The sequence below is a fragment of the Quercus suber genome, unplaced genomic scaffold (assembly GCF_002906115.3).
Source record: "Quercus suber isolate HL8 unplaced genomic scaffold, Cork oak 2.0 scaffold_3A:, whole genome shotgun sequence".
Classification (NCBI taxonomy): domain Eukaryota; kingdom Viridiplantae; phylum Streptophyta; class Magnoliopsida; order Fagales; family Fagaceae; genus Quercus; species Quercus suber.
Window position 1 is genome coordinate 219054 of NW_027071808.1, and position 119001 is coordinate 338054.

Here is a 119001-nt window from a genome sequence, read left to right on the forward strand (position 1 = left end):
TTCCATTACAGTTTGTCTTTGCGCGTGCAACATGAGAACTACAAATCATTCTTGAATATGAAGGCACTGTGAAGTTTCAAAATGCGTGTAATGAATTTGTTAGTGATTGAGAAGAGTTCATAAAGTCATGATTTATCATACGGCTACAGTTCTTGGCAAGCAGGTTGATAATGATATGATTGGATGATCATTGGAGACTTTCCTCACATAATGATAAAATTTATTGCCAAATGATAAATTTGTGCGCATGGCAAAGTTGACTAGAAGAGATTTGCCAAGTTGACTTGTTTGCAAGTAGTTGGAAAGAAGGTGCATGGCAATTCACCAAGGAAACATAAAATAAAATCAGTAAGTTGTCAGGTAATTTCATTAAAACCTATGTACACCAAGATAACATAATATTCTTTATGAGTTTTTTCTAGTAGCCTGGAGTTCAAGTTAAATAAACATTGACCAGTTTATCTATAGGGGAAAAAAATATAGGAGAAAAAATCTATTTGGGCAACCCTGACTTTTTCTCCTGTTACAATCTGATCCAGTTGGCCTCTTGGCACATAGTATAGAAGTAGAACCAAAGACGCAACTTTATGATTGAATAGTTATATTATATAAGAACTGCAGCTCAACATTCAGAAAGAAACCTCATCTCCAATTAGCCTTATTTACCACCAAAGGAAAAAAAATCAGATAGAAATTTCATATCCAATTAGCCTTGTTTGAGAAAGAAAAAGCCAGTCTTGATTTTTGGAGTAAGAACAGGTACTCAAAACTCACAGAAAGATCATTTCCATTCAGCCTTGTTTTCAACCAAAGAAAAAAGTAATCCTTGTTTCTTTGGAGTAACACACACAATGGCTGAAATTGTGGTAAATTTTGTAATGGACAAGTTGACCACCTTAATTCAAGAAGAGGTGCAACAGTTGAGGGGGGTGAAGGAAGAAGCTGTGTTGATCAAAGACAAACTGGAGCACATCAACGCCGTACTAACAGCTGCAGATGAAATGGAAGACGGGAGTCCTGGACTTGTGTGGATTAAGCAACTAAGAGATGTGGCTTATGATATTGAAGATGCTCTTGATGAATTCAGGCTTCTCACGCATCATCCTGACCATGAATCTCATGCTTTTCCCACAAGAAAATTTTCCATAATAAAGATTTTTATAGCTCGCCATCGGTTGGCTGGAGAAATGCAACGCATCAATTCCAGAATCCAAAGTATCTTAGATGGACACGAGAGATTCCAGAGCAAAACTATCATTGCCCTGAATTCTGCTGAGACATGGAATGACCATCGACAGAATGCCCTTCTGATAGAAGAAGCTGATCTAGTGGGCATCGAAAATCCCAAAAAACAGCTGGTCAGCTGGCTAATCCAGGATGATACTGGACGAGAAGTGGTTTCCGTGGTTGGAATGGGGGGGTCAGGCAAGACCACCTTGGTAAAGAAAGTCTATGATGATGCACAAGTGAAGCTACAATTCAAATACCGTGCTTGGATAACTGTTTCTCAATCTTTTAAGATGGAAGAGCTACTAAAACACATGCTTCAGCAACTCTACCGGGTGAAGAGGAAACCAGTTCCTCAAGAACTGGACAACATGACCAACGATCAACTAAGGACAAAAATCAACAGCTTTTTGCAGCATAAAAGGTACCTGATTGTATTAGATGACTTGTGGCATATAGATGAGTGGGATGCAGTCAAATATGCATTGCCAAGCAGCAACAGCAGCCGAGTAATGCTCACAACTCGCCATTCTGACATAGCCTCTGCCTCTGTCAACGAATTCCATGGTAACATCTATTCTTTGAACCCTTTACCTTTTGAAGAGTCTCGGACCTTATTTTGCAGGAAGACTTTCGGCGAAAACTCTTGCCCCCCTTATTTGAATAATCTCACAGAAAGTATCCTCAAAAGATGTGAAGGATTGCCACTTGCAATTGTGGCAATCAGTGGTGTTTTGGCGACCAAGGACAGGGTAGATGAATGGGATATGATTAAACGTAGTCTTGGTGATGAACTTAAGGAAAATCCTAAACTCAGTAGTATGGACAAGATATTATCACTCAGTTATAATGATTTACCTTACCATCTCAAGTCTTGTTTTCTGTACTTCAGCATCTTTCCTAAAAATCATGTCATTGACCAAATGAGGCTAATACGATTATGGATAGCAGAAGGATTTGTGAGAACAAAAATAGGCATGACTTTGGAAGAAGTTGCAGAAGGCTACCTCTATGAGCTCTTGAACAGAAGCCTGATCCAAGTGGCTGAAACAACTAGTGAAGGGAGGATCAAAACATGCCGAGTCCATGACTTGCTACGTGAAATAATCATTTCCAAGGTAAGAGAACAAAACTTTGTAACAATAGCTCGGGGACAAAACACAGAGTGGCCTGAAAAAGTTCGTCGTTTGTCAATACATAAAACCATGCCAGATGTACTACAAAGCCAGAGCATCTCTCATCTTCGTTCTTTGCACATATTTTGGAGGGTAGATTCACTGTCTGAGTCTTTGAAATCCCTTTCATTTCCCCTTGAGTTTAAGCTTCTTAATGTCTTAGATTTGCAAGGTGCACCTCTAGAGGTATTTCCAAAAGAGATCATCAAGTTGTTCCTTTTGAAATATCTAAGCTTGAGGAGCACAATGATAAAAATAATTCCACCCACAATTGGGAATCTTCGGTACCTAGAGACATTGGATCTTAAACACACATGCATCACTGCATTGCCTGTTGAGATCTTGAAGCTTCAGAAACTTCGCCACCTACTGCTGTATCGGTATGAAATACAATCTTATGCACAAATAAATTCCAGAAATGGCTTCAAGGCCATGACACAAATAGGATGTCTCCATTCCTTGCAAAAGCTCTGCCATATAGATGCTGATCATAACAGCAATGTTATATTGAGAGAACTTGGAAAGCTGGATCAACTGCGGAGGCTGGGCATTGTAAAATTCAGAAGAGAACATGGGATTGCTCTGTGCACTTCCATTGAAATGCTAAAAAGGCTCCGTGCTTTGTCTATAACTTCGATAGAAGAGAACGAGGTCCTCGATCTTGAAAGCCTATCTTGCCCCCCACCATTTCTTCAGCGGCTATTCTTGTCAGGACGTTTGGAGAAGTTACCGCACTGGATGTCTTCTCTTCATTGTCTGGCCAAGATATCCTTAAAGTGGAGTCAGTTAAGGGATGATCCGCTTGAATTTCTTCAAGATTTGCCCAATCTGGTACATCTTGAATTTCTACAGGTTTATGAGGGAGAGACGTTGCATTTTAAGGCCGGTGGATTTCAGAGGCTTAAGGTTTTAAGTCTTGATAAATTGGACGGACTGAAGACGGTAATAGTTGACAATGGAGCAATGCCTTTCCTTGAAAAACTAGTCCTCCAGCGCTGTGAATTGTTGCACAGCCTGCCATCAGGTATCGAACACCTAAGCAAGCTGAAATCGCTAGAGTTTTACGACATGCCTAATGAGTTAATCACGACATTACGTCCAGACATCGATGGCGATGGTGGGGATTATTGGAAGGTTAAACATGTTCCCGAAATTAACTCTACCTATTGGAACGATGACGGTTATTGGGATGTCTTCTCATTATACACATCAATAGAGGGAGAGGGTTCAACCTCAGCACCCACAAGAAGCTTTGGACTTCCTCCTTATTGGAAATAGTAATTTTTGCTTGCTTGGCCTAATTATCATGAACGAGCTTCTGCTCGTTGTTTTCCTTCTTGAATAATTGTAATGTGTCCCAGTGACCTGAGAATGTATTAATAAGTGTTGCTAATTCAACTTCTTGTTTGCAACGACTATTGAAGTTGCAATCACAATCAAGTTAGTTGTGTGACACTGAGTTGAATAATTGTAATGTGTCCCAGTGATCAACCGATCTCTGTACTTGTTTTTTCAAATTATATCAGACTAGCATATTCTGGTCAAAAGAAATCTGCTTATAAACTTAAAAATTGGCAGATATAAATACAAATTGATTGGCTTGAATTGGGTGTTAAGGAAGAGCTATGAATGTGAAATTTTTGTATTTAACAGCAAGAAGAAACACCTAGTCTGGGTGTGAACAGTTAGGACGTGTGGATTTTTAATTGATGTGTTTAGTTTTGATGACAACCAAGTAAGTAAAAATTGTAGGGATTGCAGATGATATGCTCCCATAAATATACGTTACTTTTTTTGGCAATCAGATGGTGGCTTTTGTTCAAGCAGTATAACAGACTTTGGTGACTGAGATTCCAAATTTGTTTTGGTTGTTGAGAGGGGCGGGTAACGCAGTAAGGGCAACACTTTTACAACACTTTTACGCTGTACCTATCAAATACATGTAACATCTTTCTCCGTGTGTGGGTAGGAGTGATGCTTCTATATGCATCTAAAGCATTAGCATCCAAGATGGTAAAAAAATTGTTTTTTTATCATCTAAAAAGTTATTTTATGGATTATACCATCTTACTTTACAGTACATTTAACATCCAAAGCTCTATTTTTTTTCCCACTTTATTTATTTATTTATTTATTATTTATTTATTTATTTTTGAGGAAAGGGGTATTTTTTATTTACTATTTCTTTATTCTTTTTTTCTTTTTACTATTTCTCTCTCTCTGAGAGAGAGAGAGAGAGAGAGGGAGAGAGAGAGAGAGAGAGGATGTTGCAACCACCACCCTGCAACCAAACTTCCAACTCAACAACCACCGCCAACCCCACCCCCCATCACAGTTGCACCCCACCAAACGCCACTGCTATGCCAACCACCAAAACCTGTTAAAAAAACCCACCAAATAAACACAACACACTGCCACCACCACTCACATCCTAGCAAAAAAAATGGCACAATGAACCCACATCAGTCACCACAACCACAATAGCCACCACACAACCACGCCACCACTACACACCAATCTCAACACCACAACCCACACATCCCACGCAAATCTCCATGCAAAACGGCACAAACCGAGCTTTGGTCTGAAAGAGAAGGAGAGAGAGAGAGAGAGAGAAAAAAAAAGGATCAGAGAAGTAAAGGATGAGAGGGATAGTGGGAGACAGAGAGAGTGTGAGGCCTGATGAAGGAGAGAGAGAGAGAGACAGAGACAGAGACAGAGACAGAGAAGAGAAGGTTGAGAGGGAGAGTGGGAGATAGAGAGAGTGTGAATTAAGGAGAAAGGATAAAAGCAAGAGACAAAAGAAATTAATTTAAAATTATACAACTTGCTATATAGTAAGGTTGTAAAAGTAGAACCTTAGAGCATTAGTAGCCAAAGTTGTAAAACTCCTAAAATCCTATCTTATACCATCAAACCACAAAAACTAAGCATTATCTGGAGGGCTATTCCTAAAATATTTTTACAACTCAGCTGCAGTAAACTCTTATTTATAGAGTTTACTATAGCATGGTTGTAAACTTATTTTAATAGTCTCTCTCTCTCTCTCTCTCTCTCTCTCTCTCTCTCTCTCTCTCTCTCTCTCTCTATGTGTTTCACTCCCTCTCCATTGCCCCTCTCAGTTTTATCTCTTAGACCATATGGAGGTTGCGTGGCTCAAGTGGTTGTAGCGACGTGGGTCTGGTAGTGTGGGCAAGTGGTTGCGACGGGGTCTAGTGGTGTCGGCAGTTGGTTGCAATAGCGTGGGTTTGGTGGCTTGGGCAGGTGGTTGCGAGGGCGTGGGTCTAGTGGGTTATAGGTTTTATGGTGTGGGTTATTGCTAGGTTGTGGCATGGTCTGGTGATAGAGGCATAATGGTGGTGTGGTCAAACTCGATTATGGGTTTTGGCTCTGGTGTTCGTTGTGGTAGTAACTATGGTGGTGGTGTGGAAGAGAGAACTTATGGTGGTTTGGGTTTTGTTTGGGTTTGAATCCATGGCTATGGTGGTGGGTGGTTGTAAGAGAGATGAAGAGGAAAAGATAGAGGAAAATAAAATCTGAGTTTTTTTTTTTTTTTTTTTGTTTGGTAATAACTAAAATTTGGAATGTTAAATGTATTGTAAAGTGAGATAATATAATAGATAAAATAACTTTTTAGATGATAAAATAAATTTTTTTTTTTTTTTTTTTGCAATCCTAGATGCTAATGCTCTTACTGTAACTTGATTGTAAAAATTTTTAGATAAATAACTTTTTAGATGATAAAATAAATTTTTTTTTTTTTTTTTTTGCAATCCTAGATGCTAATGCTCTTACTGTAACTTGATTGTAAAAATTTTTAGAACTACCATCCTAGATAATGCCCACTTTTTATCGTTTGATGCTATAAACTAGCAATTTGGGAGATTTTACAACCCCTAATGCTACATAAGATGCCACTTCTATATGAGAATAGGAATTTCATTAGAAACTCAAAGCCAGTCCAGGACATGAAAAGAAAGAGGACAGCAACAGAAAAAATTTTGTAGGTGAACAAGAAACGAGTGCCAAAAGAAAAAGATGATTGTCATCCCTAAAACACAAATTCTTCACGAGTGGATCAACCTAGATGTCATTTCCCAACTTTACATCATCGTTCTCACTGTGGAATGGTGAAATTTGCAGAAGTTATGACACACTGTATCATTTGCTCCCATCTCATCCCAAACCCCAGTAGATCTACTTCACAGTTCACAATCTCATCCCAAATATTCTTTCTGCATTCTGTATGCGGGTTTCTTCGTTACAATTTTATCCACTAGACTACATTTTCTTCTATTATTACTAGCTTGTTTATATTCTCTCCATAGACATTATTCTTATTCCAAAGAGAGTGCAAGACATTCTTCATTGCTTGAATGCAGGTAGAGGTTAACTAGCTAATTTCTTTAAGAAAGTACTTCATACCAAACAGATGTATAAAAATAAATAAATAAATAAATTTTGCAAAACACCCACACTTCCAAAGCCAATCAACTCAACCAAACTTCTGGCATTGTAATACTTTATATGTCAAAGTTGTACAGTAGATTTGCTACACGAGGGAGAATAATAGGTACAGACGACCATTAAAAGCTAAGGCAGAGGAAAACTTCTTTGCATTGTCAAAACTTGGGACCTGTATATCACATCATCTTCATGATAGACTGTCAAGGGCATCCAAAATTTTCTGGCTTAAGCCTTTAGGTAAGCTAAGGGGGCTACTCAAAACTTTCAAGATAAAAGAAAATATGGGTAAAATGAGTTTATGGCTACCTTCATCTTTGGAGACTTCTGGCGGCTATTCTTACATCACTACCGCTGATATGGACAATCTAAATAAGCTTTTGAAATCTTTTAGGATATGTTATGTCCTAAGTATGTGAACACCCTTTTCCTGAATACTCTAGCTAAGTTCACAATTTCAGATTCCCTCATCAGCCTAGTTATGCAGTCAGAATGCCCATGTTTTTGATATTCCCAAGACAACCTAGTAGCAATGTCAATGGTCAGGCTCGCCATATCTCTGCTATTTGTCAACACCCACAAGACAGTAACAGAATATGCAGGGTTGGACACAAGTCTGTTAAGTAATATAAGCGCCTCTCGTATGAGCAATGTCCTACATAAAAGAACCTCAAGGTAAGATCAACAAATAAATTAAACACAGGAAAAAGAAGAAAGGCAAATATTAACAATGCAACTCCATCTGTGTCTGTGCTTAGTGTCATTATGTTCACAGCAAAAAGGAGAGCTAAAGTAGATAAAGTAGGTTGATGGGTAGCAAAAAGGAGAGATAAAGTAGATAAAGTAGGTTGATGGGTAGCGCAAAATTATTATTATTATTATTATTCAGCAGTGCTTGACAATATCTGAAGTCCAGAAAAACTCCCATATTATAGTGAATAAGATGGTGTCACTTGGTAATGTAAATGTTGTATTGTAAAAATGTAGAAGTTTTTAACAATGTAAGTTGACCAGCCATGGACCAAGTCAAGTTAAAGTTTTTCAATTCAAAATAAACTAATTGACATGTACAGTCATACCCATAATAACCAATATTATTTTGTAAATACAAAATTGCATTTCAATGTTAAAATATAAAACTTAAGCCAATGAACTTTAGCTCAAAAGACATCTCCTCCCCTCATAAGAACAAGGGAGTATAAGGTCTTGAACCCACTAGGTGTGCGTGTAATTACCCAAAAAAGAAAGATAAAGGGGAGAGGGGGCCTTAGAAAGTCATATCCCCACAAACCTGCATTCACCTTATCTTCAAAAAATGTTCCATAAGATTCACATTGACACACCTTGTATGCAACAAAAGCATAAATAAGTAAAGCAAAATCTACATCTTAGAAGCAACATGTGACTCAACACATGTTTGGAAATCGCCATTGACAAGGGAAAACTTACCTCTCTTTGAAAATCTCTGGGGACTCAACACAAACTGCTGTTTCTTCTATGTCAATCTCTGACACAAGTACTTGCAAAATCAACATAAGAAAGTTTGCCTCTCTGTAAAGCTTGGAACGAACAAAAATTTCAAAGCCAGGTTTTCCAGATGAGGCTAAGAAAGCTAGCACGGTAATGGCATTTCTACGAAGTGTCAACTCCTGATGTACAATTGTTTAAAATCGAAGATTATCAGTTCAGGTGACTCAATTGTACAATAATATCATTTCAGTATTTATTTTAAATTGAATCCATAAGTAAGCATTCTAAAGTCTACACTTAAGTGCAGGCCCTTGAGCCTAGGCATAAAGAACCAGCATACGCCTGATTGAAATAAAACTCTTATTTTTCAAATATAGTGTATACACACCTCTAATAAAGAGATTCATAATTTAAAAAAAGGTTAATAAACTCATAATAGTGATATAATTTAACTATTAGATCAAATGGATAGTCCAATTGCACAAAGCTTGTAAGCTCAAATTTTACATTAAGTTATTTCAAGTTCAAAAAACATAGTAAATTTGAAAATGATTATCAATGATGATAATCTAGTAATCTAAAGTTTAAATATAACCTTTTGATATAGGTATAGCTTGATTAAAAAGTGTTGCTACCTATCCTTAATAGACAAGGAGTATACAAAGGAACACCCAAAAAAGAAAAGGAAAAGGAAAAATGCATTGGATTAAGAAGAGATTACACATACCATCTTATATAATTCTCTTCTGCTTCATAAAAAAATATATAAATGCAATAACCATGATCGAAATGAAGTATAGGGTTCAATCAAAACGTATCCAAAGCAACAACCAAAAGGCACAAGAATAGTAAATTATCCTTTTTCATTTCCTTTGATATGTAACAAAAATTGTTTGTGTGATATAAACACCTTAAGAATAATGTTCATATAATAAATCAATGGCCCATGTCATTTCCTTCAAGATCTTGATTAATTGTAACAATTCGTATAATTTGTTGGCAAAGAATAAAAAAACATGCCCAGGTGCGTTTTGTACTTCTTCAAAAAGCATAAAAATAAATAAATAAATAAGCACACCCAAGGCGCACTTCATTTAACAAGCTTCACTTTAGCCAAGAAAAATGCTTAGACCTTTAGCTTTATGCGTGCTTTCAAAAACATTAATTCTAAAAGAAATCACAAAAAACTAATCACTCTCTCCATCTTAATTTAAGTTTGTAGGTTTGAAATGGAATGATGTTTAATGGAAGAAAAAATTGTTAACTACCAAAGATGGCAAATCGTTTAATGAGTGTCTTGATTGGTTTTTAAATAAGTGACAGTAATATGGGAAGATAAAGATTTCATGTTTTGACATTTTAAAAGTGAACACTCGTTCTAGAACATCCCAAAAAGGAAAGGAAGTCATTAATTAAAGCAGAGTAGCCCATCCCTCTTTTGTTTGTTACTCCTGTACCAATTTAATAATAATAATAATAAATTAAGAAAAGGAGTGAGAGAGAGAGAGAGAGAGAATTTTTGGAAAATATTTTAGAAGCACCATCACTACAAAGAGGTAAACAGAGTCCCCTAACACACTCTCTTTCAAGAAAACAGTGAAGTAACGTGATACAATGATTTTTCAAATGTTTTGCACATTTACCACCACTCACACTAAAATCTTCATTGGCCCTTTGTCTTGTTGTGCAGTGATAGTATTCCTCTTGGTGAAGTTATCAATTGTAATGTTTTGATGCACAGTCAACAAGAAAAAACCTTACGTGGTACATGTAGATATTAACTCTCCTAAGGGAAATTCTTAATTCCCTGTTTACTCCCTATACACTTCACTTTGAGCATCTTGTTACAAGTATACCTCAATTTTTCCATATAGGTTACCTCCATTCCACAGTGCCCTCCTCTACCCCTCTTACTTTTCACCTACATAACAAATCAAATAAATACTGTCCCACTTCTTGTCACCTACTCCTCTCAAAAGTGAAAGTACCTTGTCAATGCAATTACTTTTACTACACAATGATATGGTGAGTCTTATAGAAGTTCCCTCCAGGAACAATATCAAATATCCACAAGCAGAGGATATATATCATGCTTACCTGTATACCATTTCCAGAGCAAGCTACACAATCTGCCAAGCCTTGAAGAACCTTAATGAATTTCTGAGGTCTGGCATCATCATCAACAGGAACAGCAGCAGTCACTCCCTCATTACTACCAGAGCAGAACATCACCAATAGTTTTGGACCTTTATTTGAACAAAGAACCAAAGCTGTAAGGTAAGGTAAAATAGGTTCAAGTACACAGAATATCAAACTATAGAACTAGGGGTGCAAAGAAGCTGAGATGAGACAAGTAGTAGCTATTAAGTTCAATTCTGATGAGATACTATGTCCAGTCTTGTCAAACTACAATCAAGCCAGGTCTCTCTAGTTCTATCTCAGCAATAAAGGGAACCACTCAACCACATCGTTAATTCCAAGTATAAGATTAAATAGAGTATCATAGAAGTGAAGAAAGAACATTGTAAAATATATTACAACATGCCTATGCTAAACTAAAGTCAATCTAGTTTGCAAAGTCTTGAAGCTTCAATGAGAATTTCATACTCATGAGTAGGAAATAGACAAAGAAGAGCAGGTTTTTCTAATAAATTCAGGATATATTAATAAAAATAAGCAGAAACTGCAAGTTCATATGATCCCCTTCTTTTTCTGTATCAAAAAAAAAAAAAAAAAAAAAAAAGAAGGAAATGGAAAAGGCAAAACATGTGAACTTACAGTTTAGCAATAGGTATAGAAGATGCACGGCATGCCTTTGCACCCGCAAGCCAGCTTCCTTTCTAAGCAATTGTGAAAGACTTTCAAACACAGTTGCCTTGCCAAACCTGTCTCAAGAAAAATTTTAGTCAGGAGATGAAAGAAAGTCACGTATAATGGTAGAAGAGTCAACAGAATGCTCAAAACATACTTTTCCCTCTCCATATAAGCATTACTTCTCATTAGAATCACAATCATAACTGAGACTGCCTCTAATCTCACACATTCTTCAGTGTTCCTCACTATAATTTGATGCATCGCTTCAAATAGAGAAACCCAGTCCACACAAGAAACTGAAATAGCAATATCACGATTGCAGGGTCCCTCCATGCATGGAATTTCTGCATTAGGTAATCTAATCCCAAGTGGTGTATAGCCTGCATAATTTTTTTCATTTCTGCTCGCACAGGAAAGGACTCTATCAAGTCCATTAAAATCCACAATGTAGCTCCCACAGAGAAGTCCTCCAACTGTGACATTGTCCCTGAGTAGATTCACTGGAAAGATCAAATCAAAGTTCATAAGCACACAAACATAACCCAAAAGAAGAAAAAAAGACTTCATTACAAAGCAAACAACCCCCCCCCCCCCCAAAAAAAAAAAAAACCTCCTTTTTTTCAATTTCCCTCCAACCCAATGAGGAAAGAATAAAAGAACTCAACCAAAGGTTCTCCTGCCAAAGAATAATACAAAGAATTTAATAAAATAAAAAGGACTGAAAATAGAAACAGCAAACAGGTTCATCATCGTAGCCAGAAGCTACTGACATCATAAGCACCACCAACCACAACTCTGCCATCATCATTGCTGCCACCATTGAGTATTACAATGCCAGTCATGGGTCACCAAGAACCTTATCTCTAGTACTGGCAAAAAGAAATCTATCACAGATACCACTGAATTTCCATCAACCACTGCAATCACCCAACAGCCAAAACATGCCTTCTTCATGGCCACTGTTCCACCAGTCTCCATTATCACCCAACTACAACATATCCCCATTTCACTGTTACATTCCCTCTATTCTTTCACAGCTACTCTCAGACAAATTTTAGGGGGGGGTGTTGGTAACTAAGAGCAATAAGGTATATCTGACATACATAATGAAGCATTTTTGTCCAAAAACACCATTTTTCAGAGGAACCCTAATGTATTAAACTTTTCCATTCATGGTTTCGTTTAAGCATGGTATTTTCCAAAAGTACTCTATAGACTTTCAATTTGACCTTTAAGGGCACTCTGCACAGTCGACCAAGCAATTATAAGGAACTTTTGTCCACTGGACACTCACATAACAAGATATTACATTTTTTCTGACCAAAAAGTTTACGATATTTTGGTTAATAATTAAGTGACATAGGTTCCAATAAAGAGCCATAAAAATTGTGAGAAAATGTGCACACATGAAAATGTTGGATGTCAAGCTTTTCCGTGTTAATATCACAAGTTACCTTTTGCATCAATCCAAAACAAAGACAATAACAAAAAACAACATGTAAAATCATTTAAAAAAAAAAAATTAAATTCTATTAAATGGCAATTAGAAGAGGTTATCAAGATGCTTAATTTATTTAGTGTGTTGATACATACACAAGACCAGTAAATTGCTATACCTTAACCCAACTCAAACCTAATACTTTCAGTTCTCCAACCCAAGCAAGACCTCATGAACAAAGCTCATGCTATAAGAAAAGATTTTACTTCAAATGTCCATTGAATCCTAAGTTTCTTTGTTTTTTTATTAGTGATTACACACATTGGATCTTGAACCTGCGACCTAACCCTCCACCTTGCTAGGAGGTGTGATTTGAACTACATTTAAACTTGAGCTCATTGGCTATTAAGGGTAAACAAAGGAAACCCTCTTCTAGAAAGCTAAAATAAGCGAAATCATATAGTTCTTGAGAGGGTGTTTAAATCGGGTGAAAACTGAGTTATATAAGTCAGCTTTCATCACCCATAACCAAAACAAGTGGGACCCACGAAGGAAATGTTGTTTGGCTCAATTTTTTAGTCTTGTTCTCATCACTCAAAACTCAAAAAATTGAGTTTGAGTGATGAAAACCGGAAACACATTTTTGTTGTTTCCGGATTATGGGAATAAAGATACAATGGCAATGTAGTAATTCTGCTCAACTATTGGGTCCCACCCACATGTAAAGTCACCATCAATGGCAGCTCACCGATGACTACAATACTGTTCACTTACCAGCTTTTTTTTCCCTCATTTCTCTCAAACTTTCACTTTCCCTTATCTATTTTTTCAGCTTCCATTGTTCTCTGTTTCCAAAAAGGTGAGCTGATGCTCTGAAATCTCCAAGATCCTGTGTAGTGAAAACTGATCTCCCTCTTCTTCTTCTACAGATCTTGGCCTTGCTACCCACTTTCTTTGGTGAAAGCTCTTGGGTATCCGTTTCTCTTGTGAAGCCGTGGGTCTCTCCACTGCAAGCTACTCTCAAGCCATGGTCGTCCTCAAACTCTCAGTATCACGTCTTGGTTATAATTTTTAATTTCTATTGTTGGAGAACATTGTTGGTGCATCTAATAGAGCACGTAACAAAGCTGGGCTTATCCCTTTGTAACAGTAGTTTGTATTTGTATATATCTTATCGTTTGATAGCTATTTGATTTGCACATATCTTATATATTTGATTTGTAAATAAAGACAACAAAATGATATGTCAGAATCTTATAAATTTGATAGATTTTAATTTCTATCTGATTTGTATATAATTTGTTGTGTACAGACCTCTATATAAGGCTGTCTCTATAATTGGAAACATCATCCAAGCTTTCTCATTTTGTTGTGTCTTTATTTTCTTTAGCATCAGTCGGAATAATTTTTACTTTGGGTTAATCAGTTGGAATAATATAGAGGATGTCGATAGTGGCAGTTTGGAGCTGAGAAAGAACATTGAAGTGGAGAAAGTGTCCTACGCAGGTACATACAGTTGCCATTCTGTGCAAATTTGCTGAGTATTAATTTTCGTAGGTCCCACAGCTTCACATAAAGTTGACTTATTGAATATAAATACTCACTGAGAAATTCCAGCCAAACACAAAATGAGTAGAGTTATGAGAAATTTTGAGTTAGAGAAATGAGAATTGGGTAATGAGTTTGAGAAATGAGATTTGAGTGTTGAGATATGAAAATTGAGTTAGCACCAAACCAAACAGACTCTGAAGGACCTAGAAAATCCAAAGGCAATATTGTTGATAATTAAAAGTCAAGTTGCATAACCTACCAAAAAATTCAAACTGTCTACCAAAGTTGTCATAACCTCTACTTACAAGAGGATTGAACCCTAAAACCCTAGTAACACTAAATCATAACCCTTAATTAGAAAATAATCCTAGCCGCATATAATTTTTTTTTTTTTTTAAATGTCTTTATTTTATTTTTATTTTTTTCTTCTTTAAATCACTCAAATACCCTCAAATTACCTAACATAAGCTAGGCCATGATAATAGCATAAACAGCACCACTATGGTATCTGTCAATGGTACTGCTAAAGGGGATGACATAGCCCTTAACAAAAGACACAGCAAGCATCATGCAAAGAATTCCCATCCCCAAGCACACCATTAGTAGGCACAATTTCATGTCCATATTTGTTTGTAAGGTCAAAACTTACACAGCATATTTTGCATAAGTATTTGGTTCTATTCACAATAACGTTACAAATATCTTATAAATAATAATACTTTAACTACTGACTTGATAAATGGTGTGAGAATATTCAGAAAATAAACTTAAAATAGCCGCACAAATCCAAGTTGCACTACAATGTTCTATAGTAGAACTATCTAAAAAGTATCTTTGCTCAAAATAAATCAAAGCTGAATCTTTATTTACTATACAAACATACGCCCTATCATTTGTTTAATACAGTAAATTGACCAGAATTTGGTTCTGCTTTTTTTTTCCCTTTGGTAAGTGTTAGGAGTATAAAGCTAGGGGCAGAAGAGTAAACTCAATGTATACCTATATATATATATATATCAATAATACGTTGTGTTAGGGTTAATTTTAATAACCCAATAATGTTTTCTCCAAAAAATGGTATCAGAGCAAGGTTAGCCACTCTCTACCGTTAACCACAAAACCACCCCCCACCCACCCACTTTCCGCTGCCAACAACCACCAACCAGTTCTAGTCTTCTTCCTCCAGTGACCCACTTGCACAATTTTTCGCCACCAGCCGTAGCTCCAACTTTGCGCCGCCACCGGAATTCCAGCCTTGGGTACCTGTCATATTTTCTACTCGCTGGCCTCTCTATGTTCTTTGTTGGGTAGCCTTGGGTTGGTTTGCAGTGCTGAGTTTAAATATTTCATATTGCTATGGAATTGTTTGTGTGGCTGTGGTGACCAGAGGAATGTTGATTCAACTTTTGTTTCGGGCTTATATGTTTTGATCTTCTATTTGGGTAATCTTTGCTGGCACTTTATTTGTGGTTTGATCCACTCCCAGTGTTGGTTTGATGTTGTTTGTGTTTCCAAGGAGATATTTGTTGGATTTGTTGGAGTGCCTGTGGTGAATGGCCTTTGGACTTGCTGATTATTGGAATTTTTCGGTGTTGAATTTGCTATTTGTTTAGTTGTAGTTAGATGTCTTTGGGTCCACTAGTTTCTTATTTATTTTAAGTTTGTTGATCAGATGGCTGCTATGGAAACCAAAGGTCAGCCCACTAATTATTTATTGTCTCCTAATATGTCATCAATTACTTCCATTTGTCTTAATGGAAGTAATTATGCTCAATGGGCTTAGGCAGTTAAGTGTTTCTTCTTGGTAGAAATAAGTTTGATTATGTGATTAGTGACTCCCCTGTATCTACAGATTCTAAATATGCTGATTGGAGAGCTGAAGATGCACAAATTAGGAGTTGCCTGTGGAATAGCATGAAGTCTAAGATGAGTTGTAGTTTGGCTTTCATACCAACTATTAAACTTGTTTGGGAACAAGCCAAGGAGCTTTACTCTGGTGTTAAAAATTTGAAGCGAATTTATAATCTTCATCAAAAAAATTTCACCTTACGTCTCGGTGATTTGTCATTGGAAAACTACTTTAACAAGTTTAAGGGTATATGTGAAGAACTCAATATTTATCAGCCCATCTCCTCTGATGTTTAAACAATGAAGAAACAATGAGATTCTATGAATGTAGCTCACTTCCTATGGATCCTAATGACAAATTCTATGAAGATCAAGGGGAGTAGTTACCTAATCTTGAGAGATATCATCGTCTTGTAGGTAAACTAAACTATCTCACCATTACTCCCCCAAATATATCATTTGCAGTCAATGTTTTGAGCCAGTATATGAAAGATCCTCACCTTCCACATTGGGAGGCAGTTATTCAGATTATGAGGTATCTAAAAGCACATCCAAACCGTGATCTTTTGTATAAAGCTAATGGTCACCTACGGGTAAAAGCCTTTCTGATGCTGATTGGGCAGGATCACCGTCAGATAGAAAATCCACAACTGAGCATTGCACTTTTTCAGGAGGAAACTTGATTACTTGAAAAAGTAAGAAACAAACCGTTGTTGCTAGATCTAGTGTAGAGGCCAAGTATAGAGCCATGGCACACACATCATGTGACCTTATGTGGATTAAGCATTTACTTGAGGAATTAAAATTTGTTATGAAGTTTCCTATGACTATGCATTGTGATAATCAAGTAGCAATTCACATTGCCTCCAATCTTGTGTTCCATGAGTAAACCAAGCATATAGAAGTTGATTGTCACATTACTCAGGAGAAAGTAGAAGATAGTATAATTGCTACTCCATATGTTTCTACAAGAGTCCAAATTGCTAATATGTTTACCAAAGCTTTATGTAAGACTCCTTTGGGTTTATTATGTAACAAGCTAGGATTGTATGATATATACTCTCCAGCTTGAGGGGGAGTGTTGTGAGTATAAAGCTAGGGGCAAAAGAGTAAACTCAATGTATACCTATATATATCAATAATATGTTGTGTTAGGATTAATTTTAATAACCCGATACTTATGTTTTCTCCAAAACAGTAAGCAAATATCAGGTCCTCCTAATTATATCAGTATATATAGGCTATTTAGAAATATTTTCTCTTGTCCATTTGATAATTGTTAACTAGAGTTTCTTAGGAACCATTTCAACATAAAATGTAAACAAAAAGAGTATGGCAATTGGCAGATACGAGAATTGAAGAATATTGTGTCATATCTATATTTCTCATGGAACTAACAGGATACTTAACCAGCATGAGCATTCAAACCCTCTCAAACCAATAACAACACCACTAGATCTTGTTTTAGTGTTTATAAAATAAATTAATTATAAAACAAAAAAAAAAAAAAAAAAAAAAAGAGAGAGATGAGACACTTTTGCAGCTTCTGGAGTATGAAAAGAGTGCAGGTGCGATGTTAAAGCTACGTCAGACAAACTTCCGTCTTTGAGAGAGTCCATTGTCCTTTTTGGAACACTAACGCTCATCCACGCAAAAAGGACATGAAATCTGTCTGACAAGTCACAAGCAACTTATTAATCAGATTTCTTCCTAGCTTTTGGTCTCTTGGAGAGCCCCAGATGGCTAGCAACTTCTCGGTGAGAGCTTGACAAGCAGCTGGATCAACATCCATGGTTACTTGGCCAGGATCACCAGCCTTCTCAGTTTGAATTCCAATGGCCTTATAGGCTGGCATAGCTAGCATACAACAAAAGACAAATTACAGGATGTCAAAAGAATTATCAAAGAGCATATTAGGTGAAAAGACAATGATGACCGGCTATTACTCACCTCTATCAATCTGAGAGCCAGCCTGATTATTCAAAGATATTGCATTTTGAAATTTTCGACGAACCCTATGATGATTTAGAGCTCCATATTCCCTGCCATTGTGGCAACTGGCAACAATTATTCACAACTTTTTATTCTGGCTTATACACATGAACTATAGATAATACAAAATATTTCACAATCTTCAATATATATATATATATAAATTATAAGTGATGCAATCTTTATTGATATCAAAAACAGAGTTGCCCCATACACAGGAAATATACAACAGGGGACTATACAATCATTCACTCAAATAACATGCATCTAATAAGTCAAGAACAAAACATAAAGAATGACTAGGATGAGTGACATCCAGTCCAAAAAAGTTATATGAAAAATAATTTAAGGTCAAGCATAGTCCCCTTTATGTTCTCCAAATTCCTATTGTTTCTCTCCCTCCAAATACCCCACATCAGGCAATGCAGGGCAGCCATCCATAAATGTCCGTTCCAATGATGGTGAAAGTGACCTGACCAACAACTTAATAGCTCCACAACTGTCTTTGGCATCACCCAACAAACTCCAAATAATTCCAAGACCATAGACCATAAATCAGTGGCAAAAGGACCATGCAATAAGTGGTGATTAACTGATTCCCCATTGCATTTACTCATAATCGACTGTGATTCCCCATTCCGTATACTCACAATCGATTACCCCTTATAGACAACACCAAAATGCTATAATCTCTTGACAATAGTAAACTTTAGACACTAAACAATAAAAGGCAAAGGGATGAGGAGCCCTTGGAAGTTGAAGCCTAATGGGGATCTTGACATCCAGTTGTTTTATAACAAGTTGCAAGGTTCTCCCTCTATTGTCTTTCCTTGAAAAGGTATTTGGAGAGTTAAGGCTACTTGGCATGTTTCCTTTTTCATTTGGTTTGTTGCTTGGAATAGAATCCTTCCGGGTGATAACCTAAGACTTAGGGGCTTTGATTTTGTGGACTGGTGCATTATGTGTCATCATTGTGGGGAGACAATGGATCACTTACTATTTCATTGTGAGAAGGCTCATCGGTTGTGAAGTTTTGTTTTTACATCCCTTGGGATTTCGTGTGTCATACCTAGAACGATTCCAGATCTACTTTTTGGCTAGAGGAATCAGTTGGGAAAGCACTCGTCTAACATCTGGAATCTACTTTCATTGTGCTTACTATGGTGTCTTTGGAAGGAGCAAAATCAGCAAACTTTTGAGGACTTGGATAGTTCCGAAGATCAGATGCTTGCTTCTTTTAGTAGAACTCTACTCAACTGGTCTCGGGCTTGGGGACTTATGACTAGTGATTCTCTCCCTTCTTTTATTAGTTCTTTGCTCTTTTGTACTTAGTCAGTTGCTAGGTTTTCTTCTGTTTCTTTTCTCTTTTTTCCTTTTCTTGTAATTGTTGGTTTGCTCTGTGCTTTTATTACATGGAACAGCCTTTTGTATTCATATCATTCTTACTTCTCAAAATATATATATATATATATATATATATATCATTCTTACTTATCATAAAAAAAAAAATAAAAAATAAAAAAATATAGCAAGCCCAACAGCAGAATTAATGTGCACGGTGCAGAATGTTGAGGATGAGTAAAAAATAAGACAGTACTCAATTGTCGCTTTGGGTCACAAGAAAAATCAAAGCTTTTAAGAAATCAGTGGGCACTTCTTTGGATGGTCGTGAGGAGCAGGTTACGGGATAATTTCTAGCTCTAAAGGCTAGGAAAAAATAGCAACTGGTTAAAGAGAGTGCTCAGAAGAAATTGTCAAAGGTGGGTATGAAAGGGAAGCAGGAGTTGAAGAATTTATTGAATTCTCGAATCATATGGATGGATCAACCAAGACAAGGAGTGTTAGTAAGGACAGGGACCTTGTGGCGCATCAATGAATCTTAGAATTATTTCATGGAATGTGAGGGGACTGAATGATAATGAGTAGCGGCTTTAGGTCAGAAATATCATTAAGACATGGAATGCAGATATTGTTTGCTTGCAGGAAACAAAATTGTAATTAATCACAAGAAGGGTGATACATAATGTGCGTTTGGGTTAGGATTAAAAATTAAAATTATTTCACTATTCAGCTTATTTTGCTATTATTCATGGCCTCACTGCACTTTTTGGCACTATTCATGGACTCCACTATACTATTTCAACTAACTTTTACCTTTATCTACAATACTTTCAACAATAATTTTTCAATTTCAGAAAAATAATCGATATCCAAACACACCCATAGTATACGGGATGAGTTGGTTGGGATTAGAATTTGGTGGAATGTGCCTTGGTGTGTGTGAGGTGATTTTAATCTGATGAGGTTCCCGTCAGAGTGCCTTGTGTTGTGGCATCGAGATCTAGGATTGATAGGTTCCTTTTGTTGCCTGATTAGGAGGATAAGTTCCCCTCTGTTCAGCGTAGAATGGCTAGACTGGTCTAGAATCATTTTCCAATTCTGTTGGAAGGGGAAATTTTCAGAAGGGAAAAAAGCCGTTAAGATTTGAGAATATATGGTTGAAGGTAGAAGGTTTGTTGAGAAAGTGCATGCTTGGTAGGACTCCTATAATTTTCAGGGATCTCCCGGTACTACAGAATTGCTAAAAAACTGAGAGCTTTGAAGGTTGATTTGAAAAAATGGAATGAGGAAGATTTTGGTCATGTGGAGGAGAAAAATAACAGGTTATGGATGAGTCTTAATGATTTGGACTCTTTGGAGGAATCTCATCCCCTGTCTAATGTTGAGAAATTGGAAAGGAACACCTCACAAGCGAGTTGGAAAAGACAAATCTTTTGGAGGAAATTTGTTTGAGGCAAAAATCTCAAATTCTGTCTTAAAGAGGGTGATAGAAATACAAGATTCTTCCATCGAATTGCCAATTTGCACAGAAGGTTCAACACCATATATTCTTTAATGGTGAATGGAGAACTGACTTCTGGTCCTAGTTCCATTTCAGAATGTATTTCCCACTTTTATAAGCAGTAATATTCAGAGACCAGGGGACTAAGACCAGTGTTGAATGACTTGGAATTCTCTAGGATGTTAGAGGAGGAAGCAGCCCGGTTGGATAGGCCATTTAGTGAGGATAAAGTGGAGTGATTCAAGAATTTAAAGGTGATAAGGCTCCAGGTCCGGATGGTTTCTCTATGGCCTTCTTTCAGTCTTGCTGGCATATTTTAAAACCAAAAATTATGGAGTTGTTTCAAAACTTCCATGACCAAGCAATTTTCGAGAAGAGTCTTAATGTTTCTTTCCTCGCTCTCATTCCAAAAAAAGTGCATGCTATGGAGGTAAGGTAGTTTCGCCCTATTTGTCTGGTAGGTGGAGTTTATAAAATTCTTTCTAAGGTTTTGGCTAAAAGGCTTAGAAAAGTGATGCATGGTATTATTTCGAAGTTCTAGAATGCTTTTGTACTTGATAGGCAGATTTTGGATTCGGTTTTAATTGCAAATGAATGTCTAGATAGTCGATTAAAGGCAGGGATTCCAAGAGTTTTGCGTAAGTTGGATGTGGAAAAAGCTTTTGATCACATATCATGGGACTTTCTTATGTATATGCTTCAAAGGTGTGTGTTTTCTAAAAGATGGAAGAAGTGGATTTTGTTTTGTATTTCTACGGTACGTTTTTCCATTCTAATAAATGATAGCCCCACTAATTTTTTTGGGGAGTTCTAGGGGTCTTTGTCAAAGTGACCCTCTTTCTCCGATGTTATTTGGTGAGGGAGGCTTTGAGTCGTTTGTTGGTTATAACAGTAAACGAAGGGCTTCTATCAAGCTTCTCAGTAAGTACCACAACTATGCCTTCGATGGTGTCTCATCTTTTTTTTGTGGATGATACCTTAATTTTTTGTGATGCTGATTTGTGTCAAATAGAAAATTGTGGGATATTCTCTTGCAATTTGAGTCTGTTTCAGGGTTGAAGATTAATTTAGAGAAATCTGAGTTGGTACCTGTTGGGGAAGTGAGCAACATGAGGGATTTAGTGGCTGTGTTGGGATGTAAACAGTCTACGCTTCCACTAAAACACTTGGGAAGGAGAGGACAATCTGGAACCTTATTCTTGAGAAGTTAGAAAGAAGATTAGCGGGTTGGAAGAGCCTTTATTTATCTAAGGGGAGAAGCTCACTCTAACTAAAAGCACACTCTTAAGTTTGCCGACTTATTTCCTCTCTCTTTTCCCTAGGCAAAGGTGGCCAATCACATTGAAAATACAGAGATTTTTTATGGAGAGGGATTGGTGAGGGACGAAAATCTCATTTAGCTAAATGGGCTACTATTTGTAATCCAATTTGTAATGGAGGGTTAGGTATAAGGAACCTGAGAAGATTTAATCAAGCTTTGTTAGGAAAATGGCTTTGGAAATACGGGACGAAGAGGGAGTCTTTATGAAAAGGGTTATAGAGATGAATATGGGAATGAATGGGGAGAACAATGCACCAAGGCTATTTCAAGTCCATATGGTGCGAGTCTTTGGAGATCAATAAGACAAAAATGGGAGACCTTTTCCAAAACCTTCAATTTAAGGTGGGTAATGGCACTAGAGTGAAGTTCTGGCATGACATTTGGTGCGGCGATTATCCTCTCAAGGTGACTTTTTCGAAGTTATTTAGCTTCAGTAGTGTCAAAGACTCCTCAATTGCTGATGTTTTACACCTTTCTAATGGGGTGCCCCATTGGGATGTTCACTTTTCTAGACCAGTCCAAGATTGGGAGTTGGAGTCTAGTATCTTTTATGGATCTTATCTATTCCAAGTTTGTTAAGGGTGAGGGAATGGATAGACTTTGCTGGAAACCTGTCAAGAGTTGGGCATTTGAGGTGCGTGGTTACTACTATTCACCATCCTCAATTGATGGCATGCCGTTCCTGTGAAGATGGTGTGGTGCTCGAAGGTCCCATCTAGGGTAGCTTTCTTCTCTTGGACCGCTCCTCTAGGGAAGATCTTAAGTATATATAATCTTTGGAAGAAATGTATGTTGATCTTGGATCGGTGCTGCATGTGCAAAAAAGTGGGGAGATTGTGGATCACCTGCTCCTTCATTGTCCTATAACTTTGGAGCTTTGGTCTATAGTAAACTGTTTATTCGGCCTCCGTTGGGTTATGCCAATGACAGTCGTCGATATGTTTGCAACTTGGTAGGGGTCTTTCAGATAGCATAGAAACATTGTTTATTGGAAGGTTGTGCCAAATTGCATTATGTGGTATCTTTGGCAAGAACGAAATTTCAGGAGTTTTGAGGGATATGAACAGAATATCCTAGAAATTAAAGCCTTCTTCTTCNAAAAAAAAAAAAAAAAAAAGAGTAAAAGAACAAAAACTCTCTCCATGGGACAACAGAAGGTGTGCAGATCAAGCCAAGACATGGACCATCCAGCATACATATTTATATGTTATCCATTTTTTGTAGAACCAAACTGAAATTAAAACAATAACAAGTAAGCCAGAGGTGCTAGCCTAAAACATACCTTCTTTCAGATTTCCTTTCCAAACTCAAGAGGTCCGTCAAAAAAACACGCAGTATACATAGAGATCTATGAACAATGACAACCTGAAACAAAAAGGGCAAATTCATGATTAAGAGACATGACAGAAAAATAAAAGAGAATGAAAAATCCACCAATGGTAAAGTGAAGCCAAGAAAAGCAACCAAGTAGAATAATCAGACATAAGGAAATAAATCTTATAATGCTAAGTATACAATAATATGCACAATTCAGTAGTTCTCAACCAAAACCACTGAATCCAACAAAAGTATCTTATAGCCGGTAAAAGAGGCAGTTGAATGAACTTAAACCAAGTAGCAAATGATGTCTACTAAAAGAATGCCAGCAATTTTTTTAAGAATCACATACATGTTTTCTTTTTTTCTTTTGGGGAGAAACTGAGGACGGGGGTTGCCAATGTATTGTAGATGAAATGAAGGGTATGAAAAAATGATACACGAGGAGTTCTAAGTATGATATTGATTGTCACCACAAAATGAAAATGTCAATAATAATAATTTTAGGTTAATAAAACAATTTATTTTCAAATTCTGAAGGCATGTCTAACTGTCTATTGCAATCCTCTGCCCATACTACATAACAAAAGTTTCATCCGTACAATGTGATCTTGCTCTATTTTCTTTTTCTTTTTCTTTTTTTTGATAGGTAATATAAGAATTATTATTGATGAAAATGGAAAAAGAAACATACAATGTGTTCATGAGAATGAACACAGAAAAGCACAAAACAGAACACCACAGAAAAACAATCAAGAGACTAAACTAAGAGAAAAAAAAAACTGAACGATAGAAGAAGATCTTGCTCTATTTTCTTTCCTTTTTTTTTTTTTTTTTTTGCAAAAGAATAAAATAATTCCTCACCCCTCCCCCAACATCTCCCCCCCCCCCCCCCCAAAAAGAAAGAAAAACTTCGCCCGTCTAGTAAGCACACCCCAACATGTTTTGAAATTCCAATTTCATCAAACCAAGTCCTCCGAGAGCCCATAAGAATCTTCAAATAACTGAATGACAATGTCAACAAACCACATTCACAACATAAACTACATCAAGAAAATATTATCAATCAAAACCAAAAATTTTATTGGCAGTTGGCACCCATCAATATTGAGAAGGTTTCCATCCTGTGAGCTGACAGTCAAGGCTGCTGCTGCTTTTTAGCCCACTCTAAAGAGTTTATCCAGCTCCTTTTATAAAGTAAAGATGAAGGATACTTCATCTAGGGTTAAAAGTTATGATTCCACATATTCAATCCCATATAAAAGCACTGAATTGTTCATTAAAATTTTGAAATTTATATTAGAAAAACAACTTCTATGAGACTCCCTTTGTTGTACAAAGCCCCAAAAGAAAAGAAAAAAGGAATTTGTTCACCAACTCACATTTTTGAGAATACAGAGGTCAAGCAATGGCTCAAACAAAGCCTCCAACTGTACCATCCCGATACTTATCTGAAATAAGAATCAGTCATGAGAGAATAAAGCAAGTTTTTTTTTCAATGTAAGAAATATGAACCAAATCAAATACTTCTAATGCAAGTCAGTTTCAAAAGAAGTAAAACATGTCAATGGTACTATTTAAATAAGTATGCATGTAATAAAGAAAATAAGAGAAAGCTGATCTTGAACTAAAGTCAAAGGTAAGAAATAAACTCAATTACCATAAGGCCCATGAATAGTTTCAATGATAGTATAAAATGTAATTTCACAATGGAAAAGAAAGATATTTGAAAGAAATCTTCACTATAAAAGTCGGTTTTAATAAAAAATAATTACAAGGATACACACAATAAAATGACCCCAGCTATTGGAAGCAACCCACAAAACCTGATTTGTAACAAGGATGAAAAACAAAAATGCAAATCTAAGGTCCTAAACCTCTAAAAACCAATGACCACAACTTGACAGTTTGGTCGAAGAATCATCAGCCCCAAGTCCCCAACACAATGTGGCATGATACTGGGAATAAATACTAAGTGGCTTACATTTGTATATTTATTTGTGACTCTCTTTTACCATTTATACTCTCTGTTTAACTTTTTGAATTAATAAGCCAATAAGTTGACATGTCTGGATGTCCCCATAACCTAACTTCTAAACGCCTATACTGAAAATGCAAATAAAGCAAAATGTCTTAACCCCATGTCACGAACCTAAGTATTTATCTCCCTTTTTTTTTTTTTTTGGGGGGGGGGGGGGGAAGGTGGGGGTGGGGGGGACGGCACAAAAGTTAAATTACTACCATTATTTAGCAAAGTTTATAAATTGTTGATATTGGCACTACCTTTGTGAGCAAAAGGCAATACATTTATAGCCCACAGCTATCTCCTGTTTATTACTGGCAAATGCAATCATAAATTGAAAGTACCTTTGTCAATACAGAGTAGAGATGAGACACTTTTGCAGCTTCTGGAGTATGAAAAGAGTGCAGGTGCGATGTTAAAGCTACGTCAGACAAACTTCCGTCTTTGAGAGAGTCCATTGTCCTTTTTGGAACACTAACGCTCATCCACGCAAAAAGGACATGGAAATCTGTCTGACAAGTCACAAGCAACTTATTAATCAGATTTCTTCCTAGCTTTTGGTCTCTTGGAGAGCCCCAGATGGCTAGCAACTTCTCGGTGAGAGCTTGACAAGCAGCTGGATCAACATCCATGGTTACTTGGCCAGGATCACCAGCCTTCTCAGTTTGAATTCCAATGGCCTTATAGGCTGGCATAGCTAGCATACAACAAAAGACAAATTACAGGATGTCAAAAGAATTATCAAAGAGCATATTAGGTGAAAAGACAATGATGACCGGCTATTACTCACCTCTATCAATCTGAGAGCCAGCCTGATTATTCAAAGATATTGCATTTTGAAATTTTCGACGAACCCTATGATGATTTAGAGCTCCATATTCCCTGCCATTGTGGCAACTGGCAACAATTATTCACAACTTTTTATTCTGGCTTATACACATGAACTATAGATAATACAAAATATTTCACAATCTTCAATATATATATATATATAAATTATAAGTGATGCAATCTTTATTGATATCAAAAACAGAGTTGCCCCATACACAGGAAATATACAACAGGGGACTATACAATCATTCACTCAAATAACATGCATCTAATAAGTCAAGAACAAAACATAAAGAATGACTAGGATGAGTGACATCCAGTCCAAAAAAGTTATATGAAAAATAATTTAAGGTCAAGCATAGTCCCCTTTATGTTCTCCAAATTCCTATTGTTTCTCTCCTCCAAATACCCCACATCAGGCAATGCAGGGCAGCCATCCATAAATGTCCGTTCCAATGATGGTGAAAGTGACCTGACCAACAACTTAATAGCTCCACAACTGTCTTTGGCATCACCCAACAAACTCCAAATAATTCCAAGACCATAGACCATAAATCAGTGGCAAAAGGACCATGCAATAAGTGGTGATTAACTGATTCCCCATTGCATTTACTCATAATCGACTGTGATTCCCCATTCCGTATACTCACAATCGATTACCCCTTATAGACAACACCAAAATGCTATAATCTCTTGACAATAGTAAACTTTAGACACTAAACAATAAAAGGCAAAGGGATGAGGAGCCCTTGGAAGTTGAAGCCTAATGGGGATCTTGACATCCAGTTGTTTTATAACAAGTTGCAAGGTTCTCCCTCTATTGTCTTTCCTTGAAAAGGTATTTGGAGAGTTAAGGCTACTTGGCATGTTTCCTTTTTCATTTGGTTTGTTGCTTGGAATAGAATCCTTCCGGGTGATAACCTAAGACTTAGGGGCTTTGATTTTGTGGACTGGTGCATTATGTGTCATCATTGTGGGGAGACAATGGATCACTTACTATTTCATTGTGAGAAGGCTCATCGGTTGTGAAGTTTTGTTTTTACATCCCTTGGGATTTCGTGTGTCATACCTAGAACGATTCCAGATCTACTTTTTGGCTAGAGGAATCAGTTGGGAAAGCACTCGTCTAACATCTGGAATCTACTTTCATTGTGCTTACTATGGTGTCTTTGGAAGGAGCAAAATCAGCAAACTTTTGAGGACTTGGATAGTTCCGAAGATCAGATGCTTGCTTCTTTTAGTAGAACTCTACTCAACTGGTCTCGGGCTTGGGGACTTATGACTAGTGATTCTCTCCCTTCTTTTATTAGTTCTTTGCTCTTTTGTACTTAGTCAGTTGCTAGGTTTTCTTCTGTTTCTTTTCTCTTTTTTCCTTTTCTTGTAATTGTTGGTTTGCTCTGTGCTTTTATTACATGGAACAGCCTTTTGTATTCATATCATTCTTACTTCTCAAAATATATATATATATATATATATATATATATCATTCTTACTTATCATAAAAAAAAAATAAAAAATAAAAAAAATAATAGCAAGCCCAACAGCAGAATTAATGTGCACGGTGCAGAATGTTGAGGATGAGTAAAAAATAAGACAGTACTCAATTGTCGCTTTGGGTCACAAGAAAAATCAAAGCTTTTAAGAAATCAGTGGGCACTTCTTTGGATGGTCGTGAGGAGCAGGTTACGGGATAATTTCTAGCTCTAAAGTCTTCTATACTTTGTTGGGTTGGAGTGCTACTTCTCTCTCTCTCTCTCTCTCTCTCTCTCTCTCTCTCTCTCTCTCTCTCTCTCTCTCTTGCACTTGTTTGATCATTGTTTTTGAATTGATTGTACTTCTCTTTTAGAACACCGCTGGTGTACTAGGTTTGCTTTTTTCTAATATAATTTTTGTTACTTATCAAAGAAAAAACACAATAAAAGGTAAAGGTGTTGTGGCTCCCTTACGACTCTCTAAGAGTCAAGTTAGGAGAAAGAGGAAAATGATGACTCAACCAAATACAAAAGATCCCACGAAAATAAAATTTTTGAAGCTATAGCTCAAATAGCACCTCTGCATCCTATAAGAGCAAAGTGAAGGGTCTAAGGCGCTAGACTCAAGTTCTACTTATCAAAAAAAAAAAAAAATAGAGCGACGGGTGAGATTATGGGTTCAATACCCACTAAGGGTGTGCATGTGTGCAATGTTGAAATATTGGCTAATTCTTTGGGTTGTTTTTGCATTCTTCCTATGACCTATTTTGTCAACCCTTCATGCAAGGCAACAACTTTTTGAATTGTTATAGTGCAAAGATGGGAAAACATGCTTGCCCTACGAAAGAGGCAATGCTTATCTAAACATGGGGGGCATTATCAAAGTGTGAAACAGTGGATCATTTTCTTCTCCAATTTGGAGCTGCTCAATATGGATTTTCCTTGGTAGGGCATGTCTTTGTTTAATAATGCCAAAAAAATGGAAGTGGGTGAGATATTGTTTTTTTTTTTTTTTTGATAAGTAAGAATGTTATATATACGAATGGCTACTCTATTGTGTAGATGGACAGAGATGAGATCAAAGATTTTTCTTGTTTTAATATGTAGATAGGATTTGCCAAGAGCCTTGTAGCTCAATGGCATAATCTACTCTCCTTTACTAAGAGAAATAGGGTTCAAATCCCCCTTCCCCCATTACTATAACTATCAAATAAGTAGATAGGATGTAAAGCAAGGGGTGGCACTGCTTGGATGATGGTCTCTTCATGTTAGATTTGGTACATATGAACTGAATGCTATACCCAAGCCTACCATATAAAGACAATATACCACATGACAAAATCAGAATTCTTACTCACAAGGTAGTACTCTTTGTAGAGCGAGCATCTACATCTTTTACTTCATTCTTGGAAAATATTTGAAGCTGCTCCTCTTTCTTGCCCCTTTCCTTCCTTAGTTCAAGGCACTCTTGTTCCTGAATGAAAATAATAATTTTCTTTTAGAAAGTGAAAATTATTAATAATAAAAAAGAAGAAAGAGGAACAGCCAAAGAGAATGGCAAGTATACAAATGGTTCCAAAAATAAACATTAAAAAAAAAAAAACCTTTTGCGCATGCACACTCAGAAATTGTGAAGACTAGAATACTAAACAGATGTTAGACTACATGCAATAATGTGGGTCTATTAGAAACTAACATAGGAACATCGCGCAAACAAAAGCATAAAAATATAATATCCTATCCACAGCCGTAAGTAAATCACTTCATATTGTAATATAATAATAACATTTCAAAAGAATCATAAAATTTACATTTCTGCAAGTGCCAAAATTTCTAGATAAATAAATAAAATACTATAGGCAAGGGCTGGGTGCTGCACTCCTATCTGCGCATCCTCAGTGTGTTGAGAGAGAAAAAAATATAAAATATGCCTACAAAAATAAATTAAAAATATATATCCCAAAAACTATATTAATTCAATTAATGAATTTTTGTATCCCCACTTTGTCATGTCCTAATTTTTCAAAAATTACCAATTCACGTGAAAATGTCCAAGTCCATGCTTCTTAGGGGTTTTGCTTTTGTAGAAAAATAATATTAATTTATAATTATTAAAAATAGTGCAGTAGGGAAATGATTTTGGAAAATAGCTTCTCTTTGAAAATTTTGTTTTGCAAACACGATTTTAAGCATTGAAATTTGAAATTTCAATCCCTAAAATCGTGTTTTCAAAACACAATTTTCAAAGACAGACTATTCTCTTAAAACCTAAATAATTTAACCACAGAGTGATTTTTAATAATTAATAATATAATAATATTATTTTCAAAACCCAAAAAAAAAAAAAAGGCCTAGTTCTTAATTTGCAACATACAACAAGAGGAAAAACACAATTAACCTAGTAGAGACAGAGACAGTGATAGTAAAAAAAAAAAAAAAGAGGAAAAATTGCAAACAGTACCAGGTCCGTGAGTTGCTTCGACACATGTCCGAGCTCCCTCTGTAATTTCATTTCAATCACAAATTTAGATTTAGATTTAGATTTAGATAAATCATAGTAAAGTAAACAACAATGTATGGATCAAATTATAAAAATAAGAAGAATTGCAAACCTTTAACATATCGATTTCGAGTTGTTTATCGTCGAAAGAGACCCTTTGAGAGAGCTGTCGCGGAGGAGAGTAACTCATCATTGTATTTGTAGGGTTGTTAATGTTATGGTGAGTTTGAGAAGAAGAAGAATAAGAAGTTGTTGTACGCAGCGGTTGTTGTTGTTTTGTAGAGGTTAGTGCGAGTTCCTCTACGTGTATGAGTTGATCCAAGAAATCTGCGTCCCATTCTTCGAACCCCTCTTCACTCATCGTCTCCATCCAACTCTCTCTCTCTATCTCGCAGAAATTTGTGTTTTGAATTTCAAAAGTGTCTATAAAAAAAGTGTCTTTTAGTAAGTTTTTTTTTTTTTTTTTTCCTTTAACATGAAATTTGTTTTCCTTCCCTAAATTTTAAAACGTATTTTTCGTTTTTACATTTTTTTTTTAATTTTAAGGGCATGTTTAGAGTTTAATACATCATTTTAAAAATATATTTTCAGTTTTTAAATAATATTAATATCAAAAAAAATTTAAATAATATTACATGTATTTTCATACACTTTTTTTCCTCACATATTTTTCAAAAAAAAAATTATTATTTAAACACACATACCAAACGGACCCTAAATCATCTCAAAAAAATTTATTTATGTCCCTAAATCATTGAAAATTAGCTCTTTACATCAAGCATTCCTTATCAAAAAAAAAAAAAAAAGCCCTATCAAAAAAATAAAAAATGCCAAGTCAAAAAATTATTTTGTCTATTTTAACACGAGTAATACTGTTACAGACTATTTTGCAACATTTTTACAAATTATTAATTTGACTTTATTATTTTTCAAATAATTATTGGTCAGTAAAAATATGATGTTAGTAGTGGGTTTAGATTATAATTAATAAGAATTTACCATATCAATAGTTTTAAAAATATGCATTGCTCTTTTAATACATCACTTTACAATAAAGTCAACATTACATGTTTTATTTTAAAATTACAATACATTATAATATCTTAATAATAACCCATATAGTATTAAAACAAAAAAACAAAAACAAAAACACAACAACCCAACCACAAGCTACAAATAAAAACCCTAAAAACCACAAGCTACAACACAACACACAACTGCAATACACCAAACCCACCAACTGCAACCTAGCACCCATAGCCCAACAATCACTGAGTCAAGAAAAAGTGAGAGAAAACAAAAGAGGAGAGAGATCGAAACCCACCACCACATGCCAAAACCACCAAACCCATTGAAACCAACAACAAAAACCCAAAAATCATAACTAACCAAAACTACAATTAAAAGAAGAATACAAAAAGAAACAACCTAATAGTGGTTGTTGAGTCACGATGGTTGTCAGTATAACGAAGGCTTCGTCATCAGTGGGGTGTGTAGTGAAGAGATGAGGGAGAACGAGAGTGAGTGAGAGAGACGACCAAATGAGATGAGAGATAATTGAGAAGATAATGCTATTTTATTAAGCGAAATGTTAACCAATGTCCTTAGGGCATTAGTTTATAAACTATTTTTAGAAATATTTTATTGAGAGAATGATAAAACAATAAATATTGTTGACAATTTTTTTATATTTCTCATGAAAGTGGTATTAAAACTTTCCTATTATAGTTTATTAACAATTACCCTAAAAGCATCCGTTAACACGAACCTTTTATTAAAAGTAGCTAGAGAAATTTGAATACTAAATAGCCAAATATTATAGGACATTTGGTCATTTCAATCTAAAGTTAGAACATTACTATAGCTATAGGTGTTAGTAGTGCGATTTTAGACAATTTTTAGCACCGTACTTTGAAATGCAATTTGATCAACACCATCTCTACACTGCACCTTAATTTTGCAGTCACATCTGAGGTTTGGTGTGATGTACAAGGTGTGGTTTAGTTGGTTTGGGTAGATATATTATAGAGATGGGATGCCAATCAACCTTTATTGCCCTTATTTAATTGAGTTAAGCTTGGAATGAAAGGATAAGTGCTAAGAATAAGTATGAGACAAGGAAATTAATTGATAATAATCTCGAATTGTTTGTATTATGTTCCTCAGGTTTCATCCAAGATACAGATTTACACTTGTTCTTAGATTACAATGATGTTCCTTTCTTTTTCTCTTTGTTCTAATTTTTCATCCCCTTTTCACAAAGGCCTCTCTGCCTTATATAGTCACCCAAATTGCATCTTGGCCTTCCATTTGGAGGGCTAAGGTTCATTTCTCTGGATACTTGTCCCATCAAGACCTTACTAGAAGGTTTCTACACCAGGGTATAAACTGTGATGACACTATTCAGTGGTCATTTCCTCATTAATGCTGTCAGCTAAGTGAGTTCAGAGCATTGAATGCAGAGGTGATGGGTGTTTTATTTGCATTCTTCCTTTTCTTCCTTGACGACAAATCTTCCCTCTTTTCCTCGGTTTGTGCCCAATGGTCTTCAGAATTGGGCCTCGGCCCTTCCAAGGACATGTCAATATCCTCGGGGTCCTCGAGTATTCTGGTCTCCTTGGGCTTGTGGTTGAGTTGTTATATTTGCCCCGAGGACTTGTTGACAGTACTTTTCGAGGTCTGTTCTTCTAACATTGACCTCCTTTCATTTATCTCTATCCTCGGCTTCTCATCCTCCCCCCCCCCCCCCACACACACACATATATATAAGACAAAAAAAATCATGACAAATTGACAATAAACTAAAATCCCACAAATATATACAAAACAAAAAATATTCCACGACAATAAACCATTAACAATTATACATGTTAAACAAATATAACATATAACACAAAAATGCTTAACAAGCAACAACCATATGTTCCATAATAGTGTACCATATACACAGCTAATCATGCCCACTAGTTTCAAGTTTCAATTATCACAACCATAATGGAAACAAGTCTAAAGCAAGCATGAAATGAATTACAAACCCAACAATGAATTGTTTAAATAAATATGAACGCAACAAAAAAGGTCCAACAATCCAATGCTATGATGAATGGGTGAGACTTAAGAGAGACTGAGAGTGAAAGGATATCAAGAGAGAAGAGTGAGAGTATGAGATGGATACATAAATAAGGTTTTGAACTTTTGATTTTGTATTTAACCAAAATGAAATTGTTTTGAACGTGAAACTAGAACGCACTAATATTATGTTGGTCACTTTACTTACTTTATATAATATTAAATTATTAATAGATATTTAATATAAAATGAATATTTATGGTTGCAGAGATTACTCCATTTTGTAGTTGATTTGGTCGATTTTGTTGCAGTCATGCGGTTTGAGCAATTTGGTGAATTTCAAAATGCCTAGCCATAGCCTTAACTCACCCATAGCATACCCCGAGATACATGGACAGTGCCTCCTGCTCATTGCTTCAAAATCAATTTTGATGGTGTTGTGTTTAATGATAAAGATAAAGCTACTATTGGGGTTGTTATTAGGGGGATGGCAATTGCTTCAATATCCCAAAATATAACTATACCTCACTTAGCGGTGGAGTTAGAAGCTTTTGCAACAATGAGGGCACTAGAAATCAATATTGCTTTAGCTATTTTGGAAGCTATTTTCCAGATAGCAATTAGTGCTCTTCAGGATGAGTCTTTTTCGGTGGCTTCGTTTGGTTTTTTTTATTCAAATTGCAAAATTTATTGCAAACTTTTTTCACGCTACTAGTTTTCTCATGTACATCGAAACGGAAACTTAGCTCATAATTTTGCTAGACATGCAAGTTATGTTACAAGTTTTCTTCCATGAATGTAATATGTCTCAACACACATCTAGTTTGTATTTCAAGTCGACTTGACTCATGTTTCTCAACTTCCTTCTTAAAAAAAAAAAAAAAAAGAATATCAACCAAACTTTAGGTATTAAAATAATATTTTAACACACACACACACACATATATATATATTATTTGGGGGGGGGGGGGTGTGACTTGATTCAAGGCCAAAACCCAAATGCTCAAAAGTTCATGCTTGAGGAAATGGGCCAAGCCCATCTCATTTTTGTAATCTCTAAACTTTTTTTTTTTAACTTCTTGGGAGCTTGTCAAGTAGGATTTGCAATTTTCCATATCAACAATATTTAAAAAATAAATAAATAGTGTTGACAATAGTGCTATCTCTTTTGATAGTTCTTTTGATGGTAGTGATTTTAAATAGCCGTGTGTATGTTTTGTGGTTTATAACTTTAATTTACATTTAGTTTTTTGTTTTGTTTATTTGAACACACATAAATAAATATATATTGTGGTTTTACTAGTTTATACTTATATGTCAGTTTATGATATATTTATATTTTTTAATAGTTTATGTGTGGACGAGGATCCTAATCTCATTTAAGTGAATTGCTAAGATGATTTCCGAGGATGCACCTCGGACCTCAGGGACGAGCACTAGATAATCATGAGACGAGCACTCATTGACCTTGGGGATGAGCAGTAACCATAGGAGGATTATAAAGTTAAAATATCACAGAGGGACTAAAGTGAACTTGGCACGGGTTACAAGGAGGGTGAAAGGAGAAGGGTGTGGAAGCTATCTCCTCCGCATTAAATGCAAGACAACTACTCTTCTGAACACATTAATGAGAAAATGACCATGAATAGTGATGACACAACTTAAATTGCAAGGCAGAAGCTTAGTAGTATGTTATGGATGAGACAGAAGTATTGGGAATGCAATCTCAGCCCCCTCCAAATGTAGGATTAAGATAATCTAAGTGTAAATATAAAAGGAAAATGAAGATCCTTATACAGGGGATCCAGAAAAAGAGAGAGAGGAGGAATTTTTGAAAGAAGAAGAAAAATACTTGTGAAAAAGAGAAAGCAAGACTCATATATAAAAGATATTCCTCGGGTTGGACCGAGGATCCCTTTTTCTTCATAATTGTGTGATCTTAGTCATTTATTTAGCATTTATTCTTATTGTAATTAACTCTAACTTATTAAGTAGTTAATATCCTACCCATTCTCTAACAAATATATTGTGGTGGGCTCATTGGGCCGCTGTCTGGTCATTCTTGGGCCATAGGTTTATTTGTGCCCTTACAATTTACTTATCTATTCATTTTATTGAAGTAATAATTATAAATATTTTTGAAGAGAGTTTTTTATTAGATACAATAATATTTCAAATTTATTAGGCTATAAGGTCCGCTCCATGATGAATTTATTGGGGCAAAACTAGATTATGAGATAAAACATTTTTTAGATATAATTTTTAGTTTTTTGTTATATTTAACTTGGTCCTCCATAAGAAAAATTCCTGACTCTACGGCTGAACATATATTTGGCTAAAGTCTTTGGAGAGAAGACCGAGGCTTCATTGAAATTAAAAGGCCATGATAAAAAACCTCTTCAGCTAACACTTGAATGAGACCAAGTTAGTTTGATAAAAATAATTTTTATATATTAATTTAAATTCATTTATATGAATTTGCGACTATATATATATATATACACTAGCCTCTGAGCATGCGCTCACACGTGTGCTCGAAGGCTCTTCTATTTTTCTGAGTAAAAGTTAATAGTTTGCATTTATTATAATATAGAAATATATATTTTTATTTTTCAAACAAATAAAAAGGATAAACTTTACATATAAGCAGTAGCTGTAATTTCTTTTTTGAACGTGAAGGGAAAAAAATTTCTAAATTTTAGGAGTTCTCTTTTTGAATTCAAAGTGAAATTTGTTATTTGACATTTATAACCCTATTTTCAAATGAAGTTACCCTTTATTAATAAAGGTGTTTTTGAACCATATAAAAGTCCAATTGAAAGAGGAGAATCATCTTTTATATATATATATATATATATATTTGTTTTTAGCATGGTCTCACATTGCTAACGCCTAACCTAACCCATTATGTTTTCTATTCCAACTTTTTCAGAATTTATATTACAACTTCTTTATTTGTTTGTATTGGCTGAAAAATTCTAAATTTTTATTGCTCTCTTTATTTGTTTAGGTTGGTTGAAAAATTCTAATTATAAACAAAATTCTCTTCATGTTCTTATTTATTTTTGTAGTGTTGTTTAATTTGGTTTTATTTGAAATTTTGTGGAGCTTAAAACCCTATATTTATGTAAGATTGTCTATGCACAGTTTGGTTTGCCATTAGAGTCTTGGTGTGAAATAATTAATTCCTAACAACCAAAATCTTTGGGATGGTTGCTTTCAGTTTCTAGAGTTTCGATCAAGACCGGTTTTGGTGTGTGCTATCCATGAAGGCATAAATGTGTATAACCAATAGGTCACTACTTGAAATGCTAGGGGCGTAAATATGTCTAAAATAATTTGTTTACAATTTTACAATATTTGAATAAGCAGTGAGATTGTCTCTGTACAGTTTAATTCTCAGTTTATGCTTTGTTTGTATTAATATGAGACATTTTTTTCATTTGTTTGTGTTTGGATTTAAGGGAAAATTACAATAAACCCACCTGTGGTATGACCCATTTTCACTTTACTTACATGTGGTTTAAAACATAACACTTTGCCTACCTGAACTTCAATCCATTACCCATTTGTTACCCACCTCACCCTCAGATGTTAGAAAAACACCATTTTATTAAAAATCAGAACATAACAGGAATCAAAACACGAATCACTGAATCTTTTCCTTACAAGCCCTAGAAACACGTAAATCCCTTGTATTGAGCTAGGGTTTTGATTTTTCTTATCGTGCTTTCATGTGAGGGTGAGTTTCTAACTTTGGGTTGTCTTGAGGTATTGAATATTCGAAGATATATCATCACTAGGTATAACATTTCTGCTTTATGTAGGTTGGGGTTTCAAGTTTTGATAGTAGCTTTGATTCACGGGAAATTTGATTCACAAGAAGTTGATAAGCGATGTCTTCTTCGAGTGAAAATTACTCAGGTTCAAATGGGCATATGTGTACATATGAGATTTGTGTGCCCAGAACAAGTCTGACAGTGGATAATTTTAGGACAAGGTTTCTGGGTTGTAGCCAATATAAGGTAAGTATAGTTTTTCCTTAATCTAGTTGATTCAAGTCTGATTGAAATGTGATGTGCTCGATTCAATTTATGAATAGGTTGATCTCAAGTGCCATTTCTTTAAATGGATTGATAATCCCACTTGTATGCGTGGGAATGAAGTTGCTCATTTGGTGCAATAAAATCTGGATTGACTGTGGAGTGAGCTGTAACTAGCATATGAAAGGAAAAGAGCAACTACCCCGACAGCATCAGAAGCTACCAAATGGCAGAAATTGCTCAAGACAGGGCAGCAAAAGCCACTGAGAGGGAGAGAAAGTTTCAAGCTTCCTCTGTTCAAGCCAATGAGATAGCAATGAAAGTTTTAGGGCAAGAGAGAAAGTGCAGAATTGCACTAATTCTATCATGATTTTTTTTTTTTTTGGTTATGTTATTTTCATGTTTTGACTCAAGTGAGAATGTTGGAATGATGAGATTGAGTTTGCCTAGTGAGTTGTAATGTATAAGCTGGTTCTCAATTATATTGTAATAGAACTATGTAAGATGGTAGATACTGTTGGCTTGAAGTCATTTAATAATATAAGCATTTTTAAGATAAAGTATTATTTATGTTAGATGCTGTTGGTATTTTTGTTTAAAGTGAATTGGCTACTTGTGAGCTATGAGCTGTTAGTGTGTTGTTGGATGTTGTGAGTTGTGTTGGTTTATGCATAAAGTGCATTGTGTGAAGATAATTGTGTTGAAAGTGAATTGTTTAAATTAAGTGCATGACAACTATTTGTTAACTTGCAAGAAAAGACAACAAATGCACACATAAATCTGCTATTCAACACATATACCTATTGTATTGAAAACCGACTGCTATATTCAATACGTACACACATAAACAAACTCATATATGTTCAACTCCAATAATCAAAATAATAATTCTGAACACCAGTTGGGAAATTGTATACATATTTAAGATGACATTGAATTGTCTTTCATCAACTAGTAGTAAATATATGGCATTTGGTACAACAACAACCAAAACAGTTGCACCTTCCCTTGTTTACAAAACTTACAAAAATATAAATAAATTCCAACAGTGTTTAAATAACATATATAAAAAACAATTGTCTGCCCTGCCATTGTCTACAAAAACAATTGCATGTCTTGCTATTGTCTACAAATTACATATAACCCTAACACTACATAACCTTAATACACAACAACAAAAGTGTCTTAACATAGTTTTCATTTACTACCCCTGCCCCTGCCCTTATCTCTCTTACCACAACTGGCCTTTCCACTTCTTGTTTTATATTTCTGAGTTCTAGCTGCATTACCCCTTTCTCTCAAAACAGCTCCTTTAGTAGCAAGTGGTCTTATAGGCTACAAAGTACAAGAATTCACATGTTAACTACTAGTATCACAGTTTTATGAATAAAACATCAAACCTAAAACTACAGTACCTGTGATGATGGTGCTCCAGTGTCCCATGTTTCTGTAGGGGTGTGTGGTGCTGGCTGGCTTAAAGAGAACCAAGGAGCTTCTTTAACTGTGTACCTGAAGTTTGAAGAGTACCATTGACTTGGTTGTTGTGACCATGGAGTCTGATCTGGTGGCTGTGACCCTGCTGCCTGGTTGGATAAGGACATAGTGTAAGGCTGATGTGTTGGTGGGGGCTGAGATGATACTAAGGGTTGAGATGAGGATGGGGCTTAAGAAGCAGATTGGGCCTGAGATGAGGATTGGGCCTATGATGAATATGGGGCTTGGGATCTTTGTCTGTATGTAAAAGGTCTTCCACTTGCTTGCAACAAAAAATAAGCATGTTTACGTTGTCAATTATTGGCATTTTGCATTTAATAAAAAAAAATTTGTAAAAAACTTATAGATTTTTCTTTCTGCAATCTCTTCCTCTTCTCCCATGGTGTCTCACCAATGACATTGATCTTGCATCCCCTTGCATTGTACCATTCCTTTTGGTACCTTTCACACCTCACTGGCTTATTTGCTCTAGACACCTTATAAGGGTTCCTTGGCTCATCAGCATATGTACATAAATCTTCTTCTTCTTATTCAACTTTCATTTGATATCAATGTGATGTTGAATCACATACTCACTCAAAACCTTTCTAAACACCTTAGAGTTTGGAAACTTCATCCCTACCACCAACCTAACATTTGTCATATCAGTCCTCTCATTGAATTCTGGGTTGTCAGGCCTCTGCTTATCATCAGAACCATCCACACTTGCAATATCATCCTCTAAAACTAGTTCAGCCACTCTTCATCTAAATCTATGTTTAGAGGAGGAACATTGCTTGGGCCAAGTGTATCTGTGTTTGGTTGAGGTGTATTAGTGTTTGGATGAGGTGTATCAGTGGTTGATTGAGGTGTATCAATGGTTGGAACAATGTTAGAGTCAGATAGAACTGTGTGAGGTGGAGAAGACTTGCCAAAAATGTTATCAGCAAAGTCTTCTCCTTCCAAACCTTCATTCAACCAATCGAACTCCTCATCTACCCCCACACTAGCATCCCCCTTGTAGTAGCTCCTGCACCACCCCCTGCACTAACCCCTGCACTAACCCTTGCACCCTCTATAGCAGCCCTTGCACCACCCCCTGCACCAACCCCTGCACCATCAGGAACTTCAACTGCAAGTGGAGCATGACCACTCTCCATATACAGTATGATGGTATCTCTTGGCCCTCCATCATTAAGCTTGCACATGAGCATCGCATCTTTATCATCTTGTATGAGTCTTAAGTCTTACTCCAAGTTGCCCCTAGGACTTAAATAATGAACCCTACATGGTTCATCAATCCCCAATTCCTTACACATACCTTCTATTTCAAAATAACTAAGCTTATCAGGATCCATATACACTATTTCAACTTTCACACCTAAGTATTCTAAACTAGGGCTCCACAAAAAAGTACCCCCATAATGAACCTCGAATTTCACTTACTCATCATCCATCTGCAATAACAAATTACCATTTGACACGTACACAATTAACAATTAAAGAATTGTAAACAATAGACACAAAAGAGTAAACATTTGCATGTTTCTGTTTTGCTTTTAGGATGCAACACACACATCAGAGGGACCACATTTTCTGCTTTGCTTTTGTTTCTGTTTTCCAAATAAACACATGCAAACACTAAAATTTAAACCCAACAAAAACTTGGGTCCACTGTGAGACACAATGACCACGACAAATAAAATGCCCATAAACAAACACAAATCCAAACAACAGGTGGTCACATTTTTTATAAACATCAACAAACACAACAAATATTCTCATTCCATTACACGTAACATTAACCATTGACTGATTACTCAAAAAACTATAAAACAACCACAAGCCCAAATTAAAAACCCAAACAGTGACTAATTTCTTACCAAGATTTTAGTCCCTCAAACAACTCGTTGCTCGTTTAGGTTGAACCCGAATCTAACCAAAAATCATGCTCGTGTCACATAGGTTGGGATCGATAAATCTTATACTTGCAACACTATTTCAATATCAGATGCAGAATGGGGTTTCTACCAAGATTTTCGTGTTTCTAGGGCTCGTGAGGAAAAGATTCAGTGGTTTGTGTTTTTGATTCATGTTATGTTATAATTTTCAATAAAAGGGTGTTTTTGTAACATTTGAGGGTGAGGTGGGTAACGAATGGGTAACAGATTGAAATTCAGATGGGCAAAATGTTAAGTTTTAAACCACGGGTAAGTAAAGTGAAAACGAGTCATACCACATGTGGGTTTACTATAATTTCCCCTTTTTAAGCTTATGGGTTGTGGTTTTGTTTTTGGATGGGTTAACATATTTGCTATTGTTGTGGTTCATCTTGAATTGGCAATTAAAGAGTCTAATTTGGTTTTTGTTTAGTAGCTACATGCAGTAAGTTTCAATCCCCGTCTTTTAGTTTATTAGAAAAAATATTGATTAATTTGTTTTTTAAATTTGTCTTTCATACATTTTATTGAATAATTGAGAATATTAAGGATTGGAATCCTAATTTTAATTTCAATTTAAGTTTGATTAGTATTTTTCATTTAGTAATTTAATGTTTCATATCAAGGATAGAAATTTTTGAGATTGAAATCCTAATGTACAATTTAAAGAGGAAAAAACAAAAAAATTATTTGAATCTTCATATACAATAACTTTTCTATGCATCGTATGAGTTAGTGATTAGTAGAAAATAAATATAACTTGTTTCATTTAAAGAAATAATAAAAAGAAAGATATGTTTTTTAGATTACTATTATATCCCTCTTATGGGTCTCACTATACTATTTTAACTATCTTTTAACTTTATCTACCGTACTTTTAACAAAAAGTTATCAAAAAAAAATTTTTTTTTGGTAGAAAAGGGAGATGACAAACAAAACTAAACAGAAAGCAAAGGAACAGGGCACAGCCTGTTCACACACAAACCACGACAATCAACATCCATAGAAGTGCCTAATTTAGCCAGATAATCTGCGCATCTATTGGCTTCTCTGTAGACATGTCTAAATATCGCATTTATTGAGATATAAAAGTTTTCAATTTTAACTAAATAAGTTATTCCCAAACAGACACCTTTCTTAAAAAAAAAATCCTAGTTGTCTAAAATTTTATACAATTTTTGTGTGTCATCATTATTCATTAAAATTATTTTATTTTTTTCTTCGGCCGGTGGGGTAAGCCCAGTGGACACAACTCCTGCATTTTGTGACACCTCTCTCCCTCTAAAGTGAAAAGTCACAGTCTTTGCTAGGTGCTTACCTCTTTTTATATAACCAACTGGCAAGAAAGATTCTTGTGGCTTACCTTGTAATTTATTAATTAATGGAGTATTATTAATTAATTAAATTTGGATGGATTTTATATTTGGTTTAATAAAAAAATATTTGCTAGGTAGATGGTGTTCCTACTTCACCGTCCTTTGCTTCTCATTCACAGCTTTTATTACACTGTTTGACTCATCCAATAAATTTACTGCAAACAACAGACACAAAGAATCCAAACAAACAAAAACCCATCACGCCAAGCAAACAAACCCACTGCCTTATGCACTTTTTTTTTCCTACTCTCTCTCTCTCTCTCTCTCTCTAGTCTACAAAGAGAAACAGAGAGAGTGGTTTTTTATTATTTTATAGGAAAAATTAATAATAAAATAATAATAGTATAGAACACCCTTTTGTATGAATGACTCTTTGGAAAGTCCATGCATTCTAGAGAGAGAGAGAGAGAGAGAGAGAGAGATATATATATATATATATATATAAAACAAAGCCAAGATGAGAGAGAGAGAGAGAGAGAGATATATATATATATATATATAAAACAAAGCCAAGATCAGAGGACCCTTTTGTGTGAATTTATTAGTTTCTGAGTAAAAAAGCAAAAATGGTTGGAATTTTCTCAAGGTTTTCTGCCAGCAGGGCTGGCCATCGAAGAACACAAAGTGCACTTGTAAGACTAACACCACACTCTATCTCTTTTAATGTTTATTTTGCAATCCTATATAATCTTGTGTTTCTTTGGTAGAAGATTTTATTGTTGACGTTGGACTCGAGTTGACCATTAAAACATTTTAGTGGGTCCTATGATTTTTGTGCAGTTGGGTTGGAATTAATCTTTAAAGTTTGAAGATTTTTTTATCAGGATCTGACGATTGTATTTGATTCTGAAAATTGTTATTTGGCTTCTACTTTTTTTGGGTTTGCATTTTTTTAACTTTCTATGGATATGACTATTTAATTCTGGATTGGATTTTGCAAGAACAATTAGTATGATGAATGTGCTATTGTGCTAGTAGTTAATTAACTATTGGCTATAGCTTAGATCAGGTGGTTGGATTTGAGCAGTTTCTCTGTTGGGGACCTTGTATTCGTCTGCTAGAATTGAAGACGGTGGCTTCCTTTTATTAAATTGTATATTTTACCCATCAATTTTATATGTGGAGAAATTATTATGTCTTGTTATCTTTTGTTAAACACCTTATATTGCTCTTGGTATACCATGTTTCTTTTCTTTCCATCTAAGTTTTGTGTAAACTCAGTTTTCTTTATTTATCTTCATTGGTGCTGTTTTTCTTTATTCACACGTTTGATTTCATCTTTGTTTTAGTAAATATGTTTGTATAATGATTTGCTATTATCTAGTGCAGGATGAGAGGGAAGTTTTGCCTCCAAATTCAGAGGTTACAGGTGCAGCTACTGCTGTCACTGCTGCTTCTCATGGGATTGAAGTAGCAGTGGAGTTTAAGCCAGTTGAGCATCCGAGTGAACCTCTTGACACTGATAAACCAATTCAATGTCCATTACCTGAACCTTCAATTCTTAATGTAAGCTCAAAACTTGGTGTGCCTTCTAGAATGTTCTGTTATACATTGCAAAGGGTGCAGGCAGATGTGTGTGTGTGTGTGTGTGTGTCTGTGGCACTTTGTTGGTTTGGTTTGCTCTGGATAGACTAGTTTGGATAGTTAATATTAGAAAAGTTTTTTTATTTGCGTCTCAATTTAACATTTTTGTCATCTGTATTAGCAGAGGAAGTATTCTCTAGTGGAAATCTAACCAAAAGATTGTCAAGAAAACTAAAAACAGCATGCATAATTACTTATTGTTTTCTGCATCATCAGAGTTTTGTAGAAAGCATTTTTTCCTTCGGCATTAAAATTTGCTGTGGATCCAAGAACACAGTACAGGTATTTTAAGGTATTAGAAGAATTTGCTAAGAAGCCTCTTGGGCATGAGGATAAACTACTTAGCCCATCAGGGGTGAAAAGCCCCTAGATTACGCAGTAAATGGTTCTGGCGGGTGGGGTCAATTGCCCGTAGGAGTTTAATTAATAGTAAAGATACTTTGCGACGTGCAACTAATCTAAATGAAGTTCTCCTATGCCATAAAAAAAAAAATATTTTGCTAAGAAAATCAACTTTTACATTGCTAATGCATTACATAATGTAATATATTGACTATAATAATCCCAAAAGACTAGAAATATAGTTCATGAAAAGCTTATAACAAAATTTATATTCCAAAAATTCATCATATTTTTTTATCCTAAGACTTACTTTTGCAACTACTGGTCATTTTTCTTCCTGTTTATGTGGTTCTTAAAAATATACTGCTGGCAATTAATAAACTTCACCACGAAACAATTAATAATTTATAAACATCACCACGAAACAATTAATAATTTTAGATGACTTGTCCATTCTGTTTTGTTTGAAGTTCTTGTATGGTAAACATATTCTTGAACATTTTATGAAAGAAAGTACATGAATAAAGATGGTAAAACAAATTTCCAAATATAGATGCATTTGTGTGAGTCTTTGTGCGTGTGTGTAATGCATTGTAGTTGTCAAATATAGAATCATACTGGGAATCAATTATTATTATTATAATTTTTTTTTGGTATTGTGCATCATAATGTGCAGACAATATGAAAATTTATAAACTACTATAATTCATATAATAATTATACATATATAATAAAACTAAAGCATTTATGCTGATTCACCTCTTACTCATTATTTGTAGTGTCTTTTACATTCTTTTTTGTAGCTTCATATTTGAATCCATAATTTTTGTTGTCAATTATTCTATAACTAGCTTGTAACCCTATGCATATGTATGGAGTTGTGGATACACTTAAAAATATACAATAAGATGCATAATATAATTCCTATACATATAATTTAAATACTATTGATAGACATTTTTATATTTTATTAACTCTTTAAAAAATTTTGTAAGGATATTATTAAGTATAAAATGTAAATTGTCCATTTTTTAAAATTATTGTGAAGCATTTTTTTTTTTTTTTACGATTTATTTATTCTAGACTCTTTAGTTTTTGTACTTAATAACTTACATGGATGAATATTTATAATGTGGTCCTACATTTGATTTTAAAATTAAGAAATAAAACTCTTTAAGAATAAATAATTTAGGACACATGGCGCAAAATTGGAATTCTAATTTGGAATTCTAATTTGAGTTTTTCTCAGTTTCACCTATTATTATATATATAGATTCATTAAAAGAAAATCTAGAATTTTATATATATATATATATATATATTTTTTTTTTTGTGTCTATGAAATAACATAAACACTCTTAAACTGGTGTTAACTGCTGTCTACTAATTGGAACAATAACATTTGCTCTTTTAAATTTTTTTTTTTATCTATATTTTTAATTTTACTATTCACAACATTGTTAACATGGTGTTGCCTGAATTGTCCTTTTCTTTAGTTCTCAATCATTTTTATCCATATAATAAAATAGTATAATAATTTTAATAACTGTATGTACAACTAACAATGAACATTCTAATGCCCCAATTATAATATATATTTTTTCCAAGATACGATTTAAAAGAAATTATTAAAAAAAAAAAAAGAGGAAGTACAAATGATGTAAATCAACCACATTGAGCATATCTCCTGGCACTTTTTGTATTGGCAATCTAGGTTATTGACCAGTATTAACACGTTCTTAAGAACAATAGACCAGTGTTTTTTAAGTGGCAATTAGACAGAAACTCACTATGTGGAGAAATGCTTGTGTAATTGTTGGATAGACATCTTCTAATGTGTTTGCTAAAGAAGTTTCAATTTTTCTTTTTTCCAAAAGAACTTAAAACAGCCTAGGAAAAAGGATGATGTTTGGTTTCTTAATCAGTGTGAAATTTGAAATATTGAATATAGTATTTCCAAAACTTATTTAGCAGTGCTTCTTGTGTATATCTGATCATTACACACATTTCATATTTTATGGTATGTTTTTTTATTGATATTGTAAGACATTTCTAGGAAGTGATATTGTTGGATTTAGTATAGTGTTGATATCTCAGATCAAGTTTTCATTGATGCTCACTGATATTTGAATAGACATTCTCTTTAATGCAATCAGTAAGTAAAATTCAAAAGGAACAAGAGGAAATTTGATGAGACCATTTCTTCTTTTTTGTATGCTTAAGAAAGGTATAGTTTCTAATATTAATTAGATTGGTTCCTAATTTATTACAATTTTGAACGAAGTATATGAGAAGAGCTACAAAATTTTGTGCTAGTTACTTCCAGGAAGTGTTGAGTTGAAGGACCTGAACTTCTTGAAGTCATTTGGCAGGTCCTTCCTACCCAGACAAAGCGTGATAGGTACGATTCTGCCAAGTAGAGTTGGACACGCTTTGGGCTCTACATTGGCTTTAGTTGGTGTAGCTTTTAACAAATTCTTAAGAAAATGTCTGATTGTCGGAGTCATTGTCTCTTTGTTCATGAATTAAGGATAAATAAATTATTGTTGGGTCTCGCTTAAATTAATTGAAAATAAGTGTATATTTTTATGTAAGGAAAAATTTGGGCTCAATGATCAGCAGTGAAAATAATAAGATTTCAGGGTAATTTTTGAGATTGAATTGTGATTAAGTTCACACAATAGAATCTGGAGTTCATTGATCATTTAATATACTGAAGGTACTTCTAGAGGCAACCTTAGGCACATATCCAATTAACAAAAGGTACCTCTGGAGATAACCTTAGGTACCACTCATTAGTATGGTATCACTGTAACTTCTCATTCCAAGACAGAGAAGTTTCCTCCAAAAAACATTTTAGGTACATTTCCAATAAATTGGGAATACCACTGGACTTGACTGTAGGTATCCCCTGATAAACAGATGGTATCAATCCCATCTTCTCTTATCTAATACAAAGAAAGTTCTGTTTAATTAAACTTTAGGTAGATATCCAATATAATGCGTGTACTACTAGAGACAGCCTTGGATACTGCTCCTAATAGATAGATGGTACTGCTCCAACTTCTCATGTCCAATAATTGAAGGTACCACTAGAGGTAACTGTAGTTACCACTCTAATAAACAGGTGATATCTTTTTTGCTCAGTAATAAACAGATGATATCACTCCATCTTCTGATTCCAACATAAAGAATGTACATTTAATGAAACTTTATATACGCATTCAACAAACTTAAAATACTATTAGAGAAAACCTTAGGTACCATTCTAAAATAAACAAAAAGTTACTATTCTTGGATTATTGGTTTAGGTTGATGGTCACTTAACTAAGTATTTTCATTTTTTTAGTTATTTGACTCAAAATTCATATGCTTAAAGGTTAGTTAACTACCATTTAACTTTGGAAGGTATGATTATTTTCACTCCTAGTCACTAGGCCCTAGTTTCCCTTTGTGAGAGATGTGTAGCAGATATCTCCCTTTCTTATTTTGAAGTGGTTATTGCAACAATGTTGAAGTTGGTTGTGTGAATGTGACAAGCTGTCAAAGTATGTCATATTTGATTGGTGGAAAGATCATCATTTTGCAAAGTTGCAATCGTTTAAGCTACTCATAGATTGGCCTTTTGGATATTTTCTCACATTTCTTTCAATTCTTCTACCCAATTCCCTTGCCAGTTATCTCAAACCTCTTCCCTTGGTTTAGCCATCTTCACAAGAATCTAATAAATACACTCTCCACCTGGGGCCAAGTCCAATCTCAGTTATAAAAAGTTCTGTGGTATCTATTTCTATAGACCTAAAACTTAGACAAAGCCCATTTGTAACCATGCAATGAAGGAAACGTATATATCTTTCTCTTTCTTATTCTCTTGCCTAATGAGCCATTATTGCTTTGAAATTGTGGATTCCAATTGTTATTATGCATAAAATGAGAACAATGGAGCTGTTCTTACCTTGCCTTTAAGATGTGTGTTTGTGTCTATCAACTAGGAGGAGATTAAGGGATACCATGTTGAGGATTAGGTTGATAGCTCTAAATTGTAAATTGTAACCTAAAATTTGAATCTCTCTATTATTTTTTTTTTTCTTATTTTTTTAAAAATGTTCATGGTTTCATGATGTACATGAGGCATCGTGTATACATGGCAAATGAAGGGCATAAGGAAGCACTTGCCACGTCTAAACTATACCCCGAAAGGACTATTCAATTTACAATTAGATCTCTTTGCAATTGCTTGTATAGTCTAGAACTAACTAGTACATTTCCAAAGTGGGACTCAGCAAAACCCCATGCAACACACATGCAATTTAATTAAATCTGATCCACACAATCTAGGGAATCATAATCTGGGGTCATAATCTTCCCTACTTAAAATTTTTACGTCTTCATCAAGGCTCATGTTGCATTGTATTGCCCTTGAGCATGCCGTTACTTAATTGGCTTCAATACCATTTGCCATGACCTGAGAAAAGCACTAGATCAAATTGATTTGGTACCATTTGGGAGGTCATCTTGGTGCTGCATACACACAGTAAAATTAGGATCTGAAAAGGCATAATGGGCATAGCTGTCATTAAGAAGATGAGAAAAGGCTAATATATAATTCATCCTGTTTCCCTCATACTTCTGTTATTATATTAAATTGTTGTACTCATGAGTAGTTTGCATTGATCAGGCAATATTGCTTCTTAAAACCAAGACAGTTTTGGAGTTAGTATAGAACTATGACATGATGGTTGAATCGAATCAATGGAGTAGGTTTTGCATGCAGTTTGTGGGTGGGTTGACTTGGTAAATAAAACTTATCAATGAAAACAGTTGCATTCTAAATTCTAAGATTCTGAAATTTACTTTCATGGTTATCAGGATGGAAGAATTTGGAAGGAGCGAGTATCTGCAAGTGTACGAAGGAGAGCTGACTTGCCAGTGATGAAGGAAGGTGTTGCTCTTGAAACTGAAGCAGCTGGGACAAAACAAAGGTCAACTCAGTCCAATCGCTTGATCCTACCATCTCTTAGTGCTCCCGAACATAATCTTCTTAACTTACTTGAAGAGTGTAATCCATCTGGGATTTAAAACATGGTTTTGTTTCTTGATTGTAATTGTCAATTCCATTTAGTCATATACAATTTCAAATGCGTTCTTTGACTTCTTTCTTCTTTCTTTTTCTTTTTTTTTTCTTTTCTTTTCTTTTTTTACTTGTAATATCTTATTTCCCCTTTTTTATATTATTGCTTAAATATATGTATTTCTAAAGGTGTCATAGCCAAGTCACACTTTGTATATGTCTATTAATGAATTATATTAAAGTGTCAATATACACATGATTCTAATAGGGGTTATTTAGATGAGTATTTACCCATCTGCCTCTCAATTTTTTCCCCTTTCAATGTCAATGCTAATGTTGATTTCAATTGCTCTTTAATTGAAGCAATTGAAAGTTTGGGATACGTTGTAATTTACTTATATATTAGTAGTTTATCGTGCATCACTGTGAATTGTTAGGTATGAAAGAAATAGAATAGTATGGGCTTTTACCTCAGGATCTAGTACGAAGAAATGGTAGACAGTGAATGTCAAAAGAAATTTAGCTCTTGAAATTAAGAAAGAAAAATTGATTATTGGCATGGTATGTGATTTAAAAAAAGGGGGGCGCAATATTATGGGAGGAATGTAATTACTCAATCCTTTAGATAGAAATAATAGACTTTCTTAATGATGCATGTCATACAAAAAACAATCAAACATGGGAGGAATGTAGTCACTCAATCCTTTAGATAGAAATAATAGACTTTCTTAATGATGCATGTCATACAAAAAACAATCAAACATAGACTTGAGATTGGATTTGATAAATATAAGGTATTACTAGAAATTTGTTAATAAATCATGGATATTGTAAGGACGCAATTGAGGCTCAAGCCCAAATGATCAATGAACTTAGGCCCAAAAAGCCCAATACAATGAATTTGTAGAGAGTGGGTAGGAAAATTGGGCCTTAGTGAACTAGATAACAAGTAAAGTGGATTCAAATGACAAGCAAATGAAGACAGACTTGTTTGTTCTAAGTAAAATTGTTTTCGGCACAATCATAAGAGATCAATTCTTATATTGATTCTCAAATTAGGTTACAAGTTCAGTTCTTAATTGCTACAATGTTTCTCCTTCTATTTTTCGATCCTCCTTTCGTCAGGGGGCTTTTACATTATATATTTCCCTTTGAATGACATTGGCTCTCCACTCGTTGATCATTTAGGCCACTACTTGAGTGTTTGTTCCATTGGACACCATTTCTGACCCTCTGTGAGTTGGGGTAGCCAAGGTAGCATTGTTCAAGAGTCTTCTCCACATAAATGCAGTTAGAAAGTTAGCTGCAAGACATTTAATGCGGTGACAACAGATTTTCCTTAGATATTCCCTAGCTCTCATCCTCCTTGTACGTTCATGATGTATGTCTTTATCAATAAAACCTCTTGGAATGTCACCCTGGATGGTAGGAGATACATCTTGATCTTCGTTGCATTTAGTTGAGGGGATATTCCTCCTCGGACAACCTCTCCCACCCTTTATAGTTACAATTTGCTTGTAAAGTTCGAAGTATTACGTTTTCCTTATTATTGATCTATTTTCGGACTATGGGGCCTCCTCGAACAAGGTCTAAGGCCCAATATATATATTTGGGCTTGTGTCCTCACAGATATTATTCTATTCGTGAAAGCACATTCAAATTCATGTATCTGTTCTTCTAAAAAAATAATAATAAAAGGGTTCATGTATCTCTTTATTTATTTTCATCTTTGGATTGCCCCTATCAGATTCTGAAAAATCCATGTGTTTGTAACTTGTAACCCTGCCAATGCATATAATTAATATCTTATTATGCAATTTCACAATCATTCTTTTGTTAATCTATATTCCTTTTTCTCTCAATATAAATTAGTATTACTCTTGAATCTTTACCATCCTTGATCCAATTCTCTCTCTCTCTACAAACACATAATAGAGCAGACAATTTAAAAAAAAAAAAAATCCACCTGTACCAATAATAACTTACAATTTCACAAACAAGTAGTTGAACATATTAATCATTACAAGATATTTTTATAATGACAAACACAATTAACATAAAGTATTGAAACTAATTTCATTGCAATAAAAAAATAAAAATAAAAATAAACTAAACTGGGAAGTCGCGTGCTTGAAATGGATGCTGGACTGTTGGGTTGACAAGGTGCTTCCGGGGGCCACGAAAGCTTCCATGATTCATCCACAGCTTCCTTTGCCATGATGATGGAGATGTTGTTCCTTTGACATGATGCAGGTGATCAACTGCAACAACTTCAAGGGCAGATGAATTGCTCAGTGTAATGAAACTGAGGAGGAGGGAAAGAATAAAGGCTGCGGATAAGGTTCTCATCAGCTGCACCATTTTTTTTTTATAAAAAAAAAATTATAGGGAGATCGAATGAGCTCAGCTAAAATAAATAAAGGGTCTTGTTTAAAGAATAACTTTGCTTTGCTAGGAAGTCATAGGGAAATCATTTATTTTTAACCTCCCACTCCATAAATTGATGGCTGGGCCTATGGTTTTAGGTTGGGTTATAGTGGTGGGTGGGTTAGCTGGTGTTTGTCGTTGTTGTTATGATTTTATTTGACGACTAAGCCAATAGGATAAAATACATGCATAGCTAAAATAATTAAAGCCTTATTAATCAAGGATTTTCAAGTATCATTAATTATTATGATTATGATTATGAAGCCTAATACTTTTTTTACTTTCAGGGTACCGGTACCACCATTACTCATTGTTGGAGGCAATTGCCCAAACTAGCAGAGCCTGTGATAGTGAGATTCACCTATAGGACTTAACCAATTTTTGCCCATTTAAAGAACCAAATTGCCAACCCTAGACCCATGGCCCATTGCCCATGGAAAAAAAAAAAGCCTTAAAATCGGTCATGAAACAAAGCCCACAACCTGTGCCGTGAGCTTCACCCGTGTGGGTGTGGCTGATCAAGTCTCACAATAAGCTCTCAATTAAGACCAAAAGGTCAACATGGCCCATGGAATTAGCAAAACTAGCAAGTGTAGTGTGGGCACTTAATTAAATAGATGGCCCTAAAGCCATCAGCATTGGCGCTATGCCAACACACATAATAAGATGAGAACATTGAGAAGCAAGAACAACGAAAATTTTAAGTGTCAAAGCAATAAGGACACACTTGCTGAAATTGATTTGCGAAGGCCCAGGCCCACAACAACAAATTAGCCGGATACCTCTGATTGAAACAAGCATTAATTATGTGAACCAAGCTAACTAATTAAGGAAGAGGCAAACAGCCAGGGGAAAAAGAAGGGCAAACATGCATGGGTCATTCTACTACGTCAATTTGGATCCACTCGTCAAAGTCTAACTAACAAGAGATCTTTGAACACTTTGGGACCATTGAACTCGTGTTAATTAATGTCATGTATAAACAAAGAACTCATAAAAACAAACAAAGCTCTACTTCTTGTGCAATTTGGTTCCACCCTACACCATCATTTCTCCCTTAAATCAAAGATCAAATAGCAATTAATGAGGGGCTATTGGAGCCAACAAATTTCAGTGATATATGGAAGTGGCTTTAAGGCATTTAGGTCAGCCATGTTCACGGGTAAAACAACAACATTGACTCCTATTTCCCCCCACCCCATTCAGCAAGTTTTAAATTGATTCTAACATCACTATAGTATAAATGCAAGAAGACCCGGAATCATGAGGGCAGAATGCAATTATCTCCATAATAGAATCTTCAACTTGAAGCCCCTTAATTTTCCATGCATCTTGGAACACTTGATTACATTCAATAGGTGTATATAACATGCTAGAGTTCTTAGAGTACACAAATATAGATACTCTCCTTCAACTCAATACTCTCTATTTTTCTAATTTATTGGAGCTAACATCTAACTCTCTCAAGTTGTGGGAGCTATTTTTGCAAACTTTTTTAGTTGCTGACATTTCATACTTGCTAGTGCAAATTTTCAAACTTAAACTCCTCGCATGTGGCTCACGTTTATTACAGTCAAGATAGAAATATGGGTTGCTTGCAACTAAGATAAATTTCTAGGTACCATCGCCTACCTTTGGTTCAATGATTACTCTATAAGTATAAGTGCTTGTGAAGTGTGGGGGTAAGGGTTGGGGTTCAAGTCTCTAGGATGAAGTTTTATATACATATACACTTAAATTAAGTTAGAGTAGAATTTCTATCTTGTATTTTTTTTTTATTTAAAAGTTTCTACTTATCTAGCTCTCTCTATATATTGCTACCACATTTAATGTTGCTTAATACATTTATTGACATGGGTTTAATGTTTTTAATTTTTATTTTTTGAGATAGCTACAATGTTTTCTAACCCTGTAGCTCGAACTCTTTTTCCCTCTACAAGGTGATATTAACTTGGGTATTGACAAATATATACTTATTAAATCTTGCTAAATATATATATGTTTAAACTTGCTAATGCATTGCATGTTCAATTATTAAAGTGAAAACATAAAAAATAATTAAAACTAATTTATTCTAGTGCTCAGTTCATTTCAATGAAGAATGTTTTTAAGAAAATAAATCATTTTTCTAAATGCATTATTTAGAAAATTGATATCTAACTGTTAGATTGTATGCTCCTATTATATCATTCATGCTTGCAAAATTTTAAGAAGATTAAAAATCAATTGATTAGTCATCAAACATCAAACAAATGTTAAATTTTTAAGTTTTTGTGATCGAAAATTATGTATAAAAAATAAGTTTATTGATCAAATAATAATTAACATCCAATTTGAACAAAATTTGATATGCATGTTAAGAACATAAGGAATATGAAATTTAACAATTAGGGCATATTTGGTATACGTGTTTAAACACATATTTTTAGTTTTTAAACAACATTACACATGTTTGAAAAATACAAATAACGTTACTAAAATAATATTACCGAACGGGCTTTTAAAATTTTAAAATCCACATAAAAAAAGAGTTAATGACAAGTATGTAGATACAGGAGTGAAAAGAGAGGTTACTGTTGCGACTTGAGAGAGCATTTTTTCTTTTCTTTTTTTAGTGATGTGACAATTAATACTATATAATTAAAAAATTTATCCTACACAATATGTTTACACCAAGCCTTTTTTTTTTCTTCATGTGACACGTTATAGGTCTGTTAAATTATTTAAGATGTGTTATTTAAGTGAAAGTGTGAATGAGTCCCTATCAAAAAAAGAAAAAGAAAAAGAAAGTGCAAATGACTTGGGTTGGAGAGTTTTTTTAACCCAACCTAACCCATCACAATACAGGTTTTCAATCCAACCCACGTGAGTCAAGTTGGGTCGGATTGGATCTATGGGTTGGACAACTTTTTTTTTTTTAAATTACTATTATTATTATTATTATTATTATTATTATTAAATTCAGCATTAGAACAACACCATCACAAATAAGAGAAATTTATAACTAGATAATCATGAGCATAATACCAAACAATCACAAACTATATGAGGAGAACTTAGGATTTGGGTTTTATTTAGGAAGAGGGATAAAAAAAAGTAAATAACAAAATTGTATAATATATTTTTAATTTTAAATATATATTAAATATAAGTAGGTCAGGTCGGGTGAGGCAGATTTGTAAATTGCATGGCTCGAACCCAACTTGACCTACTGTTAAAAAAAAAAAAAAAAAAATCATAACCTAACCCAACTCACCAATCCTTAAAATCCGACCCAACTTGCTGAGTTGGGTTCGATTGAGTCGGTTTTGGTGAGTTTGCTACACACCCCTAGTAGCCATTACATTCTCTGAACTTTTATTTTAGCTATTTTACTTCTTAAACTTTACAAATGTGCCAAATTAGTACTTCAGTTGGTTTGCTGTTAATAAATTAACAAAATACTCATGTGAGACACACCTGAGCATCAAAATCACCACCAAATTCAATTGTTTGATACCTATGTAGAGAAGAGAGAGAAAATAGTTTTCAAAGAGAGGGAAAATTATAAGAGAAAGACGATTTGAACAGTCAAGTATCAATTGGAAGTCATGGATGTTTTGGAACCTAGCTAGGAGAGAGAGACAATCATGGTCCCACTAATGACCTTGTCGTTTAGTTTTGAGAGAGAGGGAAACCTAAATTTGAGATGTGAAGGTTAGATTTGGGTTTGATTTTGAAAAGCTAGAGTTGGAGAGTTTCAACTATAGAGGCTAAGGTTTGGCCAAAGAGAGAAAATGGCAAGAGAGAGAGAAATCACCGGAGATAGGTAAGAGAAGAGATTTGGAGGTCTTGAGTCATTTGGTTTGGAGAAAGAAGTTGTAAACGAGGAGTTTTACTTTGTCCGAAGAAACTGAGATGAGATTGAAAATTATTTTGGCTTTTCTAACTATATTTTGAGAGCTTGTACATGTATTTATAATTGTAGTACAAATTACAATTTATTTGAATATATAGATAACAATTTATTTAAATTTTAGATAGCAAAAATAACTAACTTGGCTTGTAGATATCTTCTATAGTGTTTGAATTGATTTTGTATACTCTTGTTCTTTAGCTTTATTTGTTAAGGGATGAGATTGTCTTCATTAGGGATGGACTTAGAATTTTAAGTATGGGGGGGGGGGGGGGGTAAAAAAAAAATGGTTACTAAGTAGTTCATTTTTTCATGATCTACAAATCAAATAAGAATTACATATATTATCTCTCACAAAAGGACTAATTGTATTAATTATAAATTTAATAATTTTCAATTTGTAGATTTACTAGTTTTCAATTATAAATTTATCTCATTTAAAATTGTTAGTTATAGTTTGAGTTAGCAATGTGGGCTAGTGATATTTTTATTTTATTATGTATTTTTCTTTGTCTCTTTATCTCCATCTTTTTCTTTTCATTTTTTTTCTTCTTGAATTTGGTTTGTAACCGTAGGTTAAAACTTAAAATGGGTAATGGGTCTTAATTTTTTTTTGGGTTGGGCTGGGCCATATAAGCTAATATCTTAGGGGAGGGGGGGCCCAATTATTAAAAAAAAAAAAAAACCCAAAATATATCTAATAATATATATTTTTTATTTGGACCAGGGGGCCCGGGCTCCCTTGGGCCCCCTTGGGTCCGTCCCTAGTCTTGATAATGTCCTGGTTTCTTAACAGGGAGATTAACATATGGTTTTATTTGGCACGTGTGAAGTTTAAGAAGTAAATTGGTTAAAATTAAAATTTAGAGGGTGTAATGGTCACTACTGCAAAATTTAGGGGTTTTCTTGGCATTTTACCTAAGAATTTACTCCGAGTAAAATTTTATTACCAATAGCTTTTAAAATTTTAAAATAAATTTTGTTATTTATTTTATATTAATTTAATAATTTATGTTCTTTATTTTTTTACCATCTATTCTATTATTAGTGTAAACTTTTAGGTAAGATTACAAAATATTATGAACTGTAGTAAGGGAAAAACAAAGGATGTGTATATTAAGTTGTTTTTTAAAATTTTATTTTAGAAACGTGTATATTAAGTTTTATTTTTTTTAGAAGAAGTTTGGTGCTTATTATTAAGGGAGTGTATCCTTCATTCAAACTGACAAAGGGTGGAATTCAAAACTCTCCTTGCAATTACAATGGCTACATATAAACATGAGAGAATTTTAAAGCTGTAAAATGTTGAGCCAAGTATTGAATGTCTTTCGCGTATGATATGTCCTAAGTGGGCCAAGGAATTGGAGTTTGTCTGCAAAATATCAAGTAAATATCGATTTGAGAGTCTCCCTCCAAAACAATTCTGTCAACATTGCTCTCGAAAGTTAAATCTAGTGCCCTCTTTGCTGCCAGGGCCACTACTTCAATGGCTGTGAATACAATGATGCCATGACCAAGCCAACATTTGACTACCCTAAACCCGCATAATTTTCTTGTTCGAAATTTATTTTATACAAGGAAGGTGGAAGGATCAAGGGTGGACCTAGGAAGCACGGGTGCGTTTCAGGACTCGGGTGCGGGTGTGGGACTCGGCAATTTTTGAAAAAGATGTGTACGGGTGCGGCAGGACTCGGCGATTAAAAAATTATTAAAAATATTTTTATTTATATTTTTAATATATTACTAAGCATACTTTTTCACATTATATAAATATATACCAAATTTAAAAGTAATAGTAGTACAAAGCAGTTTAAAACAGTCAAACATTGTCACCAATCCACAATTAAAATTACAACCTGCAACTACAAAACCCTTTTAACTCCCACAAGAACCAAAAAACAAGCACACAAACACAACAAACACAGCAAACACAACATAGAAAAGAGAGAGTGTTTGGACGAAATCGGTTTTTAACAAGCACACAAACACAGCTAACACAACACAGAGAAGAGAGAAATCATAGAAAATAGAGACTAAAAGGGAGGCAAAGAGAAGAGAGAGCATAGCACACCTGAAGCAGAGCACACCGCAGAGAGGGAGAGGCCAAAGGCGGAGAGCGCAGAGAAGAGAGATGAGGGACGGAGTGAGAGAGAGTCTTTTGGAGGAAGTGAGAGTTTGAGGGGTTTAGGTTAGGTTCAAACGGTGCGTTTCGTACCTTTTTTTTTTTTTTTTTTTTGAATTTCGACCTGACTCGGCCGTTTCGTCCTAAACCGGCCATTTTGGGTTTCTGCCGATACGGCCCGAGTCGGCCCAATTCGCGCCGCGTCGGTGCAAGTCGGGGAGGCCACGTGGCAGGACGCGGCCCGACGTGGCACGGACTCACGATCAGCGGCGTCCTTGCCGTGTCGCCGCGTCCCGCCGAGTCCGACTCGGGTACGGCTCCTCCGAAGCCGCGTCGGTGCTTTCTAGGGTGGACCAAACTGTTGTCGAGCTTGATGAGCGTCCAGGGTTTAGCAGTACAATAAGGAGATGAAAATTCCAGTCATTGCTCTTTCATCTATTCAAGAAGCTGGCCAAGTGGACATATCTGTTTATCCAGTTGAAGATTATTCCTCTGGTTCCAAGAGAAGAGCTTAGGGTAGGATACACCCCCATTAGATCGATGAAGGATGTGCTCTACTGCTGAAAGCTACTGTTCCATAGTCTGGCTTGATTCCAAATATCCTCAAGTTTTGGGCATTGATAAAGAGCATGTATCAGTATCGATCACATACTCCTATTGGTCTTGGCATAAGTCATAAACACCATTTGTAATCACTTGACGCTTTTTAAGTTAAGTGCTTTGATTCTTTCTCAGAAGAAAAAAAAAAAAAAAAAGGTTAAGTGCTTGATTAAAAAAAATGTTTTTTTTTTTTTTAATTATAATTATTATATGAATAAAATAAGCACCTCTTATATTAACCAAAATAACAAGCTAGTTCAAAACAAACATAGTATTGCCAACTTGAGACCAAACCAAACAAACCTAGGCCTCAAAACAACAAAGTCACCTCTAAGTCTTACACGATTGGGTTGGATTTTCATTTTTATACACCAGTCGTAGATAGTTTAGTAGGGATGAAACCACCTGCTCATGATCATTCAATATACTCCTCATATCACCAGATGATCTTCTGAAATCACAAAACATGCATATGGTTCCTTAATCTCCATGTTAGAGATATATTAAACATATTAGTCCAATGTAATAGGCCTAAACCTATTTCTACTTGTACTAGTAGTTTAGGATTTAATCGCCTATATATACTCATATTAGAATTTATTGTAAGACCAGTTATTGTACTACATTCTTATACAATAAAGATGTAACCCTTAAGAGTTTTCTCCGTGGACGTAGGCCAACAAGGCTGAATCACGTAACCCTCGTGTTCTCAGTGTTCCTTTTCTATACTTAATTTTTCACATCCACTCTAGCATATACAACATGGTATAACACATCGCGTTGCTAATATATTTAACATGGTGTAGGTTCTTTTTTTGGATAGTACCCAGGCCCAAGTAGAAACAAGGATCTTGGGCCTTATACTTGTTGTTTGGTGGACTGGGCTTGGTTCACTGCAACTATATTGGACTAATTACAAACTAAATTGTGCACAAAACATGGATCCTACAATACATACACAATTATACATACAAAATATATACGTATTGCACAGTAGGGAACAGTAAAGAATGATATAAGTAAAAGGAAAGTGAATAAAATGTTAGGGGTCCTCAAAGTAATAAATAATACTTCATTATTTCTTGAGTTTCTTATACATTATGTCCTTTTTGCACTGGGATATGTTATAAGGTCCAAATAAGTTCAAAAGTTACAGACTTAGATAGTTCTTTCAGGCTTCTAAGATTTGTGAGGTTTGAATCTCTTTAAATCTAAATGTATTCTCTAGTGTCTGTCTCAGGATTCTGAATGTTGTTTTTCCCCATTTTCTCCCTTTTTGAATCTTAAGGAATTTTTTCAAAGGTTTTTTAGACTCCGATCAGTTATTGTTAAATGGTTTTTGCTGATGGCTTCTCCCTCTTTTATAGCACATTTCTAGGGTTTTTGGTGTACCATTAATTCCCTCCACTTGCTGCTCTAGGTACTAGAACCAATGTTGTGTCAGCAACATTGTTGGCTGGTTCATTTCTTATGTTCTCACTATTTTCCCCTTTTGAGGTTTCCCTTGAAAAAGTCCTCAGCTGACCTTCCCCTTTTAGGGATCCTAGGAATTGACTTTTAATCTCTTTTTCCAAGGTTTCTAGAGAGGCTTTTCAGAACCTCTCTTTTGGCTATCTTATCCTTTGTCTTTTTTCTCTAAATAGGCAGATTCCCCCCTGTCAGGCTGAAAGATCCACAGCCACCTTCTTTAATGGTTCACCTTGCTGCTCTTCTTGAGGTACCAGACTTCCCTTCATAGGTGCTGGTTCCTAAGTCATTATATGTATCCAAAGCCTTTTTTTTGGATTGTAGGCAGTTGATGGGACATGTCTTTCTTTGTTGCTTATGCCCATAAGCATGCTTCTCTGAGCTTTCCATCTCCTAGCTAATTCTTTCTTGCATTTCCTGAGAATCCCTTCCTTGGTTCTGGCAGCTCCTCAGTATCCTGGTCCAGTCTTTTTCTAGGCTTCTTGAGGGCTATTCTCACAGAGGCTGGGCCAAACTTCCTCTACTTTTTTCTTCCTTCTCTAAGGCCCAAGGCTTGCCCATTCATGAGCTTGGGCTTCTTTTTATCTATTTTATATGGGTCTTGGCTTATGGATTGAGACTTTCTATCCTTAAGGGTTCATTAGTTTTGAATTTCAATACTTGTAATATTTTGGACCTCAACACATGGTATCAGAGTCAAGATTCATTCTTGGCATTAAATGACTATCTCTAGATAGTAAAGAAATTTCTCATGTGCACAACACAGATCCACCATAATGCCATTGCTTGCCCACAGATCTAGACTCCAAGGCTTCACACAGCTCCCACGGAACTACCGTTGCTATCTTGCCGCCATGTGTCTGATCTCTCAAGCATGCCGTCCCTCTCCTTTCAGATCTATGCAAATCAAACCTTTGTTTGATGAAACCAACCACACAAATGTGATCCTCGGCTTACCTCAACCAAAACCCATGAAACTCGTCCCCATTGGCAGCCGTATGCACCTCCACGCGCCAACATAGGCTTCAGCCCTCCTTACACACATCGCCAAGGATTCTTAATTCCCTGATCCGATTCTGGTCACACGCGCTGCCATGTAGGTCTTATTGTTCGCTAATCTATGAAGCACGAGAATCTAGCCTTTATCTAATGTTGCATGGGCCCACACGCGCCTCTTGGAGTTCTTGTCACGTGACATCACGTCCTTCCATGCGTTGAAAAACAACTTCATCTGACGTCTTCCATGATGTGTCACCTGATGATGTCATTAGGTGACACGTCAGCCCTAGTCGACGTTACCATCCAATCAGCCCTAGCCAGGTCATTATCCACGTAAGCTTGCCACGTTAGCATTGTCGCCTTGTTAGCACCACATCGCCTAGCTAACTGTTGACCTGGATTGACCTACCCTAGACATTCAGATCTAACCCGCGGACCCGTTGACTTTGATCTAACCCGTTAACTTTAACTTTTGTGTTGACCTTTGACCAAAAGTTAAAATTTTTGAAAGGGCTTATCTTGCTTAGTTTTTTGTGTAGATTCCAATTTTGGACTTTGTTTCTTCATTTGAAACTCTGAAATTGGTCAATTGGCACATTCTTCATTGTGGTTTCTTCAAAGGCATTCTTCAAGGTATCTTCAAGAGATCTTCTTATGCTTATCTAACCTTAAGCCTTCATCAGGCCTCCATTTTGAGTTTGAGGGAAGGTATTAGAGATATATTAGACATATTAGCCCAATGTAATAGGTTTAAGCCTATTCCTATTTATACTAGTAGTCTAGGGTTTAGTTGCCTATATATACTCATGTTAGGGTTCATTGTAACACAGGTTATTATACTACACTCTTATATAATAAAGATGTAGCCTTTAAGGGTTTCCTCCGTAGACGTAGGCCGACAAGGCTAAACCACGTAATCCTTGTGTTCTAAGTGTTCATATTTTATACTTTCCATTATGTATCCACTCTAGCATATACAACATTTTTTTTAGAGAGTTTCAACCTTTGACGTTCGCTTTTGATGATAGCTCTTTATCATTATACCAACACACCAATCAGTTTTTGGTGTAGGTAGGGATTAAACCCCAGATCTCTTACACAACCATTAGAGACTTTATCAATTGAACTAATTGGAACCCACTAGCATATACAACATGGTATAATAAATTGCGTTGCTAATATATTTAACACTCCATAAATGATTAACTGTTGCTACAACCACAACTCTCCTCATTCTATCCACAAATTAAGGTTTTTCTCCATAGTAGCAAGTTTTTCCAATAACAAGGAACAAGCTTACCGAGGCAACACCAACCCATACCCTTAGATAGAAAAAGCAGTAAAAAAACACGTACTCTCTAACCTATTTCCATAGAAGACACACAGTAAACATCCCTGCAAGCGCCATGTGATCAATTTACTTCCACCAATTTACTTAACTATGCACTTCTAGCTCTAAGTACCAGGAAGAGCTACAAGAGAAGATGTCATTCGTAGAAAGAATCCAATTCACCTTATCACACTCATGGAGGAGCAACTTACAACAATCTTTTTGAATTGATCTCACTGTATATGTTCAATGAGGTCTCCAATGCACGCTACTATGCATTAATTAAAACAGTCAACACTTTAGTTTGAGAGCCAATCAAAATTCCTTGGATGTCAATTATCAACCACATTGGCATATGACTATCATCACCAATGAGCCATTTGAAGAAAGGCCTAACTCCATGTTTAACTTTGAGAATTTACCTCCAGTCCCGGGAAGAATTTCGAGGGATTGACTTCCTAAAACTTCATTCCCTTACGGACATACCTATGAAGTATTAACCCAAGTAATCCATATTGAACTAGTTTAAGCAAAGACACTCTAAACATGTTTAGCAATAGCAGCCTTATTCCAGTCTTTAATTATTTTAAACTCTAATCCCTTCAGCTTTAGTAACATAAATAAATATGCTTTGAACTTTGTTAATAGTAAACAAAGTTTTTTTTTTTTTTTTTTTGAAAAACAAACACACACAAGGGAGAGCGAAACACACACACACAAAAGGGAGAGAGAAATGGGTTTTAACACAAAAGCACACCACAACTCCATTGATCAAAAGCCATGGTAATAGTAAACAAAGTTATTTGTTAAAAAATAGTAATTATTTTTAAAAAGTGTTAATTATTCAAAATATTTCACATATTCAATCTATCTTCTACGTAGATTTGTCTCTTGGTTTTGCTCTCCAATAAAATTATATAGCCAAACAAACCAATGGTCTCCAATTGCTTTTAAGCTTATTTTATCTTCTATCTCTTAGTCTCGCTCTACTGTTGCCTATAACACCTAATAAATTTAAGGCAAAAACATGTTTCTACATTTTAGGGTCACAATCAATTTGGTCATCATTATTTTCAACTTGCAATCAATTTGGTTCTTATTGTTAACTCACTAACGGAAAATGTCACTGTGGCAAACAGTTTGCATTGTTGGCATGTTTAATGTTAAAAGTTTAAATGAGATGCTTACATGTCAAAATTTTAGTGGCCATGTCAAAATTTTTCCATTCCTTTTTTTTTTTTTTTTTCCTTTTAATTTTCTTACAATTTCTTTAACCAATTAGAATTTCATTTAAAAAACTCATTCACTGTTTGTCTTCCCCAAACCCAGATTCAGTAATTTAACCAAATCTAAACCAAATATCAATATTTTAAACGGCATCAAGGGATCAAAGTGAGCCCGAAACTAAAAGCGACAATCTTGCTCATCTATTCAAAATCATTCCAAGACCCATTGCTATCTTTATGAAGGCGTTAGATCTAGTTGTTTTTCTTTGTTATTTTTGGTTTTTGTTTCTTAAATCATCAACGACCGTGAAACTTGTAGATCTAGAGGATTCAGATTCGTCACTTTTAGCAACAAGAAGTCGATGGGACAGTGAAGTTTAAACAAAAATATGATTTTGTGTCGACTTTAAGTTTAATCCCAACAAAGGGATTTGAAAACGTATGAAGGTTGTCTTCTTCTTCAAGGGTCGATTGTGATTTGGTTTTCGCAAAAGTTGAGTTTGGATGATGGATTGGTTGGAAAAGAGAGAGAAGGAGGAGGTGCTTGAATATTCAAACAAGGTAGTGGGAAATTGAGCATGAGATAGAGAGTGATATTCTTGGGTTTCATTATGATGGTGAAGTGTGGGACTTTTGTGGTGTGGAGATGATGTTAAACTACTAAATCTGGGTTTACGAAAAAAGAACGGTGAAATTTTAATTGGTTAAAGAAATTTTAAGAAAATTAAAATAAAGAAAAGAAATTTTTTGGTAAAGAAATAAAAAAAATAAATAAATAAAAGCTGATGTTGCTTTTTTTTGGCCATCTAAGCGCTAACGTGGCCATTAAAATTTAGGCACATTATCATTTCATTTAATATTTTAACATTAAACATGCCAGTAATGTAATTCGTTTGCCATGTAGGTATTTTCTGTTAGAAGTTAATGGTAGGGATCAAATTAACTGCAAACTGAAAATAATAGGGACTAAATTGAATAGTGCAAAAATGCAGGGACCAAATTGACTGCAACCCTAAAATGTATGGACCAAATTGATGTTTTCACCTAAATTTAATTAACGTCGGTATCTCATTATTGATCTTCATAACTTTTTTAGACAAAACTCGATAGATTAATGTGTTTATTTATAAATGAAAAACCTCTATTTGTAGACAAAAATCATAGGAAAATTGATGGGTTGAATTTTTCAATGACAAAGCTCTATATGTATACAAAAATCATGCAAAATGTACAATTGCATATAAAAGTTATGACCTAGGAATTAGTATAACTATTATGACCATCAACTTCTAAAGAAATCATCTCTAGAATATAACTAAAAAAAAGGCTAACATAATGTGATTAAATAAAGTCACATAAATATAAGATGGTGCTCAGATTTGACCACAAGCTACTGATCCAAAGCTTCCATTAAATTTTAGGTTTAATTAAAGAAAAAAAATATTATCTAGGATTTATTAGGTAAATATTGTATTATTAACAACATTATTATTTTAATTTTTACTAATAAAATTATAAATTTTAAAGTGACATATTAGTAGTAGTAAAAAAAAAGAAGAAGATAAAAACTGTTCCTTTTAAAAAATTGTTAATAAACTAAAATATTTTCCGCTTCCTAGTAGTATTACACTATTCTTTTCTTTACGCTAAAGAAATCTTGGATTCTTTTTATATATAAAAAAATAAATATATAACAAAAACCAACACACACAGACCGAGCTTCTCCGATTGCTTTTTAATATTTTCTCTCTCTCTCTCTCTCTCTCTCTCTCTCTCTCAGTTCAGAGTTCCAGACATGGCTGCGCCGCTGCAATACCTGGAGACACTGCGCAACGCTCACCCAGAGCTGGGCGAGTGGTACGCTTCTCTTGCAGATCTGTACCAGAGGAAGCTCTGGCACCAGCTCACTGCCAAGCTCGAGCAGTTTGTCGCTCTCACCGTCTTCCAGGTCTCTGCCTTTTCTTCCTCTTTCAATTTCTTAGGGTTTCTGAATCTCAACAATTTTTTCATTTCTTGCGCCGGAATTTGCTTATTTTTTACAATTAGGGTTTTTATGAACAAGAATATTGGGGAATTGGGTTTTTATTTTTTAGTTAGCTTGATTATTGGCATTGAAGAAAGTAATTTTTGTTGTTGTTGTTGTTGTTGCTTTTATAGTTTCTGATTGGTTACTGAGAATTTGAGGGAAGGAAATAGTTTTAGCTCAAGGTTAAAGTTAGTAGATCTTATAAAGGATGGAACTTAATTTGTTTTGGAAAAAAACTTTATTTCTTTTGATTTCTTCCAGTCTTGTGTTATATTGAAATTTGACTGCAATGGAGATTATAAGGACATTTAGGCTTTTTTAATTATGAAAAAGAATATTGGGCAATTAGGGTTTGTGTTGAAATCAGGGTTTTTTATTTTTTATTTTATGATTACTGAGAATTTGGGAGAAGATGCGAGTGAGTATTGTAAATTTCAACTAAGGAAATAGTTTTAGCTCAAGGTAGATCTCATAAAGGATGGAACTTGATTTGTTTGCAACTTTGTTTTGGAGAAAATATTTATTTCTTTTGATTTCTTAGTGGCAATTTCAGTCGTTTTATACTGAGACTTTAGTGTAATGGATATTATAAGGAGACATTTAGACTTGTTTTTTATTATTATTGGTAAGTTACATCTACACATGGCAGCTATCTGATCCACAACCTCACATTCCACCTTGATCTTACATGGGATGGATGGTGTTATTTGAGCTACTGCTCATTGGCTCTATAAGAATATTTAGGCTGTTTAAAGGTTTGGTAATGCTGTAGCTATTTCTTAGGAAGAGTGGAAGCTAGAAATAATGAAAGTTTAGGTTTCCAATGTTTGGGAATTTAATTGGGGTTATATTGGAGGTCATGTACCAAAGTTGCTGGGAGTTTAAAAATGGGATAAATATTTCTACTGCACTTTGGAGAGCCAAGGGCCAAAACTGACATCTTTGACTAGAATTAGACCTGAAACTTTAATTAGACCATAAGCTTTTCAATTTGGTGGTCTTCTTATTAGAAGTACTTTGCTCAAATGTCTGTTTGTAGAACTTATTATGCTCATACTCCTACCATGTGCCATTGGTTAGGATTTTAGGGTTTGTGGTCTTGATATTTTTGTATCATTTTCTTTCTCCCTCCTGTCACAGTGAAACCCAACCCAACCCAACCCAACCTACTTATCAATTTAAAAAAAAAAAAAAGAATAAAATAAACCGAACCAAATCTGTTTAGGTTGGTTTAGTCCAATAACTCTGTCAGGTTTGGGTTTAATATCTCAAACCCGACCCTTTTTGTTTGGATTCTGGGTTGACAAAACTCCTACCCCACTAAACCCAATTGGATTGTATAACTGAGCAAATTGTTGACTGTCTTTTCCTTACCCTAATTTCACGTGATAACCCTGCTTATGCTTTCCCTCGAAAAACCTAGCCAATTCAAAATCACCGAGTTTCATCCGGTTCTAACTAAATCCAACTGCCAACCCTAGTATTTTCTTCAATTGGTTGCCTGATTCTTTTCAGTGTCAGGTGCTAATTTCTGAACACAACAGTCAAATCAGATGATGGGTTTATCTAGAACTCAACTGTACCTGACCTGTTCAGTTCCATCCCTGTCAAACCCCCACCCAAAATTAATCTGTTTACCATGAATTTTTCATGCCTAATTGAAATATAGGTGCAATTGTCACACACAAACAAAAAGTCACTCTTTAGATTAAAATAAAAGATGGGATTCTGGCTTTAAGTAATTAACAAATTGATTGTTTACCGACCTGACCTACCTTGTGTTCTTGATTTGGATTGCATGCTATACTTGTTGATGAATAACCCACAGACCTTACTACTATGGGCTGGAACCAGTCATTTTCTAGATATCCATTCATATGCAGAATATAAAAAATTACCCAAGTTCATTGCATTGTCCAAGAGTTCTACAATGATTTAGTGCTACTAAATCTTGTTTTATCATTGGTTATGGTACTCTGTATATTGTTTGTGATTTTTTTCCCCTTGTCACACTTGTTTTCCTACTTGTAATCTACTGTCTGTTTGTTTTCTTTATAATTGCATCTGACACTTATGTTTGTTGGTTAAATTGATTTCAGGCTGGTGATGCTCTGATTCAGTTGTATCACAATTTCATCACTGACTTTGAGACTAAAATCAATCTTCTCAAGCTTGCACATTTTGCTGTCATAGTTTCTAGGCAATATTCAGAGAAAGAAGCTGCTATTAAATATCTAGAAGGAGTGATTGAGAAACTTCAAGCAACTAGAGAGCAGCGAATTGAAGAACCAATCCTTTACATTAAGATGCAAATAGCCATATTTAAACTTGAGCAGGGTGACCAAAAAGAGTGCAAGAAGCTTCTAGAAGATGGGAAGAGTACCCTTGACAGCATGACGGATATTGATCCGTCTGTCTATGCTAGCTATTACTGGGTTTCATCTCAGTACTACAAATTCCGACAAGAATTTGCTGAGTTCTATAAAAGTGCTCTTCTTTATCTGGCATACACATCAGTGGAGTCTCTCTCAGATTCATTTAAGCTGGTACGTGATTATATTTATGTTCTTTATCTGGTTTACATGTAAGTGGTTGTCTGGAATTATTCATGGCTTGTTCTCTCATTAAGGTAATTTTGGCATGTCATCTTGATGGAAGGCTTGAAATGTGTGCTTTTGACCCTATATATATATATAATTTTTCTTATTTGTTGTGATTTTGGGGATTTATTTGTCGAATTTTTTTTTGTCTCGGAGTGGTACCAGTTTGAGAATAAAATGCGTTATGCTCTCTGACCAAATCTGTGGCTTCAAATTCTCCAAGTAGGCTAATAGAGATTTTTAGGATGTTGCCAGGTTGAATTGGGTATAGTTTGATGGTGATTGCATCCTAGGCTTGCAATCAAGTTTTCAAAGGAGTCCAAAAACCATCTTCACCTTGTAACCATAAATGGAATGGAGTCAGACAGCTCAGGAAACGTGTGGACAGTACTGGGTGGTATATAATATAAGTAAAGTTTAACTCGAGCATAAAATTTATTTGTTTTAATTAGCTGTGGATCAGGATGTTGTGAGGCTTATTGACCATTTGAAGTCGTTGCTAATCTAGACTTTGTTTGATTGGTCTGGGGCTTGGGGTTTTACACATTGTACTTCCATTTTTGAATTCCAGCACTCTGTTAGATTTTCTATTTGATTTGCTTGTAATTGTTTTAGGTACTCTGTGTTCATCATTGTGAACATATAGTACATTTTCAACTGAATAAAATATTTATTACTTATAAAATAATTCTTAAAATTCTTTATCGTACTAGTTTGGCATTGTTTTGAAACTAGTTGTATGCTTAGGCTAGTAGCTTACTTGGTCCATAATTGTCAATTTGACGTAATTTATGGAAAGAATTATGAGGATGATTTAACTAGATATAACTCAAATGTTCATAGTATGTTTGCTCTGCAATCATTTTGAATGCTGGTAGTCCTTTGTTGGATTAATGGCAATTAGGGCACAAACAATAGTCATCAATTGACTGTGCAGTTTTGATCAAGGATTGCCATAAAATTCATTTGATTATATGGTCCACTTATTTTGACTGCTAATTGACCATATGGACCTTCTGTTTTCTGCTACTTTATCATGTGATTGTAACCTATGGATTTTTAATTTATGTTTTAGGATTTGGCATTTGATTTGTCCCTTTCTGCATTACTGGGAGATAACATCTACAACTTTGGAGAGCTGCTTGCCCATCCCATTGTAAGTGCACTGTCACCAAGGTTCTTATTTTTCTATTTTTGTGTTAGTTTTATTTCTATACATTTGTACTTTCATTTGTTAGAGTGTCATCTTGTGATCATTAGTTAGAGTGTCATCTTGCGAACAATAGGCTTTGAATGCATAACCTCACCCACTACCTAGAACTTGTATGGAGAGGATGTGCCAGTTCAGCTTTTTGTAAGTGCACTGTCACCAAGGTTCTTATTTTTCTATTTTTGTGTTAGTTTTATTTCTATACATTTGTACTTTCATTTGTTAGTGTCATCTTGTGATCATTAGTTAGAGTGTCATCTTGCGAACAATAGGCTTTGAATGCATAACCTCACCCACTACCTAGAACTTGTATGGAGAGGATGTGCCAGTTCAGCCTTTTGTCCTTAAAATATGGTGTGTGTGTGTGTGTGTGTGTGTATTCTATTTTTCATCCCTAAAATTTAAAATGTCACCCATTTTGTCCTTTTGTTCGCTTTCGTTAACTTTTTTTTATTAGCATGTGTAGCAGAATACAAATTTGAGGAACAAAAATAGAACCTAAACTATATTTTAGGGACAAAAAGGATGTAGTTCAAGTTCTATTTTTTTTTCATTCTTTTTCTTCAGTCCATGGTTTCATGGACTTTTTGTACTTTATGCACTTGATTTGTTTTTGTCCTTGATGTATACTTCTTGTATACTTAGGTGACTCCCCTCTTCTTTTTAATATATCTTTATTACTTACAAAAAAAAAGTTTAAGTTCTATTTTTATGCATGAAATATCAATCAGGTTTTATTTTTCCCCTGAACTTAACAAGAGTGGATGGAAGGACAAAATGTTGAACATTTTAAATTGTCAAGGATGGAAATAATACTCCTTAAAATTATAAGGATGAAAATACAACTTGTACTATATTTTAAGTATGAAAAAATATTTTAACCTTTTTCTTCATTGATTGTTATTGCTCAAAATGTGTAGGCTCTTTAATTTACTGGCAAAGCAAACATATTAGTCCAGATCTTAGCATTATCAAGAAAATTGTTCGGTAAGTAATATCATTTAAGTATTGATAGTGCAGATTTTAGCATTATCAATACTTAATGATATTACTTACCGAAAATTTTTCTTAGAAATAAGAGTACATTTTGACAAAATTTATTACATGTGAAGCTTGAATTAATGTTTGGAGCAGTATGTATTTCATCTTTAAAATGTATAGGATTTTTTGGTACTAAATTCGTATATATATATGTGTGTGTGTGTGTGTGTGTGTGTGTGTGTATACACATATATCTATGTATGTATGTATGCATGTATATGCTTCAGTTTAGCTGCCTGCTACGTTGGATAATGACATCTTTGAACAACTTCTGCAGATTAAGAGTCTTCTGGGGACAAAGGTTGAGTGGCTCTACTATATCCTTCAGGCATTCAACTCTGGTGATTTGGTTCGTTATCAGGAACTATGCCATGTGCACAATGCTGCTTTGAGTGCTCAACCAGCATTAGTAGAGAATGAGAAGAAGCTTTTGGAAAAGATAAACATTCTCTGCTTGATGGAAATTATATTCAGGTTTAGCATTTATTTTTTCAACTTTTGATTTGTGCCAGGGCCCAGGGGAGATGACTTTTTCTTCTAATACAATATGTAATAATTATTATTGTACTGTACTTAACTGATGTATGCTGCCTTGCAGCCGGCCATCTGAAGATCGAACCATACCTTTGAGTATCATTGCGGAGCGCACAAAACTTTCCATAGAGGATGTGGAGCATCTTCTTATGAAGAGCCTTTCTGTAAGTCCCATGTGTCCTGGAAATAGTAATGAAGAGTACTAATGCCCACCATTAAGATTGGTCAATTTGCACCTTCAAAGAATGAACCATGGTTGATCGCATTCATTTATGGTTGATTATTAATATTATTATTATTATTTTTGTTCCCATGGACATGCTTTCCATGCTTAATATACTGCGAGATTTTTATTGCAGGTTCATCTGATTGAGGGTATAATTGATCAAGTTGAGGGCACAGTGCATGTATCCTGGGTGCAGCCAAGAGTTTTGGGTGTTCCACAGATCAAATCCTTGCGTGACCGTCTGGACAACTGGTTGGATAAAGTGCACACTGCCTTGTTATCCGTTGAGGCTGAAACACCTGATCTTGTTGCATCATGATTCGTGTTTATTGATTTGCTTTCTGCCCATTGTAATGATTCCTTAACAAAAAAAAAAGGGGATAAAATTGCAAAGGCGACAAAAAGAGATACTCAGACTAAGTGTAAGTTGCTTGGGCAGTAGGGCCAGCTTTGTATGCTTCCTTTCTTATTGCCTGTTTCATCATTTTTCTGGAAGGAGCATCCTCTTGTACTTCACTTCGGAGTCATTGGTACTATAGTGGCATGCCTAGAGACATGGTGCATCAAAATGAAAAACGGCTGTTTTTAGACTTTAGAGTGATTATTAAACTATTTATTTTGAAATTTTCTTGGATACGATTACATATGATCTCTTTCTGCTTATTAAGTGCATTTCCTTTAATGGTTATTATTTAATTTGTTTCACACGTATTGCAATATCTGAATAAGCTTACTTTTGTAGTTTCACCTATATTTCAGAAACAGTATCTTCTCCCTCCTGCCTCATCCTTTATGTGCTTCGATCATGTGTGCATATTTTCATACAAATGTTCAGCTAAAAATATTTTCTGAGAAGTATTTTATATTTTAGGGTTTAGTTGTGTTCTTGGTGTTTATGTGACTCGGAATGAATAAAAAAACTATGTAAAGAAAAAACAAATAAAACACAGTTGGCGATGTAAATAACGACCAAATCAGCTAGTATATACTTGATGTAGGACTTGGAAGAACACATCCAGACAACACACTCGAAACACTTAAATCCTTAATGTCTTTGTCAGAACCCATTTTTGGGATGGTTTCTTTGATCTCACGTGAGGTAAGCGGGCACCATATGGTTCTGGCATGAGGTTACAAGGCCACCCAATCTTTTAGAGAGTTTACTAGACCATGTGATTCTTGGCAATTTTAGTTTGAGCATAACTTAAATACAATACCTTAGGTACCGTTTCTTGGTTTCAATTTTAATTACTGTCAAATGTTTAAAATAAACATCTCAGCAAATGAATGATAAAATTATTAACAGTTTTTTTTTTTTAATTTCTTTTTCTGTCTTATCTTTTTCCCTCAATGGTGAAAGCCATGCCTTATTTCTCCAACTGGCTTCAATTTTCCTTGTTTTCCCTTCATTTTCTTGAGAACCAAACAAAATTTCAAACCCCATAAATTGAAAGACAAAGATAGCATGAATTTCAAACCCCATAAATTAAAAGTCTCTATCATGCTCATTCACCAGCTGCTCCTTCAAACACTTGAAAAGGGAAGGCAATAGAGCACCACATGCTTTTAGCAGGAGAAGCCAAGCTCTCGGGACAGACTCAGATTTGGAAGGGTGTCACTCCCCCTCCACTCCAGCAGATTCTAAGGGATGATTTGTTATAATTTTTTATGTTGCTGTTCTTTAGTTTGTCCCAGCGCTATGTTGTATTTCAATTTCATGTTGGAATGTCAGTTATTCCAAGTTTCCCATCACCCAAAAAGAAAAAAAGATCACATGACCTCAAAATTACCAATGCATATATGAATTTTAGAGAGAGTGTGCGGATTGATGTTGCTGGTTTAGTTGTAGAGTGAAGAGAGGAGAGTATTTGAAGAAGCCAAAGAAATATTATAAAAGAAACCTGAATAGTAGTTTTTAGTGGTAGAAGAGGAGGAGACCCCAACGCTAGAGAGAGGAAAAGCTACAACAATCTTCACGAAAACTCCCCTAAGTCTGTTTATTTCGTTTCTATTTTTAGGTCTCTCCCACCGTTATTCAACCAATTTAGTCGGAACTGGGGCAGATCTGAACTCTAAAATTGAAATAATCTGGTTCTCTCTTGCAAACCATGAAAAAGAAAAACCTAAAAAGAAAAAAAAAAAAAGAGAGCAAAGAATCAAGTGCTTTAATGCCATTTATTAAGTTGTTTCTTTTATACACATGGCTGAAATTTAAAAAGGGAACCAGTACTAATTTTTTTTTCTGCATCTAAGTTTTTCCCTGTTATTTTTCATGACATACTTTAGAGTTTAGACCATGTTATCACACTCATACTGACGTTCAGCTGAAAATGAACCTCTCATTTCAAAGCCAAACGTCGAGTACGCAAATGCTATTAGTATTAAGAGTAATGAGTGAATATCATATGCCACCTCATTATCATGGCCAACACATTGAAATTTAACTTTGCATTCAATTGACATTATTGTAATCTAGCATATGTCACTTCTAAAGCATCATTCATCATCAATAAATAGCGCCAAGAGCCTTGTAGCTCAATTAACACCTCTTTCATATTTCCATCGAATATATCAAGGTTCAAATGCCCCCACTCCTAACCATCAAAAATCACCAACATACAAATAACATCAATCAACACCTACCACAGACAATGAGAAAAACCAACTACCGCAATTTCAACTTGGAGCAGCTCCACACCAATATCATTAAAATTGATGATTAAAAAAAAGAAAAACACAGATAACCTTTACTTGGATGAGCAGATAACAGTGAACATATTACATTTTTCCCTTCTCCAAGTTATCTATAAAGCAAATACTAAGATATCTCAAGCAAATCACTCTTGCCTGACAAAAGGCGAGGAGCTCACATCTGTACTATAAAATGAATCCTCTGCTCCACCATAGTAGTTCTCATCCTTCTCTTCCTCCCACTTGAGAACCTCTCTTATATACTTGAATGCCTCATCAATGGTCACTCGGTCCCTTGCCCTGGCTTGCCACACAAAAAGCTTTCGACCGGTCATGGAAGCATAAAGGTCTTTGAACTTCATTGCAACATAGAAATATGCCTGATGGGCCAATGACTGGTTGTTGTGGTGGGTACGCACCGGACTAAAATCATTGAACCACTCACAAGCACTTAAAGACAACCGATTGACCTTGTCCTCAAAGAGATCATACTTGTTTAATACTAATACAAATGGGGTATCCTTAAAGCACGGGTGCCTGACCATACACTCAAACAGCTCCTTGCTTTGCATCATTTTGTTCTGAATTAAGGCTCCACTGCCACTACATTCTGAGACAAGTCCAATCTGATCAAAATCACTAAGGGCAACACAGAAGACTACCACACGAACATCTTCGAACATTTCCACCCATTTACATCCCTCGTTCATCCCCTTGGCATTGACCCTAATAAGTTGGTATCTGTAAAAACAATGAAAGTACAGAATTCTTAGAAGCCAATGGTGGAAAGAATAGTTGGTTAAACTCACACTATGAAAAGTATCATATTTATTCCTATCTTGAATATATATATATATATATATTGGTATCTGTAAAAACAATGAAAGTACAGAATTCTTAGATGCCAATGGTGGAAAGAATAGTTGGTTAAACTCACACTATGAAAAGTATCATATCTATTCCTCTCTTGAATATATAAATATATATATATATATCATGTAGGTCCTAGGCTAGGTGGTAAAAGGTGGCCAATTGGGATGGTATTCTAGCATTTTAGAATGATAATTGCAATTTTAATCGTATTAACAAATTAAAAGGGCCTTAGTAGGTGTACCACAGTTGCATGTAGTCAGAGATCTATGCATGAGATTGCTTTCTACAATACAAATGAATATCACTAATTGTCATTCCTCAGAATCACATAGAATAGTGAGTAGTAATATAAAATTACTTGGTCAAAGGAGGAGGTGGAGCCTCCAGATTGTCTGTATAGGTTTCAGACATTGGACTACGATCATCAAGCGAGAATTCTATGAAAGCCAAACCGTTTCCTTGAGTAACTCCTTCTGCATATAGTATGTCTCTCTCCGAAGGTTCATATTCATTGCTAGATACCTCAACAGCCTGAAAGAAAAAAAAGATTAATTTAGCCATTCCAGATGAGTAATGCTTATCCACTTTTCTTTTTTAATTTTGTTTTTATAGGTAAGTTACACACAGATCTCAGCCCCTCCACCAAACACTTGCAAGGGGAGGGGGTGCCAATTGAGCTAGAGCTCATAGGCAATAATGCTTATCCACTTTATCTTAATCAGGAAGGTGGTTGAGTAAAAAAAAATCAATCTTTTTCAAATCAATCTAGCAACCACTGCAAAAGGCCCCAGAGTGACCCACATTAATAGAGGATCAGGCATAGATGTCATTGTACAAAATATAGCCTCACTCTACACATGTGCATTATATTAAGTTAATATTTATGAGAAGAATAGTAGAATTGTAGGTAACAATATAACTTCCTTTAGACTTTAGATGAGTATACTGGAAATTACATAACCTACTAACCTACAACAAAACATTCATGTCCTATATTGAGTGGATTGGATTAATCCCAGAGAAAGTCATGCAATGTGTTTCTTGCATTAGTCATCAGGACAACTGTAATGCTAAAATTTCCCAAGGAAAAAAACCAAGGACTTCTATTGACACAAGACATTTAAATCATATATTTTGTATCAAGCCAATTAAGATGAGATATCAGTGAGGGTGTTGATAATATACCCTGCTCAAGAAGTACTCTGCAACGTCTGGAAGGAAGTGAAGCTCATCTTTTCTTTTATACGTTTCCTGTATAGCAGGATCCTTCCACACCTCTTCAACTAATGGAGCATATTCCCGAGTTGCTGCAGGGAAGAATGCATCCAAATCTCCCGTGGCTATAATATCCAGGAGCCAGTCAGAGAAATGCTTCAACCTTGGGTTGATGGAATAGACACATTGACTAGTTTCGTTAGGGTCAACCTCTCCATCTGAAACAAGATTGAAAATTTACATATTTGAAGCCCTGTAATGCACTTAATAATACCTTTATTCACTTTGCAAACAGTTTGACCTACGTTACTGCTATATCGACATTTAGAATGAATACAGTTGCCCTTAACAAGTTCAAGGGGCTTATTACAGAAGTCTTACACTCCATATCACATACACACATCCTCTCTCTACAAGATGAAATGGCGAAATTAATTAGTTAATATATAATGTAAACTTCTCATAGAGCACTTTGATGCAGCACTAAGTTCTTAAAGAAAATTACAGGGAAATCAATAGAGCGGGGCACATGCACATTTAAAAAGAGAAAGGGGAGAGATTGAGTTAGGAATCAGAACCAAGCAGGAAAAAGAAAATAAAACTTAGGAATCAACACCTAGGGTTGCTGGAATCGCACCAAGCCATAAGAGACAATTCCAAAAGCCAAGCACAACATTACTAACTTTTAGGGCCTTTAAATAGGGTCCCCAAGTTACATCAAGGAATGTAAAATGAAACAAATTCTAGACCAAGGAAAGGAAATAAATTTAACCAACTACATTAACGGAAATAATAATTAAATCCTAGAAATTAAATAAGATTTTATAAATATTAATTGCGCCCAATTAGCAACGTGCCTCCATCAGCTAGCCATGTGATCAGGGCTTGGATCTGTTGTTCGTACCACACTTCCTTTAATTTTAGAAGTGAGTCTAGTGGTAAGAGTTGAAATTGAAAAATTTACACCCCCGTTGATGCCTTGACAGCTGTGCTATCACAGCATAGGCTTGTCATTGAACATCTAACTCTAACTGAACTTAGTCTAAGAAAAAATATGCCTGTTTACTGCCTTTTTATATCCAAAATTTACCAAAAAGAATTGTGGCTTATGTGAATCCCCATCACAGGAACTGCTCCCAACTGACAACGCATTAATAATACACAAAGACAATTTAGTTTTCCTGAACCTACCAAGACTCAACAAAAGAGTTCTAGAGCAACTCACTATTGCAATGAATTTTTAACCTCAGAGACATGCAACATGTCCAACAAGCATAGATGGATAGGTAGCCAGAGCAGGCAATATAACCTCATAGCAAAGTTTGCATAAAAGATGCTAGTTGGCAATAAAAGATTTCAACTAATAGAATATATGCATATTCCAGTTCCCCTGTTACTAATATTAATGATTTGAAATTTCTGGACTTCAACTGAAGACATTCACAAAGAATGGTACTGAGCAGTGGAGACTATACCACTATGCAAGTACAAGAACTGCCAAGTGATGACATAAACTGAACCTCAACTACTTAATATAAGATATAAAACTAATTATTTTTGCACACAATACCTGCTTCAGTGGTTTGATAATCAGAACCTAGTGCTCTTATTCTGGACATGGCCTCCTCCTCAAAGCGCTCCCGCCCATCAAGCAAAATGCTGAGATATCTGTACATGTTACTCTGGATCATCAGCTTTATATCCTGCATTTCTTCTGTGGTAAATCTGTTCCCGTACAAAAATTTGGCCTGCTCAATCATTGATAAAGTACAGGGAGAAGAATAAGCCTTTATGAAGGGGAAAAATGCAGAGCCATGGAAATGAGACAGCATCAGTAGGCCTTCATGGAACCACAGTAGATAAGGCATTCCGCAAAACCAGAAAAATATGTCAAGAAATAAGGGCAAAACTTACATACAATTCCTTAAGTGTTGTACATTAGATTCCCCAATTAAATTCCAACACATCGTTGCATTGACCAATGAAGCACAAAAAATTTCATTTTTTCCAAGGACAATTAAATTTGATGCAACTATATGTTTAAATTTATTGGGGATACCTAATATACTACAACTAAGGAACTGTAACTAAGTTTTACCCAAGAAAAAAATGCTTGTTATTCTAGTTTGTTAAGTTGATAAAGGTTGGAAATGCAATGTAGGGTGTCCAACACGAATCAATGTGTGCATGCATGCAAATGAGTATGCGTGTGTGTGAAACCCAAATTCTATCTTAAAATTGCAAGAACCTTGAAAGCATTTACATCCCTGACCATATATTATACTCAAATAACTAGATGTTACTCAGTGCATATTGTGTTTAGGGCCTATTTACAGAAAATGAATGATAAAATGACGGCACCCTCTTAGAAAATTCACGAGCTTGCCTAAATTCTAGGAAACTTTTCATTAATTTATGTACATGCAGTACAACATGCATTATATGTATAGTTAACTGTAAAATTCTAGCAAAATAGAACTCCAAAATTTGTGGTTGAAGCACAAGTCAAACTTGAAACAATTTTTTGCTCACTGAAGCTTCAGCAATTTGACTAAAGTGTACTGTGACCTTTATGTTTAGGGGAGTAAGATACTTTTATGATAGGAAGGGGAGTAAAAGACTTAAGGCTGATGCTGCACTTGTCATATATTACATTATTGAAGTGTACTTGTTTGTGAGCTCATTTAGTTAATCAAGATAAGCATTGAGAGCTTGGGGCTTCAAGCTTCTTTTAAGAACAATGGAGGTGATTACTAGGTAGCCTTACCCCCTAATTTTTGTAGAGGCTAATTCTTAGACTCAAACCAGCAGCACATTGCTTAGGCGAAAGGCACTTTGATACTGTACCAAGTCTGACCTAGAGCACCAGTTCAGCCTCTAATGTAACAGGATATAATTTGAGCAAGCTTCAGTACAGCCTGAACACTACATTTGGTCATCCAAGCTGAACCCAAAAGTCCATATCCTTGGGTCAGCTTGTTCACACCCTTAAAGGAGAGTTTTAGGAGCAGTATTTTACGTGTTTTGCTAGGGTCCTTTCATCTAAAGAAAAGATTTCTTTCTCAAGACATAGATGTTGTCCCTTTAATTCAGGGGTTGAATAATGATTTGTTCTTTTGTTGGTAAATTACACATGCTCCCATCCAACAAAATACACAGTAATTTTTTTTTATTCCAGAATCACCAAGTTTTACAACAACCACAGAAATAGCAACCTTTGCAATAGATATGAGTTCTGTACCTGCTTAAAGATGGTACTGGTTCCAGTGCCTTGAAGTCCAAGAAGGAGGAGCTTCTGAACATTTTTCTGCTCCAGATAATTTGGAACTGTTGTATAATTGCTAGGCTCATCTCTTGTTCCTTGGGGTTGACCATGGAGCACAGGTAAAGAGAAAAGGCTACATACAAACCGCGTTGATGCCTGTCTAGCAAAAAGCAAACCGAGCTGTTTCATAAAGTTTCACAGGATCCAATACAGAGAAGGTTCAAATCAAGAGTTTTTCAATACATACCTTCTCCCAAATGTTTCCCCTGATATTGTTCTGACCTTCCTCTTCATAGCGACCATCATCATAGACCCAAAAATGAGTGTCGCGTGGACACTGCACATTTGCCACCTGAAAGTACAGTAGACTAGGTCCATAAAGATATCACATTGACTAGAAAATTCTTTTTCCTGGAGTGAACTGACAACTAAGCGAGTAACATACATTTCAACAGGATTAGCATTTATCAAGCAAAACATAAAAAATTTCATGCATGACATGGACACATGGTGTCTATCTGACATAATGACTGAATATAATGTGAATTGTAGCCTACATGTCGGCAATATACAAAACGCATTTTGGTGACATGTCCAATGTAGTGGAAACAGTAGCCTTATCATGTAGGATTGTAGCTCCCTACACATAATGTATGTGCGTTTAATTTCAGCTATAAGGACTACAACTTTACTTACTTTATTATTAATGGGGGAATTTTATTGTCTTTACTGTCAAATAGTTGTGAAAGCTTTTGAAGAATATATTCTAGAAGCAAATCAATTACCAAAAAGAAATAGTTGGCTTTTGTTCAAATAACAATTATAAGTTGGCTCTTTAAAAACTATTGGAATGGTGTGCATTATTACTTGCATATGTTTAAAACAACTCAACAAGCTCCAATAAAGGAGTTGGGACCCATCCCATTTGTATGTGCATATGCTATTAGAAGAAAGTGCAAAAAGTACATATATTTGAGCAGTTCCATTGTGTTCATCTAAAAACACACCAGTTCACCCACAAGTCCATGTTCCAGCCATTGCAGATGGGTCATAAATTATTCAGGGAACCTTAAAGAAAGTACAGATCCAGTATTTGTCACACAATGTAAGTAGGATTACCCAAGAAAGCAAGAACACATGATATGTGTTCTAGGTTCAGCAGGTTTCCTTCCGCAAGTAGCATGCCTCTAACCAACTAAGCGCGTCAAAAGCCTCTTCTTACCAAGAAAATAATCAACAGAATTTACAAGGCTGAATTTTATTTTGGGCAAATTTAGAGTGTGCAATTTTTAATTTAACCTTTATTTTAATTGAGTGTTGTTTAATTTTGGAGTCAATTATTTTTTTCATTTGTATTTTATTTTAGATCTTAGTATTTAATTAGGCTTATTAGTATTTTAATTAATAAGAAGGGTGTTTCTGTAATTCAATAATTAAGTTTTTCTATGTAATTTAGTAGTCTATATAAGCACAGTATTATATTCCTATAAGGGGAAATTATTTTGATGAATAAAATTTTTATTGCAAACTTGAACCAATGTCCCGGTGCAGACTCTAGCCAACCTTAAGTGCCAACTCCTAGAGGTTTTCTCATACTATGGTGCTGACTTCTAGGTTCTCTATCCTTTATTTTTGGTCTTCAATTTATTATTTCATCATTCTAGCTTGTCCTGTGTCATTTTTATATTTAAAGAATATCCTAGGTCATATTCAGCTAGCGATTAACAAGTTCCATCTCATATCTGCTAAAAGTTTAAGAGACTCAGTTGTCTCACATATAATGTTTTGACTTTTATATGTATTTGTTTAATATTTAGAGTGTTCATCATCGTGAACACGATGTTCATTTCATTCAATACAAGTCTTATTACCTATCAACAACAACAACAACAACAACAACAACAACAACAACAAAAAAATATATATGAAAGGAAAAGGATAAAATAGATAGGGACAAATACAAAATGAAAATTACTTCCACCATGTTAGTCCTATTTAGACAAAACCAAGTTTTGAAGGGAGGACCATTTAAAGCATTATCTTTTAAATAAAAGCATACAAGTTTCCAAAATTACCCTCATTAGTTTAAATTTTGGTGAAGGTGAGATTGGCTTTTTAATAAAGTAAAGTGAAAGTTAGGAACATTAACAATATCTTGTTCATTGAATTAAATAAATAAATAAATAACTATTTTAGGATATCCCAAAATGGAATAGAAGTCTAATAAAATGGGACAGAAGAGTCATTAATTGCTAGCATACATAGGATATGGAAAGTACAGCTTTGTAATTAGTATTCAATTTGGAAAATTAAGGAAGTTGTGAGAAAATCTCGCATTAGTTGGGTTTGGGATGACACACAGGTTTATGAACTAATTCTGATTCTCCACTTATTAACTTTACGTTTTTGGGTTGGATATTTTAACATGGTATTAGAGTGCTTCCACGTACCCACACCCTTGTCTTTCTTTCAGTTTCGGTCAGGGCATTGAACCGTTTCTTCTTTGTTTCTATTTCAGTTGCACCTAGAAATAAGAGAAGGTGTTAAGAAACCCCTCATTGGTTGAGTTAGAGACTTGATATGTTCGTTTGTGTTTGCATTTAGGTTTGAATGCTTTAACAAAACTATCCAATATGAAAAGACAACTCTGCCTATGTCTACACTAAGTGTCATATTTTGTTAACAACCAGTCCCAAGCCTAAAAAAGGTCAGAGAGTTGCAGTAGGTTGACGGCTTGTGTAAGATTTATCATCAATTGATCCTATATGAAAAGAGAGTTTTTTTTTTATTATATCATTATTTTATATTATAGTAGCATTAAGTTAGGATTAGTTAATGATCCAGCTAAGTGAGTCCTCTTTTGTGATGAATTGTTTGACACCAGTCCTACATTTTGTCTTTATGAATCTAGAAGCAACAAGCTCAATGGTAAGAGGACCAGACCATGAAACAAGCAAGCAGGAACCTCTTTCAAAAAAAAGAACATGGTGCCACCAACACAATGCAATGAAGTTGGGCTCTCACGTCAACTTAGATGAATCATCATTTCCACTTAGGTATATTTCATTTTCAGCATGAATAGGACTAATTTTAAGAACATTTGAGCTTCTCTTGTGAGGGACTAGTGAATTAATATTCTTTTTGAGGCTAGATTTGGCAAATATATATCATTACTTTCCATCCGTTATAAAGGACACATCAGCTACACAACAGGAAGTGGCCTTGTTCAACCCTTAGACTCCTCACCTATGGTGAATCAGAGATTAATCATAAAGCTTTGATATGACAAGGAATCTGTAAATGTAATATTTAAAGGGCCTTGTCCCAATATAATAAGTCAGCCTAGGAATCATCTTTCACCTTTTTAATGTAATCAATATCGTATTGATTATCAAGAATCAACTATCAACCCAAAGCATACCCCCCTTCCTCATGCTCAAGTGACAATTAAATCATGATCACCGAACAGTACCACAGTACCCATACAATGTTGTAATACGAAACATGTTCATTGAACCAAAAAATAAATAAATAAATTGATGAAATTACAGGAAAACATGTCCTAATGATGTATTGGCAGAATATTCACTGAAACTAGAGATTATCAAGACCAATGTTGTGAGTGTCCAGAGTACAATGGGATCTTTGTAAAGTTGATCATTATGAGTGTTATGACAATGTAATACTTAACTGTTTTCTAACATACAATGGTTCTCAAAAGTAACAAAATAAATATTACTTTTTTTGCAACACGTGAATGGTAACAAACAATATACCCCACTACAACAATATGATACAAGTGCACAAGCCAATTGAATCAATGATCAAACTAGATTTAAATATGAGACTCAGCTATAGAAAGTCGAATCCCAACTATTTGGCTCAGTTAAGAAACTAAACTTGCATGACTGACACCTTAGGTATTGATTAAAGGGTCTATTTGATAACTTAATTAACAAAAGAAGATGCATGTGTACACATTCAACAAATCCAAGAAATCTGATAAGTGAAATCACAAAAAAGGATATGTCATCAAAACAATTATAAAACAGCAACCTTAGTTGCCATGTCTATATCTAGTTTACTGATAAGTTCTACACGGTATGCCTTATATTGTATGAGTTACAGCTTCTAACAAAAGAAATAATACACATATCCAGTTAATAAGCCGGAGGGCTTACCCGTAGTACCCTCAATTCAAGCTTTGTAATTTCTCGGCCATTGATGTAAACTTCAGTATTCCCATTGCTTGCATCAGGGGTTAGTTTTCCAGTGAAATTTAAGTTTGAACTTATGATTCTATCTGGTTTTTCTCCCTCCTGTCATATCAACAACTAGAGATTAAAGCAATTCAAACCCATTAGGAAAAAACAAGATTTTCTAAAACATGCAATTACAGAACACCAAACTGAAAGAAACTCAGGAAAAATATCATGTTGAACATGCCTCACCTTTCCCCATAGACCAGATTCCTTGTCGTACCAATATCTACCAGGCTTCAACTTTCGAGGAGGCAAAGGACATCCAAGTAATTCTGCCATCTCTTCTGGCTTTAGAGGGAATCCATTGACAATTAGCTGTTCTGGTCGAAGCTGATTAGCAGAACATTCTTTCTCTGCCTTCATAATCTGCTTGACTTCCAAAGGACTGAGTAATCGAGATAATAGCCTTGAATGTTTACCCAGTTTCAAACGCTTTGATTCATCAATAGGCTGATGAATGCAAGTTACACACTTGCGCCCTTCAGGCATTGAACCCATTGCCCTAAGCACACAATTGCTGCAATACTTAGCATCACATACTAGGCAGGACTCCTTTGTTTCCCACTTTCCTTTTCTGCATCTATAACAAACTCTGCTTCTGTTTTTCTTCTTTTCCTTTGAAACCCCAACATAATCCATGAAATCTGGCTTCTCCACGTCAGCCTCTTTCCTCTCAGATCTATCAACAGTATTAAAAGTGACTACAGGTGCTCTCCTTACTTCATTAATAACCACCTTTCTGGGAGGGTTATTAACCGAACTGGGAGAAGCTGAAGGAGAGGCTGAAGAAAAATCAGGGTTTTGCAAGACAGACACTACAGACTCAGAACTGCCTGACACCCTCGCACTTTGAGTTGGTGAACTCGTGGTGACACCAGCAAAACAAGACACCGGCAGAGGGATTGCTACCGGAGGACCCATATTGATATGGGTTTGTGATTCAGAAGATAACGGTTCTGCAGTTGGGATTGCACGCGAATTTACATCAAGGGGTTCCACCCTGGGGACTTCATAGGAAACAGGTGGGCCCTCGTACTCCATAGCAATAGAGTAATCAAGATTAGTGGCATCTTCAGGGAGAGAAGCTCCAGGTGGGAGCATCTTTTTCACCATTTCTCTCCAGTTCTCTTGCCCCTTTTGCTCCATTTCACTTCCACTAGCTAGCTAGATCTTCAAAACTTCTATCTATACTATATCTAACAGAAACACACAACCATGTCTGATGCAAATTAACAATCCTATTAGCTTAGTAAAACTAGAAATGTTTCAATCACAGCAAGATGCACACAGAATTAACCAGGTTGAATTAAATATTCATCATCTTCATCAAGCAGGCAGCCGCAATAAAAAACGGTCGTACTTTGGAAACCACCAAACTTGAAAAAAGAATATAAAATCATAAAACTGATTTGAAATTTCAGCCAAATTCAAATGAAATGAAAGACAAATTCAACTCTTTTTAGAGTCCAATCCTGACTTTCCAACAATAATAAACAAAGCCCATTTAAATATTTTTGGCAGTCGAAATCGGGAAAACCCAACTTGCTATATATCACCCAATTTTTATAAAAGCTTCAAACTTTAGGCTTAGGCACGTAGCCCATTTGGATTACTAGTCCAAGAGTTGAAAAGATCATAGTCCAACAAATTATAAACAAACAAAAAACATAAAAACAGACACACACACAAGGAAAAAAAAACAAAGAAAAGCAACGACCAAGAAACTTAGAACAAAGAAGGATTCTAAATTCAAAGGAAGATCATCCAAAGAATAAAAAGAAATGATCAAATTACTTTTAGTAAGAGTGTAAAATGTTCGACTTTTTTTTTTTTTTTTGAGAGAGAGAAAGTTAACAAATGATATAAGATAAGATAAAGAGATAAGTAGGTACCTGAGGGGGAAAGGGACAAAACGAAAGCGAATCTGAGGTTTTAAGAAAAGAAGGAGCACTCAAAGTCTATAGCTTTTTGAGCTCTCTCTCTCTCTCTCTCTCTCTCTCTCTCACTCAAGTCTGAGCTTTGGTGGGTGCGTTTTGAACTTTGAACTTTTGAAGAGAAGTTGGAAGAACCAAAAGACAAAAGCTTCTGTAAAGCCCACATTTCACCCAACCAAACCATCATTCATACCAAAGTGTGTCACTGTTTACACTTTAGACCTTTGTGAGAAAGACATTATTACGTACGAGAGAAGTGGGCCCCACATTTCTTTCTTTCAATTAATGCTAATGTTTTTTATTTTATTTTATTTTTTTTATTACAGTCATCAATTTCTTTTTCACAGTAAAAATTATTTTTGTTAATGTATTTTATTATTTAGCTTATTTTTTGTATTATTTATGAGCACCGCATCACTTTTTGGTATTATTTATGAATTTTATTGTACTATTTTAGCTAATTTTTATTTTTATTTACAGTACTTTAAAAAAAAAAATTCAATTTCAGCAAAATAAACAAATTTCAAACCGACTTTCGGTATAATGAAATTAGGGGAAAATTTTTTTTTTTACATTATTTGAGAAATTTTAGAGAACGTTGTTATTTAACTTAATTGAATATCACGTTAATTGAGACTGGAATTTTTGGAGTATTTGTGTGATGTTGCACTTGATTACAATGTGAATTTGTATGTATCTGTGCTGATCCTGCCTTTTCTTATGGAGTGCATATTTGTGGTGACAGAGAGGCTTGCATATTTGCTCCAGTTTCAGAAGAGCAAGCAACTAAATCGGTCCCCTACATTGACAGATTTATTAGTTTTTGTGCTCCAGAGCAAATTCGTTTGGACCCTGAAAAATGTTTGTATCTTTACTCTACAAGTGAATTGTATTTGATGGGCACTAATATCATTAAATCACTCACAGTACACATATTGATGTTACTAATTGTCGGGGTTTCAGTCATATCTGTTTGTAAGAGGTTCAAGGAGCTGGTCATTATACTTGGAACACCAATGCACTTGCATGTGGATCTGTTTCTGGCAGCTGTTGCTGAAACTTCAGAATTCCTCATAACATTTGACTACTTTGCATCCACATTTTCTTCATCTTTGTTTATTGGCAAATTGTTCCAAAACTGGCCTATCAATTTTGGAGGAAAATATCTCTGAAGTTGATCATCTGGACGACCTTTTCCTCTACTGTTATAATGGGTGAGTTGTTTCTGCAAATACTTTTCAGTTTTTGTGGTTATATTTTTAGGGAACTCTTCTTGCTATCATGTCCATTTTCATCTTCTTTCTAGCGTTCCTGTTCTCATTTGTCATTTTACTTTCTTTATGGATGCTTAGTTGCATTCTTCCTTTATGTTTGTTGTATAAGATTGGATTAGGCATTTGCGGTGCATCTTTATGCAATTTAATATGTCGAATGTTACATTAAAGATAAGTAAGGCACGTAGATCTTGGTGACATTAAGGACATTTATTAATGCATCAAGGGATTTGAGAAATTACTGCCTAGTGAAGAATGAATATCTAGAATTTCAGTACTTCTATACTGAAAAATAGGAAAAAAAAATTCAAATGTGATAAATGCTTAATAGCAAGTGATTTTCATTCAAAGATAAAGAATCATCATTTCTTGGTCACAAATAGTACGTTTTCTACATGGTAGCAGGATGGTATCATGAAGTCTTGAACTTGTTTAATTTTAAAATTGAATTTATTTACTGTTTGTGAGAAAATGCAACCAATTTCACCATCTCTAAGGAGGTATCATCTTCATAATGTGGGATATATTAGTTTTCAATTGATGTGTGATTTTATCAATGTTTAGGGTTAATTCTATTTCTGGCTTGAGTGCATTAATATGTACGACATTTGCTTATAGTTTTTCACATTTGTTATGATTACAGGGGGATGATATGCATAGGACAACAGCATTTTCGCGAAGCCCTAGAGCTCCTACTCAATGTGTGTTATCTATATACAACTCACTACTTAAGTTAATGGTTGTTAATTGACACCTTAACCCTTTTTTTAATGCACACGACTACCCTAATTGCTTATAGCTTATCTTTCAGGTTGTTACTGCTCCAATGTCAACTCAAAATTTCATAGCTGTTGAAGCTTACAAAAAATAAATATTTCACAGCTCGGGTACAATTTTTGGGCAACTGAATTGTTGTCACTCTTTGAGACTAATCAAATTACTTCTTCTATTTTTGGTGGCAGTTCTCTACCAGTCTTCCTAAGTACACTTATTCAGCTGCTTGGAGAAATCTAAAGAGCTTCTGTCAAGTATTTTTTCAAATTAATTTAGGTTGTGCCCTTGATTCTGGGAGTCCTCATGTTGATATTGTGTTTAGATGTATATTATTTGTTGGACTAATGATTTATAAGCGTGCTACTAAGTTTTAAGTCATGGTTAGCGAGCTGAGTCACTGTATAAATGTTATGGAAAGGCAAATTTCTTATATGCATTGTTGCATGCCCAATCTAAAAATGTTTGCTTGTTAACTACCACTTTGATAATTTGTCTCAATGAGAGGTTAGGATTAATTAATAAATAGATATTCCTTTCAAATCTTGGATTCATCTTGTACCTTACCTTATATGATGGGTATGCTATAGTATCTGCTTCCCAATGCATTCCTCTTCTTACCAAGCAGATATCATGTACTAAAATCTTTTGATATTTTGGGCTAAATAGTTATCTTGTTTGAATAGGTGGACAGCATTATGGCTAGAATATAATGATTGACTAAAACTCCATAATCATACTAGAAGCTAGATGGCAGTCATCTGGCCGTGTGTGTGTGTATATATATATATATATATGTATATATGAAGAAAAGGTGTCTTTGGGTTTTTCAAATTCAGATTTGTGTGTGCCAACAAACATGAATTAATAGCTATTTGTGTGGACTGGGCTATTTGCAGAAAAATGCTATTGTTCAGTGTTCACACTTCACACTTATGGTAATATTTGTTTCTACATGTGACGCTATATTTGGAGTTAGTTAGTTTTATTTTAACTTGTCTTATGCACCCACCTTTGTGATTCCTATATTACGCGAATGCAACATGAATGTGACTCCTATGTTACATTTATGGCCCTTAACATAACAACAATTCTGGCATCTAATGCCAAATTACTACTTTTATTTATCTACTCTGCTAAATTTCTCGGCTAGGCATACCAATATTTGTGCACCTGCTCTCATTCTTGGCCTTTTTTCTGTGCAACAAATCACAAATAGAATATCCATAATTTATGTTCTTATCCATTAGTGGTCATATGTTCTTTCTTATGTGCATATTTGAACCATTGTTCATGGTATTCAAATTTGGAGCTTTGAGAACATTGTGCAATATGTTTATTTGTACATTATCTTCTTTGAGCAACCCTACATTGAATTGGCGAATAGTTACAGCACTGGGGAAATTGCAGAATTAGAGGCGAACATCCAGACAAACAAGGAGAATTTTAAAGGAGTGAGCTTTCTACCATACATTTGTTTTGGGTAGAACTTAAAAGCTTGAGATCTTTGCTTAAGTCATGTAGGACACCACATTATACTTTGGCTTTTTATGATAGGAGCCTTGTAGTTTAATTGGTTGATATTTTTTTATGTTTCCAAAATATCTAGGGTTTAAATCCCTCTCCCCATTGTAACTATCTAATTTTCAAATAAAAAAAAAAATGTTATTTGGTGAAGCTCTTACCTGAATACTTAGGGTATCTAAAGGTGGCTTTAATTTTTTTTTTTTTTTTTTTTCTTTTCAGGACCAAAATCTTGGACTGGTGGAGCAGATTGTGTCATCCATGTATAAGCAAAATATCCAAAGATTGGCTAAGACAAGCCTGATCTTGTCCCTTGAAGATATTGCCAATGAAGTACAATTGAATAATCCTAAGGTCCCAGAAATGCATGTCCTGTGAATGGTAGTTTCAAAGAAATAGTTTCGTATTATATTATTGCACTCAAGTCGTTTATATTGTGCCGCTAATATTTAGAAATTTTAGATCCAAGATGGTGAGATATTTGCAACAATCAACTGGGAGGATGGAATGGCCAGATTCGTGGAGGGACCTGAACAATATAAGACCTGTAAGATGATTGAAATTTATTTAAGTTTATTAGAGAGAAGAAGGGTACATGAGATGGCATTGGATGCACAAGTCCACGAGTTTGAGCTCTTTGTCCTTCTTGTCTTGTCCAAGTCTTAGTTTCCAATGAGATGGCATTGGATGAATTTCATGTTTGAAATAAATACATTTTATATTAAGTGAATATTATTGAAATAAAATACAATTATAACTATTTACCAAAAGTACAGTTATAATTTTCAAGATGTGTTTCAGGATTGAATCCCCCTCTCCCCCACTTAGATGTATTAAACATAAATTCACCCGATGCTAAAATTAAGACTTTTAAGTTGTAACCACATGAAAGAGACGGAGCAGAGCCCATATTTTACCACTGTTTGCTACTTTTCCATTTCTTGCAATAACTTTTTTTAGTGATATCAAAATTTGAATATTAAAGCATTGTTCATGGACATAATATTGGTCATTGTTTTTCTCTTTCCTTTGCTGTAAAAATTTCAGCCTTCTACTGTTGGTATATATTATTCTAAAAACCCTCTTATACAGGTTTATGTTCTAGGATAATGTCACTACCAAGGAAGCCAACTACTATTGAGGAATAGATCTCATGTGATCCTCGGTACCTAGCAAAGGTTAGTCTATCACTTCGTTTTGTCTAGAGGTTAGCTGAACTTGTTCATAAAATATTGATCACTTGGCACTAATCACTTCGTTATGTATTATCTTGGTAATTACTTTTGCAAGGTTATAAACTGTTAAAGTTTCTTGCTAAAATATTTCGTTTTATTTATCAGTTTAATAGGGACCAAATTAGTGAATTGCCAGAACTTGTCCTCTCTTGCATTTTATCAAAGCTAATAATGAAAGATGTGGTCAAAATCAGCATACAATCAAGGAGATGGGTGAATATTCGGGTACTACATGTTCTATAACATCAATGAAATGCCTGAATTCAGCTATTTTCCATTTGTGTTTGGAAACAACAAAAGTCGTGAAAAGCCCCTGTTTGACAATGAAGTGTTAAACATCTTTGCTAGGATTAGGCATGAATTACCGTGCTAAGTTGATCAATTCTTGCTTTCTTTTTGGGGGGAAAAGATACATTCGTTAAGAGTGAGTTTCTTTTTTGATCACCGTTCCACTTCTTCGCTTAATGATTGGATCCATTGTGCAATTTCATTGAAAGTGGAAGAGATGAACATACTACTGTCAAACAAGCCATACTTCAATGCAACAATACCAAAAGACAAACGCTACTGCTTTCCACATAAATTTTTTCTAGTCATTCAACTTTGAAGCACTTGCATTTGGAGTTAGCAGTTCTCAAGGAACCTTCTGAGTTTTTAGGGTTTAACAGATTGAAAACTCTTTACCTAGCAAATGTAATTATATATAATTACATTATAACTATAATTGTAATTATAATTACATTATACAATTATATAATTACATTATAATTATATAATTACATTATAATTATATAATTACATTATAATTATATAATTATAATGGCAAATGTAATTATATTATTACATTATAATTACATTTCCTAGGTAAAGGGTTTCCAATCTGTTAAACCCTAAAAACTCAAAAGGTGCCTTGAAAACTGCTAGCTCCAAATGCAAGTGCTTCAAAGTTGAATGACCAAAAAAAAGACGTTGAATGACCAAAAAAAAGTTAGGTGGAAAGCAGTAGTGTTTTTCTTCTGGTATTGTTGCACTGAAGTATGGCTTGTTTAACAGTAGTATGTTCATCTCTTCCACTTTCAATGAAATTGCATGATGGATCTAATCATTAAGCGAAGAAGTGGAATGGTAATCAAAAAAGAAACTCACTCTTAACGAATGTATCTTTTCCCCCCAAAAAGAAAACAAGAATTGATCAACTCAGCATGGTAATTCCTGCCTAATCCTACCAAAAATGTTTAACACTTCATTGTCAAACGGGGGCTTTTCACGATTTTTGTTGTTTCCAAACACAAATGGAAAATAGTTGAATTTAGGCATCTCATTGATGTTATGGAACATGTTGGAAACATCAAAATAGGGGTAAAATTATAATTATAATGTAATTATAATTAAATAATTACATTATAAATAATTATATAATTATAATTACATTATAATTATATAATTACATTATAATTATATAATTACATTATAATTATATAATTATATATAATTACATTATATATAATTATATATAATTACAATTATATAATGTAATTATATATAATATAATTATATAATTATAATATTATAATTACATAATTATATAATTATAATTATATATAATGTAGTTATATAATTATATAATTACATTATATAATTATATATGCAATAATTCATGCCTAATCCTAGCAAAGATGTTTAACATTTCATTGTCAAACAGGGGCTTTCCACGATTTTTGTTGTTTCCAAACTCAAATAAAAAATAGTTGAATTTAGGCATTTCATTGACACTATAGAACATGTTGGGAACATTAAAATTCAAATAAGTACTCAGTAACCGAATATCACTCATCTCCTTGATTGTATGCCGATTTTGACCACATTTTTCATTGTTGGCTTTGATAAAATGCAAGAGATGACAAGTTCAAGCAATTCACTAATTTGGTCTCTATTAAATTGATAAATAAAACAAAATATTTTAGCAAGAAACTTTAACAATTTATAACCTTGCAAAAGTAATTAATAAGGTTAAAACAAGATAATAAATATCGAAGTGATTAGTGCCAAGTGATTAATATTTTATGAACAAGTTCAACTAACATCTAGACAAAACGAAGTGATAGGCTAACCTTTGCTAGGCACTGAGGATCACATGAGATCTGTTCCTCCATAGTAGTTAGCTTCTTTGACAGTGACATTATCCTATAACATAAACACGTATAAGAGTGTTTGTAGAATAATAAATACCAAAGGTAGAAAACTGAAATTTTTACACCAAAGGAGAGAAAAACAATGACCAATACTATGTTTAATCACCATGAACAATGCTTTAATATGTTTAATTACCATGAACAATGCTTTAATATTCAAATTCTGATATCACTAAAAAAGTTATTGCAAGAAATGGAAAAGTAGCAAATAGTGGTAAAATATGGGCTCTACTCCCTATCTCTCATGTGGTTACAACTTAAAAGTATTAATGCGCATCGGGTGAATTTATGTTTAATTCATCTAAGTGGGGGAGAGGGGGATTCAATCCTGAACACATCTTGAGAATTATAACTGTACTTTTGGTAAATAGTTATAATTGTACTTTATTTCAATATAAACGAAGTGCAATAATATAATACGAAACTATTTCTTTGAAACTACCATTCGTAGGAGGACATGCATTTGTGGCACCTTAGGATTATTCAGTTGTACTTCATTGGCTATCTTCAAGGGAGAGGATCAGGCTTGTCTAAGCCAATCTCTGCATATTTTGCTTATACATGAATGAGACATCCTGCTCCACCAATCCAAGATTTTGGTCATAAAAAGAAAAACGAAATAAATAAAGCCGCCTTTAGATACCCCAAGTATTCAGGTAAGAGCTTCACCGAATAACATTTTTTTTTTTTGAAAATTATATAATTAGAGTATTAGCATCCGGGATGCCAAAAAAATTCTATTTTACATCGTAAAAACCTACTTTATCTATTTTACTATCTCATTTTACAACTCACCCAACATCTAGTTTCAATTTTTATATACAACTCAATTAAATAACATAAATTACACAATTAAATAATATTATAATATAAACATCACACTTCTCCCTTTTCCTCTCTCCATCAAACACACGGCCAACCACCACCACCACCAACTCACCAAAGCTAGCAACCTCCTACCACAACTCAGCCCAAGAATTTCAACCCACCAAAGCAAGCAATCACAAACCCACTGCAAACCCAAAAATTTCAACAAAATTTACATACCCACCAAACCATAAACAACCACAGAGGCGACCCAAGAGATGAGAACAGAAACCACTAAACAACCACAAACGACCCAAGCCAGCAAATTTACATACCCATAAGAATTCACGACCCAAGACCAAAAACGACTAATTTTCAGTTGAAAGAGATGAGAACAGCAGTGGTGGCATTGATTCACCCACCCACAGCGATCTGAACCCACCTAAATCCCACCCACAGTGATCTACCATGACGATCTGAAGCCCAAAAGCCAATCTGCCACATTGACACCGGCCACCGATTCACTCCACCACCAAAAGGCCACCACTGAACCTAGCATTCACTGATTCGGAGAGGGAGAGACCGAGAAAGGGAAAAAGAATAGAGAAATAGAGAGAGAAGAGTGGGAAATAGAGAAGAGAGAAACATAGAGAGAAGAGACAGAGATAGAGAACTAAGACGGAGAGTCGGAGGAGAGAGAAAAATGAGTTAATAAAATAATAATATTTTTTTATACAACTTGTGAACAGTGAGGTCACTGTAGCTGGGTGGGAAAAAAATTTGGGTTTAGCAACTAGGATGGAATTTGTTTTTAAGGAATTAAGTTGTAAAATAGCAACTGGGAGGGGTGTTTACACCCCCCAATGCTAGTGCTCTCACAACCACAAGGAGAAGGGGGATTTAAACCCTAGATATTTTGGAAACATAAAAAAATATCAACAAATTAAATTAAGCTACAAGGCTTCTGGCATAAAAATCCAAAGTATAATGTGGCATCCTACATGACTTAAGCAAAGATCTCGGGCTTTTAAGTTCTACTAACCAAAACAAAGTACAGAATGAATTATGTATGGTAGAAAGCTCACTCTTTCAAAATTCTCCTTGTTTGTCTGGATGTTCGCCTCTAATTCTGCAATTTCCCCAGTGCTATAACCATTTGCCAATTCAATGTAGGGCTGCTCAAAGAAGATAATGTACAAATAAACATATTGCACAATGTTCTCAAAGCTCCAATTTTTGAATACCATGAACAATGGTTCAAATATGCACATAAGAAAGAACATATGACCACTAACGGATAAGAACATGAATGTTGGATATTCTATTTGTGATTTGTTGCACAAAAAAAAGGCCAAGAATGAGAGCAGGTGCACAAGTGTTGGTATGCCTAGCCGAGAAAATATAGATTTAGCAAAGTAAATAAATAAAAGTAGTAATCTGGCATTAGATGCCAGAATTGTTGTTATGTCAAGGGCCATAAATGTAACATAAGAGTCACATTCATGTTGCATTCACGTGATATAGGAATCACAAAGGTGGGCGCATAAGACAAGTTAAAAGAAAACTACCTAACTCCAAATATAGCATCGCATATAGAAACAAATATTACTATAAGTGTGAAGTGTGAACACTGAATAGTAGCATTTTTCTGCAAATAGCCTAGTCCACACAAATAGCTATTAATTGATGTTTGTTGACACATTAAAATCTGAATTTGAAAAACCCGAAGACACTTATTCTTCACACACACACACATATACATACGGCCAGATGACTGCCATCTAGCTTCTAGTATGATGATTATGGAATTTTAGTCAATCATTATATTCTAGCCATAATGCTGGCCACCTATTCAAACAAGATAACTATGTAGCCCAAAATATCAAAAGATTTTAGTACATGATCTCTGCTTGGTAAGAAGAGGTATGCATTGGGAAGCAGATACTGTAGCATACCCATCATATAAGGTATAGTACAAAATGAATCCAAGATTTGAAAGGAAAATCTATTTATTAATCAATCCTAACCTCTCATTAAGACAAATTATCAAAGTGGTAGTTAACAAGCAAACACTGTTAGATTTGGCATGCAACAATGCATATAAGACATTTGTCTTTCCATAACATTTATACAGTGACTCAGCTCACTAACCATGACTTAAAACTTAGTAGCACGCTTATAAATCATTAGTCCAACAAATAACATAGATCTAAACACAATATTAACATGACGATTCCCAGAATTAAGAGCACTGCCTAAATTAATTTGAAAAAAATACCTGACAGAAGCTCTTTAGATTTCTCCAAGCAGCTGAAGAAGTGTACTTAGGAAGACTAGAAGAAAACTGCCACCAAAAATGGAAGAAGTAATTTGATTAGTCTCAAAGAGTGACAGGAATTAGTCGCCCAAAAATTGTACCCTAGCTGTGAATTATTTGCCTCTATTTCTTTAATAGCCTTCACTTCGGCCCCATCAGTAAAAGGTTAAAAAAAAAAAAAGCATACTTGCCCATGGTGAATAAGAGAAACCAATAAGTATTTTTTGTAAGCTTCGACAGCTATGAAATTTAGAGTTGACATTGGACGAGCAGTAACAACCTGAAAGATAAGCTATAAGCAATTAGGGTGGTCATGTGCTTTAAAAAAAAAAAAAAAAAAAAAAGGGTCAAGATGTCAATTAACAACCATTAACTTAAGTAGTGAGCTGTATATAGATAACACACATTGTGTAGGAGCTCTAGGGCTTTGCGAAAATGCTGTTGTCCTATGCATATCATCCCCCTGTAAACATAACAAATGTGAAAAACTGTAAGCAAACGTCCTACATATTAATGCACTCAAGCCAGATACCCATCATAAAATACTCATATATCATATATAAATATGTCAAGAAAAAGGGGGTATTCTAATTCTGTTTAAAATTTAGGAGACAAATTTAAAACTTCAATATTGAAAGCTTATATATAAGTGGAAACACAAAAAAGAACTGAAAGTGGCGGGATTTCAAAAATTTCAGGCGTAATTTCATCTTTTAACTAGTGTTGGTCTAGGTTTAGTAATCTGATGTGTTATTTTTAAGACAAGGTTTTTATTGGTTTGGAAACAGCATATACTTTTTTGATCCTAACACAGGCTACGGCAGAGCGTGAACTAAGCAATTATAAGAGCATTCAGAGTAAAACATCTATAAAATCTAGTTTTAGCAACTCAAAACATTTTTTTATCTATTTTAACAACCCACTTTACAATACACCATACAGCAACTCAAAGCACTTCTTTATCTATTTTATTTAGGTTGCACGGACACGCCATTTTTGGCGTCGTGTCCGTGTCCGACACGTGTCGGACACCGACGCGTGTACGATGCGCCAGATTCAAGTGTCCGGCGGTGTCCCTTTTTCTTTTTTTTTTCGTTTCTCCGACACGGCGCCGACGTGGATCCGACGCGTCTGACACGCCAGCAGTGAAAAAAAAAAAAAAATTCACAGATTTTCCCAGGTAGACTTACCAATACCATTGATTTTGTGATAACCCTAAATCAATAAAGCAAGTTTAGAGTCTCTGAAAGTTGAAAGTTGAAACCACATCTCAAGCTCTTCTCAACCCACCCTCCCTCTGTCGCTGCCGCTGCCCTCTGTCCCTCGCCGGAGTTAGATCTGGCCGATCGGCGAGCTCCGACGTCGACGCCCACCCTCCCTCTGTCCTCTGTCCCTTCCGATCTCTCTATCTCTCCCTTCCGATCTCTCTGTTTTTTTTTTTTTCCTTTTTCTTTCTTTCTTTCAGATATTGATTTTGGGGAATGGGTGGGTGTACTGTTACTTATTTATACTAGTGTTTAACCCGCGCAATGCGCGGGATCATTTTACAGATTAATGAACTTTACATCCAACATAAACTTAGTTATCATACTTTTACTACATATATTCACACTTAAATAACATAGTATATTTAAGCATATAGTGTCTTATATCCCCTAAAAATTTTAAAAAGTAGTTACTTCAAATCACTTCATGTGTGTACGTCCCTATTATGAGAGACAAAAAAAAAAAAAAAAAAAAAAAAAAAAAAAAAAAAAAAAAGAATCTGACTTTAAGCAATTAAAACTTACATGAAAATTTCAAATAGCAAATCTGATATTCCTAGAAACCTCAATGAATCACACCTAACTAAAACTTGCAAGACAATTGCAAATACCAAATCTACCATTCCTAGGAACCACAATGAATTAAACCATGAGATTAGAGAAAATTTTAGAACCAAAAAGTTTAAAAGAGAAAAATGGCTTCAGGTTTATTAAACAGAAAGTCAGAAAAATATTAGTCAAATAATAATGCATAATTAATAGTACATTGGAATCTCAAATTCCAAAACCAAACCAATATATAACCCTTAAAAGGGAACCACAATGAATTAAACAATGAGATTAGAGAAAATTTTACAACCAAAAGTTTAAAAGAGAAAAATGGCTTCAGGTTTATGAAACAGAAAGTCAGAAAAATATTAGTCAAATAATAATGCATAATCAATAGTAGATGGGAATCTCAAATTCTAAAACCTAACCAATTCATAAGTCATAACCCATAAAAACAACAACAAATCTTAATCTTGGCCCTAAATTTCAATTGCAAAAAAAAAAAAAAAAAAAAAAAAAAAAAAGGAAAAACCTCACAATCCCTAAAAAGCTGCAATGATATAGAGAAAATCTGTTAACAACCCATTATTATATAATCATCTATTCATAAAATAAATAAATAAAAGTAAATCATCTATAAGTACTCAAATCCAAAACATTAGGATATTCAATAAAAACAATCATACCGTAGATTATTCTTTTGAAGGTAATCAATTTTTCTCTTATATTTACCTATTGTGTAGTCATATATATATTTTGTTTTATTTCAATAATCTATAGGAAGTGAATCTTATGATTCATAGTATTCAGAATTGTAGAATTGACTAATCTCTGTCTTATTTACACTAAAGCTAGAACTGTTTTTGTCAGTCCTACTTAAACTGTGGAAGCTTTCCCTCCAAAAGTAGCTAATGTGGGGATTCTACATCTAGGAACTTGCAAGATGGAAAAGCATATGGAACCTATCCTCATCTTAACTCTAAAACTATAGATGAGCAAGGTTCCTATACAGTTGTAGATTCCACATAACACAATCAATCAGCTTTGACCTGAGGAAGGGGAAAAAAAATTGATAAGAGAAAGATGGGAGGGAGAAAAAAAAAGTTATCACAATGAACCAACTGCAAATTATCTACCACCTCAAGCATCAGTTCTGCATAATGAAATATTGCAGATACTTTTTTTTTTTTTTAGTATTCCCCCAAAAAAAATTCCAAATTTTCATTAGAGCATAAGAGCCCAACAATGTGACATACATCATCCAAAATACGAAGCCTATCAAACTCTAAGATGCATACTATAAGCCAATTAACAATGTGTCTATTACCAGAACAAACCACCTTTTCAAACCCATGAAAAACCAGAATAAAAAGCACCCAATCAGACAGACCATGGGTACATACAAAAAAATGTACATAACTCTATAGTGGAGGAGAAGTCACTAAGAAAGTCCACACAAATTTCGTACCCAATATATTTTAATCCCACTTCTATCTTAACAAAAAATACGCCAATGCTGAACAACAAAATGATACCAAAAAAGTATAAAAATATACCTTAATATAAAAACATAACTTAATGCTTATTCTAGTAGTAAACCTTAAAAAATGGGCTCAATAACAGGGGGGAGGGGGAATAGTATCAATGAAATTTTAGACTTTATCCCTAGTAACATAACAACCCCTTTTATCAGCAACATTTTCAAACCAATCTAAGTCACATAATGTGATTCAGAATCATCCAAAAGTGGAGGTAAACCATAGCAGCAAAAGAAGTATTAATGGAAAAAAAAAAAAAAAAAATCAAATTTGTTAATATGATGGACCCAACTTACAAAAGCCAGCAATCTTGAAGAAACAATCTAGCTTTATTTACAATGGAATTTCCCAGCAAATCAATTTATTTTTACTTCTAATTGAAGAAACAATCTAGCTTTATTTACAATGTAATTTTTCAGAAAAATTCATAGTAATATGTACAAATAAGGTGACATACAATAACTTAACAATACATTTAGTTTACTCTTCTTAAATAAAATAAAATAAAATAAAAAACAAAAAACTTAACAATATAATGAAATACATTAAAATTCATAGGGTAACGTAGTACGTCCATTTGTTTGTCTTGCTTGTAAGAGTATGTTATTTACAAAATACATTGAGACATTAGACTTCAAATTGATTTATTGAGAAATTAATCAATCCCTTCAGGCAATAAAATTTGTCATAAGTAGCAGAGTTGGTCTAGAATACTGCAAGATATATTGGTAAACAGCCTATTGGGAAGATTCTAGGGACAACCACTCGGGTAGCACCATAACTAATGACCCTATGGGACAATAATAGAGAATTAGGAATCAATAATCATAGAAAGTTATTTTGCCAAAAAAAAAAAAAATTTGCNAGTGGTAGAAGAGCTTGCCCTGGGATATCTTTTGGCCTTCAAATGCTGCACTTGACTCTGGCTAGTCTCATACATGCATTTGAAATCTCAACCCCATCAAATGCACCGGTTGATATGACTGCCACCTTTGGATTAACAAACATCAAATCCACACCACTTGATGTGGTTGTGAAACCACGCTTGCCATCAAATCTTTTTGAATAAAGTTTGCTTGTGGAATATACAATTCACATCAAGATCTTCGGAGTATTGCAATTTGATTTGATGAAATGTTGTCTCGGTATTTTTCTAGCTACTTTCCCTTGCATAGTATTTGCTGGTTTGTAGAATATGCTCAGTTTGGCTTTTTTTTTTTTTTTTGGATAGAGATGCTCAGTTTGCTTAATTATCCATTGTGATAAAGAGTAGAAATTTATGGTAAGATTTCACTCTCACTCTTTAATTGGCTCAGATAATTTATCCATGAAACTTCAGCAATCAAAAGAATTGAAACTTCCGTTGTGTAAACAATTTGATCAAACTCTTGGTCTAAGAGAGTGTGTTTGAAGAGTGGTAACAAAATAAAAGAGTAAACTACAAGTTTGGTCCTTAACTTTTTTTTACGCTATGTATTAATTTGATCTTTAACGTTTTAAATGTGTCAGTTTAGTCCTAAATGTTTTGGTATTATGTCAAAATAGTCTCTGCCGTTAAGTGATGAATGAAAAAGGTTGACGTGGCTAACAGTGAATTAAAAATAATATGATATGATGATATAACATATTATGATAGGAGGCTGTAAAACTTAGAATTTAATTTCTTAAAAAGATATATATAATGTGTTAACTTTCTAATAAAATTATTGACAGCAGAGTTACATCAAATTAATTTGAACAGCATGTGAGATACATCATACATTCAAGAATGTCTTCTAATAAGTTCTATCCACGCCACTTCATCCTCTACAAATTGTGCATGCATGTCTTGATAAAATGTGAGCGACAGTATTTGCTTCCCCTTTTGAGTGCGTTTTGTTGATTCTTTATTTGTTGAATGAACACTAAAAAAGGAGTACTCAAAAATTATTTTTGGGCTAATTACAAGTTACCCACATGTGATTTGGTCAAAATTTGAGTTGCTTACCCATGGTTTAAAATTTGGCACTTTACCCACCTAAAGTTAGTTTAGCTAGAATTATGTAACATATTTCTGTTAAAAATTGGGCTAAATACGTAATTTTGCTCTCATTTTATGTTTGTCTCATTCAAAACATAAAAAACCATAAAAGAACAAAGGAAAACAAGATCAAAAAGTGAGTGAGGGTTTAGTGAAAATCAATATCTAATCTAATACTATATATAATAGCAGAAGCTTTTAATAAGGTGATGACACGTAAGCAAAAAAAGCCCCTTAAAATGCTGCCACGTGTAGATTTAATCTTAAAAAATTCGCACAGTATATCATTTGCTTGGTAACGCTACAACGTTTAAAAGCCTCTCATTATAAATATAAAAACTAACCGCATAAATTTATTAAAAAAAAAACCTTGCTTGCTATATGGATAAAAAGGAAGAGAGCAGAGCGGTAAAAGTACAGACGAAGGGCTTGAGAAAGATACAATCACAAAGAGAGACAGTTCGTACGGCGCCATGAGAGAAATACGGTGTACACGGAGATAGAAATAGAGAGAGGCGATGAGGCCTGAGACACGGAGAAAGAAACAAAGAAAGAGGCAGAATCAGACGATCGGAAAAAATCTATGGCCCATCCAACAAAGAAATTAAATTAACTTGCATTGTGTACACAACTAATAAAAAATTTGTCTCTCCCCTCTAATAAAAAATTCAAACAGAACAACAAATCATGCATAGTCCTAAAACATAGAACAAAGGATAAGAATTTTTCTAGACTCAAACATGCATGTGGTATAAACTTATAGTAAGCAATCAGCAAAGAAGCAACAACACAATTTAACCCCTCACCCCACTCATATTTTTGATAATAATATAAATCATATAATAGGTACATTCAAAATAGGATTGGCAAGGTAAAAATTCATCAGTTATAGATGTCTCATTCAAACATGGTTTCTTCATGTGGGCTTGGCAGCAACAAAAGAAGGAAACTATTTAGGCAATAAACATAAAGATAAAAGAAGTAAAAAAAAGTAGGTAAACGAACATTAATCTCATGAGCTATTCCTTTTTGTACCTAACATACACTATACAAATCACATGCATGAACTAATTAAAATATCCTTGTCAGGCCCTAGCAATGATAGGAAAAACCATGGGACTATAGTATCATTCTTAATGAACAAAACATGCATCCCACATGATTTTTTTTTTTTTAAACTGTGATGAGAATTTGCAAAGAATAAAACATGTTAGTCACGCGAGTTCTTCAACACCACATTATCTTAAAAATGAAGTTTAAATTTGGGTCAATTGATGTTTATAAAAACAAATAGCCTAAACAAAATTAAATCTAACACAAATACCCAAAATAAAATAAATCTCTTAAAGCAACTATTTGATTCTAACCAAAAGACTTTAGTTCAAATGGATTCTAACCCAAATTCTAGACTTTAAAGCCGAATTTGTTATTTTATTTAAAAGCTTTACCTGCCAATGGGTGGGAATACTATGCTTCCTCTTTCTCGCTGTCCATCTCTTTTCTTTGTGTGTGACTTACAGTAATCGACTTTCCCTTAATGTTGATTCTAAATGTTTCAGTTTCTTTATATGTAAAGAGTGAAAGGTTTGTCAGTCATAAGGTTTAAGCAAAAACAATCAAACCAAAATATTCAAAATACCTTAATCTCAGCCAAATATGTATAGCAAAAAAAATCTAAGGCCTAAAATAATACTTAACGCCAATTTCTTTCTCAAAAAGTAAAAAATGTTTTACAAAATCAAAACTTACTGATAGCAAGTCAGCGAGAGACCGGACGATCGCAGAAGGCCAGAATGGCGGTAATGGCAGTCCTCAAATGTCTCTCTGCCTTATGGTCTCTATCACTTGCTGTTTTTGTAAAATAGGAACTGAAAAAGTGTTTTAAACAGGCAGTTAGTTTTTGTTATAAACACTAAGTAAAGTGATGGGTTAAGCAATGTGTTTTAAACCGTTTCTTTAAGAATTACTAATTGCATTGTTTTTTTGGACGCGTGATTGTGTCGTATGGTATGACTTTTCACAATTAAACTCTACACGTGGCAGTTCTTTAAGTGGGTTTTTTTTTTCTTTGGCCATTCCTGTTCAGTCAAACCAAACACATAGATCATCACTATTAAAAGAACTAAAAGATCAGCAACCATTTCCAATAACTACACTTCAAACATCAATTCTGTGTACACAACATTTGATATGGCTTTAAAAATTTAGAAACATGACATACCCAGGAAATCATAATAAGAGAAGGCTAATTAAAAACAATTCAACTAAAGAAGAATTATGGGTTCTTTTTCTTCTTTTTTTTTTTTTTCTTTTTTTAAATCTTTTGACTATAGCAGCATTTAAGTATGCATTCCTCACTGTCTGCAGCATTGAACAATGTTTCAAAAAGAAACAATTTTAATCCACCTAGCTGCTCACCTTCTTGGCTTCTCACCAAGCCCACCTATAAGCATATGAACTCCCCATCTAATGAGAAGTGACATCATTCAACTGGTAAATCTAGGATTAAGTGGGATGCTCATTAATACAAAGTGTAATGTAAGGTGAAAACATTAAACTTTTGGGCTCTATAGATTTAATCAAAAGAACAAAATCATTTATTATCATACCTTGTATTCTTGTTATTGTTGACATTGTAGATGCTTGGATGGGTTGTGGTTGTGGTTGTGGTTGTGGCTCATGACCAGTTGTTCCTATTATGGCTCTCTTTGGTTCAAGGTTTTTGGGTGTTTGGTTTCGGGGAAAAATAGGCTAAAAGGAGTTTTCTGTTGCAGATCAAGCCAAATGTTACATATTGAAAAGTCCTTTCACCCAAAAAAATAAACTAATTTTGACACAAATATGAAAAACAGAAGCAACTCCAAAAAAATTAATTCCTATATCATATTTGTCACCTAACTTAAAATAAATAGATAGAACAAAATAACCGGTAATGGTTTTGAAAGTATGACAGTGGCAGAAGACCGAGAAGGTAGTGGCAGGGCCATCAAATTTCTCTCTCATTGCATTACAGACTCTTACTCTATATATTGATCAGTGAAATAGTTTTTTCTTTTACAACAATGAACTGGTGCAATAAACAACCCATGTCATGCCATAATGTTTGTTATCATTTGCAATTATGTATGCAAACGCATCAACATTAGTCCAATTACAATTTCCACCCAAAAAATAAAATAAAAGGCAAAATCAAAATCAAATTCAGCTATACCCAAAAAAATTAAAAATCAAAACAAATACTTTGAACTCCAAGCAACCATATTCATTCCAGCATTGGTACGTTGGAAAAGAAAAAATGAAAAGAAACTTTAACTTTTCTTTTTTTGAACTTTTGTGCTTATGGGAAACCAAACAGAGAGTGGACTAAAATTTTAGACTATACCTAAAATAATGACTTACAGTGAATCTCTTCGGATGGGCAACAAATCTCCAACGCTTGCCATGCTGCTTGTGTCTCAAACTCTCTCTTACATTTGGTCTCATGGACATCTTCTATATCCAGTTGCCTTCATGGTTCCACTCAACTAAAACCAAAACCAAAATCAGAATTAAGGGGCAATCTTTGAATAGTTTAAGGGAATTGAAAAAATGGAGGGGAAAAAATTAATCTGTAGAAAACAAAAAATCAACCCACGCTATACCAATCGAAAAGCCAATTTAAAAAGCCAATCACCATTAAAACCTTCTCCCTTTTTGACCTGTGTATGCTCCACTGCCTTTCTCTTCTTATATAAAAACCCTTCTTCTTCTTTAATGACCCTGATAGCAAGTCACAAAACAAAAAAAAATATGAAACTGAAATTCATGAAAGCAAAGGAACAAAACCCAGAAACTGAAAATTCATAATAACAATTCAGTTAGAATTTGATACAAAACCCAGGAACTAAAAATTCCTAACAATTCATTTAGAATTTGATATTCTAGGTTGTTTCCCTGATTTCAAATCCCTAAATTGACAGCAAACCTAATTGAAGACAATAGGGTAAGAGATTAGTTGAAAATTACCAAGAAAGAATGGTCTGGTACCGAGAGTTCTTGGTAAAAAACTTTTTTTCCAACCAAAATTTCTTAATCAAAACCAAATCTAACCCGTCTATTTACATATATTAAACAAAACTACTCCTAACCGAAAAACCTAAATCATAACCGATCAAACCAAAATACCCGAATAGTAAATAATGCCCAAATGATTTTCCACAAAAAACCCCAATTTGTAAAATTATAAACAGAACTTATGGGTGGAGGCCCTAACGGTGATGACCGAATTGGTTATTCAGACTTACCGTCTCTCTATCGTCCTCTCTCCTTCTATATCGGCTGATTCCAAACGGTTATTAAAAGAATCTTCAAACGATGTAAAGATCGTTCTCTTGTGACTCTAAACTGGCTTGGCGGCAGAAATCTAAGTGGGCAAGTTTGCACTCTGTTGCAGAGAAGAAACAGAACATGGGGCAAACTGCAAAGCGGGGAAAAAAAAAAACAAAACAAAACAAAAGCAAATATCTACAAACATTTTGATAGAAAACCCTAAAACCCAAAACAAAAACGAATAAAATCTAAACCTATCCAACAAAAAAACTCAATTAAAAGGGAAAAGAATGTGTCGGCGCCAGTTCCTACCACCGTCAGTGGCCTTGCCATAGAAGAAAAGTCTATCGGAACTGGCGATGGTAGGAAGCCGGACTGACGCTGGTGGCAGCGACATTGACGAACACTATCTCTGTATCCCTCTCAATCATTCTGTGTTTTAAAAGCCTGAAACAACAAAAAAAAAAAAAAAAAAAAAAATCAAACCTAAGCCTAGCCAACAGGAAAAACTCAATTGAAAGGAACATTTCATACCCAAATCTAAAAAAATTTACCAGTGTTGATGGGCCATAGATTTTTTCCGGTCGTCTGATTCTGCCTCTTTCTTTGTTTCTTTCTCCGTGTCTCAGGCCTCATCGCCTCTCTCTATTTCTATCTTCGTGTACATCGTATTTCTCTCATGGCGCCGTGCGAGTTGTCTCTCTTTGTGATTGTATCTTTCTCAAACCCTTCGTCTGTACTTTTACCACTCTGCTCTCTTCCTTTTTATCCATACAGCAAGCAAGGCTTTTTTTTAAATAAATTTATGCGGTTTTTTTTTATATTTATAATGAGAGGCTTTTAAACGTTGTAGCGTTATCAAGCAAATGATACATCGTACGAATTTTTTAAGAATAAATCTACACGTGTCAGTTTTTTAGATAACCTTTTTTGCTAACGTGTCAGCACCTTATTAAAAGCTTTTGCTATTATATATAGTATTAGATTAGATTAGATTATGTTAAAATTCAAATGAAATTGAAATTGACTTGATTTTGAAAGTTAATGACCTAAATTAACATAATTTTTTATATATATTTAGATGATAAAATTCACTCAATTGATAGTTAAGGGACCACATTGAACTTTAGCCCAATGTTAGTGGACCAAGTTAATATGATAGAATTTATTATGTTCTATATTTTCGTCCCCAAAGAAAAAAGCACACTTTATCATTCAACAGTTGATGGCTTGAAGATGGGCCCATCAATCTACTTGGCTCACTGTCACAGTCTCCTTTTTCTTTTTTCCTTGCCATGCCATCCAAATTCCCCAGTTACTTTTTCTTTACTCTTTCTTTTCTTTTCTTTCCTTTGCCTTTTCTTAAAATATCATTTTTTTGATTTGGGTAAAGACATACTAACCTTTAATGATTACTATACAAAATCTTTGACTGGTTTGATCTCTCTCTCTCTCTCTCTCTCTCTCTCTCATGATATGTTATACTATGTAGTGTACAACATTTGCTACTGTTTTCTAGAACAACATTAATTGATGGAATGTATAATGATTGATTAGTCTTACATTAACAACTTTAGCAGCTGTTTGCTGATGAAACTATGACATGTGTTTAGAACTAGGGATTATATAGATTAGAATCTCTATAAATTAACAAAATAGTAGTATAAAAAATTCATTGGATAGCTGTACTTTCTGGTGCTAGGTGTTATGGGAGCCCCCATTTAACAAGAAGTGACTTTGCAATCCCTTTTTATAAATGATTTCCCTCTAATAGATTCATTAGATTGACTGCTTTTTCTTTTTAAACTATTCCAGAATAATGTATGAATTTTTTTTTTTTAATTTTCATTTTAAAACTATCCATTTTAATTTGTATAGCTATCTTTAAATTTTTTAAATAAATTACTGTATCAACTTTATTACTTTGAACACAAAATAAAAATAATTATAAAAATTTATTTATTGTTGATAATGTGGTACCAATCACATTACTTATGTCAATTTGTAAATCTTTTTAATAAAATTGGTAATATTTTTAACATTTTCTCAAAAAAATTTCCTCAAAATTTGAACTTCCCTTTTCACCCATTTAAGGTTATCTTATAAGAAGATCATTATGTATATTTTGTTCTCATCAAATGAGTCATTTACAAACTACCATTTCCATGATTCCATCTATATAATTTAAGATAACATATTCAACAGTAGCTCAGCCATATTCTATGACCTTTACTGCGTGTCTTTGGCTTGCTTTATATTTTTTACACCTCAAACATGAGAGGAGTTAAGTTGTGCAAAACCAATTACATTTAGAGATGGAAAGAGAGTGATCATCAAAAAGTTTTGTTCGGAGGATCTTTTGCCGAAAGACTCTTTTATCCCTTTTTATCATGCATCTTTCCCAACCGTCCTGGACAATTTTCATTTCCTAAGAGCAACATTCTCATCCTTATGTGAAACCCTGAAGGGAAGAGCTCTTGATTTGCATAAAGAGATTCCAAACTCATCCATTTCGCCAATCAAATGACAAATCACATACCTACTCTCTTAAAAAAAAAAAGCAAACTTGATTCTAAGCTCTAATAGTAGTACCTAGTACCTACATTATATGAACCTCATTGAGCTAAACTAACTTTTGTTTGCCATTCCAACTCTATAACTCACATGGGGTTTATTCATTTTCAATTTTTGAAAGAGAGAGAGAGAGATGTGTGTGTTAAATGGGGTTCTAAAGCCATGCAACCTTTCACACGAACTTAGAGGATGGAAAATATAAAGCAAATAAAGTTCAAAAGAGCAAAGAGGGTTTTATGAAGAACGTATATGACTTGGTACAACAATTATGGATAGTTCTCTATAATGATGTTGCCTTTTGCATTATTATTAGCCAAATGAATATTAATAGGAATTAATATTTTTCCTAGTGGGTTTTTGGCCTGATCTCTATTTTTGCATGCCAAGTGTTCGAATTTTTTGAACTGTTGAAGCTTGTGAGGTATTCATACCTAGCATGTGGTTCTAGGAGATCTTTTGGTCTTTAGTTTTTACATTCTTTAGGCTGCATAGTTAATTTATGGTATGAATTTATAAAGCTTTTTTTGCAGATAAAATAGTTGCATCACCTAGGAAATCCGAGAAGCAGTTTGACAGCGGATCACACTCAAAGTCAACTGCCCCTGCTATCTTAGAGGTTTGGTCTTATTCACTACTCACTTGAGTAAATTGTTGTATGAGTTTGAGTTTGGTTTAATTCTCATTATATATGCCACAGCTACAACTTATTACATAAAATTTTTCCTATTCTTTAATATTAATTATTTCTTAATTTCAGGTTCAAATAGCTTACAAACAAGCCGTGTTAAAATTTCATCTAGACTGGGCATCAAAAACTGACACTCGCTAGCAGGTTGAAGCTGAAGAATAATTTACGCTTATTTCCTGTACAAAGAGACATTTTTTGCAACTTCATGTCACTAAATGCATGTTGATGGACTGGTTTTTATTTTGTTTAGGAGTTTTGAATTTTCTCTGGATATTTAGTTGTCTTTGTTGGTAAAGTACATGATTTTCTGTCAGGGACGGATCTAGTAGGGGGCCAGAGCCCCCCCTGGCCCAATTTTTTTTCTTTTCTTTTCTTTTTTTACTAGGTATATTTTATGTTTTTGGATGTTGGGCCCCTCTCTCCCAAAACCTTGGCCCTCGTTAGCCAGCCCCACCCAGACAACCTATAGGACCCTTTTCAAATTTTTGAAGCAAGGGAGATTTAGGTCTAGGCATAGAGTTGGTCATGCATATGCTTAGTATTACTTTTAGGGCAAAACCTAAGTACAATTTCTTGTGAAATGCATTAGATTCCCAATTAAACACATATTTGCATACCGTTTTTGAAGAAAATAATGTTATTTTCCCTAAAGATAGTTATGTTCACTGTAACTATGCCTTCATATATGTTATTCATGCTATCAGAGTATCAAAACCCATAGATTGTGAACAGTGGATTTAGTTAAATTACTTGCATGATTTGGTACATGTAGATTTCTATGTCACAACAACCTCGACACTACGTTGTCGTCTAAGCTAATGTGTAGCTAATGTTCTATGTTTGAGTCGTTGCCACGTGGTTAGTTTGGATAGGCTTACATTTTTGATAACTTATTTGCTTAAAGGCCTACTATTATTTTTGAAACTCAGAGAGAGAGAGAGAGAGAGAGAGAGAGAGAGAGAGAGAGAGATCCACAACCACAAACTACAGCAGTGAAAAAAAAAAAAAAAAAAAAAAATCATCCAGGCCCCCAACAACCTTCCTCTTCCGCCACTTCTCAACTAGCAACCACCAACCATAGCATAAAAATCTAAAATAAAAATAAAACCCACAATCAACTACCACCAACCTTCCTTTTCCACCTCTCAACCACAACCACAAACACAACACAGTCACTGTGACTCACCTCTCACCGAAATCAAGCCATCAAAGCTCAACCCAAAACCTCAATCCAAATCAAAACCCAATCTCAGACGCGATCCATGATCCGGCCACAACCCACAACCTCAACCCAAATCACCTAAATCAACCCATCGAAGCCACAACCCACAACTTCAACCCAACCCAACCCATCGAAGCCACCTGACTCACCACCCCCAACCTCAACCTAAATCAAAACCCAAAACCCACCAAATCAACCAAAACTGAACCAAATCTCAGCCGTGATCCATGATCCACCGATGAAAGGGAAAGAGAACCGGTGAGAAGAGAGAAGGAAAAAAAAAAAAAAAAACACTGAACAGAGGATAAGAAAAGAGAGGAAAAGAAGAAAGAAAAAAAAAAGGAATAAAACAAGACACCGGTAGAGGGATTGATATTGGAGGACCCATACTGATATGGGTTTGTGATTCGGAAGATAACGGTTCTGCAATTGGGATTGCACGCGAATTTACATCAAGGGGTTCCACCTTGGGGACTTCATAAGAAACAGGCGGGCCCTCGTACTCCATAGCAATAGAGTAATCAAGCTTAGTGGCATCTTCAGGGGGAGAAGCTCTAGGTGGGAGCATCTTTTTCACCGTTTCTCTCTAGTTCTCTTGCCCCTTTTGCACCATTTCACTTCCACTAGCTAGCTAGATCTTCAAATACTATATCTATATCACTAATAGAAACACATAACCATGTCTGATGCAAATTAACAATCCTACTAGCTTAGTAAAACATCTAAAACTAGAAGTGTTTCAATCACTGCAAGATGCACAGCAACTAAACCAAGTTGAATTAAATAGTCATCATCAACGTTTTGATAGGCTGTTTTAAAAGCCTTAAAGTGCATTTTTAATAAAAACGCGAATACGTGTGCGTTTGGCACTGTGATTTTACTAGAAAATGTGTTCTTTCAAACGCAAAATATTACGTTTTGAAACTGGAGTTCTAGCCAACTTTTTGAAAACGGCACTTAAAACGCAGATCTCATCATACTTTTTAAGGCTTGAATACTTGATATACCCTCATGCATTTGCTAAATGACAAATTACCAGCCAGCAAATAACCTCACCTCCCTGACTTTTCAGCTACTAGATTGTGCTCAAGGTCTCAGGCGGATGTTGGAACGGCAGTGGAGAATGTTGACACAACAAAAAAGAGCTCAATCGTTGCAGTATTGAAAATGGAAATAAGAGAGCACCACTCGCTAGTGGCTGTTTTCCCATGTTGTCAGCCATTCCCCCAGCCTTCCTCCTTCTGTTTTATCCAGCCGCTTCTCCTTTTTCTTTGTCTTCTTCTTCTGCTTCTTCAGTTTTGACCGAGATTGAACCTCTCTTCTTGTGCCTTTTGTTTTAGGCTGCGTTTGTTTTGGGTGAAAACCACTTCCGGAAATGCTTTTCTGTAATTTCGGGTGTTTGGTTGCGTATGGAAAATCAATTTTCTGGAAATCCTTTTCAGTTGACCATGAGTCAAGGGTGAAAAGAATTTCCCTTTTTATTTTCACTTCAAATAACATTTTATGGGAAACAGAAAGAAAGAGAGCATGAAGAGAGAGAGAGAGAGAGAGAGAGAGAGAGAGAGAGAGAGAGAGAGAGAGCACGAGAGGAAGAAGAGGAGCCTAGATCAAGCCGGATACATCGCCAGCGAACCCCAAGCACTGCGCCAATCTTGCCTTCAATCGCCTCCGCTCGATCTCGCCTCTGCCGCGCGATCTCACCACGAACCCAGAACCCATAGCCTTCGCACCAGCGAACCCAAAACCTAGAACCCATCATGAGTTGCACCGCGTAGATCGAACCCAATCGCCGATCGAACCCAGAACCCAATCGAACCCGGATTTGATATTTTTTTTCTTTGGTTTTGTTTCTGCTTTTGATAGCCGAAGTTTGTTGTGATTTTGAAATTTTTTGTAATAATAATTTGTTTTGATGTAGAGAAAATAGCTGAGAAAATGTGAAAAATATGTAGGAAAATAGCATTTTCAGAATAGAACCAAATACATGAAAATATATTCTACAACAATTTTCATTATGCAAACAAACACTTGAAAATATTTTCTTTTCCCGAAAATAGCATTTCTGGAAAATAGGCTATTTTCTAGAAAATATTTTACGGGAACCAAACAAAGCCTTAGTTGTGTGTGTGGCTTTTGTTTAATTGTTTTGTGTGAGTTCTGACACCCCACGTGAACTCTAAAATGAGTTCAAATTTCAAATGTACTTGGAATTAGCTTTGGGGAAAGAGAAAGTAATTGGGGTTATTTTAATTTAATTTTTACTTTTGATAATAATACTTTTTTTTTTTATTTAAAGAAAATATTAGAGGAAAAGTGAATATTATTATTATTTTCATTAGCTACTTCAGAGCATCTACATTCGGATCTCATATCTCATTTTATTTTACCATCCCAAAAAGCTACTTTATCATTTATACCATACCATTTTTCAATACACCCAACATCCCAATTTTTATTTTCCTATTCTACTCATTAAAATAATATTTTTACACAACAAAATAATGGGAAAATTGCATTTTACCCATTTGTGGTTTGGCTCGTTTTAACAGTGCCTACTTGTGGTTTAAAAGTTGTCACTTAACCCACCTGAGGTGGCTTCCGTTAGACCCTCGTTACCCACCTCTGCCTTTTCCGTTAGAAAATTCCCTTTACTATATAGGCCAAAATTAGAATTGAATTAGAACCCTAAAAAAAAGGAATGAGCTCTCTCCCTCTCTCTACCTTAGAACCCCCAAAAATCACCATCAATCTCTCTTCAGCAATGCACGAGTTCAATATCCCATCCATAAACTTCATTATCAATGATAAATTCCCGGTCCTGGGTTTCTCCATCAGAAACCGATCAAAATCTTCAATCACAATAATAAGTTCAAATCTGAATCTTTCGAAACCTTGGAGACATTGATGTCGTAAACATCATAGGACAAGAAGTTAGCCATGGCTGCCACGAAGCTCGATTTCCCTGTCCCCCAAGGACAGTACAAGAGAAAGCTGCGCCTCCAAACACGGCCTAGTCGATGGTAATACTGTTTGCCTTTGAGGAAAGATTCGAGGTCAGACTTTACCTTGTTTTTGAGATCTTCCTCCATGGAGATGGTTTCAAAAGTCGAAGGATGCGTGAAAGGAACAGATCTCCACCGTCCGTTGCCTTGCTGGTCTTTGCTGGGTTTTTTTTTTTTTTGCAGATTATTTTTTTTACTTGCAAATCTGGGTTTTTTTTTTTAGAGAGAGAAAGCCTAGGGTAAAGATAGAATCCAGCAAAATGGTGGATACCATTTATTCATAATTTTTGTATTTTATTTGAAAAAGACACATTTACCCCTATTTTTAACGCTGAAAAAGGAGAGGTGGGTAACGAGGGTCTAACGGAGGCCACCTCAGGTGGGTTAAGTGACAATTTTTAAATCATGAGTAGGCACTGTTAAAACGGGCCAAATCACATGTGGGTAAAGTGCAATTTCCTCTAAAATAATATATCCTAAAACTCAAATAAAAATAAAAACCCAATACCCAAATAACCTCTGCAACCACCTGCTGCTACCACCACCATGAAGAACATACCCAAACTATTGTTTTCTTTAAATCCCAGAAACGCCAGCCACAAACTCATGGCTATCAAAACCCAGAAAGCCATAGATTAACAAAATTAAAATCAAAATCAAACCCATAGATTAACCCAAAGCTCCAAACCCGCCGATCCACCACGATCCTCAACCCCAGAGCCACCACAACCCACCACGACCTGCCACGATCCACACTGATTAAAAAAAAATCGGACTCCATTTCCAAATCAATCGAGCAAACACACACACACAAACGATTCACAAAAATTGGGTTCATTCCCTCAAATCTAAATCAATCAACTTTCACATTAATTCACACAAATTTTCGTTTATATCAAGAATTTCCCCCAACACCCAAACCAAAATAGAAACAAAAAACCCACAATATTTTTGTCTCATACACCAAACAGTCAAAAGCAAACCTTGCAACCCACGGTCAAAAAATAGTCAACACCACCACCAACACCCTCTCCACCCATCAACACCACCAAAAAAAAAAGAAAAAAAAAAACACGCAGTAACCCACAGTCAAAAACCAAACCCACCACCGTCGAAACTCGAAGAAAGCGGATTCGCCGCTGGGAAGTTTGAAGGAAGTTGATTTTGTTGACCCACGTGGAGAAGGAAAAATGAAAGAGAGAGAAAGTTGCCGGAGAAGGAAAAAAGCGGAGACCCACCCACCATCGATCTAGAAACCTACTGCCGATCTAGAGACCCACCACCGATCTAGAAACCCAACGCCAATCTAGAGAGTTGCTGGAAAGAATGAAGATATTGAGAAGAATCAGAGAGCAAGAAGAAGAGAGAGCAGAAAGAAAGAGAGAGAAAAGAAAGAGAAAAAATGAGAGAGGAGAGAGAAATTGTAGGGTTAAAATGAGAGAGGAGAGAAAAATGAGAGTATTAAAAAAAAATTTATACAATTCAGCTACAATACCATCTTACATTTGAGATGGTACTGTAGCTATATCTAAAATTTTTTTTAGCATTTTAGCATATGGCCTTCCTATTGCTGGCATTTTTTGGGCTTGTATGCGAAATGTGCCTTACATTTGGCATATAGCAAGCCCAAAGCGGATGCTCTCAACCACGTGAACTCTAATGGGTTCAAATTTCAAATGTACTTGGACTTAGATTTGGGAAAAGAGAAAGTAATTGGGTTATTTTAATTTAGTTTTTACTTTTGATAATAATACTTTTTTTTATTTAAAGAAAGAGGAAAAGTGAATATTATTATTATTATTATTATTATTATTATTATCATGAGCTACTTCAAATATGATAGAATAATATCATCAGAATTAAGTATTTTTTGGTCCTTTTTGGTAATTTGCACCAAAACAACAATTTTAGAGTAATACTATACACAAATTTTACCAAAACGTTTTAATATAATTTTTAAAATTGTGTTGTCCAAACGCACATTTTAAAAACTCTATTTTTAAAAACGCTCATTTTTAAATAGCTTGTCCAAACAAACCCAAAATAAAAAAGGGTCGTACTTTGGAAACCACCAAACTTGAAAAGGATATAAAGTATTGGTTTGGATACAGCATTTTGTAGCGTTGCGTCTTTTTTTTTTTTGGCTTTCACGCGGTCCAGAGATAGAATTTACTATTCATGAGACAAATGCTACTATTCATGCACTGTTCATAGGACCTACAGCCACTTTATTCAGAAAAAAATATTAGAAATGGGTCCTACGTCACTATTTATACATTTAAAATTTATTTTGCTACAGTGTTTTCAGCAACAATCAGTTTTCAGCAAAAATAAGTTGTATTTAAACAGACCCAAAATCATAAAACTTATTTGAAATTTCAGCCAAATTCAAATGAAATGAAAGACAAATTCAACTCATTTTAGAGTCCAATCCTGACTTTCCAACAATAATAAACAAAGCCCATTTAAATATTTTTGGCAGTCGAAATCAGGAAAACCCAACTTGCTAAATATCACCCAATTTTTATAAAAGCTTCAAACTGTAGGCTTGGGCACGTAGCCCATTTGGATTACTAGTCCAAGCATTGAAAAATTCATAGTCAAACAAATTATAAACAAACATTAAACATAAAAACAGACACACAAAAGGAAAAAACACAAAGAAAAGCAAAGACCAAGAAACTTAGAACAAAGAAGGATCCTAAATTCAAAGGAAGATCATTCAAAGAATAAAAAGAAACGATAAAATTACTTTTAGACTTTTAGTAAGAGTGTAATGCTCAACTTTTTTTTTTTTTTTTGAGAGAGAGTTAACAAATGATATAACATAAGATAAGATAAGTAGGTACCTGAGGGGGAAAGGGACAAAATGAAAGCGAATCTGAGGTTTTAAGAAAAGGAGCCCTCAAAGTCTATGGGTCCGTTTGGATAGTACTTATTATTGCTGAAAGTTGATAAAAACTGATTGTTGCTGAAAACACTATAGCAAAATAATTTTTAAATGTGTGAATAGTGTTGTGGGACCCACTTTTAATATTAAATATTGCGTGAACAGTACACGCACAGTGAATTTTGTCCCCTAAAGTCAACAAGTGCGGCAAAAAAAAAAAAAAAGTCCAAAACGTGAAACTGAAAACGTGCGCCAAGAATCATCTCAATCCAAATGCTCACTATAGCTTTTTGACCTCTCTCTCTCTCTCTCTCTCTCTCTCTCTCTCTCTCTCTCTCTCTCTCTCTCTCTCTCTCTCTCAAGTTTGAGCTTTGGTGGGTGGGTTTTGAACTTTGAACTTTTGAAGAGAAAGACATTTTCAAGTACGAGAGAAGTGGGCCCCACATTTCTTTCTTTCAATTAATGCTAATGTCTTTTTTTTTTTTTAATTACAATTATCAATTTTTTTAATAATACTTGTTCTCGATAAAATTAAAAAAAAAAAAAAAAAAAAAAAAACAAAATTGTCAACTTTTTGTTGGTCACGTTGTTAGTTTTATTATGTGATAAAATACTTAGAAAATAACGTAGTAAAAATTTGATTGGTACTGGTGTGTTATTGCTTACTAGTAACTCATGGAGTCATGGTAAGGTATTTTATTATCAAACTAACATTTGAGCACGCGCGTGCTTAGAAACTCTTATATATATATATATATATATAAACAAAATTGTCAACTTTTTGTTGGTCACGTTGTTAGTTTTATCATGTGATAAAATACTTAGAAAATAACGTAGTAAAAATTTGATTGGTACTGGTGGGTTACTGCTTACTAGTAACTCATGGAGTCATGGTAAGGTATTTTATTATCAAACTAACATTTGAGCACGCGCGTGCTTAGAAACTCTTATATATATATATATATTTAAAAAAAAAAAAAAAAAAAAAACTCAATAGCAACATGGGGTTGTTTAACTCTTTTTTTTCTTTTTTTTTTTTTATAAAAAATAAATAAATAAACGTATAATTACTTTGAAAAAATGGGTTAGTGGGAGAGTGTTTCTATTTTGTAGAAAATATTTTAGGTAAGAGTTAGATATATATTCTTTCAGTGTTATCCTCTCAAGTTTTGCCCCTACTTAAACATAGGTTGTAGGGGCATATTTTGGAACCAAAAAAATGTCTAATTCAAACAAGAAAAGTCTCTTAAATAATAGTATGAATACTTTAAGAATTGAGGGTTCAATTTTTGCCCTTTTTCCTCTGCTCCATTTTTAGTTTTTAGTTTTCACTTTGCTACAAATGCAATTTCAAACTCATCACTTTTGAGTATTTTGCTTTGGGTGACATCCACTTCCATACATCTTTCTACTTAGATTTATTTTACCTTAAATGAAGTATATCATTATCGCCAAATTAAAAATTAATTTTTTTTTTTTTGGTTCAAATACATGAGTTTTTTTTTTTTTTTTTTTTTTTTTTTTTAAAGATTTTGGGAAAGGTGGGGGGAGGGGGGAATGGGCATCTGCTCCATGCAACAAAATGTCCCGTGTTTTTGAAACTCGGTTTTAACAAAATCGAGCTATATATAAAACTCTATATCTTCAAAATCAAGTTATATGTATATTTTTAAGTGAATTTGACATTAGTAATGTCGAGTTTCACTTAAATTTTCAAAAAAAATTAAGTGGCAAAATATGCATAAAAGTCGACATTGCTAATGTCGAGTTTCACCTGAAACTTGATTTTGTTAAAATTGAGTTTAAAAAACATGGGCATTTTGCTAAACAATTACAAAATAGAGGCATTTTGCTGCATAGTTTGTAAATTATAAGCAAATACCCATTTTCCTTAGAGATAGAGTCAATAAGTGAGTTTGCATTTCCAACATTTGAGCCCAAAGCTAAAACCATTTCCAACCTTTGAGCCCAAACCTCTTGCATTTAGGCCCAAACCCATGCCTCAATGAAGCCCAAATATAAAACAAGTCCAACCTGAAATTCAAACTAAATTCACCTAAGCCCAACCTGCAGACCCATCAGCACATAAATTTGCAAAATTAAACATTGACCCCAAACTTTTCCAAAATTATAATTTGACTCCACAATTTTCTTGAAATCACATTTTCAGCCCTAAAATTTTCTAAATTACAAATTGGCCTCTAAAATTTCAAAAATTATAATTTGACCCCACAACTTTCATGAAATTACAAAGTGACCTTTATAAATTCAAAAATTGCACAAGGGCCCTTGAGGTCATAAAAATATTGTCAAATGACAATGTTTTCATATTCTATAGGAACTTACTCATCTGTATTTCTTTGTTTTTTAAATGAGGTTAATACTTGGGGAAAATAATTGCATTTGGTATGCTATGCCCCCTTGGTGAGTGAACCTACCCATCTAAGCAGGCTAAGGTGAAGTGAAATAAATTTTTAAGGAAAGGAAATAGAGAACAGAAGGCCGAGGAGATTGGCCGAGGAGAAAAGACCTAAACCTAGGGTACCCCACCTGGCTCTCCCTCCCAGACTGGGCAGTGAAAATCGTCGTGCTATTCACCCAAGACTATCAGCGAGTCATTCTTCATTTCCTTGTTGGATTTGGGGAGGCATGAGATGAGCTTGACAACAAAGGATCTAGACTTAAGGTAATACCTCGAGTCTGCGAGCAGATGACACTCGTACATCCAAACGACGTCGTGCCAAGTGAGGTTCAACCCCATTTGCTCGTTGAGAGCGTCCACACTACCCAGGACCTTAAACAGGTTAGGCGCACATTGGTGGAGGCATAACCTATGACCGATCAGATAGTCCCTAGCTACTCTACCTATGGGAAGCCTTATTCCCCTTCTATGAAGGCAATCATGGGAATGATGACCTCTCCTTCCTCTATGTGGGTAAGTCATTGACCCGGAGAACAGTATTGCAGGGAAATGCCCTAGGGAATGTGGTACATAGCCCTAAATCCCTCCATACTGGCGGGAGAATCTACGAGGTGAGCGAACCTACCCATCTAAGTAGGCTAAGGTGAAGTAAAATAAATTTTTAAGGAAAGGAAATAGAGAACAGAAGGCTGAGGAGACTGGTCGAGGAGAAAAGAACCTAAAGATGAAAGAACTTATGAGAATAAGCACAAGAGTTACATCCGGAACTTCTTAAAAGTTTAAAAATTTGAAAGATTTGGAAGATTCAAAAATTTGGAAAGTCTTGAAAGTTTGAGAATTTGGGAAGTTTTGAGAGTTCGAAGATTTGTAAAGTGGGAGAAATGAATCCAGGCGTCTTATATAGGAGGTGGAATTGGGTGGGAGTTATCCCTCCTAAAGTTTGAGGAAAAATATCAATCGTAGGATCTCCATCTCACTGTAGGACGTGGGGAACAAAGTGCAGCCTGGAGCATTTAATGAGATGTTTTGGACCCCGAAGTGCTAGGAATGGTTACAAGACACGTGAAGTGACGTTCTTACTCAAGATCAAGATCAAAACCCCACTTTTCTTCTTGGAAAAGAGGGAAAAAAAATGGAGTTTTGAGGGGTTATTGTGGTGTACAGAATTTTAATGGGAGAGATCTTTCTGAACAGTGCTGTCTTAGTTGCCGGAACTCACTGGAGACTAGGGAGGGTGTCTAATAGGATAAACATTCAAGTGGTAGCCTGCATAATCA

General features: G+C 34.7%; 7 protein-coding genes across 39 annotated transcripts; 4 read left to right on the forward strand and 3 right to left on the reverse strand.

Moving 5' to 3' along the window:
* The first annotated feature begins 614 nt into the window (after window positions 1-614).
* On the forward strand, window positions 615-4007 carry LOC112017093 (disease resistance protein RPM1). Its single transcript, XM_024049562.2, has one exon. It carries the CDS (start codon window positions 852-854, stop codon window positions 3678-3680), a length of 2829 nt encoding a protein of 942 aa, XP_023905330.1. The 5' UTR covers window positions 615-851; the 3' UTR covers window positions 3681-4007.
* A 2873-nt stretch (window positions 4008-6880) lies between these two features.
* Window positions 6881-30726, reverse strand: LOC112017089 (protein SENSITIVE TO UV 2). Of its 8 annotated transcripts, none has more exons than XM_065770231.1 (13): window positions 30398-30724; window positions 30247-30285; window positions 29144-29259; window positions 26273-26364; window positions 25827-26179; window positions 24842-24910; window positions 23425-23507; window positions 11305-11637; window positions 11115-11221; window positions 10434-10606; window positions 8316-8515; window positions 8168-8209; window positions 6881-7521 (listed from the first exon to the last, which is right to left on the reverse strand). In XM_065770231.1, the coding sequence occupies exons 1-13, from the start codon at window positions 30653-30655 to the stop codon at window positions 7257-7259; spliced, it is 2130 nt and encodes a 709-aa protein (XP_065626303.1). In that variant the 5' UTR covers window positions 30656-30724; the 3' UTR covers window positions 6881-7256. The 8 variants fall into 8 exon arrangements, with proteins under 8 accessions (XP_065626303.1, XP_065626302.1, XP_065626304.1 ...); XM_065770230.1 differs by having other exon boundaries at window positions 26273-26379; XM_065770232.1 differs by having other exon boundaries at window positions 10434-10582; window positions 26273-26379; window positions 30398-30723.
* An 11922-nt stretch (window positions 30727-42648) lies between these two features.
* On the forward strand, window positions 42649-49505 carry LOC112017092 (uncharacterized). The gene is made up of 3 exons (XM_024049561.2): window positions 42649-42818; window positions 43516-43692; window positions 48982-49505. The coding sequence occupies exons 1-3, from the start codon at window positions 42753-42755 to the stop codon at window positions 49189-49191; spliced, it is 453 nt and encodes a 150-aa protein (XP_023905329.1). The 5' UTR covers window positions 42649-42752; the 3' UTR covers window positions 49192-49505.
* A 15443-nt stretch (window positions 49506-64948) lies between these two features.
* Window positions 64949-71591, forward strand: LOC112017088 (26S proteasome non-ATPase regulatory subunit 13 homolog B). The gene is made up of 6 exons (XM_024049551.2): window positions 64949-65197; window positions 67375-67821; window positions 68951-69031; window positions 70404-70600; window positions 70725-70824; window positions 71020-71591. Exons 1-6 carry the CDS (start codon window positions 65045-65047, stop codon window positions 71203-71205), a joined length of 1164 nt encoding a protein of 387 aa, XP_023905319.1. The 5' UTR covers window positions 64949-65044; the 3' UTR covers window positions 71206-71591.
* Window positions 71592-73385: 1794 nt separating this feature from the next.
* LOC112017080 (extra-large guanine nucleotide-binding protein 3) lies at window positions 73386-85276 on the reverse strand. Of its 2 annotated transcripts, none has more exons than XM_024049544.2 (9): window positions 85085-85276; window positions 83382-84388; window positions 83112-83249; window positions 79178-79282; window positions 78907-79086; window positions 77236-77413; window positions 75636-75883; window positions 74809-74981; window positions 73386-74318 (listed from the first exon to the last, which is right to left on the reverse strand). In XM_024049544.2, the coding sequence occupies exons 2-9, from the start codon at window positions 84336-84338 to the stop codon at window positions 73724-73726; spliced, it is 2574 nt and encodes an 857-aa protein (XP_023905312.1). In that variant the 5' UTR covers window positions 84339-84388; window positions 85085-85276; the 3' UTR covers window positions 73386-73723. The 2 variants fall into 2 exon arrangements, with proteins under 2 accessions (XP_023905312.1, XP_023905313.1); XM_024049545.2 differs by having other exon boundaries at window positions 83382-84411.
* A 524-nt stretch (window positions 85277-85800) lies between these two features.
* LOC112017084 (COP9 signalosome complex subunit 3-like) lies at window positions 85801-87301 on the forward strand (the record flags this gene model as incomplete). Its single annotated transcript, XM_065770229.1, is given in 5 exon segments — window positions 85801-85987; window positions 86090-86181; window positions 86183-86340; window positions 87044-87101; window positions 87212-87301. Coding segments are annotated over 5 exon segments (555 nt in total), but the record flags the coding sequence as incomplete, so codon positions are not given.
* A 4290-nt stretch (window positions 87302-91591) lies between these two features.
* LOC112017094 (COP9 signalosome complex subunit 3-like) lies at window positions 91592-105751 on the reverse strand. Of its 25 annotated transcripts, none has more exons than XM_065770241.1 (13): window positions 105481-105750; window positions 104902-105373; window positions 104292-104377; window positions 104018-104142; window positions 103228-103383; window positions 102368-102486; window positions 102067-102180; window positions 96437-98109; window positions 95614-95709; window positions 95434-95526; window positions 95208-95273; window positions 94015-94104; window positions 91592-92114 (listed from the first exon to the last, which is right to left on the reverse strand). In XM_065770241.1, the coding sequence occupies exons 8-13, from the start codon at window positions 96443-96445 to the stop codon at window positions 92061-92063; spliced, it is 408 nt and encodes a 135-aa protein (XP_065626313.1). In that variant the 5' UTR covers window positions 96446-98109; window positions 102067-102180; window positions 102368-102486; window positions 103228-103383; window positions 104018-104142; window positions 104292-104377; window positions 104902-105373; window positions 105481-105750; the 3' UTR covers window positions 91592-92060. The 25 variants fall into 25 exon arrangements, 23 of the variants coding, with proteins under 23 accessions (XP_065626313.1, XP_065626314.1, XP_065626311.1 ...); XM_065770242.1 differs by having other exon boundaries at window positions 104001-104142; XM_065770239.1 differs by lacking the exon at window positions 103228-103383 and having other exon boundaries at window positions 104902-105041; window positions 105181-105373; window positions 105481-105749.
* Window positions 105752-119001: the final 13250 nt, after the last annotated feature.

Bases quoted from the DNA above. Each gene is read 5' to 3' on its own strand.
- LOC112017093 (XM_024049562.2), top strand. From the start codon at position 852: ATGGCTGAAATTGTGGTAAATTTTGTAATGGACAAGTTGACCACCTTA.
- LOC112017089 (XM_065770230.1), bottom strand. From the start codon at position 30,655: ATGGAGACGATGAGTGAAGAGGGGTTCGAAGAATGGGACGCAGATTTC. The intron at 26,180-26,272 runs GTGAGTAATAGC...GTTGTATGCTAG, and splicing joins TGGCTCTCAGATTGATAGAG to CTATGCCAGCCTATAAGGCC. The intron at 23,508-24,841 runs GTGAGTTGGTGA...TTTTTGTTTCAG, and splicing joins ACCTCTGTATTCTCAAAAAT to GTTGTCATTGTTCATAGATC.
- LOC112017092 (XM_024049561.2), top strand. From the start codon at position 42,753: ATGGTTGGAATTTTCTCAAGGTTTTCTGCCAGCAGGGCTGGCCATCGA. The intron at 42,819-43,515 runs GTAAGACTAACA...TATCTAGTGCAG, and splicing joins GAAGAACACAAAGTGCACTT to GATGAGAGGGAAGTTTTGCC. The intron at 43,693-48,981 runs GTAAGCTCAAAA...CATGGTTATCAG, and splicing joins CTGAACCTTCAATTCTTAAT to GATGGAAGAATTTGGAAGGA.
- LOC112017088 (XM_024049551.2), top strand. From the start codon at position 65,045: ATGGCTGCGCCGCTGCAATACCTGGAGACACTGCGCAACGCTCACCCA. The intron at 65,198-67,374 runs GTCTCTGCCTTT...AATTGATTTCAG, and splicing joins TCGCTCTCACCGTCTTCCAG to GCTGGTGATGCTCTGATTCA. The intron at 70,825-71,019 runs GTAAGTCCCATG...TTTTTATTGCAG, and splicing joins TTCTTATGAAGAGCCTTTCT to GTTCATCTGATTGAGGGTAT.
- LOC112017080 (XM_024049544.2), bottom strand. From the start codon at position 84,338: ATGGAGCAAAAGGGGCAAGAGAACTGGAGAGAAATGGTGAAAAAGATG. The intron at 79,087-79,177 runs GTATGTATTGAA...TTTGCTAGACAG, and splicing joins GGGGAAACATTTGGGAGAAG to GCATCAACGCGGTTTGTATG. The intron at 77,414-78,906 runs GTACAGAACTCA...ATGATTGAGCAG, and splicing joins CCAGTACCATCTTTAAGCAG to GCCAAATTTTTGTACGGGAA.
- LOC112017094 (XM_065770249.1), bottom strand. The intron at 95,527-95,613 runs GTTGTTAATTGA...CTTATCTTTCAG, and splicing joins GCTCACTACTTAAGTTAATG to GTTGTTACTGCTCGTCCAAT. The intron at 94,105-95,207 runs GTATTTTTTTCA...TTCTTTGAGCAG, and splicing joins ATCTAAAGAGCTTCTGTCAG to CCCTACATTGAATTGGCAAA.